The sequence below is a fragment of the Schistocerca cancellata genome, chromosome 2 (assembly GCF_023864275.1).
Source record: "Schistocerca cancellata isolate TAMUIC-IGC-003103 chromosome 2, iqSchCanc2.1, whole genome shotgun sequence".
Lineage (NCBI taxonomy): Eukaryota > Metazoa > Arthropoda > Insecta > Orthoptera > Acrididae > Schistocerca > Schistocerca cancellata.
The window spans coordinates 287,784,978-287,929,156 of record NC_064627.1 but is presented as its reverse complement, the minus strand read 5'-3'; the positions used below and the strand labels follow the sequence as shown (position 1 = coordinate 287,929,156).

At 43.6% G+C, this 144,179-nt stretch overlaps 1 protein-coding gene across 1 annotated transcript; it reads left to right on the top strand.

The window, feature by feature from the left end:
• The first annotated feature begins 23,202 nt into the window (after nucleotides 1–23,202).
• On the top strand, nucleotides 23,203–114,898 carry LOC126153376 (uncharacterized). Its single transcript, XM_049916067.1, has 8 exons — nucleotides 23,203–23,378; nucleotides 41,620–41,786; nucleotides 44,793–44,947; nucleotides 67,024–67,151; nucleotides 73,190–73,354; nucleotides 79,820–80,078; nucleotides 93,173–93,383; nucleotides 114,121–114,898. Exons 1-8 carry the CDS (start codon nucleotides 23,203–23,205, stop codon nucleotides 114,603–114,605), a joined length of 1,746 nt encoding a protein of 581 aa, XP_049772024.1. The 3' UTR covers nucleotides 114,606–114,898.
• Nucleotides 114,899–144,179: the final 29,281 nt, after the last annotated feature.

Sequence of the window (144,179 nt, the reverse complement as noted above, 5' to 3'; positions counted from 1 at the left end):
TCACATAAAAAAGTTTAATTTTAAAATATTTCACAAAACTGATCTTTATAATCATAGTAAGCAACGAATACAAGAAAAATTACCAAATAATAAACAGTCAATTGTCTTAACGAGGTGATTTCACTGTGGAACAACTGGGACACACCATTTTCATCCACCCAACATTTCATAAGAGTACTTGAAAGCTATTTCGCATATTTCCTAGGCACACACTCAAAATTCGAAACTTCCATTAACTCGTATTGCCTAAAACAAATTGTGGTCCTAAAAGCAAGCAAAATGGGCCTAAATGTAATAAATTTATATCAAAACAACATACTGCTGTAGAGGTTTCCTGTCGAAACCACTCATAGAAGCAATAGTACAAATTCAGAGTTACCACTAGATGTTTCTGTCTTCCAACAGCATCCGTAGTTTCGGGCGAAACACATACTGGTACTCAAAAAAATTGATAAAATCGTGTTTCCAGGCAAAACCACTGTTGCTCAAAGGATTACATCCATCCACCCATTGGTGACTTACCACCACCCCGTTGCTAAATGTTGCACGAAACTGAAGGAAAAGTCTATATCTGACGATGAGACCACACGGCAATAGGTCTTTATAATTTTTTTTTTATATTTATAGTACTTGAAATTCGGAACTCGTCGGAATGACATCCCTCTTCATTCTCCCGAACTCCTCCTCTAGCCATCCGCCCGCACAGACATCGCCTTAAGCACTACCCCAACTGCTGCATCCCCATCATACGCGTTTATATTTTAAATTATGGAACTGAAATTATGCATTTTTATTATGTCAAACATTCATTTAGTCAACTGCTATGCCCAATTTTACAAAACGTTTTAAACTTTTTGCTCTCATAGTGCGGTGACATATCCGCTGACAGCTCTCCTTCCTTCCGTATGGGGCGAGGGGAATGAAATGACATAAAGAAAAAAAATCCGAACACAAATATCTGTCAGCCGAAGCAGTTGGAGCAACTCTCAAACATTCTCGAGAAAATTGACTTCGTGGTTTTCCGAACATCTTTAATCATGTTAAAGCTAGGCAAAATACTCGACGGGCCTCTTTGCTCTACGATAGAACGCTTACCGCTCTTCTGCTACATGAGTGACTGGGATTCGACAACGGTCTGATGCAAATTTTTAACGAGGATCCATGTTCCACGAGCGTTTTTCGTGAAGCGTAAAAAGCATAACATGAAAAAAATATATATATTTTTTAAGTCAAACCATCTTTTATACATGATCGGTAATTAAGTATGTAATCTCCCCCTCCTTCCATCTTCCATCTATTGTCCACATTAAACAATGCCCAGTCCAAGTAATTAATAACCAGAGTCTTTCATGAAGCTTTGAGAGGAGCGAAGATTACAGTAAACTTTCATGTTCACTTAGCTTTCATGCTGAGACGGCTCCAGTTTTTCTTGTCTAGGTGTCAGATTCTTGAAGCTGAGAATCTAACATCTGGTCCTCCCGGTTGGTTTGAACTAAATAAATTGGAAGATTGCTGTTGCAGATTTGTTTTACGTGCGTATATTTTCCACTGATTTTCTCACATTTTATTACATCATTTAGTATTTTATTTTTCACATTAACAGGGCGGAAATTACATTTTTCGCACCTATTATACAAAAATACGTCCGATCACTTCAGAGACAACCTTAAGACTCTCACAGTCTGCGGAGATAACAATATTCCAAAGGGCTTACAATTTTTCTTAACAAATGAGTTCCTACTAGTTTTCATTACATTATTAATTTCGATTATTATTTCATAAATGAACCCAGAAATAAACATAGTAAACAGTACGGGATTGCATAATTAATAATATAAATTTTAAGTGTGCAAACAATCCGTAATTTCAGATGGTTTTTTTAATGATTATATCATCGAAACTAAAATATTTTATAAAGTAATTCCTTTTCATAAATTTTAGCTTCAAATATAACATACTATGAATAAAATTATATGAAAGTTTTCAGAAAAGTAACTGAGATAATATTAACCCGTCCAAAAGTCGAAAAATAATACTGTATCGGCAACTACTGTTGAGGAAAAGTGATGCTAGAGGATGATGTCCCGGTACAAGTACATACATATTTCCAATGAAAACTGGAACGTTTTGTGTGATTTTAAGACGCGCACTTTTTATAAAAAAAATTACATTTACGTGTTTTGTGTTATTTACGTTACATTTAAATTACGTTAGCTTTTCGAAGTGAATGGGAAAAACACGAAAAAATAATGACCAAAAGAATACTCAAATCAGCCACTACCAGTCTCGAGCGCTACCGGTTTTTTTCGTATTTACGTATTTTACACTTCACACAAATGCTTATAGAACACGTGTCTGTGTTTAAACATTTACATCGGATAGGAATCGATTCCCGGTCGCCCACATTGCAGGCGAACATTCTACAACAGCTAGAAGGCCAGTCGAAAAGATGTTCTAGCTTTAGCGAATTAAATACGTTCGGAAATCTTCAGAATCGATTTTCTAGAGTATTTTTGAGAGTTACATGTTGATATGAGTTCCGAACTTCACATATCATAAAAATAAAACAAATACTGAAATCCTCTTTCCATGTGGTTTCTTCTGAGCGTTAAAGCGCGTACCATGTTACACGAATGGTACCGATGGAAACCGAAGTTTTTGCTTGAACATTAGCCTTCAAGCGGTGGAGATGTCTGCAGTTGCACACCTCACAGCTCACGTGGCACGTTGGTAAAGCGGTTTGATGAGCAAAGAAGATACAATACTACAGCATTTTGCAAAGAAGCCTTCAGTGTTTTAATTGACAATATGAAATGATGTCGCGTCTTTTTGACATCAGAAATAAATATTATCACAAAGGAACAAACGTGCTACAGCATTATCACGTTGAAATAGTGTAGGACACAGATGACAGCGGATGGAAGCAGAGAGAAACTAAAAGCCTCCGTTTAGAGTACTGCCGCGAGAGACACGTCTTCGTGACCTCGAAAAGAAGTGGTGCTGTCGCTGAGAATGTTTACGTACCCAAAGTATAGTTTTATGGCAGACTCGATTAGCCAGTGGTATGGAATCTTAGAGTACCCGATAACCTCCCGGAGAAGTAATTGCTTTTGCCATCACAGTGTTCTTCTTCGTTATTTTCCGTTGCACAAGTTATTTTCCGTTGCACAAGTAACGAGTATTCGTCCTCTAAAAGAAGTTAGTTTCTCCTCTGTCGGCCTACTTGTCCATTTTTTTCACTCATAATGAACGCTTTCTTTTTTGTCTGTTAATCACCGCCGTGGCATTTCAGGCAGCGACCGCAGGCAAGGTAAGAATTACTGGTTTCCTTTTAGCACCAGGTCTACATCTACCGATATATCTACATCTACATACATATTTGGCAAGCGGCTGTATGGTACGTGGCGGAGGGTACTCTGTTACTACTAGTCATTTCCTTTCCTGGTCCACTCGCGAATGGAGAGAGGGAAAAACGAATGTCTGTATACCTCAATACGAGCCCTAATCTCTCTGTCTCCGATCTTACCTTCGTAGACCTTACGCGAAATGTACATTGGTGGAAGTGGAATCATTCTGCGGTCAGCCTCAAATGACGGTACTTTAAATTTTCTCAGTGTTGCTCCTCGAAAGGAACGTTACCCCCCTCCAGTGATTCCCAGTTGAGTTTCCGAAGTATATCCGTAGCACTTGCGTGTCGATCGAACCTATCGGTAACACATGTATCAGGCTGCTTCTGTACTGCTTCGATGTCCTTCTTCAGTCAACAGTGGGTCACTGTAGTGTCCTATATGCGTTGTTCTTTATAGATGAACCGCACTTTCCTAAAATTCTCTCAACAAACCGAAATCGACCATTCGCCTTCCTACTACACAATCCTTACATGCCCATTCCACTTCATATTGCACTGCTGCGTTACGCCTAGATGTTTAATCGACTTGGTTGTGTCAGACAGCACACTACTAATGCTATATTTCTACTCATCTGCAACAGCTTACATTTTTCTACATTTAGAGCTAGCTGTAATTCATCACTCCAACTAGAAATTTTGTCTAAGTCATGAGTAGTGAAGCAATTAAATCACTTAATAAAAGCAAGTCTTTTGGTCCAGACCGTATACCAATTAGGTTCCTTTCGGAGTATGCTGATGCATTAGCTTCATACTTAACTATCATATACAACCGTTCGCTCGGCGAAAGATCTGTATCCAAAGACTGGAAAGTTGCACAGGTCACACCAATATTCAAGAAAGGTAGTAGGAGTAATCCACTAAATTACAGGCTCATATCGTTAACGTCGATATGCAGCAGGATTTTGGAACATATATTGTGTTCGAACATTATGAATTGCCTCGAAGAAAACTGTCTATTGACACACAGTCAACATCGATTTAGAAAACTTTGTTCCTGGAAACACAACTAGCTCTTTATTCACATGAAGTGCTGAGTGCTATTGACAATGGATTTCAGATCGATTCCGTATTTCTGGATTTCCGGAAGACTTTTGACACTGTACAACACAAGCGGCTTGTAGTGACTTCGCATGCTTATGGACTATCGTCTCAGTTATGTGACTGGATTTGTGATTTCCTGTCAGAGAGGTCACAGTTCGTAGTAAATGACGGAAATTCATAGAGTAAAATAGAAGTGATTTCTGGCGTTCCCCAAGGTAGTGTTATAACCTCTTTCCTGTCCCTTATCTATATAAAGGATTTAGGAGACAATCTGAGCAGCCGTCTTAGGTTATTTGCAGATGATGCTGTCGTTTGTCGACTAATAAAGTCATCAGAAGATCAAAACAAACTGAAAAACGATTTAGAAAAGATATCTGAATGGTGCGAAAATTGGCAGCTGACCCTAAATAACGAAAAGTATGAGGTCATCCGCTTGAGTGCTAAAAGGAATTCGTTAAACTTCGGTTACACGATAAATCAGTCTAATCTAAAAGCCGTAAATTCAACTAAATACCTAGGTATTACAATTGGATCAAACGGGTCTGAGCACTATGGGACTTAACATCTGAGGTCATCAGTCCCCTAGAACTTAGACCTACTTAAACCTAACTAACCTAAGGACAACACACACATCCATACCTGAGACAGGATTCGAACCTGCGACCGTAGCGGTCGCGCGGTTCCAGACTGAAGCGCCTAGAACCGCTCGGCCACCACTATTACAATTACGAACAACTTAAATTAGAAGGACCACATAGAAAATGTTGTGGGGAAAGCTAACCAAAGACTGCGTTTTATTGGCAGGACACTTGGAAAATGTAACAGATCTACTAAGTAAACTGCCTACACTACGCTTGTCTGTCCTCTTTTAGAACACTGCTGCGAGGTGTGGGATCCTTACCAGATAGGACTGACGGAGTACATCGACAAAGTCCACAGAAAGGCAGCACGTTTTGTATTATCGCGAAATATGGGAGAGAGTGTCAAAGAAATGATACAGGATTTGGGCTGGAAATCATTAAAAAGAAAAGGGTTTTTCGTTGCGACGGAGTCTACTCACGAAATTCCAATCACCAACTTTCTCCTCCGAATGCGAAAATATTTTGTTGACACCTACGTAGATAGGGACGAACTATCACCACGATAAAATAAGGGAAATCAGAGTTCGTACGGAAAGATGTAGGTGTTCGTTCTTTCCGCGCGCTGTACAAGATTGGAATTATAATAGAGAACAGTGAAGGTGGTTCGATGAACCCTCTGCCAGGCACTTAAATGTGATTTGCAGAGTATCCATGTAGATGTAGATGTAGAACGACGACTCGTCCCCGTACTCCACAGCATCATCAGCAAACAGCCGTAGGCTGTTGCTTATTCTGTATTCTGTCCGCGAGATCATTTACTTGTATACGAAATAACAGCGGTCCTATCACACTTCCCTGTGGTACTCCTGATGATACCCTTGCCTCCGGTGAACACTCGACGTCGAGGACAACAAACTGGGTTCTTGCTTAAGAATAACCAAGCACCACTTCTCGCGTTCGCTTTAGCTCCCGCTTCGTTGCGTGTTTTTATGAACATGTGCGAGTAAATGGGCGCAAAGGTACCACGGAGCCTCTCGGCGCTGGTAAACTGCACGGCTCCTATTCACCAACATGTTACATTTTTTTAAAAAAATCTATACGGGATGTTTCTGAAAGATTCATCCAGTTTTGCAAGACTGTATTCTCTACACAAACAAAGACAAACTTGTGCTAAATTTGAATATCAATATAGAGCTACACAGTTTTATTTTCAAAACGGTCATCCATTGTTACAAGAGTATACTTATGCATGATTGCTGAAACAAGCTTCCTGTGCATGTTACGACAATGTTTGTGATAAAGGTAAAGAATGAAGGAACCTATCAAAAGAGGCTCCTGGAAATAGGCGATCATCGGGAAGATAAGTGGCTTTCACTCTGGTCACTAGCACTGACATCTAATTCTTCATCTACAGTGACTGTCATTAATAGTCAGTCACTTTACTACACGCAGTAGAAAGTGTTTTATTTTCCTCTATATTTTTAATGTGTTTTCAGTAAATTAAAAACGCTTTCTTTTAATAAATATAAACTGTAACACATAATTTCATAAGCAATATAGAAGACAATATATTATTAAATAATATATTTGAGTTTAACCCTATAGTGTCTAAATATTCGGTCACAACTTAAATTTCCTCGAAAATAGAAATGATATTCGAACTCATAACTTCGGGATGGTGCAGTGATTACCACAATGGACTCGCATTAAGAACGACAACGGTTCAAATCCCCGTCCAACCATTCGCATTTCAGACTTCCATGATTTTCCCTAAATCCCCTAAGGCAAATGCTCAGATAGTCCCTTTGAAAGGGCACAGCCGATTTCCTTCCTCATCCTTGTCTAATCTGAGCTTGCTCCTCGTCTCTAATGGTCTGGTTGTCGACACTACGTTAAACACTAATCTTCCTTCTTTCTGCTTTATAACCGCTTTCAAAGATTCCTGAATGTAACTATTTTTACTGTGTACCCAGGCTACGTAGAGCGACGACACCTACCGGAACATCATCAAATTATAGAGGCTGAAACGGGATACATTCCACGATGTCTCACAACAAATTCCGCATTTTTTTCAGCCGGAATTGGTAAAGAAATAAACCTGTTGTCTTACGTATTGAACGCTCTTCGTTGTAAATTTTAGGTACAAAGCAAACTCTTGAAGGAAAGACGAAACCTTAACGCGATAAGTATAGGAAATGTCTTATTTTTCAGTTACTTTTCAACACCTTGAAATTCTGTTATTTTTTTTTTTTACTTGCTCAAAAAATGGTTCAAATGGCTCTGAGCACTATGGGACTCAACTGCTGTGGTCATAAGTCCCCTAGAACTTAGAACTACTTAAACCTAACTAATCTAAGGACAGCACACAACACCCAGCCATCACGAGGCAGAGAAAATCCCTGACCCCGCCGGGAATCGAACCCGGGAAACCGGGCGTGGGAAGCGAGAACGCTACCGCACGGCCACGAGATGCGGGCTGTTACTTGCTCGCTCGAAGACTGTATGGAATATCTCTAGGGCTGTATAGCAGTGTAAAAACTTTACCTAAACCCTATGCGTAGTATGTTTTGCAGACCTGCCTAAGTAACTGATCCATAAATATTCCTGCAAATTTGATCTAATTGTTACAAACAAATACTTTATTAATTCTGTCACATTTTCATTCAGTGGATTTTTTAAGATGTATGACAGTAGTTAACTTTTTAGTACATTAAAGGCCAAAATTATTGGTAATAGTAAGATGAGGTATTGGTATAATGCTGGTAAGTCTGCGTAAAAGTACACCAAATTGTGATGCAAATGTAAACTATCCCCCGTTCATACGGAGGGATTGCGAAATTACACGGCAAAATACATGTTAACCAAAATTTAATTCGCAATGTTAGATTGCACAAAATAAGACACTCATATCAGAGTATTTTTTTGTGAAATAGAAGAAAATTTGCTAAATGGCATCGCAAAACATTATGAACGAACTTAGAACTCGAATTTCTCAAATGTGCGAAACGGATGCGACGTACACGTTCTCTTGATGCTCCTAGAAATTTCAATCAGGCTATAATTGAAGAGTAATCAAATGCTGTGTTTTTTGGGGGGGAGGGGGCAGGGGGCAGGGGGGGAGTAGGCGTTGATTAATTTTTGCAATCACTGTTAGCTGGATCGCAGAATTAATTTCGTGTACGTATGGACTTGTGCATCGAAAATAGGGCAGTAGTGTCCAAACAGGGAAATGTAATGATCTGTATAAGAACTTGATCATTCTGCCACACATAGCGGCGGATATCTTTGGGATCCACACTTAAGGGCACAATGTCATCGATTGCGAAGTTCGAATATTGATGAAAAATAGTTATATTTGTTTCTATTCCTGGCGAGTTGATGTGTTTCTGCGGTAGAGGTACGTGTCTGTTGTCGAATGTGTCTTCATTTCTTTTCTGTTTATACAACTTGCAACCCCGGCAGAACAGTGTTTTAATCTACGCCACACTTTGTCGTCTACGACACACTTTGTCGCGCATTTGCTAATGTCTCCCATTGTTCTGCGCCTCTGGAGAATACTGCACGAGGCCTCATACAGGGTTTTCTTTCACGAAGCTCTGTGCACATTAGTCACAGACGTGCAGCGCGTTTATGAACTTTCTGTAACGGTAGTCGGTACTGTACGCCGCTTTCTTAGTACCGTTCGTGTTCTGTAAAATAAAATCTAAGCAATATGTACCCCTTTTGAAGGTTGCAGTTTTATTATGCATAATGAGCATTATATGTTCATCTTCGTGAAAGAAAATGTTAATGCGAAAATTTATTGTTTTAGTGGTTATGATATTTTTACTAAATACGTTTACAAGGCAATGTTTTACAGCTCTTAAATGATTCAGAAGACACCTTAAATGACAAAAGCTTGCTGTACTGTATTCGTTTAATAATTTTTATTAATTGGAACTATTTTCGATTTTAAATCATTACCACGTTAACAGATGTCAGCATAACACGGGAGGAGATGGTTGCGTGAAAACTGAAGTGTTTGATTTTGATCAGAGTTGGCGACCTTTATATTTTTGAGCGTTTGTAATAAGATTTCGTCTTTTCAAGATTGCAGAGGAGGTTTGTAAGGAATCAGTTTGCTGTTAAACGGGAACATACCGTAGTCCAGTGGCCGAAAACAGAGTTCGTCGGAGTACAGTACAGCCGTATTGTTACAGGGCGATGGTTAGACGTCAGAGATGTGACTCATCTGCTTCGTGGGTCGTCAACCTGTATGAAAAACTGTTTCATTAATACTCCACTGCAGAGAGTTGATGCAGTCCGCAAATTAACAGTTCCTTTACAGAGAGTGGTGCAACTGCATTGCGTAACGCCGTCACTGGGGTCACAAGGGACTGAAGGGTGTAGCGGGGCTGTCGCAGCTCCGCGGAACTAACAGTGAGTAACGATTGTGTTTGATATTTGTAGCAATTTGCAGGGATATGTCATGGGACGATCACAAAGTCTCAGTCGTAGGTAAACGCCGCGGCAGGCGTCGTTTCATTTAGTAGGGTACTGAGAAACTGGGATCAGTGTGCAAAGAAGACTGATTACAAAACACTCGTGCAACACACTCTGCAATATGACTCGAGAGGGTGGACCTCATACCAAACGGTATTACAAGAGAATGTTGAATTAATGTACAGGAATTGAGCAAAGCCGCGCGGGATTAGCCGAGCGGTCTAGGGCGCAGCAGTCATGGACTGTGCGGCTGGTCCCGGTGGAGGTTCGAGTCCTCCCTCGGGCATGGGTGTGTGTGTTTGCCCTTAGGATAATTTAGGTTCAGTAGTGTGGAAGCTTAGGGACTGATGACCTTAGCAGTTAAGTCCAATAAGATTTCACACACATTTGAATTGAGCAAAAATATGAAACACCGCGAGAAATGCAGGTTTGAAAATAAATACAGGTGTCACCCAAGCCTTCACGTTGCGCTGTGATGTTTGACAACAAACGGCACGTGTGCAGTTTTCTCAATATGTTGCAATTGTAAGTTGTGATCAGAACGATAATCTGTGTGGTTGTGAGTTCATTATTTCGGAGCCCAGTGCATTCGGATGTGAGCAAACTGTTGGTGCTTTCATGGTGGGTGCTTCCGAAATGTAGGTAACCGTAGTGTTTGATGTTTCAAGAGGCATCGTATCGAAGATTTACACCGCATACGGGTGAAGCGGAAGAACGTTCGTTAAGTCACAATGCGGACGGAAGTGCGTGTCGAGTGATCGTTGCGGTCTGTCATAGAAGAGAATTATGACGAAAAATAAGAGGACGATAGCTGCAAAAGCCACTCTGTCAGCACTAAAACAACACGAAGGAAGCTCCGTCAGCAGGCAATTGCAGGGTGAGCTGAAATTCCAAAACCACTCACCAGTGATGCAAACGCCCATAACAAGAAAACGTGGAGCAGAAGCCATAAAACAAGTACTATGGAGCAATGAAAGGACGTGATTTGGTCGTATGAGTTTTGTTTCTAGCTGTTTCCAACTTCTGGTCGGGTTTCCGTCTCAAGAGTACGGCGGGGGCTCGGTGATTTGCGCAACCTTATTGTGGTATTCCATGAGCGCCATGGTTACTTCGCAAGGCCACATTACTGTCAATGATTCTGTGACGATTTTGATTGACCAGGTCCATTCCATTATACAATGATGATGCTGTGTTCCAGGACGACAGGGCCCCTGTTCACATATTTCGCATCGTCCAGGAATGGTTTTGTGAGCACGAGACTGATTTGTCGCATCTCCCCTGGGCACCACAGTCATCAGGTCACAGCATTATTGAGCCTTTGTGATCTACTTTGCAGAGAATGCCGTGTAATCGCTATCCACCTCCGTCATCATTACCTGTACTTGCCGCTATTTTGCAGGAAAAATGGTACAACTTTCCACTGAAAACCATACAGGCGCTGTATTTGTTAATTTCGATAAGACTGGAAGCTGTTTTCAATGCCAAAAGTTTTCCATCACCGTATTACGCATGGTAACGTGTTATTTTTTTTTTGTTGTTTCCATATTTTCGTCCACCCTCTGTATGTACACAAAGGAGAGCAGTTTGTCTGACCCACCGGAGAGCTTCGCTGAGAGACTGCAAAACTGAACTGGATGACGCGCGAAGATGGACGCCAACAGTTTCGCGAAGTTACATTTACTCAGTTTCAAGAATCAGTATTAACGGAAGAAATTAGAGATACTCTGTTGCTTCAAAAAGCACCTCCCCCGCACGGACCGCGAAGGCAAGATTGCACCGAGCACAGCGGGGCCAATGCTATTTAAGTAACCATTCTCCGGCGGCCATGCCCAATGGAACGGGAAAAAACGTGTATTGTGGTATGACTCCGCAGTGGTTTGCAATGTATGGATGTACACGGAAGAACCAAAGGAACTGGTTCACCTGCATAATATCGTATAGGGCCCACGCGAGCATGCAGAAGTGCCGTAACACGACGTGGCATGGAATCGACTAATGTCTGAAGTAGTGCTGGAGGGAACGGAGATATCTTCTGAACAGGACGTTGCAAGGCTTCCCAAATATGCTCAATAATGTTCAAATCTGGGGAGTTTAGTGGCCAGCGGAAGTGTTTAAACTCAGAAGAGTGTGCCTGGAGCCACTCTGTAGCAATTCTGGGTGTGTGGGGTGTCGCATTGTCCTGCTGGAATTTCCCAAATCCGTCCGAGTGCACAGTGGATGTGAATTTATGCAGGTGACCAGACAGGATGCTTACGCACGTGTCACCTGTCCGAATCGTATCCGAATCGTTCACTCCAATATCACTCCAACTGCACACGCCCCACACCATTACAGAGCCTCCACCAGCTTGAACAGCCCCCTGCTGACATGCAGGGTCCATGGATTCGTGAGGTTGTCTCCATACCGGTATACATCCATCCGTTTGATACAATTTTAAACCAAAATCTTCCGACCTGGTAACATGTTTCCAGTCATCAACTGTCCAGTGTCGGTGTTGACAGGCCCAGGCGAGGCGTAAAGCTTTGTATCGTGCAGTCTTCAAGGGTACTCGAGTGGGCCTTCGGCTCCGAAAGCCCATATCAATGATGTTTGGTTGAATGGTTCGCACGCTGACATTTGTTGATGGTCCAGCATTGAAATCTGGACTTCTGTCGCGGTGAACAATTCTCTCCAGTCGTCGTTGGTCCCGTTCTTGCAGGATCTTATTCCCGGCGCAGCGATGTCGTAGATTTGATGTATTACCGGATTCCTGCTGGTCACGGTAGACTCGTGAAATGGTCGTAAGGGAAGATCCCCAGTTCATCACTGCCTCGGAGATGCTGTGTCCCATCGCTCGTGCGCCGTCTATAACACAACGTTCAAACTCAAATATTGATAACGTGCCGTTGTAGCAGCAGTAACCGATCTAACAACTGCGACGGACACTTGTTATTTTATATAGGCGTTGTTGACCCCATTGCCGTATTCTGCCTGTTTACATATCTGTGTATTTGAATACGTATGCCTATACCAGTTTCTTTGGGGCTTCAGTGTATGTGTAGACGTAGAAGTAGAGACAACGAGATCACCGAAACGGAGAACAAGCTGACACTGCGGAAGAATAACTAAAATCATAGGCCATGCCCTTGAAGTAATTGTCAGACCATCTCCTTATTGTAAAAGAAACGTACAATATGACGGAACAACTGAAATTGTAAGACCATTCACATGTTAGAAATGTGTGAACGATATCGAACTGAAGGCCAGCCAACCTTTGCACAGTTCCAGCTCACTAAGAGCCTTGCGAAAGAATTCATTCTCGTAGCAGAAAAAGAAGAAACCATATTCCAAGCCAAGTTGTGTCATACAACAGCGTGGACGCCAGCTGAAGTCCTAAAGTGAAGCCCGTGCGAAGTTCAGAGCAAAGGCCAAACGATGTACACATCGTGACTGGCATTCAGAGAACAGATTAATCAAGAAGATAAGGGCAGCTATCGTACTTTTTCCTATATTTTACATTTGTCATTCACTATGTATTATATTCTGGCGCGAATACGCAATAAGGTTTCAGAGGTACTGGAACGACTTCGTATAGGCTTCTGCAATTCATGTCGCGTGGTTGTGGTACCTAGGCTTAGAGCTACGACTGAAGTGTGAACCTAAATTCCACATTCTTTATCTTAAGTAGTTTCACATACTTCAGTTTTATGATAGTTGGTTAATAATTTCTTATACATTTTCTCTTTTACATGTGGCACATTTTTCTGTTGTTTTGCCGCTCTATAAATAACTGTTAAAAACAGAAGCAGAGCAAAAGGGGGAGGGGGAGTTGTTGTTGTTAGACACTGTTCTTTTCAGCGAAATATCTCACCGAGCCTTAAATGGGGCAGAGGAATTACCAATTGGGAGTTTATTGCATCCGGAGGCAGCGGCAACCCACTTTCAAGTGGCGCTGAGAGAGCGAGGTGCGGAGATAACGGGAATTTGGAGCCACTCAAGCGCCAGTAAACAGAGAGGGAGGAATGTCGTCTGTGCATGGTTCATCAGTAGACTCCAAGAATCCTCGACAAGTGTACAATGCCCGGATTTACCTCACGCGATTTAGGAATACCAGAGAAAACCAAAACATGGATGCCAAAGATCTGAAAGCAGGTGCTTCTGAACTTGAGTCCGATGTCTTTTTACCACTGCGCCATGTCGCTCTGCCAATTAAGAGTAAAAGAACTGGACTACTGAAAACCATTCCGTATCTCACTTCTTTGGGGTACGGTGCAAAGCATCGACCAGCCTAGCCATATAAACTGTCTTCTCTGTCTTCGAAGGAAGTTGCGGAGTGCTTAAGATATTGGACTCCCATACGAGAATATAACCGTTCAAATGTTCCTCCGCCAACCTAAACAACATATTCCATCGTTTCCCTAAATGTTGTTTCTTGCAGTCTTCTGTCCGAAGACTGATTTGATACAGCTCCCCATACTAGTCTATCGCGTACAAGCCTCTTCATCTCTGCATAATTACCGCACCTGATGTCCATTTGAACTTGCTTATTGCATCTTATTGCATTCAAGCCTTCGTTCCCTGTCACTTTTTACCACCAAACAACCTTCTAGCTGACATTCTGATACCTTGCAATGTGTCTGTCAGCGATCCCTTCTTTCAATCAGGTTGAGCCACAAATTTCTTTCCCCCAATTCGATTCAACACTTTCTCATTTGTTATTCGTCTACTCATATAACATTCAGCATTATTCCACATTATTACACTTGAAAATTTCTTTTTCTTGTCTGAATTGCTTATCGTTCACTCTCACTTTCATAAAAAGCTATACCCTTGAGAAATATCTTCAAAAATTCTTCATAACATTCAAATTTATATTAGATACTAGCTGACATTGCCTAGACATTCTCTTTGCCAATTTCCTATTAGAAACGGAAACGAAAAATGAACTGTGTTTTTAGTGAAGTATCGGAAAAAATTTCATTTCCATGTTTTCGTTAAAACACCTGTCAAATTATGAAACATTAGCACGAAGAAATATGTATAGTATACAAATGTATGAGTACAGTTTCTTAATTAAGGAACATTATCCCGGGCAGTTTCTGTACGCTGAGCGCACCTGTTTTGCGTGTCTACAGTGTGATTGTGTGATGTCAACGCCTCTTCATAGCCCTATAGACGGGTATCGTTTTCGCATACAGCCGTTTCTGCTTCACGGTTGAAAGTTGCCAAAAGCGCTGCAAAGTGTCAGCGAATTCCTTAAGTTAACTCGACTGTAAGAGTGTCTTAGCAATAAAGAATTAATTTGTTAAAACTTCGTGCATGATGCGGCAGTTTTTCTACGTCTACATATACGTGGTTACTCTTCAATTCACACTTAAGTGCCTGGCAGAGGGTTCATCGAACCATTTTCGTACTACTTCTCTACCATTCCAATCTCGAATGGCGCATGGGAAAAAGGAACACCTAAATCTTTCCGTTCCAGCTCTGATTTCTCTTATTTCATTATTATGATCATTTCTCCCTATGTGTGTGGGTGTCAACAAAATGTTTTAGCATTCGGAAGAGAAAGTTAGTGATTGAAATTTCGTAAATAGATCTCACCGCAAAGAAAACCGCCTTTGTTTCAGTGACTGCCACCCCAACTCGCATATCATATCAGTGACACTCTCACCCCTATTGCGCGTTAACACGACACGAGCTGCCATTCTTTGCACTTTTTCGATGTCCTCCGTCAATCCTACCTTGTAATGATCCCACACCGCACAGCAATATTCCAGCAGAGGACGGACAAGTGTAATGTAGGCTGTCTCTTTATTGGGTTTGTCGCATCTTCTAAGTGTTCTGCCAACAAAGCGCAGTCTTTGTTTCGCCTTCCCCACATTATTATCTATGTGGTCTTTTCAATTTAAGTTGCTCGTAACTGTAATTCCTAGGTTTTTAGTCGACTTTGACAGCCCTTAGATATGAGCGATTTATCGTATACCAAAAATTTATCAGATTTCTTTTAGTGCCCATGTGGATAACCACACACTTTTCTTTGTTTAGTGCCAAGTGCCACTTTTCGCACCATCCAGAAATTCTCTCTAGATCATTTTGTAATTGGAATTGATCGTCTGATGATTTTACTAGCTGGCAAATTACAGCGTCATCTGTAAACAATTTAAGGGGGCTGCTCAGATAATCACCTAGATCATTTATGTAAATCAGGAACAGCCGAGGGCCTATGACACTACCTTGCGGAACGCCTGGTATCACTTCTGTTCTACTCGATTATTTACCATCTGTCACTACGAACTGTGACCTCACTGAGAGTAAATCACGAATCCAGACACACAATTCGTACGATACTCTATATGCACGCAATTTGATTAATAGTCGCTTGTAAGGAACGGTATCAAAAGTCTTTTGGAAATCTAGGAATATGAAATCGAGCTGAGATCCCTTGTCGACAGCACTCATCACTTCATGGGAATAAAGAGCTAGCTATGTTGCACGAGAATAATATTTTCTGAATCCGTGTTGGTTATGTGTCAATAAGTCATTTTCTTCAAGGTGATTCATAATGTTTGAGAACAGTATATGCTCCAGATTCCTACTGTAAATTGAGGTCAGTGATATGGGTCTGTAATTCAATGGGTTACTCCTATTTCCTTTCTTGTATATTGGTGTGACCTGTGCTACTTTCCAGTCTTTAGGAACAGACCTTTCGTCAAGTGAGCAGTTGTATATGATTTCCAAGAAAGGCGCTATTGTGTCTGCATACTCTGAAAGAAACCTGATTCGTATACCATCTGGACCGGAAGACTAGCCTTTCTTAAATTATTTTAATTGTTTCGCAACAGCTAAGATATATACTTTTATGTCACTCATGCTAACAGCTGTTCTGGTTTCGAATTCTGGAATATTTACTTCGTATTCTTTCGTGAAGGAATTACGGAAAACTGTATTTAGTAACTACGCTTTAGTGGCACCATCATCGGTAACATTTCCATCGCTATCGCGCAGTGACGGTATTAACTGTTTTTTGCTGCGGGTGTACTTTACGTACGACCAGAATCTCTTTGGTTTTCTACAATATTTTGAGACAATGTTTCAAGCATATCATTGCTTCTGACGTCATATCCCATCGACATAACGGTAGTATGCAGATGGTTCTTACCCCCTCAGCGACTGTTGCTTCACAGTGACGCATATATGTACCAATTTGCTTGAAATCGGTTCAGTGGTTTAGGATGAGATGTGGAACATACATACTCACACGCATACATACATACATACCTTTTGTAATATGTGTGATTAACAAATTCCTCCTTTTCAGAAACGTTTTTCTTGCCTTTGCCAGTCTGTATTTTATATCTTCCTTATTTTAGCCATCATCAGTCACTTTGTTGCCCAAACAATAAGACCCATCTACGACAAATAGGGTCTCTTTTCCTAATCTAATTGCCTCAGCATGGCCTGATTCCATGCGACTACATTCCATTACCCTTCTTTTGCTTTTGTGCATGTTCATTTTATGATCTCTTTTCAATACACTATCCATTCCGTTCAATTGCTCTTTCGAGTCCTTAGCCGATCTGACAGAATTACAATGTCATCGGCAAACCGCAAAGTTTTTATTACTTCTCCCTGATCTTTAATCCCCTATGCAAATTTCTCCATGGTTTCTTCACCCCTTGTTCAATATATAGACTGAATAACATCGAAGATATGCTTCAACTTTGTCTCACTCTCATCTCAACTATGGTTTCTGATTCATGCCTTTCGACCTTTACAACCGCATTCTTGTTCTGTACAAGTTGTAAATAACCTTTCGATCCCTCTGTATTGTTCCTGCTTTCTTCACGCAGTGTGGTCCAGCCCATATTGTCAAAAGCTTTGTCTAAATTTAGAAATGCTATAACTGTAGGTTTGCTTTTCTTTAACCAACAGGTATCTTCTAGGATGAGTCGCAGGAATAATTTTGCCTCGCGTTTTCCAACATTTTTCCGGAACCCAAACTGACCTTCCCCAAGATCGGGCCCTACTAGTTGTTTCATTCTTCTGTAAATGATTTGTGTCAATATTTTGCAACCATGGCTTGTTAAACGGATGGTTCGGCAGTATTCATACCTGTCAGCACCTGCTCTGTTTGGAACTGCGATTATTACACTCTTCCTGAAGTGATATACCGCCTGTGTCACATAACAAACACATCAGGTAGCTATTTTGTCATGACTGCCTCTCTTAGGGATCTCAATAATTCTGATGGAATGTCTTTTATTCCAGTGGTTTCTTGCCATTTAGACCTTTCAATGCTCCGTCAAATTTCTCATCTCACATTCACCTGGTTCTTCTTTTGTTTTTATGACAGTGTCGTAAAGCTTTTTCACTTGTATGTATCCTCCATAAATTCCTCACACGTTTCGCTTTCTTTTGTTTGCTTAGTACTGACTTGCCATCTGTGCCCTTGATATTCTTAAAGTTGCTTCTGTTTTCTGGGAAGGTCTCCTTAATTTTGCTATCGGTAGCCTCTATCATTCCGCTAGTTATGCATGTACGTACAGCCTTTCTTTTTCCTCTGGCGATTTCTGCTTAGCCATTATGTACATTCTGTCAATCTCATTTTTTAGACTTCTGTGTACATTTTCGCCTCCTTCATTTGCTGCACTTGTATTTGTCCTTTTCTCAGTTAAATTCAGTATCTTTTGAGTTAGCCAAAGATTTCTACTAGGCCTTTTATGCATGTGTTTCTGACCTGTCTTTCCTATTTCATCCCTCAAAGCTACTCGTTCTTTTTATATTGTACTGATTTCCGCCGTTTCCGACGTTGTCTAATGATCCCTCTGAAACATTCGGCATCCTCTGGTTCCTTCATGTCCTATATCTTTAGTTTCCTACTTACAGGGATGGTACAAAAATATGGGAAGTGGCGAGAAAGGCGTGCTTGAACATAAACGTAGATGCTAGCCAAGCCTGCAGGGCGTGCTGCTGTATCTGACCACAAACGGCAGCTGCGCAGTGACCTCTACTCTTTGCAGGTGTCAGTCGTGGCCAGAACAGTGTCTGTGTAGTTGGGGAGTACATTACGTCGGAGCTAAGTGATTAAATCGTAGGCAGATGGTTCAAATGGCTCTGTGCACTATGGGACTTAACTTCTGAGGTCATCAGTCCCCTAGAACTTAGAACTACTTAAACCTAACTAACCTAAGGACATCAAACACAATTGTGCCCGAGGCAGGAATTGAACCCGTGACCGTAGCAGTCGCGCAGTTCCGGACTGAAGCGCCTAGAACCGCTCTGCCACCGCGGCCGGCGAAGGCACAATGTTGGTGCTCATCTGGTGGGTGCTTCCGTGACCAAGGGAACCAAAGAGTTTGCTGTTTCGTGTAGCACCATATCGAAGATTTATAATGCGGACCAATGTTTGTGTGTTGAGTAATAGTGACGCATGGCCATTGAAGAGGATTGTGACGAAAAATAGGAGAACGATAGTTGTAAAAGTCACTACGAAACTGCATGTCGCATTCGCGAACCCTGTCTGCTTGAAAACAACACGGAATGAACTCCAGAAGTCGGGAAATACAAGGCGAGCTGGAATTTCAAAACTAGTTATCAGTGATGCAAATGCCCGTAACAGTTAAGTGTTGCCAAAGCTGTCAAACCTGGACTGGAGTAATGGAATGTCGTTTGGTCGGATGAGTCTTATTTCACACTGTTTCCAATTTCTGGCCGAGTTTACGACCTAAGAGTGAAACATGGCTGGGGTTCGATGGCGTTTTGGGCGGCTATGTCGTGATATTGCACGGGCCGCATGGTTGTTCTTCAAGGCCTCATTTTTGCCAAGGATTATGTGACCATTTTAGCTGATCAGGTACCTCCCAAGATGCAATGCTTGTTTCCCAGTGGCGACTCTGCGTTCCGAGATGACAGAGCCCGTGTTCACACAGCTCGCATTGACCAGAAGTGAGTTTGTGAGCGTGAGGATGAAGTGTCGCATCTTCCGTAGCCATCACAGTCGTCACGCCTCAATACTCTTGAGCCTTTGCGGTCTTTGGAGAGAAGAGGGCGTGATCAATGTGCACATCCAATGTCGTTACCTGAACTTGACACTATTTTGCAGGAAGCATGGTAAAAGATTCTCTTGAGAACGATACAGGGACAGTATTTATGTACTCGGAGGAGGCTATTTTGAATGCCCAAGATGCTGTGTGTTTGGTGTTTCCATATTTTTTCTCGGTCACCGGAAATAACCTGAGACGAGTGCTGCGATGGTTTCTTTGAAACGGTCGCGGCCGCCTGCCTTCCGTAGTGCGTCTCATCTACATCTACATACATACTGCGCAATCCATCATACGGTGCGTGGCGGAGGGTACCTCGTACCACAACTAGCATCTTCTCTCCCTTTTCCACTCCCAAACAGAACGAGGGAAAAATGACTGCCTATATGCCTCTGTACGAGCCCTAATCTCTCGTATCTGATCTTTGTGGTCTTTCCGCGAAATATAAGAGGCGGCAGTAAACTTGTACTGCAGTCAGCCTCAAATGCTAGTTCTCTAAATTTCCTCAGTAGCGATTCACAAAAAGAACGCCTCCTTTTCTCCAGAGACTCCCACCCGAGTTCATGAAGCATTTCCGTAACACTCGCGTAGTGATCAAACCTACCAGTAACAAATCTATCAGCCCGCCTCTGAATTGCTTCTATGTCCTCCCTCAATCCGACCTGATAGGGATCCCAAACCCTCGAGCAGTACTTAAGAATAGTTCGTTTTTTTTTAAGCGGTCTCCTTTACAGATGAACCACATCTTCCCAAGATTTACCAGTGAACCGAAGACGACTATCCGCCTTCCCCACAACTGCCATTACATGCATGTCCCACTTCATATCGCTCTGCAATTGTTACGCCCAAATATTTAATAGACGTGACTGTGTCAAGCGCTACACTACTAATGGAGTATTCAAACATTACGGGATTCTTTTTCTTATTCATCTGCATTAATTTACATTTATCTATATTTAGAATTAGCTGCCATTCTTTACACCAATCACAAATCCTGTCCAAGTCATCTTGTATCCTCCTACAGTCACTAAACGACGACACCTTCCCGTACACCACAGCATCATCAGCAAACAGCCGCACATTGCTATGCACCCTATCCAAAAGATCATTTTTGTAAATAGAAAACAACAGTGCACCTACCACACTTCCCTGGGGCACTCCAGATGATACCCTTACCTCCGATGAACACTCACCATCGAGGACAACGTACTGCGTTCTATTACTTAAGAAGTACCGTGGTACAACAACCGAGTTAGAAAACTGCTGCGGAAGCAAATGGAACTTCACAGAAAACATAAACATAGCCAACGCCTTGCAGACAAACAAAAATTACGCGAAGCGAAATGTAATGTGAGGAGGGCCAAGCGAGAGGCGTTCAATGAATTCGAAAGTAAAGGTCTATGTACTGACTTGGCAGAAAATCCTAAGAAATTTTGGTCTTATGTCAAATCGGTAGGTGGATCAAAACAAAATGACCAGACGCTCTGTGACCAAAATGGTACTGAAACAGAGGATGACAGACTAAAGGCCGAAATACTAAATGTCTTTTTCCAAAGCTGTTTCACAGAGGAAGACTGCACTGTAGTTCCTTCTCTAGATTGTCGCACAGATGACAAAATGGTAGATATCGAAATAGACTACAGAGGGATAGAGAAACAATTAAAATCGCTCAAAAGAGGAAAGGCCGCTAAACCTGATGGGATACCAGTTCGATTTTACACAGAGTACGCGAAGGAACTTGCCCCCCTTCTTGCAACGGTGTACCGTAGGTCTCTAGAAGAGTGTAGCGTTCCAAAGGATTCGAAAAGGGTGCAGGTCATCCCGGTTTTCAACAAGGGACGTCGAACAGATGTGCAGAACTATAGACCTATATCTCTAACGTCGATCAGTTGTAGAATTTTGGAACACGTATTATGTTCAAATATAATGACTTTTCTGGAAACTAGAAATCTATTCTGTAGGAATCAACATGGGTTTCGGAAAAGACGATCGTGTGAAACCCAGCTCGCGCTATCCGTCCACGAGACTCAGAGGGCCATAGACACTGGTTCCCAGGTAGATGCCGTGTTTCTTGACTTCCGCGAGGCGTTCGATACAGTTCCCCACAGACGTTTAATGAACAAAGTAAGAGGATATGGACGATCAGACCAATTATGTGATTGGATTGAAGAGTTCCTAGATAACAGAACGCAACATCTCATTTTCAATAGAGAGAAGTCTTCCGAAGTAAGAGTGATTTCAGGTGTGCTGCAGGGGAGTGTCGTAGGACCGTTGCTATTCACAATATAAATAAATGACCTTAAGGATAACATCGGAAGTTCACTGAGGCTTTTTGCGGATGATGCTGTCGTATATCGAGAGGTTGTAACAATGGAAAATTGTACTGAAATGCAGGAGGATCTGCGACGAATTGACGCATGGTGCAGGGAATGGCAATTGAATCTCAATGTAGAGAAGTGTAATGTGCTGCGAATAGGTTAGGTTAGTGTTTTTTAACGTCCCGTCGACAACGAGGTCATTAGAGACGGAGCACAAGCTCGGGATAGGGAAGGATGAGGAAGGAAATCGGCCGTGCCCTTTCAAAAGGAACCATCCCGGTATTTGCCTGAAACGATTTAGGGAAATCACGGAAAACCTAAATCAGGACGGCTGGAGACGGGATTGAACCGTCGTCCTCCCGAATGCGAGTCCAGTGTGCTAACCATTGCGCCACCTCGCTCGGTCTGCGAATACATAGAAAGAAAGATCCGATGTCATTTAGCTACAAAATAGCAGGTCAGCAACTGGAAGCAGTTAATTCCATAAATTATCTGGGAGTACGCATTAGGAGTGATTTAAAATGGAATGATCATATAAAGTTGATCGTCGGTAAAGCAGATGTCAGACTGAGATTCATTGGAAGAATCCTAAGGAAATGCAATCCGAAAACAAAGGAAGTAGGTTACAGTACGCTTGTTCGCCCACTGCTTGAATACTGCTCACCAGTGTGGGATCCGTACCAGACAGGGTTGATAGAAGAGATAGAGAAGATCCAACGGAGAGCAGCGCGCTTCGTTACAGGATCATGTAGTAATCGCGAAAGCGTTACGGAGATGATAGATAAACTCCAGTGGAAGACTCTGCAGGAGAGACGCTCAGTAGCTCTGTACAGGCTTTTGTCAAAGTTTCGAGAACATACCTTCACCGAAGAGTCAAACAGTATATTGCTCCCTCCTACGTATATCTCGCGAAGAGACCATGAGTATAAAATCAGAGAGATTGGAGCCCACACAGAGGCATACCGACAAGCCTTCTTTCCACGAACAATACGAGACTGGAATAGAAGGGAGAACCGATAGAGGTACTGAAGGTACCCTCCGCCACACACCGTCAGGTGGCTTGCGGAGTATGGATGTAGATGTAGATGTAGAAGTCGTTGAGCCACTCACATATTTGGGAACCAATCCCATATACTCGTACCTTAGTTAGGAGTCTGCAGTGGGGCACCGAGTCAAACGCTTTCCGGAAGTCAGGGAATATGGCATCCGTCTGATACCCTCCATCCATGGTTCGCAACATATCATGTGTGACCTCTTCCTCGCCCGCCACCCCCTGACCGCGGCTCCCGCCCGCAGAGTCCGGCTGGCGGCGCCGCCTGCTGGTGTCCACCCCCGGCTGCGAGCTGCCCGCCATGGAGCTGCGCTCCGCCGCGGTGGCGCCCTACCTGCAGCGGGAGCCGGCGCCGCCCTGCCTGGCCGCCAGCCCCGCCGTGCTGTCCAACGCGACGCACCTCTGGACGCGGGACCGCCGACCAGACTGCTGCCTGCAGCTGCTGCTGCCGCGGCCGCGCTCCGACTCTGCCTACTCGTGAGTCTTGTAATATTACTGCATTTCAGATACTTTCAAAATGAGATACGCTACTGGCTTTAAAATTGCTACACAAAGAGGAAATGCAGATGATAAACCGGTATTCGTTGGACAAATATATTGTACTAGAACTGACATGTGATTACAGTTTCACGCAATCTGGGTGCATAGATCCTGAGAAATCAGTACCCAGAACAACCACCTCTGGCCATTGTAACGGCCTTGATACGCCGGGGCATTGAGTCAAACAGAGCTTGGATGGCGTGTACAGGTACAGCTGCCCATGCAGCTTAAACACCATACCACAGTTCATCAAGAGTAGTCACTGGTGTATTGTGACGAGCTAGTTGCTCGGCCACCATTGAACAGACGTTTTCAGTTGGTGAGAGATCTGGAGAATGTGCTGGCCAGGGCAGCAGTCAAACATTTTCTGTATTCAGAAAGGCCCGTACAGGACCTGCAACATGCGGTCGTGAATTATCCTGCTGAAATGTAGGGTTTCGCTGGGAACGAATGAAGGGTAGAGCCACGGGTCGTAATACATCTGAAATGTAACGGCCACTGTTCAAAGTGCCGTCAATGCGAACAAGAGGTGACTGAGACGTGTAACCAATGGCACCCCGTACCATCACGCCGGGTGATACGCCAGTATGGCGGTGACGAATACACGCTTCCAATGTGCGTTCACTGCGATGTCGCCAAACACGGATGCGACCATCATGATGCTGTAAACAGAATCTGGACTCATCCAAAAAAATGACGTTTTGCCATTCGTGCACCGAGGTTTGTCGTTGAGTACACCATCGCAGGCGCTCCTGTCTGTGATGCAGCGTCAAGGGTAACCGCAGCCATGGTCTCCGAGATGATAGGCTATGCTCCTGCAGACGCCGTCGAACTGTTCGTGCTGATGGTTGTTGTCTTGCAAACGTCCCCATCTGTTGACTCAGGGATCGAGACGTGGCTGCACGATCCGTTACTGCCATGCGGATGAGATGCCTGACATCTCGACTGCTAGTGATACGAGGCCGTTGGGATCCAGCACGGCGTTCCGTATTACCCTCGTGAACCCACCGATTCCATATTCTGCGAACAGTTATTGGATCTCGACCAACGCGAGCATCAACGTCGCGATACGATAAACCTCAATCGCGATAGGCTACAATCCGACCTTTATGAAAGTCGGAAACGTGATAGTACGCATTTCTCCTCCTTACACGAGGCATCACAACAACGTTTCACCAGGTAACGCTGGTGAACTGCTGTTTGTATATGAGAAATCATTAGGAAACTTTCGTCATGTCAGCACGTTGTAGGTGTCGCCACCGGCGCCAACCTTGTGTGAATGCTCTGAAAAGCTAATCATTAGCGTATCATAGCATCTTCTTCCTGTCGGTTAAATTTCGCATCTGTAGCTCGTTATCTTCATGGTGTAGCAATTTTAATGGCCAGTAGTGTATTTGTCATAAAACAGAGGAACAGCCATCGGGCTGTTGTTTGTAAAGATATTAAACATCATCAGCGCATGTGTAATCCGACAAAACACTTTATAATGTGCGCCTAAACCAAGACGCGCGTCCTGCGTTAAAATATTTCAAATAAACACTATGACCCGCTGGGCGCAGATATTTAAATCATTGCCACAGCGCTCGATAGCAATAAGCTGCGAAACATCTGAAAGAACAATTCATCATTTATTAAGAAATGTTCTAAAGACTTCATTACCTTTTTACATTTGGTCACCGACGTGTTAAGACGTGTTGTGTAGCACCGCTTCAAGTTATATTTTATTTAGTGTCAAAAACGATGTAAATCACCAAGCAAAAAGCTGTGGTAAACCGCGTGACGCTAAAAAATACTTATGCGCACGCCAGAAGATTTAATTTTTAAGAAATCTCGGACTGACAAAAGCAGCGATTGTTGAACTGCTCCATGTACGAGAGGAACATAAAAATGTAAGTTTTGTATTCACTGTATATTTGTTAATGTCTATTAGTTTAACGCCTTTGTTCTATGAGAATATATTGATGTTTCACGTCTTTTTTTAAAAAAATTATTTCAATAATAATAATAATAATGATAATTATACAACGTAACCCACTTCGTTATAAGATTAGTGGTTCCTAATTTGTTCAAACATCAATTACAGCTAATTATAGGTTTAATTAATTTGTGAGCTACAGATGCTTCACTTTACAGAAAATCTCTGCTTATTCTTTTCTTTAAACTCACCATGATTTTTCAATGTATGTAAGCTTTGTTACAGGTTTGCTCTTCATCGCCGTATCTCGATTGTATTCGGGAGGACATTAATGTGTTCAATTTCCAGTTTGATAACTTTTTATAAAATTTCACTTTTTTGCATTCATTTCCATTTCTTTATTATTCCTATAGGTCCCTTAGGTATTTTCATCGAAGATTCTGATTGCGTGAAGGCATTTTAGGTGAAAGGTTAGTCACGAAACCACCTTCGCGTAATCAAACCTTACGTGTCCTGAACACAATCGAGAACCTACGCATCGGCGATCATACATTAATTTTTCTCTCTTTCCAAGTCGTACCAAAAATGGCAAAGCAGAACTGCTGTGAGTACGCAATCTAGTGTTACAGGTTGCGTTCTTTATCTTGTAGGCAAACATTGCCAAGCATTATCATCATCACGGTTATATTTGATTAAATGTGTGTGAATAGCTAAATCTGTAACACTAGTCTGCTCTGCTCGCCATTCACTGCCTGCTATCAGCCGCGAAGCTACGATATTTCCGAATCGGGGCAAAAACTTGACTGTGGCGCCCCCTCTCCAGAGCTTGAGAAATGACGTAAAAAATTTAAAAAAAAATCGATTTCTCAAAAATATGTTCGTTTCCTTGCGCACATCTTTCTGAAGAGTTTGATGTACAAAACCTACATGTTCGAGGAAATGTAAGACATGTTACTCGGTCTCAAGAGTGCCGAAGTGCAGTGCCACGACTCTTCACACAGCATTCTTCTGTCGCACGTCACTGCGTTTCGCTCTGTGGAATTCAAACACGTATATTTGTAACGGAAGCCATCAAACCTATTTTCAGGACAGTGGAAATTAAAATTTACTGTGGTCCTCTCCTGCTCCCCCTTGGCCCGTTTGACATCCTACCCCCCTTAAAGAAAAACTCACAATTAATACTGGGAGGCATCATTTGTCACCGGGAGAATAAGGGCTCTTCAGAAAGTTTGCACTCTTTACTGCCTGTTAGCTAATAATTTTCTCTTTTATGTGACACAAAATTAGGTATAGGAAACACAAAACCAGTAAAGGCAAGAGACAAGCAAGACAGTACACTTATCTGGAATCCTTAGGTCCCGGCATTTTTTCTCTCTAATCTTGCTATGGCTTTACATGGCGTACTTTCCTTTCTTTGCGAAAGAATTTATTACCTCGTCAAAGTTCATCAAACGTTTTGCTACATGAAAAATCGAAACGTTGTTGTCTAATACTGAAAAAGATGTTTATATAAATAGTACCCAAGACTGGTGTGTTTTCTCTATTTGATTACGTCTACTTTGTCACTGTCTGCTAGATAAAACGTAACAGTCCTTTCTAATATTGCAGCGATTGTAGCACACGATAAATAAGCGAGACTATTTTGGCACAAATGGTCATTTTTATTTACTTCATTTATATAAATAACACGGCAGAACATAATTCACAAAATACTGATATCAAATGCCTGTTACGCCTACTACATACGAAAAGTTTTATGTTAAGATATATTTTCACATTTCACTCACACGTTCCAGTTTCTCAAGTGTAATGGTACTTGAGTTGCGCGGCCTTTGCGGCGCCTCGCGTGGGCCACTCGATGCCGGTAGTGTTCTGCTGTGTTTCTGTTAACTACTTAGCATATTTCTGAGGCAACATTCGGATATGATTTCATTTTTGATACATCGATGCGTTTGTGTTGCGGTGATGTTATTCCTGTGTGTATTCTTTCTTTTGTCACTATGATCTTTGACGTGCTTGTGGCTCTGATTTTTGGGCGCGTGAGCGATTGTTAGTTAGTTGTTGAGTTGTTAGAGAGTCGGACCTTGAGAAAGCCAAGTGTTGGACGTCATGTTGGAAAGACGCATAACGTAGTCCGCTTATAAAATGTGAACTTTAACAGTGACTGTGAGAGAGATGTTTTCAAGTATGTTTTGTATTGTGAAGTGATGTTTTGCGTTTACGTGATATTGCAATAAAAGCAATTAAAAGAAAGTGTAACTTAAATTCGGAGTGCTGATTATTTTTTTACATCACCATTGTGCTAACTTTGAAAGGTTTAATCTTGAAGAATGTTTTGTGAAGCGCATCTACAAAACTTTTGAATATAGCAGGATAACACCTTGGCCTCTTTGCATCCGAGCTTGGAATCATAACCACCTAGATTTTCAACGATTGAGCCATGATTTTACGACGAGACCAGCGTGGGAAACACAAAAAGATGAGTGCCTAGTTTTTTCATTATTACATGAAATGACTATTAACTGTGCTCTAATGACGCCTGCCACATAATATGACTGTTGTTGCCCGAAAATGCAGTATTTAGCAGCGTGAGCAACACCACAATTGTTATTAAAGTCTGACCTTTGCTGTGGTAGGGTTGTTAGACAAGCATGAGATCGAAAAGTAGTAGTACGAAATTTTTATATAAATATGGAATCCTCATATTCTTCCATATAATTTCTCGATGTCTCCTTTTTTCTCCTTTAGCGTTCTGAAAAACCATCTTGTCATCACTAATTCCGTAACTATTCCTGCCATCATCAAACCTCATTCTCTGGTTAACTTGGCTAACCCTGCGAGAATCACAAGCTCAGTTACCCCGCATCTATTCTCCGGTTAGGCGTTATCACGTTTTCGTACAATGCGTTTTGCGCGCTATTTCGAGAATAGAATTTAAAGCGGCCACTAACTGGGGAGCGTGCAACTGGCAGTGTAGCAATATGGCGAAAATTTTCTTTCAAAATTTCATTTTCTTGGATGTACCAAGAAGATAAGGTGTAATCTTTCTCAACTGCTATTTCCACTCTGGTAGCCTGAATGTATGGGATTCGCTAATAATTATAACAACGCTGATCCTTTGCACACCAATCAACGACATAAACAGCGATTGACATTCACCCGTTGGGTTTTGTTCAGCTGAGTTCTTATAGCCCCGTCCCCTTTTGTCTGCGGGAAAGTTTTTTATTTGTAGATCCGACCGGGATTCCCGTGGCAGAGACATGACGTATGCTACGCACACATTCAAAAATCAACTTATGATTCTTCCAAAAATCAATTTATGATTCGTTCAAAAATCAGAATGTGTTCGAAATGTTCAAAAACCAACTGGGATGCGTTTCAAAATCAATGAGTAATCGATAGACCAACGCGCACTGGACGGACGGTGAGGCACTTTGTGAAACGAGACTTTTTCTTCCTGAATATGAATTTGGGGGCCCAGAAATTGCCATCTGGGGCAGATACCTATGTCTCCCCCGCCCCCCCTCCTCATAGATTCGGGCCTGCCTGCTGCCTCAACTTCCTACACCTTCCCTACACCTCCAGTGTGCGCAGATGGCTGGTTAGACAACGTTCTTCCACACAACCGACATACGCTATCTGATCAGAAGTATCCAGACACAGATTACTGGGCATTAATATGGCAGTGTGACTATTGTTCGCCTGTATGATGGCTTGACTCAGCTGGAGACTCAGTTAGGGGTCTAAATGCCGGCCATTCCTCCTCAAGAGCCGAAACCCGAGAAGATAGTGCAGTGGGCGCTGGGATCTGGAGCGAAGTCGACGTTCTGTCTCATCCCAGAGTTGTTCCACTGGGCTCATGCCGCAGCTCTGGGTAGGCCTGTCCATATCAGGATAAGTCGTGTCCACAAACCATTGCTTCACACACAGAGCGCACTGTCATGCTGATGCAATCATCGTCTCAGAATTGTTCCTCTACTGTACACAGTACATAATGCTGTAAAATGTGGTCATACCCTTCTGACTTGGAGTTTGTTTAAAAGCAGTAAGGGACGACACCCCAACCATGAGAAAAACACCACCTCCTCTGTAATTCACTGCAACACTACACATGACGTGATGCAACGTTCCTCAGATGTGCGCCAATCCAAAACCCTTCCATTGGATTGCCACAGCGCTACCCATAACTCGAAATCACTCCAGTCATCCGCTATCCAGTGGCATCGCCCTTCACATCACTTCAATTGTCGCTCAATTCTGAGTACAGAAATGTATTGCTCATTAGCAGCTCCTCCACCATTGTACCCCATTCTTTTTAACTCTCTATGCACAGTCATTGTATAAGGCGTACTGATCTACTTGTTCTTGGTTTAGTTGTGGTTCTCCCTCCGCATTTCCACTTCACCAGGAGTCAGGCAACATCAGAACGACTGAAATGTCCCTGATGGATTTGTTACTCAGGCGACATCCAATGAGTAGTCCACGTTCGAGGTCACTGAGCTCTCCAGTCTTACCTATTCTGCTGTTACTGCTTCTCTACTGACAACACAATACCTCCCCCCCCCCCCCCCCCGGGCCCCCGCCTCATTTTACACTGACATGGCCGTCTCTCATAACACCTGGTGGCTGTGCCTCACTTAGGTCTGTCCGGATACTTTTGATCAGATAGTTTTATCATTCGGCGCCCTCACCCTTCACCCCATATGCCCCACTACCTCAGACATTACTTTCTTTTCCTTGGACTTTTGCTAACATCTATAAAAATGTTTCAATCGTGATTTCGGGAACATTATATTCCCACTTCAGATGTAGAAACTTACCGAAACAAGGGAGGAAATATGGTGTAAGTGCAGTATGCACGGAACAATGACGGTTCTTCTTTCCGGGCACTCAGACCGGTCGCTAGTTTACGCTTTACACCACGCTTCCCGCTCGCACCACTGCGTCACGTCCGCCTGTTCCACAGTGCAGTCTGGCGTTCAGGGCATGCAACCACCTCGCAGCTGACTGCGTGAGTTTCTCTTTCTATTGATCGATTTCAGTGCTTTCAATTTTTGCTCGGTTTTTCACTCACGTAGTTTATTATCCCCACACGTTTCGATTCCGTCTCCTGGTTCCCTCTTTTCTAAACTGACTAACCCGACCGCACTTGCTCGGTTATGTTCGTAAGCTAACTACCATCGGTAGTTACTTTTTTACAATTCCATGCATACACTATATTTCGTCCCATGTTTAAGAAAATGTATACACCTTAAGATGGAAATATGATTTTCCCGAAGCCGGTCGTGTTTATAATAAAACATCACAACTGAAGCGGATACTTTCAGTCTCAGCAAGCAGCTAAGTTGCGGATGTGCTGTAAACAAAATCCTATGCTAGTGATCGTCGAAGTGATTCGTATTTTGTTTTTCTTTTACGAGTAAAATAAGTTCCTCTGTAATAGAAATGAATTCTTGACTCTTATATTCGACAGCTAAACATAAAAGAAATCATTACCATTTCAGGTAATTCCTAAGCTCTTTTAACTGTTTTTAGTGAAATAGAAAAGAACTAGTCTCTTTGTATTTTTCTAGCATCAGTAAAAATGTGTATATTGAATTGGATGGACAGAACTACTATATAAAATATCTGTTACTTTTTTAGTATCGTAATGGAACTTTTAATCCAACAACTTACAAACTGTTTCACTCGGCATCGGTAAATGTGCAACAGAAATACAAAAAAAGCTGATGTTGTTTTACTGTGTCTGTTATATGTATATGCATATGTAATTTAATTTTATGATATGTCTGTATTAGCCATACGCTAAATAAAATAAATAAACTGTGTCTGTTAAGTTTCACATATTCAGGTCTGCTCGAAATTCGTGATTTCTCTTTTTATCTCCGTATATTCAGCCATGTATCTAAGGAAGTTCACGCCCTATGCTCCTATTCTCTTTTAATCTCTCTTCTTAAGGGAACAGGTTTCGCATCCACTGAAGTGCTGGTATAGCCGTAATAATATAGAGCTTCACTAGAGTATCAACGTTCTGCGCATAGTTCCTCAGAAATACTGAACAGCTAACTTATTTTGTATTTCACTATTTGTCCGATATCTAAAACTGGACCTCCAATATTTAAGGATATTCACATGCTCTACGACCTACTTGTCAATTTCGATATCAACTCGCATGGGCTGGTGTCCTAAAAACGCCCTTGGTCATCAACAAAAAAATTATGTGCTAACATTGATATAGTTAGTTTTAAAACGTTCTGCTGGCAGTAACCAAGTTTTGGTTACATCGTCGATATCCATATTAAAAAGAGTGGGTGAAAGGGGACTCTCCTGTTTAGCTCTTTGGCCTCTTTCACCCGTATTATGTCTGTTACCCGCTATTTTTATTTGTATTTTGTTATTGATATATGAACTTTGTACAGCTCTTTTAAGACGAGATGCCGTCCCTCTGTTTCTTAAAGTTCCCCAAAGTTCATTCCGGTTTATTTCGTCAAGCCCCTTGTTCTAGTCAATGAAGGTGAGAAAAGTCGGGAAATGGAATTCACGGTAAAATTTTCAGGCACATTAAAACTATGTGTCGGACCGAGACTCGAACTCGGGATCCATGCATTTTCGAGGGCAAGTGCCCTACCGACTGACACTGGTTCAGGGCAAGTCGAAACGAATACTCTTATGTAAAACACTTTTTAATTTTTAATTTGACGGTTTTAAAATTCACAAAACTATGGAGTAAAATGTCCACAAACGTCAATTTTACATTTCGTAGGTGGAACAATGAAAGGTTTTTGATATCCAAGGGCCATTTTAGCCCATATTTCGTGCGGCACGCATGCACTGTAACTTAGGCTGCTTTCGTATTACAAGTTGAGGTTGTTTTTCCGGGTTCATAGTCTTATATGTAATTGTTCGTGTCAACTTCTTCTATACCTCTGCGGTACGTTGCAGACAGGTGCCGCTTACATGCTACATATGCACGCTACCTGCAGTCGGTCACTCGATCCATTACACTTATTTTTTTAAGGCTTCAGTTTGATTTGTGCTCGAGTCTGTGAGCAAGTGCCGCTGAAGTGATAAATATCGCAGCCGTGGACCCGGACATTTTTCCTTGGCCACTCCTAATTCCTCACTTATTATTTGCAAAAAGTATTGCGCCAGCGAGGAACGAGCTGGAGTTATTCAGAAGTCAAGAGCCACTCGGCTCGGTAACCCCAGAGCACCCTGTACGTAAATATATATGAGTAGGCGCTGAGAGACTAGGAAGGAGCAAAAAATAACACACACGCGCGCTCGTAAGTGTTTATCTTAAAAATATTACCTCTCCCTAAACCACAGTTCACATTTGACTGCCACTTTATTGCAGTCATTTCAACCCATTGCAGTTGATATGGGCCATGATTAAAGGTTAAGTTGCCAGCAATAAAAAAATAAAAATTACTCAGCAGTCGGATTGCTCACCAGTAAATCTGTTAGAAAAACCACCTCTGCAGACTGGAAGAAAGCCATTAGTCATTTACAGATTTTTTAGCATTTATTTCAGCAGAGGAACTGATCATGTCATTCAACAAAGACAGTAACAGTGTCGCTACGAACGTCTGTGTTAGCGACGAGCGAAATGCCAGTTCAGGTTTTTTCCCCCATTGTCAGTACAAAGTAGATGTTCAAGCTGATTCAGAAAAGTGACTATGTGGTTCAAGTATGTGCGTAGCAAAGTTTCGACTATTAATAAGAAAATACCGTTACCAGCATCTGAGTCCGAATGAAGTTCATCTGAGGAACTTTAGTCTTTAACACATACAAGAAATCTGTCACTGTTTGCAACTTTTTTTCTTCCAACCCTGTAAGACGAATTATCTCGAGTAACACGCACCAGTTTTTAATTTTGTTACAAATAAGTAGAAAATGTGATCCGAACACGAAAAACAGGATAATTATAAATCTAGCGATTAGTTTCTCCTTATGAAACCAAACGGGCTACCACTTGGCTTCTGACGCGAACGTAGCAATACACTTCCCACTTACATTATCTCTTGTGAGAGATGTCTCATAGAGTTTCGGTTTTGGGCGGATAAAAATATAGTGCGCTCTTAAGATATCGCCGGCCTGAGTGGCCGAGCGGTTGTAGGCGCTACAGTCTGGAACCGCGGGACCGCTACGGTCGCAGGTTCGAATCCTGCCTCGGGCATTTATGTGTGTGATGTCCTTAGGTTAGTTAGGTTTAAGTAGTTCTAAGTTCTAGGGGACTGATGACCTCAGAAGTTAAGTCCCATAGTGCTCAGAGCCATTTGAACCATTTCTTAAGATCTCGTTCATAAAATTACTTGCCTAAATTTCAAACAAAGAATGTTTCTTGAATGTCGACAATTCGGTAACTTTATCAGAAAATGCATTTTCCTAAACTCGCTGTATATCATCTCAAAAATTGTTGCTGTATATAAAACTAAAATGAAAACGTAGTGAACCTCTTTCAAAAGACTCTGATGTCAATACTTTTGTACACTGAGTAGTTCGTCAATTTGTGTGAGTTCAATGAGATGTAAAGCCTGCTTACGCTCGAGCGACCGGAAGCGAACACAAACGAACGAGGATATGCAGATACTTTCCCAGTGATCGCTACCATTCGCTTGTATCTGTGAACAAGCGTTTACACTGAAGGGAACAGGACACGAGGTAACGAGAATAGTGTGCCATTCTTATGATTTCTAAGTTTTGCTATTGTGGCACTAATAACCGTCACACATGTTTCACGCGATATTGCTCCGATTCAAAACTTTGGTTTACAGAGAAAATTATTTTGCACGTGAAACGCGCGGTTTTGACGAAGCAAGCAAAATGGTAGCGAAATGGAAACCACAGTGAAAACCAAAAACGTTTTATTTGTTAGGTACACCTTGCACCTACTTCTCTACATAGTCGCCACTCCAACTTCGAGTTTTCTCGTAGTGTTGTATCAACTTTCCAATATCCTCGTCATAGAAAGGAGCCGCCTGTGCTTTCAGCCAGTTATCTGCAATGGTCTGCACTTCGTTGTCTGTGGAAAAATTTTGTCTTCATAGCCAGCTGTCCTTGTGAGCAGAATGAGGCTCAGGGGGAGCCAGTTACGTATTATATTGTGGGTGGTGAAGCACTTCTCATCAGAAACGCTGCGGGAGCGTCTTCATTGCCCCTGCAGTGTGCGGCCGAGAATTGGCATGAACAAAGAACTGCTCGACAGTTGTGTTCTGTGGGCTGCATGACACAGGCGAAATCTCTAACCAGGCCCTCATACTTGGCGGGAGACACTTTTCCCTACGCGTCTCTACGTATTCACTGTTCACTCTAAACCGAAAAGAGCGACGCGACACGATCGACGGGCGTACTAGAGACACTGCCCAACACATCTGTGCAAAGCTTTACCAGATTTTCTCAGTGGTTTCCATTTCACGATCGATCTGAACTTACTTTCTGGACAACCCTCGTAGCTCAGGCAAAGAAGAATTTAGCTCTCTCAGTTTGTATGTGAGCGTGAAACTTGTGGAGGTAGTGAACTTAACACTGAACTGAAGCTCCAACCTTCCTTAGCGTTACTCCAAAACTTTGTACGCATTTTAGGAGTCCCTGGATGAGGCGTCCTACGTGGGTGTAGAATATTCTAGTGGGGGTGCGGAGGTGTGGTCCTACAGCGCGCCAAGGCGCTAGTAAGACATCATACAGTTAACGGTTCGAGTTTTACGGTCACTCTGTCTTCTGCACAGTGTAGGTTGTCAGCGCCCGGCAGGCAATCTGCTGCCTGAGTTCAGTGCCTCGGGCCTCTCGTAGAGGGTCTGGCGACGGGCGCGCCTCTGCAGCCTGTCGTAGCTGTGGACATTTGTCGTAGCCTCGGAGCTCTCGTTAAGTGTAGCTGCGCTGATATTCGGCCCCGGAAATCTGCTTGCTCCTGTTGTCGGTTGTCGTGTAAGCAGGAGACCCACGGAGGACAGCCCGAGAAGTTGACCGAGCGTACAGCTGGTAAGGCAGGACTTGCACTGCCCAGGAGCGGTTGCATAGGCGCCCTGATCCCAAGTTAAAGAACTTGCAGATGGGCACATGGGTTCTTGATTCACAGAAGATCAACCTGACCCTCATCTTCGGGTAGTCATGGGTATCGCGGAGTTGAAGTTCCTCCACAGCTGGACAAATGCGTACTTGTAGCGGTAGACTCCAAACTGGCGGTGACTGGTAACACATAGTCGTATTCTCTGGGTCATCCTGCAAGTAATAGAGCTGACCTTCCATCGGCATCAGTGATGCAGATGGAGTCGCCAGACTCTGAGAGTGAGTAAAGCGGTGGCGATGGTTTTACAGCAATCGATGATGTGGTGTACCCCAGTTGTGGTGACCGAATGTGCTCCCATTTTCCGAGCGTATCAACGTTCTTACCTACCCTAATGTTCAGTTTCAGAGATTCAGGGCGCTTCTTACACAAAGTTTGCCGCTTGAAATGCGTTCTTGCGTCGTCCCTAGATGTAGCTACTACACGTAGATCGTGTTGACAGAAAGCGTTATGTCTGCTCTGCATTGTTGTCAAGGTGCTGAGTCAGGTGTTCCGGGCTATCTTTATCCCATAGCCAGCAATGAGCTCCCTGTCTGTTTGTAGTTCAGCTCTTTCGAATTTTGACACTGATTACGCCCTCGTTGCGTACTCGACGGGCGTGCACCGCTTAGCGTCGTCCCAGGCGGTTTCAACAAAATTTTATTCCTCCATTACTATTCTGCTGTGCAAAAATATGTTACTTATATTTTTCGCTGGCTTCTCATTACATCTGAGGTGGAAATTTAAAAGCAGAACACAATTACCGATTGGAATCATAACTTGAAGAAAGGCTAGTAGTTACACTGTGTTTAGTAGTAACTTCAGAAATTTACTTAATTAACTGTTTCGTTTTTCAGTAGCTGCTATATCTAAAATAGTTACTGATGGCTGCAGTGACATGTGAGAAAGAAACTGTTAATAGAGTATGATTAATGAAATGAGAAATATACATACAATCCTTCACACAGATTACTTGACAAAATGTTCAGTTTAGCTTATTATATGGCAGATGGCGTGAAAGCCGAGAAATGTTTTTTATTTATTCGTTTATTATATGACAAACTGTAAAAGAAGGCTGATGTATCAGCCATGTAATTACAATTGCTATGAAATGTAAGGAACGACAGTGCTCAGAGCATTTGTATATTCATAAATTTAATCAGCGTAATAGATACAGATTCACACTTACTGTGCTTCGCAACTGCTTCATTAGTGGCTTAAAAAATGGCTCTGAGCACTATGAGAATTAACAGCTGAGGTCATCAGTCCCCTAGAACTTAGAACTACTTAAACCTAACTAACCTAAGGACATCACACACATCCATGCCCGAGGCAGGATTCGAACCTGCGACCGTAGCGATCGCGCGGTTCCAGGCTGAAGCGCCTAGAACCGCTCGGCCACAACGGCCGGCGCTTCATTAGTGTAATCGAGCTGCAGTCGCTCTGTAGAACTGTATTTACTCCACTACCGTTTCAGCTTTTCTGTTAAGCCAGTTTCAAGTGTTTGAAACGGCTTACTAGGAAGGCCTCAACCGTTGGTGGAGTAAATAAAGTTCTACATAACGACTGGAGCTCTTTTACCTTAATTAAATATTCACACCTGTTTAGTTTGGAAGAAATTTACACTGTTCCTTTTTAATAAAAATAAATGCAGAATTGTATTCATTCACTCTTATCCCTCAAGATGGAAGTAGCTAATGAAATCATCATCTTTCTCGAGTCCACAATTCGACCTTTGAGTGCTTTGGCAGTTTTGCAGTCAGATTTTTTTCCTTCGGCGTTTGTGCTGCTGATCTCTCGTATACCTCAAGCATCTATGGTATTTATATCATCACCTTTACATTCATTTCAGACTACTGTATCGGTCATGCATCTGTTGTCAACAACAACAGTTGTTCGTGCTGAAAACAGAAGACGAATGATGTGTGATGCTGGGGCTGAAGTGGTGAGGATGCGAACTTGCTTTAGTGGTTCGCTGAAAGACCCTTAACCAGCGTAAGGCTCGATGGGTATGAGCAGTTTATCATCAAGAACCCGCGCGTTTCACAGTGCATGTGGAGCAGTGGAGCCGCGCACACTGCTGCGATGACGTTGCGAACTCGCTTCGTAGAACTGTGCTCGCCAACCACTGCTGCATCGCAGTGGTATCGCCGATCGCCGTGGAGCGGCAGTCGTTGTCGCTGAGTGGGACAGCGCACACGCATTCGCATCCCCAGCAACAGCTGCTTCCTGCCTGTCTTGGGTGCAGCCTGTTTGAACCTGAGAGCTCACAGCCTCTCTACACTTAAGGTGAAATGCCCCGCTTAACCCGAAGTGCAGGATAGATTGTATAAATTGTGGAAATGGGCTGTCAGTTACACTCGAACATACAACTTTATTGTTTCATCAAACATTACAAGAGCCCAAAAAACATTTTTTTAACGCACAGCTTTAACCTTTGGGACTTAATTACCGGCTGAAAGGCTCTTCAATTTAAAAACGGCTGAAGGCCAATAACTTAAAACGCAAGCATAATCAGAAATTTAAAAGGCAAGCCTTACCTTAAAATAGTTCTTTAGTTAGGCTGAAGTAAACAAGTTAAATTCAAATTGGCTGAAGGCCTGACACTTAAAACTCCATAACATTAATTTGTTTTAAATACCAAAGGCCTTACGTGAAACAGTTCTTTAATTTAGGCTGAAGGCCTTAAGAGCAAACAACTCAAACTCAAAATCGGCTGAAGGCCCAAGACTTAAAATTCAACAACATTAAAATTTTTAAAATGCCAAAGGCCTTACGTGACACAGTTCTTTAAACTAGGCTTAAGAGCAAACAACTCTAATTTTAAAAAATCGGCTAGAAGCCATACAAGTACAAACAACAAGAACAAATTTAAAAAAAAAATAGGGAAGTACACCCAAGGGGGCTCAGATGTTCGAGAGTCGGCCTGGACTTAAAACACTAACGCTCCCTTAGCTGAGACAGGCAGTGGGCCCAACCATTCTCAATCCGACGGCAACCCAACCGGCAGACAGTCAACGGACCAATGATCAAGATCAGTTCCGCTCCACACATGCACCAAAACTCAAACGATGCTAACAGCAGGGACTGTGGAACAACAGCAAGAAAGTGTCACAGACAACCTATAAGCGGTGGATGACCCAAATACACGTAGACTAATCAGACGTCCGACCAAACGGCCAAGCAAGGTCGTTGACACTCAAACGTGGATGTCGGCAGTCGTCGGGCGAGTGATGGCTATCCTGTCCTTCCTCGCTACTCCACGCCATCCGACCAATTCAGAGCCAGTACGCCGACAACATTTAAATTAACTTGTCAGTCACAATCACATAAACTACACACGGCAGTGACTGAGCATTAACGAGGACGAATCACGAGTCGCCACACACACCCATAAGCGATCTCCGGCCAAATACACGTCGTCCGACAAGACGACCGACCGACAACCAAACAAGGTCGTCCCCACTCAAAACAAGTATGTCGGCAATCATCGGCGAGTGAAGGCTATCCGCGACTCCCTGGCGTTGCATTCCCCACTGGTGCTACGACGCGACTGCGCCAACCGACCAACTGCTGCATATCAGCACGGAGACAGCACTAAAATAACTGGGCAGTCGACATCACAGGCTACACACAATTTCACAAACACTTGGACGAAGAACGCGACCAATGTTGAAAGCAGTGACTGTGCAATCATAAGGACGAACCACGCGGTGAGACACACACCGCCAACCCACAAGCGACCGGTGAGCAAATACACATCGTCCGGTAAGAGGACCTACCGACGATCAACCAAGACCGTCCCCACTCAATCCATGTGTGCCGGCAGCTATTCGAATCTCACTGCCGCTCCAGTCCGACTGAACTTCTGCCGCGTCCCAACAGTCCGAATGCCAGGTCCGAACCCCAGTGCTGGCGCGTTTCAACTGACTTCATTGCCCGGTCCGAACTCCAGTGCTGGCGCGTTCCAACTCGTTGGACGACACACGACGACCGGGAAGTAATAGCAGTCCAGCAAAGATAATACGGCAGGGCCTATATCGATAAGCGCTGCTGCTACCGCTCACCGGCAGGCAAGGCAGCAACTCAGTGATACCAGTAATTGAAAATTAACATAACGAGGCGGCAGTAAGGTAAAAACAGGGTGTTAAATAAGAGATGGCACGAACACGAGCCACGCACGGCTCATAAGAGTCTTAAAATTTAAAACTATCTCTGGAACGACACAGCACCATTTAACAGCGATAACAGTAAAGTTCAGCTTAACATCGACAGGTACTTTGAAATAGTCTCCATTTGTTCCTTAGATTTCCAGAAGCGCGCTCCACGTATCTCCGGGCACGACTTATACGATAGTTAATGATCCAGTTCTTGTAGGAGAGGATAGTTCAGAAGTACAGTTTCACGACAAAAATAGCGTAGATTAGGTGGTATTCAAAGCCTCATCGCATAGTCTTTGCTTTTGATGGGTGAACGCAGTTTCGATGTTAACTTATCAATCTGCTGTACACTCATTCAAAAATAACTAACGTATTACTTCTGTCTCCTCTTACATCGTCCGCAGCTCGTAGTCTTGCGGTAGCGTTCTCGCTTCCCGCGCACTGGGTCCCTGGTTCGATTCCCGGCGGTGTCAGGGATTTTTCTTGCCTTGAGATGACCGGGTGTTGTTGTTGTCGTCTTCATCATCATCATTCATCGCCATTACGGTCGGAGGAAGGCAATGGTAAACCATCTCCGCTAGGACCTTGCTTAGTACGTCGGTGCGGGTCTCCTGCATCGTCCCTTACGCTCCTCGGAGTATGGGACCTCATCATTATGTCTTAAATTTCTAAAAAGTGAGGCAAATGCTCTTTTTAGTAGCCGCGAACTAACCAGTGCCTGAGTCCAAAACCTGCTGTTGCGTTTCTTTATGCATTCATAAAGTAAATAAGCAACCTCTGCCTGATTCCTTGTGCCTACGTCCATACTGGCTGGCTTATTATACAGCCACGCCTTTATCGCTGCGATGTCGCCGTATCTACACTGAAAAGATTTCTGACGGCTCGACTTCACAGCGAGCACGTGCGACTGTTACTCGCTCGTGTGTATAGAGTTCAACACGAGCGAGCACCAAGCGAATGCTGTTCATAATTTTGATTTGCAGCTCCTTGTATTGGCCGTGTTTGCAGTTAAAATTGTTGGATGTGAGGTCCGCCAGTTATGCAAAACACCGTTTTTTCTCAGTACCGGCGCGTGGGATTAGCCGAGCGGTCTCAGGCACTGAAGGCGGCTGCTCCCGGCGGAGGTTCGAGTCCTCCCTCTGGCATGCATGTGTATGTTTGTGCTTAGTATAATTTAGATTAAGTAGTGTGTATGCTTAGGGACTGATGACCTTAGCAGTTAGGTCCCATAACATTTCACAAACATTTGAGCATTTTTCTCAATACCCAAACATGTTTCGGCACAACTGTGCCATCATCAGTAAGTTTTCGTTTTTATTTATTCTTTACAGGTGTGCATGAATTTTCTGGGTCACTTGTGTGTTAATTACTTCAGGTAGCTTGTCATGTTTTCGTGTCGCAAGCACTTCCTTTCTCCGCATCATGCTGACGAGTTGCGATGCACACGTAACTATAACAAGTATTTTCCACAAATAATGTAGTAAAACACTTTTCATCTCACCAGAACACAGTGTCACTTTTCACCTCACCAAAACACAGTGTCACTGTGTTTTGGTGAGGTGAAATGTGTTTTACTATGTTGTTTGTGGAAGATACTTGTTATAGTTGCGTGTGCATCACAACACGTCAGCATGATGCGGAGAATGGAAGTGCTTGCCACACGAAAACATGACAAGCTACCTGTAGTTAATAACACACAAGTGACCCAGAAAATTAATGCACACCAAATGTAAAGAATAAAAAAAAAACGAAAACCCACTGATGATGGCACAGTGGTGCCGAAACATGTTTGGGTACTGAAAAAAAAGGTGTTTTGCATAACTGTCAGACTTCACATCCAACGAATGCTGTTAGCTCGCGCTCCTCTACCGTTTGCGCCTGACAGATTTCTCATTTGCTGATGTTCGTTCGCCCAAGTGTAGAGCATACTTGAGATAACGCGTGCGTTCTGTGCGGATTGAGGCAGATCCGCTTCTCCACATGCTCCTGTCGAAATGTCGGTCCTGCAGGGTGCAGACGTCGGCTGCTTCCATGGCAAATTGCGTCGTGTGTCCGCAGGGTGACGAACGGGTGCATGCCGCTGCCGGCGTCCGGGCTGCGAGTGTTGGACAGCGAGGGCGGCGGTCCCGAGTTCGTGCGCGTCTCTTGCCCCGGCGAGCGCTGGCAGGACCTGCACGCCTTCGTGCCCCTCACCAGGCCCGCCTACAACTGCTCCGCTGCTGACGGTCAGTACTGCACTGTCGCACTTAAAGCTTCCACTACCAGACCTCTTTTTTTCCTAGTGGGAGAGATTAATGTATGCTTATTTTAATTAATGTCGTAGTCCGCGTGAGAATGTAGAAAAAAATTCCCCGCCATTTCGTTTTCAAACGTGGGAGGGATGGGAGGTACGGGATGACTCGTAAGTACCGGGTGATAAAAAAGTCAATATAAATTTGAAAACTGAATAAATCACGGAAAAATGTAGACAGACAGGTACAAATTGACACACGTGCTTGGAATGACACGGGGTTTTATTAGAACAAAAAAAAAAAAAATACAAAAATTCAAAAAATGTCCGACAGATGGCGCTTCATCTGATCAGAATAGCAATAATTAGCATAACAAAGTAAGAGAAAGCAAAGATGATGTTCTTTACAGGAAATGCTCAATATGTCCACCATCATTCCTGAACAATAGCTGTAGTCGAGGAATAATGTTGTGAACAGCACTGTAGCATGTCCGGAGTTACGGTGAGGCATTGGCGTCGGATGTTGTCTTTCAGCATCCCTAGAGATGTCGGTCGATCACGATACACTTGCGACTTCAGGTAACCCCAAAGCCAATAATCGCACGGACTGAGGTCTGGGGACCTGGGAGACCAAGCATGACGAAAGTGGCGGCTGAGCACACGATCACCACCAAACGACGCGCGCAAGAGATCTTTCACGCGTCTAGCAATATAGGGTGGTTCTAATAAAACCCCACGTCATTCCAAGCATGTGTGTTAATTTTTACCTCTCTATCTACATTATTCGGTGGTTTATTAATTTTTCAAATCTATACTGACTTTTTGATCACCCGGTATCTCCGGGTTTTCAGAGGGCGACTGCCAAAAATTAAAAGATATACAGAAAACAGATATTCATCAGTGGATAAATTACCTCTCCAAAGTTTTTATCTGTCTTTACAGGTGCCCAGTATCGACACGTACGTGCAGCTCATTGACATCAGGGAAACCGCGACAGCAGCCTGCTTTGCTAATCTGTTCGTTGGGTTGCCTACTATGCAGGAGCAAATTAATTCGATGCGAGAGTAAGGAGCGGATGATTTGTGTACACGTTGTGACACGCATGCACCTCAGTGATAACTCGTGGGCAGCAATCTGCCGTTGTTTGCTGAGGATGCTGTGGTGTGGGGGAATGTGTCGAAGTTTAGAGACTGTAGGACGATACAAGTTAACTTAGAGATTATTTCTACTTGGTGTGATGAATAGCAGCAAGCTCTTAATGTAGAAAAACGTAAGTTAATGTGGATCAGTAGGAAAAACAAACCCTTAATGTTCGATACAGCATTAGTAGTGTCCTGTTCGACATATCTCGTCAGTTAAATATGTGTGCGCAACGTTCCAAAGCGATATGAAGTGGAACGAGCAGGTGAGGATTGTGGTACGGAAGGTGAAAGGTCGATTTCGGTTTATTGGGAGAATTTTGGGAAAGTGTGGTTCATCTGCAGAGGTGTAAGCATACAGGACGCTAGTCCGAGCTGCTCTTGAGTACCGCTCGAGTAGTCGGGATCCGTGGCAACTCAGAGGCGGGCTGCTATTGAGAAAATTACAGCACCGGTATTTGGAGCTGACTGCAGACCTATTCTACTGCCGCCAACGTACATTTCGCGTAGGGGCCAGAAATAAAAGATACCAGACGTTAGGGTTCATACGGGGGTATACAGACAATTGTTTTTCTCTTGCTCCACTTGCTTATGGAAAAGGAAAGGAAAGGGAAGGATTAGTATTGATACATGGAACCCTCCACCACTAGCTGCAGATGTAGGTATATTGTGAACTGAAATTTGGAGACATGGCCTGTGGACATGTATGTTGATCTGCAGGTCTTCTAATTTTCGCGCAGTCGTCTTCTGAAACTCCAGAGGTGTTTACGAATAACTTTGTGTGTCTCCCACTGGTATTTTGACTTGGAACTTATATGTCCCAGCGGTAATGACATGAATGATCATCCTGTATTTTTGTATATGATACATATTTCCAGAAAAGAACTTGGATCAGATTTATTATTACAAACCTTGAGAAGCTCTTTATCATTACGTTCAAATTCAAGTGTCGCGTGTGATAGTCCCTCCTACTTTTGATACTGTGTGTCACATGCGACAGTCACTTAGGTGCTCCTACTTTTGATACCACGTGAAACACTTTTGCAGAAGGCAATTTGACACATAGTACTTAAGGTCCTTGTTTTAGTTGCCTTCTTTCTCTTGCCGCCTCCTGCGCATCTTTTTCTTGTTTCAACATCAGTAGCTAGATGTTTCCCAACGTTCACCAAAAATTTGTACACAGCACTTCAGCTACAGCAACTCTTTTTCTTTTGACAATTACGTCTTTCTTTCTAAATGCAATCATTTAATCTTCAAGTAGGATAAAAAAATCAATCACTGGTGAACAGCGGATTAATATTGAAAATGGAAGACAGCACAACGTAAATGTACAATCCAGGTGCAATTTGTAGTTCTAAGAGTTCTGCAAACAATTAGCAGCCATCCTTTCGCCAGGGAGACGTTGATACGTAGCAATAAGCAGCAGCAAATTTCCACTGGACCCCCCTTAGCTGGTTCGGAATTCCAAGTAATGTACAGCCTGCGATCTTCAAGTAGGATAAAAAAATCAATCACTGGTGAACAGCGGATTAATATTGAAAATGGAAGACAGCACAACGTAACTGTACAATCCAGGTGCAATTTGTAGTTCTAAGAGTTCTGCAAACAATTAGCAGCCATCCTTTCGCCAGGGAGACGTTGATACGTAGCAATAAGCAGTAGCAAATTTCCACTGGACCCCCCTTAGCTGGTTCGGAATTCCAAGTAATGTACAGCCTGCGATCTTCTCCAGTACTACCGAAACTGCTGATGATCAACTCCTACCCCAGGCGGAGCAGGCGGTGACAAGCCGGACAGCATTTCATGAAACAGAATCGCTGCGAGGCCGCGCGTTCTTATGTCTATCCCAGCTCTGTCTGTAGGCTCCTGCGGCGGGGATACGGCGGCGAACGACTCTGTGAACGTGCTGATGCTGGGCCTGGACGCCGTCTCGAGACTCAACTTCCACCGCCAGATGCCTCTGACTGCCGACATGCTGCGGGAACTCGACGCCATCGAGATGCTGGGCTATAACAAGGTAAACCAAGCCAACTAACCTGCCCCGCAACCTAACTACACGATGTTCCAACGGTATTGCGATACCGCAGCGACAAAACACCACACTGCTAGCTTTGACTCTTCTCGCGTCTCTGTGTTTCGTCGCAGTCTTGTAAGCCTGTTCTCCTCAGAACACGACGCCATCTTTCTGCATCAGCTTACCTTTCTCCACGAGGATCCTTTACCACCAAATCAAATTCTCACCTCTTCTCACTCATATGAACACCTGCGAATGACCTACACTATCTGTAAACACAACTATGAAAATCCTGTTATCTCTCTTTTCCTTTCCAATCCAAGTGTGCTGCCGCGCCTTTACCTACACATCCCACCAACCCTTCATCTGCACATCTTCCACATCCTCTCTCGATGAAATTTCAGTTGGCTTCCTCTCCCGGGGCATGAACTCGGTCTATCAACTGTAAACCTATCCTCCCCTATCCATCTCCCCTCTCCCCCAGGATTTCCTCCTCTTCCTCTACCACACCTCATCCATTTTCCCTTCTTCGCCGCTCCTACCCTCTTTTACTTTCCAATCTGTGGAGCCTTATACCAGTTGCTCCTCTATACGTGTCCCCCACAGCCACTCCTGTCTTTGACGCCACATATTCCCAGTTCACCATCCTCACCACCACCACTCCCTCATCTCCTTTCATACCCATCCGTCTTTTCCTCTACAGGCAACCGTCCCAGGGCAGGTCCTTTTTCCAGCTACAGTGAAAGTGCACGGTGCTCCATTTTTAATGGCCAATGTCTCTTCTGTGGTGTTCAATGTCTTTTCCAGTGATTTTTCAATTGTTTTCGTGTTCAAGTGTTTCTCAAGTGTTTTTAATTGTGCTGTCTGTCCACATTTTTATCATTGTTCTTAAAATGATTGTTCAAGACAGCATTTTATTATTTACACTCATGCTCATAAATTAAGGATAATGCTGATACATGGTGAAACAACGCTCTGGTGGGCAGTTTGAGGGTTTAAATCACCTCAGGGTATGACTATGCGGTGTATTTGAACTGCAGATGTCGCAAGGACGCGCTTGCAGCAGTCCACATACGCAGAGGTGTGCTGGTGCACGTCAGAGGACGGTGCAGCGAGTAAGTGTGTAGACGTTTTCAGACGTGCAAATGGTGACTGTGTGTTGAGAATGGCTCAAAGAACACATATTGATGACGTTATGAGAGGTAGAATACTAGGGCGACTGGAGGCTGGTCAAACTCAGCAGGTTGTAGCATGGGCTCTCCGTGTGCCACAAAGTGTGATCTCAAGATTATGGCAACGATTCCATCAGACAGGAAACGTGTTCAGGCGCTACAGTGCGGGACGTCCACAGTGTACAACACCACAAAAAGTCCGATATCTCACCATCATTGTCCACTGACGGCCACGGAGTACTGCAGGCAGCCTTGCTCGGGGCCTTACCGCAGTCACTGGAACAATTGTCTCAAGACACACACAATCTACAGACGACTGAACAGACATGGTTTATTCGCCCGGAGACCTGCAAGGTGCATTCCACTGACCCCTGGTCACAGGACAGCCCGTAAAGCCTGGTGTCAACAACACAGTACATGGTCATTGGAACAGTGGTCTCAAGTTATGTTCACAGACGAGTCCAGGTGTAGTCTGAACAGTGATTCTCGCCGGGTTTTCGTCTGGCGTGAACCGGGAACCAGATACCAACCCCTTAATGTCCGTGAAAGGGACCTGCATGGAGGTCGTGGTTTCATGGTGTGGGGTGGGATTATGATTTGTGCACGTACACCCCTGCATGTCTTTGACAGAGGAACTGTAATAGGACAAGTGTATCGGGACGTCATTGTGCACCAGTATGTCCGCCTTTTTAGGTGTGCAGTGGATCCCACCTTCCTCCTGATGGATGATAACGCACGGCCCCACCGACCTGCCATCGTGGAGGAGTACCTTGAAACAGAAGATATCAGCCGAATGGAGTGGCCTGCCTGTTCTACAGACCTAAACCCCATCGAACACGTCTGGGATGCTCTTGGTCGACGTAATACTGCACGTCTTCACACCCCTAGGACACTTCAGGAGCTCCGACAGGCACTGGTGCAAGAATGGGAGGCTATACCCCAGCAGCTGCTAGACCACCTGATCCAGAGTATGTCAATCCGTTGTGGGGCCTGTATACGTGTGCATGGTGATCATATCCAATATTGATGTCGGGGTACATGCGCAGGAAACAGTGGCGTTTTGTAGCACATGTGTTTCGGGACGGTTTTCTCAACTCATCGCCAATACCGTGGACTTACAGATCTGTGTCGTGTGTGTTCCATATATGCCAATGCTATAAGCGTCAGCTTTCTGTAGTGCCACGTCATGTGGCACCACATTCTGCAATTATCCGTAATTTATGAGCATGAGTGTATAGTAACATTTCAGTCTCTACCCACTTGAGTGCAATGCACAGAACGTTGATACAACGATGCGAAACTGCCATAAATGTCCTTTTTTGTATGTTAACACTCGCGCGCCACACTTACACCTTCGCCCTTGGCAAATCATCAGCGACCTTGTAAGTAGACTGTTTAGGTTTTTATGTTGGTAACGCCATGTAGCGCTCTATATGAAAATCACTGACTGTGCTGTGTGAAGACTGTGATTGGTTTGCATTGTTGGAGTAATATTCGCCATTGTAGTGTCGGGCAGTTGGCTGTTAACAGCGCGTAGCGTTGCGCAGTTGGAGGTGAGCCGCCAGCAGTGGTGGATGTGGGGAGAGAGATGGCGGAATTTTGAGAGTGGATGATCTGGACGTGTGTCCATCAGAGACAGTAAATTTGTAAGACTGGATGTCATGAACTGATGTATAAATATATTATGACCTTTGAACACTATTAAGGTAAATACATTGTTTGTTCTCTATCAACATCTTTCATTTGCTAACTGTGTCTGTCAGTAGTTAGTGCCTTCAGTAGTTTGAATCCTTTATTTAGCTGGAAGTAGTGGCGCTCGCTGTATTGCAGTAGTTCGAGTAACGAAGATTTTTGTGATGCAAGTGATACATGAAAGGTATAGGTTGATGTTAGTCAGGGCCATTCTTTTGTAGGGATTATTGAAAGTCAGATTGCGTTGCGCTAAAAAAATATTGTGTGTCAGTTTAGTGTTGATCAGAATAGGTAAAGAGCGAAATGTCTGAGTACGTTCAGTTCTGCTCAGCTGTTTCAAAATCAAATAATGTAAGAGGTTTATCAGCACAGTAATTCACTAATTTTTCTAAGGGGACGTTTCAACCTATTCAGCAGTTTGTCGTTCTGTCGTACGTTCGTATTCAGCACCAAGGCTCGTCACCCGTGATGATCTTTTCCAGAAAATAATTTTCCGCGTTTTCTATTTCAGTCAAGTCGCGGTAGACGTCCACGCGTCATCAGTTTTTGTTCGGGAGTCAAGGTGTACGGGACGAACTTTGCAGTCACTTTAGCTTTCTTAAAAACATGCTGCAGAAAGTCTTAAAACACTTGATTTAGAGATGTTTGATGCTTCATTGTGATTTGTGACAACAACGTTGACACATTACTGTCGCACGTTCACAACTTCAAGCTGCCTGGTCACAACTGACGGCTCTAAAGCACAGCTGTTGTCTACAGTTGTTAGTTCAAGCTGGTGCTGTAGTTACTGCGTTGCTGTCGCTTGTACGCGAAGAGTAAAATCAGTCTCGGAACTTTTCGTACAGACGATATGTGTCGCCAGTATTGTAATCGAAGAGTGGTGGGTCTTCCCGGCAATTTACGTTACGTTTATTTACATCAACTGCAAGCCCCTGCATCAAACATTAATCCTCTTCAGGACATTTTGCACTTTGCATCCTCCCGGTATTCATCATCATCATCCGCAAACAGCTTCACTGATCTTCCGACGTTATCCACCGGATCTCGTATATACTGATCACAACTGGACCTACAGTGCTCTCTAGGGATGCTCATAATATTTACTCGACTTATAACGAGATGCTGAGTGCCATTTTGTTAGGAAGTCTTCAATCCGTTCACGCAGATGGTCCGATATTTTATTAACTCATATTTAGTTCACTAAGCGACGTTGCGGAACTGTGCTGAATGTTTTCTGGAAGTCAAGGAACATGGTATCAATCAATGCTATTAGCATTAAAGACGTTCCTCAAGTCTACAAGAGACTGACGCCGGCGATGAAGTCCTAGAATTGCGAACACCTGTCTGACAAACTCTTCTTGAAAACAGCAATTACCGGCGCCTATTGCCGAGGAGAAAACGTCGCTCAAAAGAGAGCGAGATCTTTCTTATAACATGAATAGAATCAGGCACTTATACCATCGCGTCCAGTGGCCTTTGTTGTAGTGAGTTATTTAAACTGATTTTCAAACCCACGATCACATATCTCAATATCTATAATATGTTGGCGATCGTGTGCTTATTGAAAGTAGGACCCACATTACGATCGTCTGCAGTGAAACAATTTCGGAAGACCGAATTCAGTTTTACCAGCATGGATTCTCAAAACGTCGATCATGTGAAATACAGCTTACACTTTTCTCATATGAGAAAAGCTGAAATCCGCGAATCAGGTCACGTATCTGCAGTAGCGGAAAAGTGGAACTGTCAGTCGTTCTAAGTGCCATTTTTTCACAAAACGCGTTTTCAGTGCTGTGTTCTCGGTACTCCGTTCCTTATCCCTTTCCTTGTTCCAACTGCAACCCGTGGAGAATACGTTTGAGACATTTATTAGATGGCGCACGGTCTCTGAGCAAAGCAGCGTCTTCTCTATTAGTTGACCCACAGTTTGAGTGGTAAGCAGAGGCATGTAACCTTTTGTTGGCACCAACAAAACATCCTTGTAATAAAACGAGGTAATTTGGATTTTGAAAATAGAACAAGAAGTCGGAAAATATTTTGAATGCTAAATCTATGAACGCAGTCCATGTAATTCCAACGTAAACAACTAACTTAATCGATTTTAAAGATGTCCTGGAACATTGTTGTTAATGTAGGCTTGTGAGGTATACAAATGCAGCATGATCAAAATGTCTCACACTCAGCCATCTCAGATAGCTATTAACAGTCTTAATCTGAAACAGAAGAAAGGAAAACTTCCAGTGACTTCACAAGAGGAAAGACCATGGTTGATGAGTGCCATGCCATACTTCCTCTGAAAATCAGTCATATTCAGTGCTTTTTTTTCTTAAGAAAAATTGAGGGTACTTCGACATTGGATATAATGCAGCGAAAATTACTTATAACTGAAGCATGGTATACCACCCATCTGCTTTTAGCCATGACGTCAACATCATCATGTATCGGGACCGTAGGAACATCTATGGGTAGCACTGCGTTTGAGCGTACGCATATCCGTTTAGCACTACCATCGCCCACTATTAGCGGACAAGGGCACTACATGCTTGTCGAACTGGCTGCCATCGATTCGGTTGTTGAGAACGGTTGCCGCAGCTTAGAAATGCTTGAAACAGTCGATGACATCGCTTTTCCCACCAAAAACTGCACTGGTATCGTTCGTATTGCAATTACCAACACGAAAAAATTAAATAAAAAATTTACGTCCGTGAAATAAATCTTTGGCACTCTTTCAAGTTCTCACCATCGTAAAAAAGTTATTTTGTCGACGAAAAAGTTTAGGGGTACGCATCCCCCAGCTTACCCCAGAAAAACAGCACTGGTCATATTCATCAGTTGCAAACCATAAAGATCTACTTACGATGTTGCCATTTCTTCCTCAACAACACAGGAAGCTCTCCAGTAGACGTCGCAACATATGATCACAACAATAATATTGTAATAAGAAACCGAAAATACTGAGAGATTTTATCTTGGAATTAATTTCGTTCTCTTATAAACCCTTTAAAAAATATAAGAAATGGCTTTATTGACTACAGTTCTACTAAACCAGACGTTATTGCTGCATTATTGTACTTTTATTATCACAAATAAAACTTAGTGCCTCACTATTAAACATACTTGCTGGCTTTTAGAACGAGTCAGTTTCCTGGTATGGCATCTCGACCGTTCTTTCATAAATCATGTATTTTCTGATTTGTCTTATTATTTTTTGCAGTGATGAAGCGAACAGCATAATTCAGTGGAATTAGAACACCTTCTGAATTTTTGGATACAAATAAGTTACGTAGAAAAAGCGATACATTGTTTTTTGATTATCTTGCAAAAGTCAGATTTGGGACAAAAATTTCCGCACTGCATTTCTTGACTTTCCAAACTCGTTTGAGTCAGTACCACACTTAACACTTATTGCTCAAAGTACAATCGTGTGGATTATCAAGCGAAATTTGTGACTTTATTTAGAATTTCTTGGACGCAGTGTGTTACCGTGGGTGGATGTAACTTCTAGTGAGTTCGATTCCCGGTCGAGTCGGAGATTTTCTTCGCTCGGGGACTGTGTGTTGTGTTGACCTTATGTTCGTATCGTCAAAGCTGACATTTCACTATTGAGATGGCTGTATGGGCACATCCCGAAAGCCAGTAACTTAAAAAGCTTCAGGTGTGCCCCAGTGTAGCGTGTTGAGAGCATTGCTGTTCATGCTCTATATATTAATGACGTTGCAGACAATATTACCAGTAACCTCAGAGTCTTCCCAGACCCAGTAGATATCTATAATGAAGTATTATATGGAAAAAGCTGCACAAACACTCATTCGGAGATTGTAAGATATCAGAATGGTGCAACGTTTACGAAATTTATTTAAATATTGAGAAATATACAATTGCGTACTTCATAAAGCGAACAACTTATTGTCCTATGACTACAATATCAACAATCGGAATCCGTGCGTAGCACCGAGGGCACATTAGAAATAGAGAACTTGGGAAATCAGCAGTCGCTTAGCACGGTCTTACAAATAAGCAGACCAATATTTGGTTAAACCAAAATCTCTTTCCACTCTTCTACAAAGTGAAATTCTGTTACTATACAATTAGTAGATACTAGAATTTGGGATAACAACTTCAACCGGGACAGTGGTTATAAACTTAGTGCTGCGTGGAAACAAGCTCTCGGTGTTGAGAAAACACACTTTTGCTGAGCTGTTTACGTTCCTACTAAGGAGTTGGTGCCACAAGCGCAGGCATGGATTAAACCTCTAACAACACGAAGAAATCATGACGTATACAGGCCGATCGCAAGCCGTCTGTGAGCTACAAATGATCACTACAACAACATAGACATCAGTCAGTAGCTCATCATGAAACCTATGGAGAATTTCGTCGAAAGCTTGAGATTTTGTCCAGATGCCTCGCGGCAAGTAAACAGGTGTTGTTTCATACACCGTTAAGATTGTTGGCAAACTTTCCGATTTTGATAATTTAGTAAATACATATCATTTACGTACCTCTTCATACAATTTACTTCTCATTAGTTAAATAAAAGGAATGTATAACTTAGTAGTCAGCCTAGTTTTACTTTTTTGTCTTTACAACACAAAAAATCACTTCGTCTACATTAACCAACATTTTAAGGAGGCACGTAGCATCCCGATAATCCAGTCACAACTCAAATGCGGCAGAGAGGTTACATGGAACCGACAGTAAAAGCTGAAATCCGGCAACCAGAACCGCATTCACCAGAATCGATATTGCAGACGAACGATAAGGGGACTTGAGGAGTCAGTTAACAAAAAAATAATAATAAAATGGAACGTTCGTGAGGTTTAATTTAAATTCGTCTCCATAGAACTTTTTTCTCGAACGATATACTGCCATAAATTTTAGTGAACATCCGTTTTATATACAGGGTGAGTCACCTAACGTTACCGCTGGGTATATTTCGTAAACCACATCAAATACTGACGAATCGATTCCACAGACCGAACGTGAGGGGAGGGGCTAGTGTAATTGTTTAATACAAACCATACAAAAATGCACGGAAGTATGTTTTTTAACACAAACCTACGTTTTTTTTTAATGGAACCACGTTAGTTTTGTTGGCACATCTGAACATATAAACAAATACGTAATCAGTGCCGTTTGTTGCATTGTAAAATGTTAATTACATCCGGTGATATTGTAACCTAAAGTTGACGCTTGAGTACCACTCCTCCGCTGTTAGATCGTGTATATCGGAGAGCACCGAATTACGTAGGGATCCAAAGGGAACGGTGATGGACCTTAGGTACAGAAGAGACTGGAACAGCACATTACGTCCACATTCTAACACCTTATTATTGTTCTTTTTCACTGACGCACATGTACATTACCATGAGGGGTGAGGTACACGTACACACGTGGTTTCCGTTTTCAATTACGGAGTGGAATAGAGTGTGTCCCGACATGTCAGGCCAATAGATGTTCAATGTGGTGGCCATCATTTGCTGCACACAATTACAATCTCTGGTGTAATGAATGTCGTACACGCCGCAGTACATCTGGTGTAATGTCGCCGCAGGCTGCCACAATACGTTGTTTCATTTCCTCTGGGGTTGTAGGCACGTCACGGTACACATTCTCCTTTAACGTACCCCACAGAAAGAAGTCCAGAGGTGTAAGATAAGGAGAACGGGCTGGCCAATTTATGGGTCCTCCACGTCATGGTAATGTACATGTGCGTCAGTGGAAAAGACCAATAAAAAGGTGTTAGCATGTGGACGTAATGTGCTGTTCCAGTCTCTTCTGTACCTAAGGTCCATCACCGTTCTCTTTGGATCCCTACGTAATTCGGTGCTGTCCGAGACACACGATCGAACAGTGGAGGTGTGGTACTCAAGCGTCAACTTTACGTTACAACATCTCCGGATGTAATTAACATTTTACAATGCAACAAACGGCACTGATTACGTATTTGTTTATATATTCAGATGTGCCAACAAAACTAACGTGGTTCCATTTAAAAAAACGTAGGTTTGTGTTAAAAAACATACTTCCGTGCATTTTTGTATGGTTTGTATAAAACAATTACACTAGCCCCTCTCTTCACGTTCCGTCTGTGGAATCGGTTCGTCAGTATTTGATGTGGTTTACGAAATATATCCAGCGGTAACGTTAGGTGACTCACCCTGTATATACTTAGCAAAGTAACATGAGTAATAGAGAATGCAAGCAAGATGATGGTTTGAATAGCAGCAATGACGGCTTAAACCTGGCATAAGAAGTTACCCTGTTTCTGCCAACGACCTGGTCAAAGAGGGCGGAGCAGTGGACAAAGGTTCGGGGCTCTCTCTTGCGCTTGGGGTGGGAAACTGCTCCCCAAACGGCGGAAAAAAAACAGCAACGATAAACGACATGAGGATGTCGAAGGCAGCTAAAATCACTGAACTAAAGGCACGTAAGGTGTATCCAGAGCACATGTGGCCTGAAACTGAAAAAGTATCATGATGATCTCTCCGTTGGCAAAAGATTCCGAATTCGTTCCCCATTCGGATCTCCGGGAGGGAGCTTCCAAGGGGCAGATGATCATGAGAAAAAGATGGAATAACCAACGGAGGGATAACATTCTAGAAATCGGAGCTTGGTATTTCAGAAGTTGAGCATTGTAGGAATGATAGATAATCTGGAAAGAGAAATGCAGGCGCTCGATCTAGATATAGTGGGTATCGTTGAAATGAAATGGAAAGAAGACAAGAATTTCTGGTCAGATGAATTTACAGATTGACTTCTGCAGTAAATCTCGGACTGTGATAACGAATACTCTGTTTCATGATCAGAAGTTTTCTGACGTAACCACAAGATGAACGGAAGACCAGAGAAGGCGGCGAGGAAACGTTAACCAATAGCCTGCTCACAAGGACCGCGCCGCTCCAGGAGCGCCCTCTGCAAGAAATGAATATAAGTGTCGCTCCTGCCATACTCCGCCGATCAGATCGGCTCAGTACATGGACATTAATGCTTAGTAGTGATCCGTAGCAAGTGCTTACTTGGACTTCGACTATAGCGAAGAATTTTACTGTTTGCATGTCACATGGGACACCGACGTAACTTCAAAGTGTTGTTAATCTGCTTTATAGAAATAAAATTACTAACGTTATTTGCTTGAATTGTTGTATAGCATTCCGAGAACGCAGCATCCATTTGGCACCCTATAAGCGACGAGTGCGCAAGATCCAACAAGTGTAGGAGATAAACTTGGAAAATACTCGAAGGCATGGGAAGCCTCCAGCTGGTTTACGTCATGGTCAGGCAGAGATTCCGAAATCAGATATTCGACTGTAAGACGTACCTAGGACCAGATACAGACTCGGATCATAATTGGGTAGTAATGAAGAGTAGGCTGCAGTTCAAGAGAATCGTACTGAAGAATCAGTGTGGAAGAAAGTGGAATGATGAAATACTGGGGAATGATGAAATACTGGGGAATGATGAGATCCATTTGAAGTTCGCTAAGGATGTGGATACTGTGATTCGGAATAGTCGTATAACAGTAGGCAGTTGAAAAGGAGTAAACAAGAAGAAGAAAGGTAGTCATAGATGTTGCACAGTCAGACATAGGTAGAAGGAACGTGACTCCGAAGAAACCTTACACAACAAAAGGATCACTTCAATTGATCTGATCGACGATAGGGAGAAGTACAAAAATGTTTATGGAAAAATGGTTCAAATGGCTGTAGGCACTATGGGACTTGGCATCTGAGGTCATCAGTCCCCTAGACTTAGAACTACTTACACCCAACTAATCTAAGGACATCACACACACCCATGCCCGAGGCAGGATTCTAAACTGCTACCGTAGCAGCAGCGCGGTTCCGGACTGAAGCGCCTGGAACCGCTCGGCCACAACGGCCGGTTGTTCATGGAAAGATATAAATCAATGACGAATGAAGGAAAGCGGAGCCCAAAACGAAATGGCGGCAAGAAAAAATACGTAGAGAAAAAAGGAATAATCCTCGGAAGGACTGACTCATCATAAACAAGTGAAGACAACCTTCGGTGAAATTAAAAGCAGGGATGGTAACATTAAGAGTGCAATGGAAATTCCCGTGTTAAACGCTGAGGAAAGGGCGGATACTTGGAAAGACTACATTGAAGATCTCTAAGAAGAGGATAACTTGTGTGACGATAAAAAAAGAAAGTGGAGCAGACAAGGAAGACAGAGTGGATCCAGTATTAACTTCAACATTTAAAAGAGCTCTGGAAGACATGAGATCAAATAAGGCAAATGGGATGCATAACATTCCATCAGAATATCTAAAGTCATTGGGGTAAATGGCAACCGCCGGCCGATGTGGCCGAGCGGTTCTAGGCGCTTCAGTCTGGAACCGCGCGACCACTATGGTCGCAGGTTCGAATCCTGACTCGGGCATGGATGTGTGTGATGTCCTTAGGTTAGTTAGTTTTAAGTAGTTCTAAGTTCTAGGGGACTGATGACCTCAGATGTTAAGTCCCATAGTGCTCAGAGCCATTTGAACCATTTTTTTTAAATGGCAACCAAACAACTATCGAGTTGGTGTTCAGACTCTGAGGCTGTCGACATACCTTCAGACTTTCAAAAAATATAATCCACACAATTCCGAGGACAGCAAGGGCAGATAGGTGCGAAAACTATCGCGCAGATTACTATTTCATGCATCCAAGCTGCTGACAAGAATAATATGCAAAAGGATGAGAAAGAAAATTGAGGATCTGTTACATGACAACCAGTTTGGCCTTACGAAAGGTAAAGGCGCCAGAGAGGCAGTTAAGACCCTGAAATTGATAAAAGAAGCAAGACTGAATAAAAATAAAGACACGTTAATAGGATTTGACAACCTAGAAAACGCGTTTGACAATTAAAGTGGAGCAAGATGTTCGAAATTCTGACAAAAATAGGGGTAAGCTGTAAGGTAAGACGAGTAATAAACAATATATACAAGAACCAAGAGAGTACCATAAGACTGGAAAACTAAGAACGAAGTGCTCTGATTAAAAAGAGTGTAAGACAGTAATGCATTCTTTCGCCTTATTGTTCAACGTAAACATCGAAGAAGAAGTGAAAGATATAAAAGAAAGGTTCAAAACGAGAATTACAGTTCAGAGTGGAAGGATATTAATGATCAGATTTGCTGATGATATTTCTATCTTTAGTGAAAGTGAAGAACAATTACAGAATCTGTTGACTGAAATAAACTGTCTAATGAGTACAGAATAAGGATTGAGAATAAATCGGAAAAGACTAGAGTAACTGGAAACAGAAGAAAGGCGAAAAGTGAGGAACTTAATACGAAAATTGGTGGTGTCAAAGTAGAAGAGGTTAAGGAATTCTGCTACTTTGGAAGCAAAATAACCAGCGACGGATAAACCAAAGAGGACATAAAAAGCATAGTAGCACAGGCAAAGAGGCCATTCCTGGCCGAGAGAAGTCTACTAGTATTAACCGTAGGCCTTAATTTGAGGAAGAATTTCTGAGAACGTACGTCTCGAGTACAGCATTGTATGCTAGTGACTCATCCACAGTGGTAAAACTGGAACAGAAGAGACCCGAAGCGTTTGAGATAGGGTGCTACAGAATAATGTTGAAAATTAGATGGACGGTTAAGCAACAAGGAGGTTCTCCGGAGAATCGGCGAAAAAAAGAGCATATGGAAACCACTCACGAGAAGAAGGCACAGGGCGTACTGCATGTGTTAAGACATGAGGGAGTAACTTCTATAGTACTAGAAGGAACCGTAGAGGATAAAAACTGTAGGAGAAGACACAGACTTGAATGCATCTAGCAAATAACTGAAGACGTAGGGTGAAAATGCTACTCTGAAATGAAAGGAAATCATAGCGGGCCGCATCAAACTAGTAAGAAGACTGAAGGGTCTGGTTCCTTTATACAGGAATAAAGATGTAGAAGAAGTTTTACTCTAGTGACCAATCGCAATATGTTGTAACTCTGACCGTTACCTCATTGGTAATGTATGAACAATGCAAAGTGCTAAGGTACATACTATACGTCCAATACTCATGCGTCATACTTCACGCTCACAATGTAAGTACCCGAGCTCAAAGTACAAATACCGAATAAAACTAATTTTGAAATAAGGGGACATGTTTCTTCTGTCACCCATAAAAGTCATTTATCTATAAAAAAAAATTCATTTTTGTACATTCGATGGTTGAAGAGCAAGGAATCTACAGACTACAGCAGCAAAAGATGCTGAAGAACTAACAGAGTATTGGATAGTAATACTTTACATACAGTACATGTTAAATTCCGTACGCATTGTTGATTTCGTACGTTTGCAAACTGACGAACAGCAGGTCACGCATGATACATGACTGATATTCTGTCGCGAAGTTTACTCTTACACTGAGGTGACAAAAGTCGTGGGATACCTCCTGATACAGAGTCTGACCTCCTTTCGCCCAGCGTAGTGATACAGCTCGACGTGGCATGGATTCAGCAAGTCACTGGAAGTCTCTTGCAAAACCTCACATGAGACACCTGAGTACAAATGACAGCTGCCTTTTTTGTACGTTTTATATACGATACTATCGCTATTTCTATGTGCATATCGCGATCCCGTGACTTTCATCATCTCAGTATACTGTCACCTAAGTCTACATATTTACCAACATAAAGAGCTACGTCGGCAGATATCTGATTATGATATCTGTTGCATCATTTGGTAATGTCGTCACTCTTGCTTTTGGTATTTCACTAATGCAGTGCGGATTAGTGATGGGGAGCTCGTGAATGAGTTGTTCAAATGAACGCTTCACTCTAGTGAAGTGTGAACTAACCACTCAATTTCAGTGAACTGGTACTTCAAACTCTTCACAGATAGCACACTCCACACTTTTTTCTAGTTCGTTCACTCACTCTCTTCCCCTCTCCCTCTCCCGCTACATCGGCTCTACGTCACTCAACCTCCCTTCGCTTCAGTCCTCCTTCTACTGCCTGTCGACGAATGCAGCGTCAGTTGCTTCCTGCAGTACTGACATCATTACCCGTGACTATTGGTGCAATTAAACTTCACGTCTACGGATAGTCTACCGTTGGCAGCGCTTGCAGACAAATGAATATTAAAGATACAAACGAAGAAGTTGGCTGTGTGAGCACGCACAGCCAACATGAAAATAAAAGGTTTGTTAATGACACTGAAAGAGGGATTTTACTCGAAATCTTACCAATGACTACAGGTGACAGTTTACGTTTTGAATCTGGATGGTTATTATTCTCAACAAAAATAAAATCTACAGGAAAACGTTCCGAATAATTACTTAACGTAGGTATATAGACTTTGTAACAGTGGTAAACATACTCATTCTATTTTGCATTAAATTTTAAAAGGAACATAAAATTGGACTGCACTTCGTTGGTAGCCCTAGTTTTCAGTCCATGAATACAACAAATAATGTTTCATTTGGCAGATAAAGACTTTTTCGGGCGCTTCATGAGAAAATGTCGAGCAAGATTAAATGTAATACCTTCTTTATATGTGACAGGCTTCTCTGTTTATCTTTTCTTTGTCCCCTTCGACCATGTTCTATTTAACTCAGACGCTGTAAGAGCGTAAAACGTTGCGTGCACGTTACTGCATAGTTCGGCCACCTGTTGGTAAAATTATGAAGTATTACGAAGCTTTATTGTACGAGCGGGGCGAAGCGAGCGCAGCCGAGGCTGAGCGGCGAACTGGGCAACTTCGCCAGGCTTCCGTACTTCATGAATGAACTACTTCATTTGAACGCTTCACGGCAAAGAGTGAAATGAATGAAGTAGTTCACGGGAATGAACGAGTTCGACCCATCTCTAGTGCGGATACATTGGAAGTGACGTAGCGTTCAATTGTTGACATTGGCAGGAGTGCCCATTGTTCTACGCTGCTGCGTTCACTACGTCCTTCTTTACTTTTATTTCTTCAGTGACTCGCGCTGCTATAGTTTTTAGTTTTGTTAACCTTCAAACATTTATTACACAAAATGCAAAGTTTTTCAGTTAAATGTCTTTGAAGGGTCATAGAAAGCACACATCTCCCTATTTTAAAAATCACTATTATTCGCTTGTAGCAGTGCGAACTACAGTACTTGTCACAACAGCATAGCAACCTCTACGAGAAGCAGATCATCTCTCTCAAGCACACTCCGATCGCAATGTTCCACGAAAGGAGTATTCCACGTCCAGTTCTCTGGAATTAAAACCCTATCATTTCAGCTATTTAATATCGCTATTTCCAGACCGTTTCCTGAGACACGTAAAATGTTTGTAGCTGTTTTTGTAGTTCATCGTTATCGTCAGTCACAATTAGTAGCTTGGCAGATAAATTTTTCCTTGTCTCTCGTGGAACTCCTGCTGAAGTCCAAGGTCGCCACCGCCGGCGTGTTGTATCTGCAACTGCTGGTCCTCGTGCTTGCGGGGCAAACGATAAGAATGCCGCGTGGCTATCACTTTCTCTCTGCCAGATTCAGGCAACTCGCAGAAGCCAACAAGAAGTGAGCGAAAGTCGATTCCGACATGCATGAAATATATACATGGGCATCGGGCGAGAAGGACTAACAGCGATCATATTGATCTCGATTAACACGATGACAGAGAAGGCCGAAATATCTGCTGCTACATCCACAACAACGCTCTGCAAACCATTGTGAAATGCATGGCGGAGGGTGCTTTCCATTGCACTAGTTATAAGGGGGTCTTTCCGTTCCATTCAAACGTGGAGCGCTAGAAGAATGATTACTGAAACGCCTCTGCTCGTATGTGCGCTGTAATCAGACTTAATATGCCCTCGCGACCCCTACCGGGCAATATGTAGGAGCTTTTACTATATACCTACATTCGTTATTTAAAACTTGTTCATGAAATTTTGTAAGTAGGCTTTCTCAGGTCACGTTGTGTCTCCTTCAGGCGTCTGCAGTTTAGCTTCATTAGCATCTCCGTAACACTTCGGACAAACCTGTGTCTATTTCTACTAATCTACTTGGGATGTGTTCAATATTCCTGGTGAGTCCTCTTTGGTACGGGTCCCACACCCTTGCGCAATGTGCTATGTTGTGTCGCACGAGTGTCATGTACGCACTCTCCTTTGTAGACTGCTTGCATTTTCCTGGTATTCCACCAATGCACCTACAAGTGACTTTATGTGATTGGTCTATTTCGCATCCCTTGAAAGTTACGGATAAACTGACCAATGTAGTTGTTTCCCCACACAAAATCTATCTCAAATTGCATGGACGCTGAGATCAAGACCGTCCTTAATCGAACGCAGCATCTCATCATCTTGGGAGGTCTAAAAATAAGTCGTATGCCTCTTCTTCCTAGTACCCTACCAATGTCGGTAAAAGTAACACCCCCAAAGAAGCAATACTGTAGGTATCCATTGTTCAATGTTCACGCGTTTTCGTTTCTGGGAGAACGGGAAGTTAATAGAGAATGTTTTACACAAGGATGTTCTCGCACGAAATGTCGATCTCATATCTCATTACCCTCTATCTTGCGTAGCTGGTCATTTATGAACTGCTGCAGCCGCTCTCGATTTTAGTGGAAAGACCGTCGTACACAATCAATAGCTTGCGATAAAACATGCGCTAATTCTGTACACAGAACTAGGAATGTGTATTTTCCTCATTGACAAATTTTAATGTCATTCAAAGTCTCCAAACGTTTGGAGTGCAACAATATTCCACTAGTGATCACTCCGCACGCTTTCCTTAACGCTCGTGATCGAACAGGTCTAATAAAACAGTTTCGCACGCATTAATCGGCGTGGATAATGTTTTTAAACTTCTTTTTCTTGAATACTATTCTCCTCCTCCTCCTCCTCCTCCTCTTCCTCTTGAAGAAGAGACTTACAGTAATGAGAAAACTGTATTTCTCTTCGTTATAACTAAAAATATTATGAACCTACTATTAGCCCAACTTCATCGTAATGTCGAAATCGGAACAGCTTCTTGACAGATCACTGACGCTAGGAAAATCCGACACTGGCTCTAGCCAGCAGAATCGTTTCTGACATAGCAGCAAATAAAAAATTCAACAAAAAATCATTTTCTGAAAATCGGTTTTTGTTTCCCACGAACTGTGGCCCATGTAAAAGCAGTGCATGTACTGCGCCATACAACGAAATGAAGACATAGATTTATCGTGCTTGTTCTTGTCTGATCACAAACAGGTGCTTTCGTCTGAGTTGGTAGGGGAGACCTGGCCCGATTGTCACAATTTTCGACTTTTTTCGATTTTGGAGAAGTATTGCTTATAGTTCTGTCATTAGTGTGTTTCGTTGTATGTGCCCTTGTCTATATTTTCCCATAAATGTGAGGGCTTAGCAGCATTTTGTTTTTAAGAAAAAATAAGTTCTGTCGCACTAACTTTTTTGACGTTCTCCCACGACTCCAGTTTTGTTACCAGGTTGGTTGTCTCAGACACTGGAAGTGTTGTCACAGTTAATTTTTGTCGAAGAAAGGAAATTGTTTATTAAAAAAGGTGTCCTAGGAACAGAAAAAACAAGCAATGATAGTGATAAAGCACTAATTCACATTTAAGACCAATTTAGACACAAATGTAGAAATATAAGTAAATATTTAAGAAAATGTCCTACATTACCCTAGTCACTTTCGAGCACACTATCACAATTTTTACATGTTTAACAGTTATTTATCCCAGGTGTGCATAAATCATGAGCTGACTTCCTACATTCTGCACACTGGATCCATTTTTCCTTAGCTTTACTGTTAGAAAATGTTTCAAAAGATACTAAATACAAGCAGTCATCATCCTCTTATTCACTGACTCAGATTTTTCGTTCTTTCTTCTGTTCATTTTGTTTCTCTCTCCCTTTTTTGCATTATTGTTTTTAGTTGCATTTTAATTAGAAATTCATTTATTTTTACTTACATTTTCTGCTAGTACATCAGTTCTTTTTAAAAAACAGTGAGTCAGCTAAAACGGCTGTATCTCTTTTTCGGGGATTGTTTCTGTTCGTATTTTTCCCATCACCAACCTTTGGTAAAGGTTCTACTACAAAATCATAACTGCGTACTTCGCTGGACCTTACGGCAGTTAACAGAATTTGCCAGGCAAACTTCATATGAGAAGGTGTTGATATCTTTTGGTGTGAAACCGTAGTAAACATCGGCAGCTTGAAGAAGATATTTCTTTAGTTCCCTTTCGTCTTCAAAAGAGACGCTTCCCTGTTTGGAAAATAGCTAACGGTGGTGAAAATCTAAACTATATTTCCATCTTCAGTTTAGTCTTGGGGACTTTTCTCACTATGTCTTGCTAAAGTTTGATACCTGATTTGATAATCAACTGCAACTTTATGAATTGATAGTCACTGGTTTTTTACCTTCCTAACTGCAGCAAGCATGGTGCATGAAGAAACTGCTCCTCGGTTTGTCTTTTTCATGATTTGTCACCATCTTTACCTGAAACAAGCAAAACAAAACAATTAAAACAACGTGCCGTGGTAGGTTGCCACGTGTGACAACCATTCTCGAAGTTTTTGTGACACCCAACCCCGAACAGACATTTCAGATAAACTTCTTGGCCGAATAACGCTGTGAAACGTTTTATAAAATAACAGAAAATACACCGATGGAAAAGAAATTCCAGCACCAAGAAATAATTAATGTAAAGTAAAGTGAAATTTCAGGAATAAAATTCTCTACGTAATATATTCAAGTGATTAACGGTGCAAGATCACAGGTTAATGTAAGCACAAGAAAAGCAATTGCAAATGTGAAATACTAGTACATTAATAGCTTATGTAACCAAGACAGTGTTGAATGCAATTATGCAAACGCGCATACATTGTGCTGTACAGGTGCTGTATATCAGTTTATGGAATAGAGTTCCATGCTTATTGCACATGATCGGTCAGTACAAGGACGGTACTATTTGTTGGTGACGCTGGAGTTGTCGTCCGAAAATGCCCCATAAATGCTCGAGTTGAGACGGATTTGGTGATCGAGTGGGCCAAGGCAACATTTCGACGCTCTGTAGAGCTTGTTGGGTTACAACAGCGGTATGTAGGCGAGCATTATCCTGTTGGAAAACACCCCCTGGAGCGCAATTCATGATGATAGCACAACAGGGAAGAAATAAAAACTTTGAGGTTCGCCGATGACTTTGTAATTCTGTCAGAGACAGAAAAGGACCTGGAAGAGCAGCTGAACGGAATGGACAGTGTGTTGAAAGGAGTATGTAAGATGAACATCAACAAAAGCAAAAAGGGGATAATGGAATGTAGTCGAATTAAATCGGGTGGTGATGCGGGAATTAGATTAGGAAATGAGGCACTTGAAGTAGTAAATGAGTTTTGCTATTTGGGGAGCAAAGTAACTGATGATGGTCGAAGTAGAGAGGATATAAAGCAATAGCAAGGAAAGCGTTTCTGAAGAAGATAAATTTGTTAACGTCGAGTATAAGTTGGGTTGTTTCGGGGAAGAGACCAAACTGTGAGGTCAACGGTCTCATCGGATTAGGGAAGGACGGGGAAGGAAATCGGCCGTGCCCTTTCAAAGGAACCATCCCGGCATTTGCCTGGAGCGATTTAGGGAAATCACGGAATACCTAAATCAGGATGGCAGGACGCGAGATTGACCTGCCGTCGTCCCGAATGCGAGTACAGTGTGCTAACCACTGCGCCACCTCGCTCGGTCGAGTATGTGTCAGGAAGTCGTTTCTGAGTATTTGTGTGGAGTGCAGCCGTGTATGGAAGTGAAACGTGCACAATAAATAGTTTAGACAAGAAGAGAATAGAAGCTTTCGAAATGCGGAGCTACAGAAGAATGCTGAAGATTAGGTGGGTACATCAATAACTAATGAGGAGGTATTGAATAGGATTGGGGAGAAGAGAAGTTTGTGGCACAACTTGGCTAGAAGAAGGGATCAGTTGGTAGGACATGTTTTGAGGCATGAAGGGATCACCAATTTGGTACTGGAGGGCAGCGTGGAGGGTGAAAATCGTAGAGGGCGACCAAGATATGTATACACTAAACAGACTGAGAAAGATGTAGGTTGCAGTAGGTACTGGGAGATGAAGAAACTTGCACAGGATAGAGTAGCGTGGAGAGCTGCATCAAACCAGTCTCAGCACTGAAGACCACAACAACAACAGCACAACAGGTCGAATCACCAGACTGAAATACAGATTTGCAGCCAAGATGCTTGGGATAACCACCGAAATCCTCCTACTGTCATACGAAATTACGCTCCACGCCGTAAGGCCAGGTGCAGGTCCAGTGTGTCTAGCGCGCGGACAGGCTGGTTGCAGCCCTTCAGCTGGTTTCCCAACCAACACACGGCCATCGCTGGCATCGAGATGGAAGCGACGTTCGTCAGAGTAACACAACAAACCTCTCTAAATCCTCGCACAAACGAAAAAATGGCTGACATCGAAATAAGTGTCCAAGGAATAGAAAAGCAACTGGAATCACTCAACAGAGGAAAGTCCACTGGACCTGACGGGATACCAATTCGATTCTACACAGAATACGCGAAAGAACTTGCCCCCCTTCTAACAGCCGTGTACCGCAAGTCTCTAGAGAAATTATTGGAAAAGAGCACAGGTAGTCCCAGTCTTCAAGAAGGGTGGCCGAGCAGATGCACAAAACTATAGACCATCGTGTGAGACCCAGAAAATATTAGATTCAGGCTCCCAGGTAGATGCCATTTTCCTTGACTTCCGGAAGGCGTTCGCTACAGTTCCGCACTGTCGCCTTATAAACAAAGTAAGAGCCTACGGAATATCAGACCAGCTGTGTGGCTGGATTGAAGAGTTTTTAGCAAACAGAACACAGCATGTTGTTGTCAGTGGAGAGACGTCTACAGACGTTAAAGTAACCTCTGGCGTGCTACAGGGGAATGCTATGGGACCATTGCTTTTCACAATATACATATATATGACCTAGTAGATAGTTCGGAAGTTCCAAGCGGCTTTTCGCGGATGATGCTGTAGTATACAGATAAGTTGCAGCATTAGAAACGAAATGCAGGAAGATCTGCAGCGGATAGGCACTTGGTGCAGGGAGTGGCAACTGACCCTTAACATAGACAAATGTAATGTATTGCGAATACATAGAAAGAAGGATCCTTTATTGTATGATTATATGATAGGGGGGCAAACACTGGTAGCAGTTACTTCTGTAAAATATCTGGGAGTATGCGTGCGGAACGATTTGAAGTGGAATGATTATATAAAATTAATTGTTGGTAAGGCGGGTACCAGGTTGAGATTCATTGGGAGAGTCCTTAGAAAATGTAGTCCATCAACAAAGGAGGTGGCTTACAAAACACTCGTTCGACCTATACTTGAGTATTGCTCATCAGTTTGGGATCCGTACCAGATCGGGTTTACGGAGGAGATAGAGAAGATCCAAAGAAGAGCGGCGCGTTTCGTCACAGGGTCATTTGGTAAGCGTGATAGCGTTACGGAGATGTTTAGCAAACTCTAGTGGCAGACTCTGCAAGAGAGAAGCTCTGCATCGCGGTGTAGCTTGCTGTCCAGGTTTCGAGAGGGTGAGTTTCTGGATGAGGTATCGAATATATTGCTTCCCCTGCTTATATCTCCCGAGGAGATCACAAATGTAAAATTAGAGAGATTCGAGCGCGCGTGGAGGCTTTCCGGCAGTCGTTCTTCGCGCGAACCATACGCGACTGGAACAGGAAAGGGAGATAATGACAGTGGCACGTAAAGTGCCCTCCGCCACACACCGTTGGGTGGCTTGCGGAGTATAAATGTAGATGTAGATGAACAAACCTCCACTTTGCCGTCTAACGAGCTCTCGCTCCAGTCGCAAATGGCGGTGGTTTGGTGTCAGTGAAATGCACGCTACAGGGCGTCTGGCTCGGAGCTGTTCTTGAAGTAACCGATTTGTAACCATGCTTTGTGTTACTGTGGTGCCAATTGCTGCTAGAATTGCTGGCGCAGACGCAGTGCGATACGGCAGAGCCATACGCCGCCCCTTTCGTACGGCCATTTGGCCGTCCGGAGCCCGGTTTTCCTGCGACCGTACCTTCCCGTGAAGACCGCTACAAGCCAAAATGTGCAGTGACTGCACCCTGCCAAGACCCTGCTCAGAATACTGTGGTCGTACTGTAGTTTGTGTTCAGATGGCAAGGAATCAGCAGCGACTGAGAACTGAGACTCATGACAATCAGCTGCGCGTCACACTGGCCGTGGCTGGCAGTGACTGAGCGCGTCGCCTCTGTTGCAGGTGGGCGACAACACGTTCCCCAACATGCTGGCGGTGCTCAGCGGCCACACGGAGCGTGAGCTGCGAGACTCCTGCTGGGACGGCAAGGCGGCCTTCAACCCCTGCCCCTGGGTCTGGTACAACTACAGGTAAGTAGGGGACGTTGATGAAATTGAACAAAAATGTCAATGTTCGTTTTATTTTTTATTTGTTAGTTCAACTCATGGACAGTAAGTTCCCAAAGTTTCGATGTTGAAATCGCATCCGAAGTGCCTGAAAATTAATTAAAAGTGTGTCGCGGCCTCCCTGCCACGCCCAAGTTTTGAAGCAGCTCTTCAATTCCAGCTCAGTGAACAACGGTTCTGTGTATTACTTTCAACCAAACGTGTGCGGGATACATCTTTTTGGTTTTATAGATCATCTTTTACTCAGTTTCTTATTTTATAAACGATTCTCTAAATTCACTCATATGGAAACGATGCCCTAAAAACACGTTTGCATCTGCTACAGTTATCAGAATTGCAACTTTTGATGCAGCTATTGTATTTAATGGTGTGAACGTCGGGAGGATGAAACTATTAGAAGAATGGGATTCAAGATAGGAAATTTTACTCAAGACATCCTGAGAAAAATAGATTTACAGCGCGTCTCTGCAGCTGAAAAGTCAATTGAAGTCCTGGTAAAGCAAAGAAGACAGATAAGAAGAAACCAAAGGGGAAGCCTTGAAGGGAAAGGCGACCCAGAGTACAAATATGGTGCCTTCTGAAGAAGTGACATAAGGGAAAAAGTTAGGTTGAACTTTAAATTGCGATTCCTGAAAACTTTGTTTTTAATAGTTTATATACCTTTTCCTCAATTTCTATGAATGCTAGAATTATGAAATTTTGTACACATATTTCTGTAAACCTAAAAACCGATATCTCAAGAGCAATTTTGAAATTCTGATTGCAAGCTTGGAATTAAAAAATTATGAAAATTCTCCTATTAGACTTATTCCAAAAACCTCATGAGAGAAGCTTACAACATATAAAGAGATGTAACAGACAAATTTTTGTAGAAATCTCTTGAATACTTTCTGAGAAAAGGGAACATCCATTATTTTTTGAAAATAAAACTTCAAATTTCTTTTTAAAAAAGTTGACTATATATAATCAAAGGATTTTATATGTAAATGTGTTACTTTCATGTAAAGCGTGGTACAAAATTTCATTGACATATGTCCAAAACTGTGGATTTGGTGCATTTTTCAAATAATGAGTGTTTTTCATCAACGTCCCACCTTAACGAACGTTCAACAAGCACAACTGGTACATTCTGCTGATGATACTACTGTTGTGATAAATCATATTAGAAATAAAACAGTGGAAGAGGCCGTTAGTGAAGATTTTCAATAAAGTTTTAAGTGTTTCCCTGCAAATGAATTCTCCATTAGTTTTGAGAAACACTGTATTCAATTCTGCGCATCAGGCTGCCACACCATCGGTTGACGTAGCGCATGAACAGGAATCAGTAAGTGTGGTAAAATGCTACAAATGTTTGGGTGTAAATGTTGATAGAAACTCCAAGTGGAAGAAGTATGTGACTGAGCTGCTCAAATGGTTCAAATGGCTCTAAGCACTATGGGACTTAACATCTGAGGTCATCAGTCCCCTACACTTAGAACTACTTAAACCTAACTAACCTAAGGACATCACACACATCCATGCACGAGGCAGGATTCGAACCTGCGACCCCGGCCAACAGCGCGGTTCCGGACTGTAGCGCGTAGAACCGCTCGGTCACAGCGGCCGGCACTGAGCTGCTCAGACTGTTAACTTCAGCTACTTTTGCTCCTCCTATTTCTGCTAGTCTTGGAAACAAATGAATCAGCCTCCTGACATGTTATGCATATTTCCACTCTATAATGTCTTGGGGCATAATTTTCTGCGGTAACGCAATTTTTAGAAAGAAAGTATTAATTTTACAAAAGCGAACAATAAAAATAATATGTGGTGTTCACCTGCGATCATCATAGAGGCGCAACTTGAAGAAGTTAACAGCACCTTTACAATATGTGTATAAGCTAATGAAATTCGTCATAAATAATCCATCACAATTTGAGGAAAATAGTAATGTCCATACACAACACTAGAGGGTAAAACGTCTGACGGGTAACAGAACAAGTTTAAAATCTAACCTAAACTCATTTCCCCTTTATAACACCTATTCCATGCATGAATATTTATACATTATCTTCTTCTTTCCCGCTGTTTTGGTTACGTTGTTTTAAAACGAAGCAATGACTGCGTAATTTCTTTATAAGGGAGGCGTTCAATTAAGGCCAGTTAAGATTTGGACATTTAGGGAAATCTATCTACAGAACTAGAAATTCAATTTACTCCTCCGTTAGGGTAAAAAAGGAGAGTTTAATAACTTCACTAATTTAAATGTAAGTAATGAAGCGTTAGTCGCTTAGTGGGCTTTGTTTACACTATGTATCCTAAATAAGGCCGAATGTGTGTTCTTAACAAGGCCCATGCTCTTAAATTATTATAGAAGTAGAAAATAAGACACTATCAGATTAAATGTTATTACATTATTGTAACAAAGAAATATAATTACAAGTAGACATTTACAGAGAGAAAAAATTAAGTAACCAAAAAAAAAAAGAAAAAAGGAAATACGAAAATTCCAGTTAAACTGTTCAACATCTTAAAAACATATACTCACACTTTCTTCATTAACATATTGCTTGCTGCACGTTATACATAACCGCATACCTAAACCATGGTCCTTTCGAGAAAGCTTCTTTTCTCTTTTACGAACTTAAATTAAAATTGTCAACTCTAGTTTTCGTAATAACCCCCCCCCCCCCCTCAAATAAGTGTTCACAGGTTCCAACTCTCACATGAGTCAATTAATTAGCGGAGAGGACAGTAATATCTGATTCACAGTAAAGAAAACTAATGACTCTTTTCTTACAAGAAATGTATTAAACAAGGCCCACCCGGGACTTATCAGACCCCCCCCCCCTGCTTTCCCCCGTTCGGTTATCAGTACCTTCATACCACTAATAGTTTAATTACACATTTTTAAAGACGAATAAACGAGCTTTCCAGGGCATATATAATACATAATGATTACCTACAAATTACTCCAGATGTATCAGAAAGCCACACACTCCGAAGCTAGTCCAGCTTAGCACTCAAAAGGAACAACACAAAATGGAACGAAACGAATTACAGCTGAAATGCGCCACTAGCGCCGTCGAGTGTTCACTAAGTGCTGACACCTTCCAGGTCTCCCTCATACTTTCAGAATTACGAGTAGTGGGCCTTATTTGATAGGCCCATGTTACTACTACCGACCCAGGAACGAAGGAGAAATATGCACACCTGGTTGACAATCATTAAACAGACGTTAAGCCCACAGCAGGGCTTCGTGGGAGGTGGAAAGACACCAGAAATTTGATGACTGCCTGGATATTTTGGCTCCAGAGAGATATGGTACGGTCAGTTATGCTGCTTCCACGACGGTGGATTGTAGGGACTTCAGTTACAAGACTTAGTAAATTTAAGTTACGATAAAGAATCAAGATATACGAGGGCAATTCAATAAGTAATGCAACACATTTTTTTTTCTCGGCATATTTTGGTTGAAAAAACCGGAAATTTCTTGTCGAATATTTTAAAACATTCCCGCTTCGTCTCGTATAGTTTCATTGACTTCCGACAGGTGGCAGCGCTGTAAGGAGCTGTTAAAATGGCGTCTGTAACGGATGGGCGTTGCAAACAACGGGCAGTGATCGAGTTTCTTTTGGCGGAAAACCAAGGCATCTCAGATATTCATAGGCGCTTGCAGAATGTCTACGGTGATCTGGCAGTGGACAAAAGCACGGTGAGTCGTTGGGCAAAGCGTGTGTCATCATCGCCGCAAGGTCAAGCAAGACTGTCTGATCTCCCGCGTGCGGGCCGGCCGTGCACAGCTGTGACTCCTGCAATGCCGGAGCGTGCGAACACACTCGTTCGAGATGATCGACGGATCACCATCAAACAACTCAGTGCTCAACTTGACATCTCTGTTGGTAGTGCTGTCACAATCGTTCACCAGTTGAGATATTCAAAGATTTGTTCCCGCTGGGTCCCTCGTTGTCTAACCGAACACCATAAAGAGCAAAGGAGAACCATCTGTGCGGAATTGCTTGCTATTCATGTGGCTGAGGGTGACAATTTCTTGTCAAAGATTGTTACAGGCGATGAAACATGGGTTCATCACTTCGAACCTGAAACAAAACGGCAATCAATGGAATGGCGCCACACCCACTCCCCTACCAAGAAAAAGTTAAAGCCATACCCTCAGCCGGTAAAGTCATGGTTACAGTCTTCTGGGACGCTGAAGGGGTTATTCTGTTCGATGTCCTTCCCCATGGTCAAACGATCAACTCTGAAGTGTATTGTGCTACTCTTCAGAAATTGAAGAAACGACTTCAGCATGTTCGTAGTCACAAAAATCTGAACGAACTTCTCCTTCTTCATGACAACGCAAGACCTCACACAAGTCTTCGCACCCGAGAGGAGCTCACAAAACTTCAGTGGACTGTTCTTCCTCATGCACCCTACAGCCCCGATCTCGCACCGTCGGATTTCCATATGTTTGGCCCAATGAAGGACGCAATCCGTGGGAGGCACTACGCGGATGATGAAGAAGTTATTGATGCAGTACGACGTTGGCTCCGACATCCACCAGTGGAATGGTACCGTGCAGGCATACAGGCCCTCATTTCAAGGTGGCGTAAGGCCGTAGCATTGAATGGAGATTACGTTGAAAAATAGTGTTGTGTAGCTAAAAGATTGGGGAATAACCTGGTGTATTTCAATACTGAATAAAACAACCCCTGTTTCAGAAAAAAAAATGTGTTGCATTACTTATTGAACTGCCCTCGTACTTGCGTTTGTTTTTCATTTCGATAACTGTGCCTAAGCGACTCACGATGAAGCCATGAAAACGCTTCGAAATCGATTACTTAGTGGAAAATTACTATTAAAATATCCAGTGTGCTGCAGAGCAAAGAAAGCCTCGGTAATTAACTTACGACACGTTTCCAGAATGAAATTTACACGCTGCAGCAGAGTGTATGATGATATGAAACTTCCTGGTGGATTAAAACCATGTATTGGACCTTTGCCTTTCACGGGCAAGTGCTCTAGCGGCTGAGCCATCCATGCACAACTCACGCCGCGGCCTCATAGCCTTACTTCTGCCAGTACCTCGTCTCCTGCCTTCCAAACATCACAGAAACTCTTCTGCGAAACTTGCAAGCACTCCTGGAAGAAAGTATTGCGGCGACATGGCTTAGCCACAGACTGAAGGATGTATCCCGAATGAAATTCTCACTCTGCGGGGAAGCGTATGCTGATATGAAACTTCCTAGCGTAAGTGCAAGTGCCGCAACTTTCGCAGGAGAGCTTCTGTGAAGTTTGGAAGATAGCAGACGAGGTACTGGCGGAAGTAAAGCTGTGAAAACGGGTCATAAGTCGTGCTTAGGTGGCTCAGCCGATAGAGCACATGCGCATGAATGGCAAAGGTACCGAGTTCGAGTCTCAGTCTGGCACACAGTTTTAATCTGCCAAGAAGTTTCAAGACTCAAAATGGTTCGAATGGCTATAAGGACTATGGGACATAACATCTGAGGTCATCAGTCCCCTAGAACTTAGAACTACTTAAACCTAACTAACATAAGGACATCACACACATCCACACCCGAGGCAGGATTCGAACCTGCGACCGTAGAAGCCGCGCTGGTTTCAAGACTAGTTGTTGCTATATCGATAGATAGCAATCCTGAAACGACAGAGACGACAATGTTGGCAGCGCTGCCGAGCAGACGACGTGACATGTTAAACATACCCCTCCCCGCAAACCCCCTCCTCTCAAACCGGACTTAGAGCTGACGTGCAGAGCTGCAAACGTGCCTGCCTCATCTGCTGTTACTGTTACGGTCACCGCTTGCGTTACCGACTGTGCTTGGACTTAGGTTCAGTCCTACAGCTACTTTATTGTGTTCTGTGTGATGTAATTGTACAATGAATAGCAATTTTGATAATACCGATGAATTATAAGCTAGGCCATGTACCACGTGTCCCATAGGTCACTCTCTTGATGCTTTGTTCCCAGTTCACGAATACCTGTGTCTCTTTTTTCCGTGCAGCGCAGCAGGACACCGGACGATGTTCATCGAGGACTCTCCGTACCTGGGCATGTTCCACTTCGAGAAGCCGGGCTTCTCTGAGCCTCCCACGGACTACTACCCTCGACCCTACATGCGCGCCGTCGACAAGGAATTGGGCCACGCCGGCACCGAGACTACGAGCAGGTCAGACACTCTACCTGTGGACCATTTCCATTCCCAGTAGGACTCCCAGTGTGTTGGGGTCGCGGCTGTGTAACTAAAAATCTTTGGTGTCTTCTAGGGTTATAAACGTGTAATTTGGTCCCTCCCCCCTCCCTCCCCCCTCTCTCTCCCTCCCACTCTCTCTCCCTCCCACTCTCTCTCCCTCCCACTCTCTCTCCTTCCTCCTCTCCCCCTCCCCTCTCTCTCTCACTCTCTCCCCCTCCCCCTCTCCCTCCCTCCTATCTTCCCCTCCTCGTCTCCATTCCCCCTCTCTCCCCTCGTTCTCCCCCTTCCCCCCCCATTTCTGTGTGTGTGCGTGTGTGCCTCTCTCCCCCTCCTCCTCTCACTCCCCCCTCTCGCCCCCTCCCTCTCCCCCTTCCCCTCTCCATCTGTGTGTGTGTGTGTGCTTGCGTGCGTGCGAGCGTGTGCGTGTGTGTGTGTGTGTGTGTCTGTGTGTGTGTGTGTGTGTGTGTGTGTGTATGTGTGTGTGTGTGTGTGTGTGTGTGTCTGTAAAATATTAATTGAAGAGAAAAAATGAAGACGATGATGCTCTTTGATTCACGATCCACCATTGCTAAGAATTTTTCGAGTGACTCCATTCCATCTGCAACTGCCAATTTTCTATTTACTTTCTCTACTGTAATACAATTTTGGTCTTAGGCTATTTGCAAGTTTATAAGAACATTCGATGACTGTATCAACATGGAGACCAGCAATGGTAAATGTCATACTGGCCTCTTACACATGTACGTAAATTATGTCAACAGCATTGACTGAATATGTTATATTTTTAATTAAAATTGCTCTGTCATAGCTTGTACGCTGAATGCGATTGCGAGATTTAGTAATATATGTGACTTTAGCCTCTTGATATGCTGCCATATTAATGGTACTGCTGTACATTTGTAAGAAATACCTATGTGTACAAGGCTGTAGATATGTTTCTTATGCAGTGCAGCTAAGAGGCTAATATGGCAAAATATTTTCATCGCAGGAATTGATGATGACACTTTCAACAAATGTACACTGATGTCCAAAATTAACACAACAAACCGCTATTTCCCCGTCCCGTGTCTAAGTCACCATACAATCATACCAAATGTCAACAGATGTCCGTACTATCGTGTTCTGCACGGAACATAGCGTTCTGGTCAACAGACTACCGCACGCACCAGCGATGACATCAGGGCACCCATGAAACGTCGAAGTATTTGTAGGACAGTCCCACATCCACAATCGTGTGTACAGTCACAGAAGGTGCAGTATGGCACAGACAAGACGCCTACGAGACACTCTGCGCTGGGGCGCCGTAGTAAGAACGGAAGCAGGACAGTCGTAAACTCGTGTGGCCGATGGCTTACCGTCAATCGTTCTGTTGTTTCTCGGATGTGGCGACAGTCTATACAGACAGAAACTGCATCCCAAAAACCAGGGCAGGGCCGACCACGTGTGACATCGGAAAGAAAAGACTGTTACTTGGCTGTAAGGGCACAACGGTACTGCCTAAGTACTGCACGGCAACTGGCATCTGGCCTCGCAGCATCCACTTGACGTACTGTATCGTGGCAAAGGCTGTGTTTACTGTCGGAGTCTTGCTGCATGTGTACCTCTGACGCGTCTTCGCAGAAGGGAATGTCTGGAGTGGAGTCGTCAGCGTGCCTCCTGGACGGTCGAACAGTGGGCCGATATTCTTTTCAGAAATGAGTCCCGACTTGATCTGCCGAGTGAACCTCGACGGATTCGCATCTAGAGGGAATGTGGAACACGATTTAGGGACCCCAACTTTATGGAAAGAGACCAATATAGAGGAGGGTCCCTAATGGTGTGCGCAGGGATAATGTTGACCATTCGAACCGCTATTCATGAAATTGTACGGGTAAATGGACAAGGTTTAACTGTTGTCCCATACCCTGACGAGATCTTGGGACTCACATGCAGTTGTTGAGAGGTGCTGTGGGCTCGGACTTCGTATTTATGGCCAAAAATGCTCGACTTCATAGAGCACGCGCGGTTGACGTTTTCTTGGAAACGGAAGATACTGCATGCATGGCGTGGTCTGGTCCCACTTTCGATTTGAATCCGATAGAGCACGTCTTTGGTGCATTATGGTGACGGCTTGCATCACGCCAGCATCCACCAACCACTATTGCAGACTTGCGAGCAGCTCTGCGGGAAGAATTGGCGGTGTTGCTTCAACATGAGATTGACGACATCATACACAGCATGCGCCGTCGTTGTCAGGCGAGTAATGTTGCAATAGATAGTCACAAGCCATACTGAGCACAGTGTCAGTTGTCGGATTGTGCGCGCAAATCCGCTAAGTTGGAAAAAGACGAACAACATTTTTGTCTACCATTACGCATGTTGCAGTTGCTTACGTTCTGTACTCTTTATATTATTTATAATTTACTATCACCTGCTTACGCTGTTCTATTGCGAAATAAACGCAACCCTGCAAACTTTCCTATTGTTTCAGTACTTAAAAATAGCCTAAGGCCGAAATCGTTTCGTAGTACAGAAACTAAAACAAACACTGACAGTTTTGGTGGGATGGAATCATAAAAAAATGGAGACAATGTGCCTTTGCTTCTTCATGTGCCAACTCATTTCATTTTGAACGATTAGCTGAGTATTTTGTTCCTGTACGGAGTGTCTCATCCTACAAAAAACATGTCCACGTAGTCTTCATTCAAACGGCAAGTCTGAATAATTGATGTCTCAAGCCAATGACAATCCACCAACTACATCCTCTCGTCGGCTTTGCAGCACCTAATAACAGGAGGTAGTTGTCGCGGAGAGACAATAGAATGAATGTCACATACTGGGCAGACTTACACTTAGACTTACACTTTATTCACGCCACAGATTTTTAGAAACAGCACCATCACCACTACCACTGAAACAAAAGCAAAAAGCAAAATTTGTGAAGAAATGGAGGGCACTGGATCATCAATCAGTCATTCTATTAAAAGGCTGATTTCCACCCGAGCGCAACATGTCTCTTTTTTATGTAATTCTCTGAAATGACTCACTGCTGTCTTAAAGTGAGGAACAATGTGAACGTACAACAATGGCAACGACTATGTGAAGGGGAGTACATAGCTGTGGAGAATAACGCAGCCCTGGCACTGGCTAATGTGCACAAAACTGAGATATCTGCTCACAAAGGAAGTCCTACTGAAAGCAAATACCAAAGCTGGAAATTATGCTAAATATCTAATGTATGTTGTGTAAGACATACATGGAAAATAAATCTGGAGAAGCGTCTCTTTAAAAAACTCTTCTCTCATTTGAAACAAGTTGTAGTAACCTCCCCACATGAAGGGAAATGGTCTGTCATATTTATTGATCAGATATTCTTAGTGATGTCTGCAACAGATTCGCAGGCTTGCTCATGTCTTGAATAATTGTCCAAATTTCCCTAGATTTTTGATTTTACTCGAGCAAGACTTGCATTACTTTAACGTCATTATATGAAGTGATGTAATAGCAAAATTTTATGTTTATCTTGAGCTGATTAACAAAAGAGTTCATGTAAATAACTAATTTGTAGTATAATGTTTGACTCACAGTCATCGACCCAGTTTTCAAATGGTTGCAATATTAATAGCTCCAGAGAATGATATAGCATTTATTACTTTTAGAGTCAAACTTTTCATTTACATTCCACATCTTCAATGTGCCCTTTACTTGACACACAACAAACATCCAAACAGTCAAATTAGTCTCGAGTTTTGTGAGTCTGTCAGGATGATATTCACTGCAAACCGATGTTGCAATGCGAGATCCGTTCATCTCTCATGCATTGCCTTATTCTCTGCGAAAATCACGTCCAATAGCTGGAGCTAAATATCAGCAGCTGAAATAGAGAAGTTAAAACGCCGTCTCCCACTGTGTTATCGCCCAATGGACTTGACATACATTGGGTAATGAAAGAGGGGTGAGCAAGCTAATTGTACAAGGCTGACCCCTTCCAGCGACAACATGAAATGCCAACTCACGACTGGTACATATATAAAAATTTACTTACAATGTTTTCTCAAGCTTATATCTTGACATATACATAGCCCAGTCGCATTATTATGATCATCGCCTGTGTTCGATGTCAATGTGCAATAATCGCTCACAGATGGCAGATAACAGCACTAGCAGTGGAGGGCATATAAAGTGTTTTGGGTGGACCCGGAAAACTGTGTAGTCGTTGTCATAATGCAGAAACAGAGCGATTTATCCGACGCCCAAAAGGGAGTGATCATTGGGTTTCGGGAGAAGGGAGGAAGCATTTCCGAAAGACTAAGTCTGTAAACTATTCGAGCAACGCCAAGGTTAAGGTGTGCCATGCATGGCCAAATGGCGCTGTCCAAATCCAGCACCGAGTCAACTGTTGTGCAGTACGGTCCATAGATGACAGGGGTAAACAACAGCTGCAGAGATGTGTGTGAGTGAATAGACGTCCAACTCTTGAGCAACTGACCTCCCGTGTGAACCAAGAGACTACCAACAGTGTCTCCTCAACCGTTCAGTGAATGTTGCTGTGTATGAGCCTCTACAGTAAGTGCCTGGTTCATGCACCCAAGCTGACTGCTGTTCATCAACTTTGAAGGCTAGAGTTTGTACACCGACACCACAACAGGACGTCCGCTGTGTGGAGACAGCTGGCTTATTCAGATGAATCACGTTTTACGCTCCATCGGAGAGATGCCACTGACTTGTACTGCGTGAAATGTCTGAAAGCAAGCACCCTGCAACAATTGTTGGAACAATCCAGGATGGAGGCCATTCCCTGGGTGAGCTCGTCATTCTCGAAGCCAAGGTTGATCAACACAAGTATGCATCTATCCTTGGGGGCCATGTCCACCTCAAAGCGTTTTACTCGGTGCCCCACTGCAGACTTCTAACTAAGGTAGGAGCATATGGGATTGGTTCCCAAGTATGTAAGTGGCTCGAAGACTTCTTAGGTAATAGAACCCAGTACGTTGTCCTCGATGGTGAGTGTTCATCGGAGGTGAGGGTATCATCTGGAGTGCCCCAGGGAAGTGTGGTAGGTCCGCTGTTGTTTTCTATCTACATAAATGATCTGTTGGATAGGATGGATAGCAATGTGCGGCTGTTTGCTGATGATGCCGTGGTGTATGGGAAGGTGTCGTCGTTGAGTGACTGTAGGAGGATACAGGATGACTTGGACAGAATTTGTGATTGGTGTAAATAATGGCAGGTAACTCTAAATATAGATAAATGTAAATGAATGCAGATGAATAGGAAAAAGAATCCCGTAATGTTTCAATACTCCATTAGTAGTGTAGCGCTTGACACAGTCACGTCGATTAAATATTTGGGCGTAACATTGCAGAGCGATATGAAGTGGGACAAGCATGTAATGGCAGTTGTGGGGAAGGCGGATAGTCGTCTTCGGTTCATTGGCAGAACTTTGGGAAGATATGGTTCATCTGTAAAGGAGAACGCTTATAAAACACTAATGCGACCTATTCTTGAGTACTGCTCGAGCGTTTGGGGTCCCTATCAGGTCGGATTGAGGGAGGACATAGAAGCAATTCAGAGGCGCGCTGCTAGATTTGTTACTGGTAGGTTTGATCACTACGCGAGTGTTACGGAAATGCTTCAGGAACTCGGGTGGGAGTCTCTAGAGGAAAGGAGGCGTTCTTTTCGTGAATCGCTGCTTAGGAAATTTAGAGAACCAGCATTTGAGGCTGACTGCAGTACAATTTTACTGCCGCCAGCTTACATTTCGCGGAAAGACCACAAAGATAAGAGAGATTAGGGCTCGTACAGTGGCATATAGGCAGTCATTTTTCCCTCGTTCTGTTTGGGAGTGGAAAACGGAGAGAAGATGCTAGTTGTGGTACGAGGTACCCTCCGCCACGCACCGCATGGTGGATTGCGGAGTATGTATGTAGATGTAGATGTACATGCAGTCTGTTCTTCTTCAGCACGATATCGTCTACCAGCAGGACAATGCAACATTTCACACAGCTCACAGTACACGTGCATGCTTACAAGATGACCACGGTGAGTTTACTGCACCCTCCTGACAACCAAACTCCACGGATTTAAACTCAGTCAAGAATCTATGATACCACCTCGACTGGGCTGTTCGCGCTACGGATCATCAACTGAGAAACCTAGCGCAGCTGGTCATGACACTGGAGTCGGCATGGCTCCACTTCTCTTTTAGTACCTTCCAAACTTAACTGACTCTCTTCCTGCAACTCTCGTACTGGTCAGCACTGCAAAAGGTGGTTATTCAAGCTTTTGACCGGTGATCACATTGTGACTGGACAGTAATTTTTAGGTGAACCTTTTTGCATCCCCTAATTGACTGTAAAATAGAAGGTAAGCAGAGGTCAACGTTAAGAAATAGAAGTGTTCAAAGATGACTAAACAGAAAGACAAAGGCTGTGTGGACGAGACTTCCCGGCCCTGTTGCAGGTGCGCTGGCGAGCGGCTGCAGGTGTCCGTGTTGCTGACGTACGTTCGCAAGTTCGTGGAAGCGATGGGCTCTGCTGGCTGGCGCTACTGGGCACTGGGGTGGAGCACGTCCGTGACGCACGATCGGCTCAACGGTCCGCAGCTGGCGGATAGCGAGCTCAGCAGCTTTCTGCGCTGGCTGAGGGACACGGGTGCACTGCAGTCCACCGTGCTCATGCTGCTCAGCGACCACGGCATTCGCGCCGGCGCATTCCGGCAGGTAACCCTCCCCCATATACACCTAACTACACGCAGCTGTCAGATCGCTAGTCCAGCAGCCTGCTGCACTGGCGTAGCGATATGGCCGCACTGTGCTACACCATGCAAGTGCTGACAAGAAACCACAGACTGTGCAGATACATTTCCTGCTGTACATTCTGGTAATATCCAATAATCGTTACTAATGAATGACTGAGGCCGTCAGCTCGTGATGGTTTTATTGTGGTCTTAATTCTAGAGAATATTTATTCATTTTACATTTGGCTTGTTTGATGGAACCTGCCAGTACTAAATCTCCTGTACTAACCTTCCCCTTTGAGAGTAGCACTGGCAAACAACGTCCTTAATTAGTTGGTTGGCATATTCCTATCACTGCCCTTCTCTAAAGTTTTTACCAGTTCGCTCTAGAACCAATACAAATATTCTGAGATGTCTTACAATATGTCCTATCGTCCTGCACCTTCTTCTTGTTGCTGTTTCACCTATTTCTTTCCTTACCACTTCTGTGGAGAATCCTTAATTTTCTTGTGTTATCATTCCCTCATAAACAGTGGGTTTGATTTTGTTCCTAGAACAGTACTGAAAGATTTGTTCCCATGCAATAAGCCGTCTCCTATCTGAAATATGTAATGTATCACCAAGTCAAGACATTTTTCCCAAGAGACTGAAACATGCCATTGTAAAAAAAACTCTTTAAGAAAGGTGAGATGTCAATAACTACTGACCTGTATCACTGCTGACAACATTATTCAAAATGTTTGAGATGGTGATGTATTCTAGAACAGTATCTCACATGAGCAACAGTATTGTTCTCAACAAACCACAGTTTGGATTTCAGAAGAGTTGCTCTGCTGAGAATGCCGCTAACATTTTCACTCACCAAATTTTACAAGCATAAAATAACAGAATAGTGCCGGTTGGTGTTTTCTGTAACCTATCTAAGGCATTTGACTGTGTAAATCACAATATTTTTCTAGATAAACCGAAGTTTTATGGTATTTCCGATCAAGTCAACCAATGGATTATGTCATATTTAACCAAAATTATATAGAAAAGTTTACTTAGTAAATCAACACGTGTAGTCTGGAGACGTTTTTCTGACTGGGGAGAAATTATGTATTGGGTTACCCAAGCCCCACTCCTTGGCCCACCATTGTCCTCATATATGCTAATGATCTTCCTTTTTCAGATGACACAAATGTTGTAATCAGTCCAAGCATACATACAGCAAAAGAAGAAATTGTAACCAAGGTTCTTAAAAGTATCATTGACTCATCTTCTGTGAATGGACTCATCCCAAATTGTGAAAAGACAAAACATACCAATTTCTGCACATCTAGAGGTACTACACCAATTATATAATTATGTAATACATGGTAAGAAAATAATGCATAGGTTGGAAATTTTAGAACTGTTAGGTTTCCATGATGATGAAAATTTAAACTGGAATAAGCACATTTTTGAACCCCTAGAACAACTAAGTTCAGCCACATTTGCAGTTAGAATCATTGCAAATCTTGGGGACCAAAAGTCAGTAAATTCAATTATTTTGCATATTTTCATTCAGTAATGTCATACGGAATAATGTTGTGGGGTAACTCATTTTAAGAAAGAAAGTCTTCATTGCTCAAAAACGAGCTGTAAGAATGGTCTGTAGTGCTCACTCATGATCATATTTCAGACATCTGTTTAAGGAGTTGGGCATTCTGACTACTGCTTCACAGTATATTTATTCCCTCATGGAATTTTTTTGAATAGTCTACTGTAGTTCAAAAGGAACATTGATGGACATAATTACAGTACCAGAAGGAAAAATGACATTCATTAGTGCACATTAAGGTTCTCTTTATCACAGAATGGGGTGCACAATGTCGCAACTAAAATGTTTGGTAATTTGCCCAATAATATAAAATGTCTAACAGACACCAATGTAAAATTTGAAAACAAACTGAAATAGTGTCCCCTTGACAATCCTCCTATTCCATAGAAGAATATGTTATTGCAATGCACAACAGATTGTGGCTAGAAATTGCTAACTCACACTCGTATATTTAATAATAACAATAATAATAATAGTAATATAATGATAATGATAATAATAATGATAATGATAAAAAACCAGGAAGCCTTTTATATTTCTGCATGTAACAATACTTGCAAATTAATTTGCAATGCCAATGTAAAATGACCCATTCTACATCACTGATCATGATTCAAGGTACATGAAACTAACTAACAAGCAAAACTGTCTACATCTCTCCTAGCACCATATCTTGAACACTTTGATACTCTTCTATCTTGTTTTTGCAACATCTATGATTCATTTTAGTATTATGCTGTGCTCCAGACGTTCATTCTCAGAAATTTCTTTCTCAAACTGAGGCATACATTTAATACTAGTAGAATTTTTTGGCCAGGAATGCCCACTTCAGTTGTGCTTGCATGCTTTTTATATCCACCTTGCCTCATCCATCATGTGTTATTTTCCTGGCTACATAGCAGAGTTCCTTAACTTCATCTACTTCATGATCACAAATTATGATGTTAAGTTTCTCACAAATATCAATTCCACTACTCATCACTTTTGTTGTTCCTTAATTTACACTCAACCCAAATTTTGCGCTCATTGGATTGCTATTCCATTCAACAGATCCTGTAAATATTCCTAAATTTTACTGAGGATAGCAGTGGCATCAGCAAATCTTAGCTGACATCCTTTCACCCTGAATTGTAATACAATGCAAAAACTTTATTTTATTTCAAACATGTCATCTTTGGTGTAAAGACTGAACAATAAGGGAAGAAGACTTCATCCATGCCTTACACCAATTTCAATCTGAGCAGTTCATTCTTGGTCTTTCATTCGTATAGTAACTTGTGGTACTTCCACATATTACATCTTTCCCTGTAGCTTACACTTATTTTTCTGAGAGATTCGAATATTTTGTACTATTTTCAATTGTTGAATGCTTTTTCTAAATGGACAAATCCTGTAAGTGTCTTACATTTTCTTAAGCTTGCATCCATTACCAATTGCAGTGTTGGAACCGCTTCCCTGGTGCCTTTACCTTTCCAAAATCTGAACTACTTCTCATCTGATAGATCCTCAGCTTTCTTTTCCATTTATCTGTATAACGTACTCTTCTCAGTAACTTGGAATCATGAACTATGTAGCTGATGTGTGACAGTTCTTGCACATTCTGTCTTTGGGATTGTGAGGGTAGTATTTTTCTGAAAATCTGTTGGTATATTTCCAGTCTCATGGATTATACGTACCAACTTAAGCAATTGTTTGGCTGACACTACCTCTAGTGCTGAACCTGTGCAGTTCTCTCCACATCTGCACAGCTTCTGCTCCAATAAGCCTGTCAGCTCGCTTGCTGACTTCAAGCTTTTAACCCCTCTAAAATTCCTCCTCCCACTTTTTTCATTCATCTATTGAACAATTCCTTAATGCCTCACAAGTCCTGTGAACCTATCCCTTCATTCAGTCCAGCTCTCTCTACCCTCACTGATTCAGTACCTCTTCATTAATTATTCCCTCTGCCTTCCTGTGTGCATTCTTCTGTAGCACCACATTTCAAAAACTTTTACTCTCTCCTTGCCCTTATTGTTCTTTGTCCACATTCTAGTTCCAAATAAGTTATGTTCCTAACAAATACTATCTACCATTTTTTTAAAGAAAGCTTGCCTTGCTGTTGCAATATGCATCTTTACTTTTGGCATCATCAATGATTTTGCTGCCAAAATAGCAAAACTCCTCTCCTCTGCTACTTAAAGCGTCTCATGTCCTGATCCAATCTCCTGATTTAATTCGAAAACACTGCATTGCCTTGTTTTACTTTTGTTGCTTTTCATTGTATAACAATTTGTCAAGGCACTGTCAATTCCATTCGTTTTCGCTACCAAGTCCTTTACCCATCTCCAGCAAAACTTTAATGTCATTGACACACCTTAATGTTTTTTTTTTCTTCTCAGTGATCTTATTTCCTTTTCCAAATTGCCCTTTTATTTCCTTTGCTGCTTGCCTATGTACAGAGGAATAAGATGAGGGATAGGCTACAATGCTGCCTCACTCACTTCTGGATTACAGCCTGCCTTTTTCATCTTTTGAATCTTATAACTGCAGTCTGGTGTTTGTAAAAGTTTTAGAGAAACTTACACTCCTTGCATTTTATCATGGATAACTTCAGAATTTTGAAGAATATTGTGAAAAGCTTTCCTAAATCTACAACTGCAATAAATGCAGAGTTTTCTTTTCTCCTTCTGTCTTCTAAGATAAGTTGTATGGTCAGTATTGTCTCTCATGTTGCTGTAGTTCTCTGGGACTCAACCTGATCTCCTGTAGGTGGGATACCCCAGCCATTCCATTCCTATATAAAGAATTTGTGTAACAGTTTTTTAAGCATAATTTATTAAACTGACAACTTGGTAATGCTCTCACTTTCAGACACTCTTCTTTTATATTTTAAATCTTCAGTCATCTTCAAGTCTGAGGATGTTTGACCTGACTCACATATTGTATATACTTTGTGAAACAGTTCTGGTATTGTTGGCACTAGCAAGGCTCTTAACAGCTTAATGGAATGGCATCTTTTTCCAGTGCATTGATTCGGTTCGAGTCTTTCAATATTGCATAAAATTTTTCTCCAATTATCACATCATCTACTTAGTCCTCCATTTTCTGAGATAGCATAAAAAAATTTCATTTAAGAGCAGGTATGTGATAGTGGAAACCTCTGTAATAGGTCTCCTACCTCATATATCTATCGTTGCTCCCAACAGTATGTTTTGAAAAGCTATCCCAACCTTTATACCTCACTAGTGTTTACAATGTATCATAATTAAAGTGCAAACTAGCACACTGATTGTTAGTTATGTGTGTGGGGTTTAGTCATGAAGTTATTATGTGAGTTTGCCTGTATAAATTTCATTGTTCAGATTGTGCTCCCTGATGCTCTAAGGCTGATGTGGCTAAACTCCTTATTATATATATATATATATATATCCCACCTACTTAAAAGCAATCTAAGAAGCAACAGACTGCAGTATTTTTATTGGCTCAGAGAATCCAGATACACACTGATCACCTGAGTCAAAACTTTTAAGGTTATCGTGCCATGTTAACTTCAGCTCTTCTTACCAATGTCCACAGACTATTGTAGGAGCGTACTTCTTGGGGTATTTTCATTTCATTTTAATTTTCAAAATGTCTGACCGAGGAAAAACTGAGATGATACGTTGAAGACGGCACAATAAGAAGCCTAACAAGATTTTAGAAACATGACGAAACTTGTGAAAGTCTTCACAGTTATATCTAGAACACATTGTTTCATGAAAGAAAAGTGAAGCGCGCGCTACTGCATAACTTACTAGTGGAGAAATCTGCTGGGTTTTATATTACTTATATTATATAAAACTTAAACTGTTATAATGGAGTACCTTTTTTTCTGGGAGTGTATTTCGATGTCTCTGTGCGCCACATGAAACGATCACCGACTTGTTGAGAAAATATCTTTAAGTCGCAAGTATTGCCTGAAATCCCACCAGTTCCAGTACTTTGGTCCGGGGTGCGTGACTTCATGCTAGCAAAAATGAGAGAAAAAGGTGCGTTCGAGAGTTTGGCCGTGTCTCCGAAGAATGGCTTAGTTGGAGTCGGGTCAGTAGCTGCAGTGGGAAAAGTTCGGCTGGAACGACCGCCGCCCGCAGAATTTTCAATCTTGTGGTGAAGGGGGACGGCGGAGAGGGGCAGCTAACAACCGACGCCGCGGGGGAAAACCTGTTGAGGCGCCTGAGAGGGGAAGCTCTCAAAGGCGCACGCAGCGGCAGGAGGCGGCCGTGACGTCACAAGCGGCAGCTGGCGCTCTGTGCGAAATCTGCGCTGTTCCCAGGGGAGGGCGACGGCGACACAGTGAGCGCGATCTGGTCTGTTTCCTCGATTGAGAAATTCGTGCATTTATCTGCGTTTACGTCAGTAAATAAGCTTTCGCCTGTATCTCGATAGTAACTTCAAAGAAATTTCCTTAATGGGTGGACTCGAATGGGATTGATAATCCAAATAACCGAAAATGATACAGTGCTGATAAAGCGGTGTTACCAAACACAGTCTTCTGAAATTCCTTCATCAGAGCAAACGAATCAAATATTTGAGAATTTGACTCAAGAACAGCTGCCAACATGAATAACTTAAAAGTAGGTATCCTCGGAATAGTGAGCCAGTTTAAATCGCTTAATAAAAGCGTCTTCCGTCCAGATTGTATACGAGGTTCCTGGCAGAGTACGCTAATGCAATAACTCTGTACTTAGCATTAATATACAACCGCTCGTTCGACGAAAGATCCGTACCCAAAGACTGGAAAGTTGCACAGGTCACACTAGTATTCAAGAAAGGCAATAGGAGTAATCCAATAAATTACTGGCCCATATCATTCATTAACTTCGATATACAGCAGGATTTTGGATCATATTTGTGTTAGAACATTATGATTTACCTCGAAGAGAACAATCTGTTGACACATAGGCAACACGAAATTCTGAGTGCCTTCACAGGTGATTTCAATCTGATTTCGTATTTCTAGATTTCTAGAATGCTATGGACACCGTACCTCACAAGCGACTTGTAATCAAAAGGTGTTCGTATGGAATTAGTCTCACTAATGGGACTGGATTCGAGATTTCCTGTCAGAGAGTTCACAGTTCGTAATAACTGACGAAAAGTCATCGAGTGAAACAGAAGTGGTTCCTGACGTTCCCCAAGGTAGTGTTATAGACCCTCTGCTGTTCTTATCCACATAAAAGATTCATGAGACAATGTGGGCAGCCGCCTTAGATTGTTTGCAGATGATGCTGTCGTTTATCATCTAGTAAAGTCATCAGAAGATCGAAACTAACTGCAAAACGATTTAAATAAGATATCTGTATGGTGCAAAAATTGGCAATTGACTCTAAATAACGAAAAATGTGAGGTCATCCACATGAGTGCTAAAAGGAAGTGCATCGAGAAAGTTCAAAGAAGAGTAGGACGTTTTACATTATCGAGAAATAGGGTAGAGAGTGTCACGGGCATGAAACAGGGTTTGGGGTGGACATCATTAGAAGAAAGGCGTCTTACGTTGCAGCGGGATCTACTCACGTAATTTCAGTCACCAACTTTATCCTCCGACTGATAAAATATTTTGCTGACGCCGACGTACATAGGGGGAAACAATCATCATAATAAGACATGGGAAATCAGACCTCGCACGGAAAAACATAGGTGTTAATTTTTTTCCGCGTGGTGTTCGACTGTGAAATGATAGAGAATTAGTGGGAAGGTGGTTCGATGAGCCATGTGCCAGGCACTTCAGTGTGATTTGCAGAGTAGACATGTATGAAGCTGTAGAAATAATAAATTCCTTGAAGAGCCCATAATATACTGGGCTGTCATAAGAAGGCAGATGATTGGGCAATGTGCAGAGCACTACGTACGCAACACTAACGTATTTCTATCACGTCCGTCTGTAGCGTATTCTTCAAAGTGCGCGTAGCACACTTCGCATTGATTTCCAGCTAATCAACTTTCAATGTCCACGTCCTACACACCGTCTTAAAATGGCTGCGGATTGTGGCATACATTTTCTGTCGGTATCCCATAGTGCTCCCATGGGTTATTGGTTACAACAACCATGGCGACCAAAGCATATTGACGTTATTGGCCGGCCGTGGTGGCCGAGCGGTTCTAGGCACTACAGTCTGGAACCGTGCGACCGCTACGGTCGCAGGTTCGAATCCTGTCTCGGGCATGGATGTGTGTGATGTCCTTAGGTTAGTTAGGTTTAAGTAGTTCTAAGTTCTAGGGAACTGATGACCTTAGAAGTTAAGTCCCATAGTGCTCAGAGCCATTTTGAACCAGTGACTTTGTTGTAATCACCGCGCACACTTCGTTTACGACTTTTGTGAGTCTGCCTGTTGCACGGTATTCTTACATAAGCGTCTTCTACTTCTATACTCGCTGTATTTGTTTATCTTCAATCAGCGGTTGTATGCGAATGATTTTGGTAGGTGTTAGAACAGAAGCATCACTGTATTTTAAATACATTTTTATTTAGTTTTGGCCGTTGGAGCTGGTTTCCTCGCCTTACTAGTTCTAAATAAAAACAAAATAATTGTGACTGAACCTACAATTAGAGCAAACTGCCGGCCGCTGTGGCCGAGCGTTTCTAGGTGCTTCAGTCCGGAACCGCGTGACTGCTACGGTCGGAGGTTCGAATCCTGCCTCGGGCATGGATGTGTGTGATATCCTTAGCTTAGTTAGGTTTAAGTAGTTCTAAGTCTAGGGGACTGATGACCTCAGATGTTAAGTCCCATAGTGCTTAGAGCCATTTGAACCATTTTTGAGCAAACGTATAATACGATGAATTACATATTGAATGGAAAGCTATAATGAGTGACTTTCATCTGTTACTTTGGCTCATGATCTACAGATATTATTATAGTTGTTTTTATGGTTTGTATACAAGAAAAGGAGGAATAGTAAATACTTTAGTAATAGTATAGACAAGTTAAGATGAAACATTCCTTGTAACATGCGTATAATTGGTTTTTGGTTACAAAGCTACAGGTGATTACAGAGATAAGTTTCCGCTTCACATGTTGCTGCTGTGTGTTAATTTACCTTTTCTCATTCTCGTAGTCTTTTGTATACGTTGTTCTACAGCTGCCGTGAATTTCTTGAGGGAAGTTATTATCCTGCGTAGGCTCTTTTTTTTATTCTTGAGATTATCACTTTATTTCATGGTTTAGCTGTTAGATAATTTCGCCCCCTTCGGCATTTTCAAGCTACCTCTGTTACTCGCAGCACAGTAAAAAGCTGTAATCATATAACATAATGTACACATATGTGTGAAGGAAGCAACATCGGATGGCGTCCGACGGACTTGGGCAATTCCAGAAGGACAATGCGACACCCCACAATTCGAGAAAAGCTACAGAGTTGCTCCAGGAACACTATTCTGAGTAAACATTTCCGTTGACCACCAAACTCCTCAGATATGAACATAACTGAGCATATCTGGGATGCCTTGTAACGTGCTGTTCAGAAGAGATCTCCACCCCCTCGTAAGCTTACGAATTTATGGACAGCCCTGCAGGATTCGTGATGTCGTTTCTCTCCAGCACTATTTCAGACATTAGACGAGTCCATGTCGCGTCGTGTTGCGGCAGTTCTGCCTGCCCGCGGGGGCCCTACACGATACTAGGCAGGTGTGCCAGTTTCTTTGGCTCTAAGTGTATAGTAGTTTGATGTGATTGTAATGTGGAGAGGCATACTCTTCGAACTGGGCTTCATTTATAACGTTCATGATTCCGTACACTTTTCAGCTCGTAATGTGGACAGACCTTAGGAGAGGTGTCCCAGATTGCTGGTCTGCTCTGAATCTCGCAGATAAAAGACCTGATTAAAGATTTGGTTCAAATGGTTCAAATGGCTCTGAGCACTATGGGACTTAATATCTGAGGTCATCAGTCCCCTAGAACTTAGAACTACTTACACCTACCTAACCTAAGGACATCACACACATCCATGCCCGAGGAAGAATTGGAACCTGCGACCGTAGTGGTCGCGCGGTTCCAGACTGAAGCGCCTAGAACCGCTCGGCCACACAGGTCGGCAAAGATTTGGTGCCAAAACTATCCAAAGCGGACACATGTAATTCGAAGAATACTAGGTACGAGAGACGGCAGAAAGCAGGAGCTCTGCTCTTAGTGCTGCCACACTCGGGTAGACGGCAGGTACAGGAAGCACCATAGCGTCTCGTACATTGTGTCTGGGGTCCCTTACAGCAGAGCTGCCACGGCATCCCAGTGCGGTAGAGACTAACAGACGTAATTTGAAAATCCAGAGGGGGACGAAATTAGCGAATTACACTACTGGCCATTAAAATTGCTATACCGAGAAGAAATGCAAATGATAAACGGGTATTCATTGGACAAATATATTATACTAGAACTGACATGTGATTACATTTTCACACAATTTGGGTGCACAGATCCTGAGAAATCAGTACCCAGAACAACCACCTCTGGTCGTAATAACGGCCTTGTTACGCCTGGGCATTGAGTCAAACAGAGCTTGGATGGCGTGTACAGGTACAGCTGCCCATGCAGCTTCAACACCATACCACAGTTCATCAAGAGTAGTGACTGGCGTATTGTGACGAGCCAATTGCTCGGCCACCATTGACCGGACGTTTTCAGTTGGTGAGAGATCTGAAGAATGTGCTGGCCAGGGCAGCAGTCGAACATAAAATCCTGAAAGGCCCGTGCAGGACCTGCAACATATGGTAGTGCATTATCCTGCTGAAATGTAGGGTTTCGCAGGGATCGAATGAAGGGTAGAGCCACGGGTCGTAACACATCTGAAATGTAACGTCCACTGTTCAAAGTGCCGTCAATGCGAACAAGAGGTGACCGAGACGTGTAACCAATTAGACCCTATACCTTCACGCCAGGTGATACGCAAGTATGGCGATGACGAATACACGCTTCCAATGAGCGTTCACCGCGATGTCGCCAAACACGGATGCGACCATCATGATACTGTAAACAGAACCTGGATTCATCCGAAAAAATGACGTTTTGCCATTCGTGCACCCAGGTTCGTCGTTGAGTACACCATCGCAGGCGTTCCTGTCTGTGATGCAGCGTCAAAGGTAGCCGCAGCCATGGTCTCCGAGCTGATAGTCCATGCTGCTGCAAACGTCGTCGAACTGTTCGTGCAGATGGTTCTTGTCTTGCAAACGTCCCCATCTGTGAACTCAGGGATTGAGACGTGGCTGCACGATCCATTACAGCCATGTGGATAAGATGCCGGGCATCTCGACTGCTAGTGATACGAGGCCGTTGGGATCCAGCACGGCGTTCCGTATTACCCTCCTGAACGCACCGATTCCATGTTCTGCTAGCAGTCATTGGATCTCGACCAACGCGAGCAGTGCATGATACTTGCTTTCCGCACCCTCGGCAGGCATCCTCAATTTTATAACTGGCACCTGTACCATAGAAGACGCCGGCGGCCATTTGCAGCAACAAGCATCAATACTCAAACTAAAGTTTTATTCGGTGGTTTTGATCAAGTTAGAATTAGAATATTATTATAATGAAGTTTTAATACCACCTTACAGAGTTTATTAAATGAAATATGCCCATGAGTGGGACATAGACAGGTGATTAACTGAAATACGCATACCAAATATTCTGTGAAATGATAAGGGAATATGGTGTGGCTGGGAGAAGTCACTGTAATATATTTATATAATAACACAATCACATTTATTCAATAAACATTACCATCTCAAATATTCCCTCTCACTTATCACGGAATGCTGGCGTGATACAAATAGTATAATATCTAAGTAAACTTATTTAAACATCCGGCTAACATGTGCCATGAATTGACAATGACTACCGCCTGCACATTTCTATCATCATTAAGCCACACACACACACACACACACACACACACACACACACACACACACACACACTAACATTCACTCTATTCATTTTATCTAACAGATAAAAGAAGAAGGTTCCCATACACCAAGTGGGACAACATTGGGAGAGAGCACATGTTTCCAACTGTAACTTTAATTCGGGCAAGTCCCGTCTTCACGTTTAACTAACTCCACGAGCTTTACTGGATATTATGAAGGAACAATTAAATCACACGCGTGAATTTACGTAGAAGATCCAGCTCGATCACGAAATGTGATTACGTCGAGCTGAAGCTTCTCACCAAGAAATGCACGGGGTCTGCGGACCACGTGTTACCAATCTCTCCACAATCAGTAGTCAATAAACACATTTAAATAAAATATACTTTGCATATATACTTCACACTCACACTGAAATGCAAATTGATCAATTCTGAGTATTACTCGGCAATGAGCGCTTGTTCACTCCCAAGTGCAGTGAACACAAATTCCCATGAAATTACTTGGCAAAAGAAATCATCTCCCTATCTCTCCTAACCGAGATGATTCTAGGAAATACCATAGTGGCTTTCCTCAGCAGGGAAGCTGCTTCCAAGTTCAAAGTGAACATGGAGTTCTAAATCTTCGCTAACTATCGGAGCGATAGAGCAGAGCGTGCTTACTCACCCAGGTCTTCCCAGCAACAACCCCGATACGGTCTCCCTCGTCCGGGTCCACACATCGTGGCCGCAAGGACTCAGAGATACCGCTCACGGTTATTTGCCAACCTAACGAGCGCTAATGACGCGCGTGGAACTTATGCCTCTCTGGTCCAGTGCAGTCGCGCTCTACTAGATTCGAGGTTGGCTACACTTCCACTATGCCTATAGCACACCCACAGCCGACATCTCACGCATACCTCATCATACGTTCGCATTCACACTTTGCAGACAATTACCATATCTAATATTAAAATGATCGTCTATATTTAAATAACCCTATCTTACTAATTATCATCAGGCTCTTCCCTGAGTGTCGGAAGGGCACTCAGGCGTCTTTAGTTGTGGGGTCGAGCCATGTAGCGGCTTACATGGAACCGTTACAGCAGCAATGTCGCGATACGATAAACCGCAATCGCGATAGGCTACAATCCGACCTTTATCAAAGTCGGAAACGTGATGGTACACATTTCTCCTCCTTACACGAGGCATCACACAACGTTTCACCAGGCAACGCCGGTCAACTGCTGTTTGTGTATGAGAAATCGGTTGGAAACTTTCCTCATGTCAGCACGTTGCTGGTGTCGCCACCGGCGCCAACCTTGTGTGAATGCTCTGAAAAGCTAATCATTTGCATATCACATCATCTTCTTCCTATCGGTTAAATTTCGCGTCTGTAGCACGCATCTTCGTGGTGTAGCAATTTTAATGGCCAGTAGTGTAACTGAATCACGAAATAAAGTGAATATTTCAAAAAGAAAAGCAGCTTACGCAGGGAAATGGCTTGTGTGAAGAAAGTAACTAACTGGCGTCCCGCTATTTCTAAGACTGGAGCACCGTCTGTGTTGATGTTAGAAAACAAGTGACGCAATATCTCTTCGCTGATGTGAGCGCCGGTCAGCGCCTCCCCTACTGTGGTGTTGCAGACGCGGCAGGGCCAGCTGGAGGAGCGGCTGCCGCTGCTGGCCGTGGCGCTGCCGCCCTGGTTCTCCCAGCGCTACCGGGCCGCCGCGCGCAACCTGCGCCGCAACGCGCGCCGCCTCAGCTCGCCGTTCGACCTGCACCGCACGCTGCTCGACCTCGTGCGGCCCGACCGCGCGCTCCTCGACCACCAGCTGCTGCGCCGCAGAGAGCGAGGTACCCAGCCACACGGCGCCACCTCCGCTGCTGCACCCTTATACAGGGTGTTAGAAAAAGGTACGGCCAAACTTTCAGGAAACATTCCTCACACACAAATAAAGAAAAGATGTTATGTGGACATGTGTCCGGAAACGCTTAATTTCCATGTTAGAGCTCATTTTAGTTTCGTCAGTATTTACTGTACTTCCTCGATTCACCGCCAGTTGGCCCAATTGAAGGAAGGTAATGTTGACTTCGGTGCTTGTGTTGACATGCGACTCATTGCTCTACAGTACTAGCATCAAGCACATCATCAGTACGTAGCATCAACGGGTTAGTGTTCATCACGAACGTGGTTTTGCAGTCAGTGCAATGTTTACAAATGCGGAGTTGTCAGATGCCGATTTGATGTATGGATTAGCATGCGGCAATAGCCGTGGCGCGGTACGTTTGTATCGAGAGAGATTTCCAGAACGAAGGTGTCCCGACAGGAAGACGTTCGAAGCAATTGATCGGCGTCTTAGGAAGCACGGAACATTCCACCCTATGACTCGCGACTGGGGAAGACCTAGAACGACGAGACACCTGCAATGGACGAGGCAGTTCTTCGTGCAGTTGACGATAACCCTAATGTCAGCTTCAGAGAGGTTGCTGCTGTACAAGGTAACGTTGACCACGTCACTGTATGGAGAGTGCTACGGGAGAACCAGTTGTTTCCGTACCATGTAGAGCGTGTGCAGGCACTATCGGCAGCTGATTGGCCTCCACGGGTACACTTCTGCGAATGGTTCATCCAACAATGTGTCAATCCTCATTTCAGTGCAAATGTTCTCTTTACGGATGAGGCTTCATTCCAGCGTGATCAAATTGTAAATTTTCGCAGTCAACATGTGTGAGCTGACGAGAATCCGCAGGCAATTGTGCAATCACGTCATCAACACAGATTTTTCTGTGAACGTTTGGGCAGGCATTGTTGGCGATGTCTTGAGTGGGCCCCATGTTCTTCCACCTACGCTCAATGGAGCACGTTATTATGATTTCATACGGGATACTCTACCTGTGCTGCTGGAACATGTGCCTTTACAAGTATGACACAACACGTGGTTCATGCACGATGGAGCTCCTGCACATTTCAGTCGAAGTGTTCGTACGCTTCTCAACAACAGATTCGGTGACCGATGGATTGGTAGAGGCGGACCAATTCCATGACCTCCACGCTCTCCTGACCTCAATCCTCTTGACTCTCATTTACGAGGGCATTTGAAAGCTCTTGTCTACGCAACCTCGGTACCAAATGTAGAGACTCTTCGTGCTCGCATTGTGGACGGCTGTGATACAATACGCTATTCTCCAGGGCTGCATTAGCGCATCAGGGAACCCATGCGACGGAGGGTGGATGCATGTATCCTCGCTAACGGAGGACATTTTGAACATTTCCTGTAACAAAGTGTTTGAAGTCACGCTGGTTCTTTCTGTAGCTGTGTGTTTCCATTCCATGATTAATGTGATTTGAAGAGAAGTAATAAAACGAGCTCTAACATGGAAAGTAAGCGTTTCCGGACACATGTCCACATAACATATTTTCTTTCTTTGTGTGTCAGGAATGTTTCCTGAAAGTTTGGCCGTACCTTTTTGTAACACCCTGTATACAGGCTGTTTCACGTACGACGCTCAAAAAGTGCTGTGTCCGGCGTGACGCGAAAAACGACACTGGCAGCGTAGTACGCAATCCCCGATCAGCTCATAGTCCCCCGCCCTCCAGTGACCAAGAGGAAAAAGGGAAGTCAGTGTGGAATTTAACAGTTAGGTTGGGTTGTTTTGGGAAGGAGACCAGACAGCGAGGTCATCCGTCTCATCGGACTAGGGAAGGAAGTCGGCCGTGCCCTTTCAAAGGAACCATCCCGGCATACGCGAAGGAACTTGCCCCCTTTCTTGCAGCGGTGTACCGTAGGTCTCTAGAAGAGCGTAGCGTTCCAAAGGATTCGAAAAGGGTGCAGGTCATCCCGGTTGTCAACAAGGGACGTCGAACAGATGTGCAGAACTATAGACCTATGTCTCTAACGTCGATCAGTTGTAGAATTTTGGAACACGTATTATGTTCTAGTATAATGACTTTTCTCGAGAATAGAAATCTACTCTTTAGGTATCAGCATGGGTTCCGAAAAAGACGATCTTGTGAAACCCAACTCTCACTATTCGCCCACGACACTCAGAGGGCCATAGACAGGGGTTCCCAGGTAGATTCCGTGTTTCTTGACTTCCGCAAGGCGTTCGATACAGTTCCCCACAGACGTTTAATGAACAAAGTAAGAGCATATGGACGATCAGACGAATTGTGTGATTGAATTGAAGAGTTCCTAGATAACAGAACGCAGCATGTCATTCTCAATGGACAGAAGTCTTCCGAAGTAAGAGTCATTTCAGGTGTGCCTCAGGCGAATGTCGTAGGACCGTTGCTATTCACAATATACGTAAGTGACCTCGTGGATAACATCGGAAGTTCACTGAGGCTTTTTGCGGATGATGCTGTGGTATATCGAGAGGTTGTAACAATGGAAAATTATACTGAAGTGCAGAAGGATCAGCAACAAATTGACGCATGGTGCAGGAAATGGCAATTGAATCTCAATATAGACAAGTGTAATATGCTGCGAATACATAGAAAGAAAGATCCTTTATCATTTAGCTACAAAATAGCAGGTCAGCAACTGGAAGCAGTTAATACCATAAATTATCTGGGAGTACGCATTAGGAGTGATTTAAAATGGAATGGTCATATAATGTTGATTGTCGGTAAAGCAGATGCCAGACTGAGACTCATTGGAAGAATCCTAAGGAAATGCAATCCGAAAACAAAGGAAGTAGGTTACAGTACGCTTGTTCGCCCACTGCTTGAATACTGCTCAGCAGTGTGGGATCCGTACCAGATAGGGTTGATAGAAGATATAGAGAAGATCCAACGGAGAGCAGCGCGCTTCGTTACAGGATCATTTAGTAATCGCGAAAGCGTTACGGAGATGATAGATGAACTCCAGTGGAAGAGTCTGCAGGAGAGACGCTCAGTAGCTCGGTACGGGCTTTTGTCAAAGTTTCGAGAACATACCTTCACCGAGGAGTCAAGCAGTATATTGCTCCCTCCTGCGTATACCTCGCGAAGAGACCATGAGGATAAAATCAGAGAGATAAGAGCCCGCACAGAGGCATACCGACAATCCCTCTTTTCACGAACAATACGAGACTGGAATAGATGGGAGAACCGATAGAGGTACTCAAGGTACCCTCCGCCACACACCGTCAGGTGGCTTGCGGAGTATGGATGTAGATGTAGATTTACCTGAAGCGATTTAGGGAAATCACGGAAAACCTAAATCAGGATGGCCGGTCGCGGGATTGAACAGTCGTCCTCCCGAATGCGAGTTTAACAGTCCCGTCGACAGTGGGGGAATTAGAAAACGCAAGCTACAATTACGAGATGATGGGAAAGGAGGTCAGCCGTGTTCTTTCCAAAGGAACTATCCCAACTTCTGCGCCGAGCGATTTACGTATACCTCAGAAAACTTAAACCTACCGGGTGGTTATAATTATAGCGTTCCCTATGTAACATGTTATAAGACAGAAACTGATTACCGTAGGAATACCAAACTTGGTAGAATTAATGTCCAGTTTATGGGTCCACAGGTCGTTGTCTCGCGGTCGCGTTCTCGCTTCTCCAGCACGGGGGCGCGCGTTCGATTCTCGGCGGGGTCATTGATTTTCACCTGCCTCGAGATGACTGGGTGTTTGTGTTGTCCTCATCGTTTCATCATCATTCACTAAGAGGCGAGTTTGGACTGAGCAAAGGTTGCGAGTTTGTACGAGCGCTGATAACCGCGCAGTTGAGCGCCCACAAACCAAACATCATCATCATTATCATCATCCAGATTATGGGGTGCATGATTTCCATGCATCACAGCGCCACCGTCCAGTTCCAGCTGTGGCCACCAGGTGCCGTGATAGGTCATCGCGATTCACACTCCTGACCAGTCGCAGTGCACTTTCTGAGCTGTCAACACGAGCTCGGACCAAAGGAGCAGGGCGTTATTGCTGAAGCTCTATTACCAAAACGACAGTAATGCTGCAGCTGCACTTCGAGAACATTGCCGACCGAAAGGATTACGGAAGGGTCCTCCTCCTCTACCTGCTGTGCGTAGCTTGATGAAGTTTGAATCAACTGCGGAACTGCGCGTCGCTCCGGGAAGAGGCCCACGACCGGTTGCACCACACGTCGTTGATGAAATCGCCTTTGTTATGGCAGACAACGCTGCGCGCAATTCCCGATCGTGAGGCAGTCCGCGTGCTGTGTCGCCACAGTCGAACATACCGTGATCCACTGTACGGAAGGTGCTTCGAACCATTCTCAAATGGTATCCGCACAAGATCCATAACTTACAGCAGCTTGCACAACAGGACGCACAACGACGTGTTGACTTTGATCTCCACTTTCTCGCAACCATAGAAATTGACAAAGTCTGGCCCTGGACCATCCTATGGACAGACGAAGCTCATTTGTCTCTGACAGGTGAGGTGAACACACAGAACTGCCAGGTCTGGGGATCTTCACCTCCAGTCACTGTACGTGAAGTTCCTCTGTGTGGTGAACACGTCATCGTATGGTGTGCCTTCACAGCTACGTTCATCATTGGCCCATTCTTTTTTGAACAAGTTGGCGCCCAAGTACCAAAGACGTGCAGTGTGACTGGCCAGGGATATGCTTCGCCAGCATGTCATACCCGACCCACAGAGGAGAGACGCATTGAACTCAACAGTATCCATGCAAGATGGGGCCTCACCGCACATCGCTCGTGGAGTTCACCTACTTCTCCAAAACAAACTTGGAAACGATCGAATTATGAGCCGATTGTTTCCAAATGCTTGGTCGGCACGATCACCTGATCTCACTCCCTGTCATTTCTGGTTGTGGGGCTAACAGAAGGATAGTGTTTACCAGGGGAACATTCACTTATGTGCTTATCTGAAACGCAGCGTATGAAGAGAGGTAGCCAGCATACCTACGGACATGCTTCGTTCTGTGCAGAATGCAATCCTGCGCTATCAAACATTTTTGGACACTGATGGGCGCCATATTGAGACCCTTTTGTAGCAGTAATTGTACCGGTATTAAAAGTGTTTCAATTGACTTGATTTTGCATTATTTCTCTTCCCTATGTCCTTGAGATTAATGCTACCAAGTTTGGTACTCGTAAGGAAATTGGTTTCCGTGTTATAACTTGTTAAATAGAAAAAGTTTAATTATAACCACCCCGTATACGGAGGGACACGGGGTTGAAACCATTTTCCTCTGAATGCAAATCCAATGTGCTGATCACTGCGCCACGTCGTTCGGTTCGAAGACCAACATAGCAGTCCTCGGATTAAAAATCATGCAAGATGGAGATGCAGTACTCTTCCCCTGCTGTTACGTCTATAAATCGAAGAAACAGCGGCAGAAAAAAGAACGATTCAAAATGGGATTATAATGCAGGATGAAAGGACATCAATAATATGAATCGCTGATGACATAGCTGTCCACAGAGAAAGGACGTGTTGAATTGAATGAGTAGTCTAGCAGTACAAAATATGAACTATGATCAAACTAGAGAAAGAAGAAACCAACGAGACGTGGTAGCAATGAGATTAACAATAAACTTGTCAAAATAGGACACCGTGAAATAGACGAAGGAATTCTATCTTGGAAGCAAAATAACACATGACGGACAAACCAAGGAAGATATAAAAAGCAGACTAGCACAGCCAGAGAGGACATTCCTGGCCAAAACAAGTCTGCTAGTATCAAACATCGGTCTTACTGTGAGGAAAATATTTCTGGGAATGTACGCTTAGGCATGGCATTGTACAGTAGTGTCCGTAGCTGAGTGGTCAGCATGGATGTCTGCTCATGCGGACAAAACGGGATCGTTTCCCGGTACTACCAAGGATTTTTCCTTGATCGGAGGACTGGTATGATGTGCACTCAGAGTCGTGATGCCAAATTCAAATGGTTCAAAAGGCTCTGAGCACTATGCGACTTAACTTCTGAGGTCATCAGTCGCCTAGAACTTAGAACTACTTAAACCTAACTAACCTAAGGACATCACACATATACAGGCCCGAGGCAGGTTTCGAACCTGCGAACGTAGCGGTCGCTCGGCTCCAGACTGTAGCGCCTAGAACCGCACGTCCACTCCGGCCGGCTCGTGATGCCAGTTGAGGGACTACTTGACAGAGTAGTAGCGGCTTCACGGTCTGGAAAATTTGCAAAACGGGCAGGTAAGGAGTATGCTGACCACTCGCCCCTGCACACCACATCCGCATGACGCCACATTGTAGAGGATGACAAGGCGGTTGGAAGACACCCCTTCAGCCTTCACGGCCTAGCGAGGAGGTCGTTTTATCGTATGGTAGTGAATCGTAGACTGCAGGCACATGGAAGAACAGAAGAATCAAAGCATCTGACGCCATATAAGGATGATGAAGATTAGGTGCACTCGCAAGTTAAAGAATGAAGAGATTCTCTGAAGAGTCGGCGAGGACAAGGAAGTACGGAAAAAAATTGGCTAAAAGAAGGGTCAGGAAGATAGTAAATGCGTTAAGACATCAGTGAAGAGCTTCCGTGGTACTAGAGGGAGTCGTAGAAGATAAAAACTGCAGGACAAGACAAATATTGCAACATATCCAACAAATAATTGAGGATATTTGGTGTAGGTGATACTCTGAAATGTGAAATGAAGATGTAGGCGCAGGAGAGGAACTGGTGAAGGGCCGCATCACAGTTATCAAAAGACTGATTACAAAATAAATAAGTACAGATGAGTTGGGGGCTTTCATGGAAAGAAACCCAGCTTTTTTTTTGCTCCATTTGGACATTCACACAGGTGTGGATCAGTATCATATGCTCAGAGGGCGGTGCACAATCTCAGACCGAAACTTTACATACATAGTTCTGATAATGTTCCAAGACGTGTCGATGTTAGTACCCCAGCTGACTATTGCTTTCTTTGCATGACGGGTTGATTGATCCTGAAATGTTCTTTCTTTTGTGATGTAACATGGCTACCTACATTCATCGGGTACTTGCCCTACTAGATAGTCTTTGGATTTCTGAAAAACCTCGCCAGTTTCAGTAAGCCATTCACGACTTGATTACAGGAGTGTGGAGTGCAATTACCTCAACACGACTTAGTGGACCAGTTTTTTTTCCTATCAAACGATAACTTTGATAGATAAGCGGCATGATCAGAAATTGAGAGTACTCAGTCGTTTAAAAATCGAAAAGGCAATATATTAAGAAATATTCCCAAGTACACATTTGTACATCAAACACTCTTTTTCATGCCTCGTGATCACTGGGCGTTGTGTGATGTCCTTAGGTTAGTTAGGTTTAAGTAGTTCTAAGTTCTAGGGGACTGATGACCATAGATGTTAAGTCCCATAGTGCTCAGAGCCATTTTTGAACCCTTTTTCAACGTATTTGTCTTCGTTCTCAATGCATTTTGTGAGCCAAATACTGAGCTTTCTGATAATTTCGTCAAAGTCTCCCGTCGCCTCTGTGGCCCGTTGTTTAACGGCATTTTCGACCTCATCGTCGATGCAAAACCTCTTCTGCAAGTTAACGTAACTCAATAAACCTAGTCATGTTCCATCAGAAGAGCATTTCAGGATCAAAGTCTCCATCATGCACAGAAATTACTGTGTAATGTTTTAGCTTGAGTTTGTAGGCAGCTCTGTGAGCAGATGCCACTCTCACATCGATCTGAAGTGCCAAATGGCCCAGCGATATTCTTTGACTTGACTTGATCGGTAAGACACTTGTCCAGTTCGCCTAAAGCCGATGTGCCACCGGCCAGTGTTTGAGGAGCGTACCGAAGGACATGCGGCGATCAGAGAGTTTTCCTCCAGCGTTAGTTTCTACTCAGCGTCAGGCACATCTCTTCCTATGTAACGTGGCGACCGGTAATTACTGGACGGTTGCGTAAGACAATGTCCTCATCATCACATATATCTGGTATCGCCGTCACATTACAGAGAGAAATGTTAATCATCAACAAAATGTTTTCGGTTATGTGATCACGTCGCTTTTTGGGTACTGTTGCAAATATTGGTCTCTTCAGGCTGATGTACAGTATTTACTACTGGGTGAGTGCCACATTCATTTCTAATACGACATGATTTTTATCCTACTCCTGAAGTCAGTTTGTCAAGAAAATCATTGAACTCTATTTTGAGTGCAAGGCTGGAGTGACGAGGCAGAGAGTAATATCCTTTAATTCCTAACTGGAAGAAGTTTTTCATAACGATCCATGTAAGGACCAGATATTATAGCAGAAGTAGTGAGATCAGCAGTAAGGGCAATGAAAGATGGGAAAATGAAAAGACAACGTGGGATACATTCTGAATTCCTCAAGCTCTTTGATGATGAATAAGTAGAATGACTGACAAAATTGTCAAAATTGTTTATAATTCAGGTTTCAAACCTCAAAAATGACTAAAATTAGAATACGTAATCTTCCAAACAAAAGCTACGAGCTAAAAAAAAGTAGTGATTTCAGGACAGAGAGTTTCATGAGCCATCTCCTGAAAATATTTCTAAGATTTATTGACAAAAGACTCTACAAAGTTTGTCAGGAACAAACGGCATCTACACAGTTTCGCTTCAGAAATGTTGTCAGTACTCGAAAAGCTCTGTTCTGCGTTCAGATCTTATTGCAGAGATGTAGGGATATGAACTGTGACGTCTATGCCTGTTTAGTTGATTATCAAAAGGCTTTTCACAGGGTAAAACTTTACAAGATAGCCGAGGTGCTAAAATGGATGGTGAACAAAGATTTTTGGAATCAATATGCTGCTCCGAGAGTAGAAAATAAGAAATCTGCCACATTACAGATACGCCAAGGAGTGAGGCAGGGTTCTTTCTTGTCACCACTGATAGCTAATTTTTATTTAGAATATATCTTCAAAGAAGCTCTTGAAAATGTCGGAGGATGAATCGTCGTGAATAGAGACAAGCTGAACAATATCTGCTACCCTGATGATACTGTAATATTTGTTGTCCGCTTGGTGTACAACATCTAGAATCCTGAATCAACGGAGTTTTCGAGCGTTATGGCCTAGAAATCAACATAAGTAAAACAAAATTTATAGTCATGAGCAAGGAAGATATACCACACACTCGTCTAAACAATAATGGTACTCTTATTGAACAACTAAATAAACATACATATATGCAAAGTAATTAAAAATCAACGGAATAGCTCGTAAGAAATTAAAGTTCTTACTGAGAAAGCCAGAGCTACGTTTTGCAAAATGGCTAATGTGTTAAAGAGCCATCATCTCTCAATCTAAACAAAATTAAGATTTACACGTTGCCATCCTTTTCTGTGCAGCTGAGACATGGACTATGCCCGAGACGAAGCACAAACAGCTGGAGGCATTTGCGATGTGGCTGCACAGGAGTGCAGAGTGCTACGGACAGATAAAATTACTAGCAACGACATTCTCTGCAAAATTAAAAAAAAAAAAAAAAAGCAGTCCTAAACTTAGTAAAATGCAGAAAATTACAACATCTCAGCAATGTAGTGAGGAACGGAAACAGGTACAGACTGCTGCAGGACGTTCTTGAAGGAAAGATATCTGGTAAAAGAGAACTGAACGAGGTGGACGTCACACATGAGCGAGAAACTTTAACGAACAAGCAAAATATAACTATGCTGGTCACCAACCTCCGAAACGCATAGGTACTACAAGAAGAATGATTCCTATTGGGGTGCAAGTGCTACTCTGATATTAAGAAGTTGACGCAAGAGTAGAATTCGTGGCTGGCCTCATCAAACCAACCACAAGACCGATTAATAAAAAACTTTAAAAACGGTGTTGGTTGGTACCGGCGAATGACGGATAACCCAGTACGACGACGGATATGGTCCCTCGTCGGCTCGGTTGCCGGCAATAGGAGAGAGATCCCAGTCTGCCTCAACTGGTGCAGCACTAATTGTAGTGGCAGGAGGCACATAGTATGCAACGTGGTCCCTCAGCACTCCAGCAGAAAAATACTGCTTCACCGTACTGCACTGCCCTCATTCACCGATAGCAGCCAGTAGGAATTAAAATAAGAATTACTATGTACGAAATGAACAAGGTACTGACCCACCAGTAAATAAACCACAGCGATTTGGGCGATTTAAAAGAGTGACCAAAATATTGATCTATAGAACAACATGTCGACGCAGTCACGTCCCCAGAAAAATTTTACGGAAAATGACGATGGCTGTGGAAGCTTAAGCTCACACAGAAAAAGTGAAGGCATTACGCCCCCATCGCTATGCAGAAATTTGCACACCCAACAGATTATTTGCACTGTTTACTGTACATTGAATACTGACATAAGACAATACATTGCGTCTGTATAGCTTCTCAAAGACCTGGTATACAGACTAATGTGTTCTGTTGTAGCGGATAACATTTTAGTTGGATTAAACAGTAAATTATATTAAAAGTACTAAAGTGAAATGTAAATATAAATGTAATCCACAAAAATAGAACATCTTAGACTGGATGGGAATTTTTTTGCGAATCAGTACGTCTTTGTATTACGTTTCGATTTAACGGAAAGCAAACAGTGTGAATAATGTGTTGGCTCTGAGCACTATGGGACTTAACATCTATGGTCATCAGTCCCCTAGAACTTAGAACTACTTAAACCTAACTAACCTATGGACATCACACAACACCCAGTCATCACGAGGCAGAGAAAATCCCTGACCCCCCGGGAATCGAACCCGGGCACCCGGGCGTGGGAATAATGTGTTCCGTGTGTAAATTTCTTGGGGTGTAAACTTGGCCACGAGTTAGAAACACTGTGAAACAAGACTCATCTGACCAAACGGCATTCTTCCATTGATTCATAGCCTAAGTTTCACGGCTTCGGCACCACGTTTCCCTGGTACGGGCAATTGCATCACTGATGAGTGGTTTTCTAATTCCATCTCGCCTTTAATTCCCTGCTTACAGAGCAAACCTCGTATTGCTTTGGTGCTGACAGTGTTCACCAATGCGACATTCAGTTCTGCAGTGATATTTGCAGCTCTTGTCCTCTTACTTTTCGTCGCAGTCCTCTTGAGTAACATCTGCCACTGTCGCTCAACACACACATTCTTCCGCGTCGTGACTTAGGAGATGATATACAATCTGTGGTGTATATTCTGACATGTCCGACAGAGCAGTCACAATACTGTCGGTTGATACAGCGGCCGTTAGTATCAAATTTCGAAGCAAAGACCGACGCCAGCCGAGATCGAACTTCGAAATAATTCAGTAGTTTAAGTTGAAAATTTGTGCTGAACTGATATCCGAACCCGGATCACCCGTTTAACACGAGCAGTTGCCTTAAGCGCCTCAGCCATCAAGACATGCTTCCCGGCCCGATCCAAATTCTCAACTTGTGACGCACTAGTATTGTCCACTGCCAATTTACCTACGTGCTCGCACGAGTGGAGTATTCCCACAAGAGACTGGGACCCTGTTGCGCATCCGCACTGAAATTATCACGCCGACCCATATACTACATACATTTGAAGTGTCTATTCTTTCTGACATATTTATCTTGAATGGTAGGTTATTATTCATCACAGGATTATGATTGTAGTTGAGGTGATTTATTAGGTGGTAAAGGTTTGTATAGTTTATTTATTTATATGATTAATTAGTTTTAATGATGACATGATTCAATGTTTAAGATTCATCGTTTAACTTTTATTTTTAAATATTTATTTTAGTTGCATTATATTCTTATACTACCTAAATAGCTTATCATTATAGGAATACTGAAGATGTTAAGGGAATATTTTTATTTTTAAGTGTATAAGCATAAATACACTGTCAGAAAAAAATGCAGCACCCTCAAGGACTGTATTATTCAGTGGTGCCTGCGTATAATACACTCCTGGAAATTGAAATACGAAAACCGTGAATTCATTGTCCCAGGAAGGGGAAACTTTATTGACACATTCCTGGGGTCAGATACATCACATGATCACACTGACAGAACCACAGGCACATAGACACAGGCAACAGAGCATGCACAATGTCGGCACTAGTACAGTGTATATCCACCTTTCGCAGCAATGCAGGCTGCTATTCCCCCATGGAGACGATCGTAGAGATGCTGGATGGAGTCCTGTGGAACGGCTTGCCATGCCATTTCCACCTGGCGCCTCAGTTGGACCAGCGTTCGTGCTGGACGTGCAGACCGCGTGAGACGACGCTTCATCCAGTCCCAAACATGCTCAATGGGGGACAGATCCGGAGATCTTGCTGGCCAGGGTAGTTGACTTACACCTTCTAGAGCACGTTGGGTGGCACGGGATACATGCGGACGTGCATTGTCCTGTTGGAACAGCAAGTTCCCTTGCCGGTCTAGGAATGGTAGAACGATGGATTCGATGACGGTTTGGATGTACCGTGCACTATTCAGTGTCCCCTCGACGATCACCAGTGGTGTACGCCCAGTGTAGGAGATCGCTCCCCACACCATGATGCCGGGTGTTGGCCCTGTGTGCCTCGGTCGTATGCAGTCCTGATTGTGGCGCTCACCTGCACGGCGCCAAACACGCATACGACCATCATTGGCACCAAGGCAGAAGCGACTCTCATCGCTGAAGACGAAACGTCTCCATTCGTCCCTCCATTCACGCCTGTCGCGACACCACTGGAGGCGGGCTGCACGATGTTGGGGCGTGAGCGGAAGACGGCCTAACGGTGTGCGGGACCGTAGCCCAGCTTCATGGAGACGGTTGCGAATGGTCCTCGCCGATACCCCAGGAGCAACAGTGTCCTTAATTTCCTGGGAAGTGGCAGTGCGGTCCCCTACGGCACTGCGTAGGATCCTACGGTCTTGGCGTGCATCCGTGCGTCGCTGCGATCCGGTCCCAGGTCGACGGGCACGTGCACCTTCCGCCGACCACTGGCGACAACATCGATGTACTGTGGAGACCTCACGCCCCACGTGTTGAGCAATTCGGCGGTACGTCCACCCGGCCTCCCGCATGCCCACTATACGCCCTCGCTTAAAGTCCGTCAACTGCACTTACGGTTCACGTCCACGCTGTCGCGGCATGCTACCAGTGTTAAAGACTGCGATGGAGCTCCGTATGCCACGGCAAACTGGCTGACACTGACGGCGGCGGTGCACAAATGCTGCGCAGCTAGCGCCATTCGACGGCCAACACCGCGGTTCCTGGTGTGTCCGCTGTGCCGTGCGTGTGATCATTGCTTGTACAGCCCTCTCGCAGTGTCCGGAGCAAGTATGGTGGGTCTGACACACCGGTGTCAATGTGTTCTTTTTTCCATTTCCAGGAGTGTATGTCTATACTATGGGGCTGTAGTGTTAGTGGCTTGTTTGTCACGGTCTGGTCTGCCAGTCCACCCTCTGTTTTGATTCTGCGAGCAGTCACTGTGCTGAGTTTAGAGATCATTTTTGCAACATTAATTCTAGGGTACATTCATCAAAGAGTATGTACTGCTGTTGAGCAGCTTCAGCCATTTGAATGGGGTCACATTGTGGGCCTGCAGGAAGCTGGATGGACATATCGATGGATTGCTGCATATGTTGCTGCTTTCAACAGTGGTTTGTAGAACATCCCCACACTCGTAGATCAGATTCTGGACGTCCATGTACTACAGGCACACCTCAAGATAGACACATTATGGGATCAGCTTTGGCCGACCGAACATCATCCAGGGACCAAATCCGGTCACATGTTGCATTTTCTGCATCACCAGGAACTACTGATACCGTCTGCTTGCAGCAGTACTAAGATTGTGTGTGCCCTGGCTAGGTTATCAATGACCCACGACACCATCAAGCATGGCTACTTCGGTGTTGTGAAAGAGTCAACTGAGGCATCGAATGACGCTCCATTGTCGTCAGTTATAAGAGTGAGTTCTGTCTGCGTGTAGGTGATGGACGAACATGTGTATGGCATAGAGCTGGTTAACTGCGTATGCCGGAGTGCATTCGCCCATACTACACAGGTCCCACCTCATGCTTCAAGGTAATAGCGGCCACCAGCCACAACTCGGGTTCACATTTGGTGTTTCTGCAGGAAAAAGTAAACAATGCCCGCTACATTGCACTGACTGTCACCCCCTGCTACTGGCATTTCTTCGACAGGAAGGTGATGTGCTTTATCAGAACAACTATAGACACAGTGCATGTCTACATTTGGCTTCTGTGACGCAGTGTGCTCGTCGTGATGTAAAACAACTGTCCTGGCCAGCAAGATCACCAGATCTCTCGCCAACTGAATACGTATGGGGCATGAGCCCACAAGGGCCATTGCCGAACAGAAACAAAAGGCACAAGATAATTTGGGACAGTCTTATCACAGGATGGCATTCTGCATCTTTATGATAATTTGCATGTGAGAATACAAGCCTGCGTTACCTCTGGCGGGCACACTGTGTACTGATGTGCCTGTTTGAAGAACCTTCACTGTGCTGACATCGAAATAAGTGTCCAAGGAATAGAAAAGCAACTGGAATCACTCAACAGAGGAAAGTCCACTGGACCTGACGGGATACCAATTCGATTCTACACAGAGTACGCGAAAGAACTTGCCCCCCCCCCCCCTTCTAACAGCCGTGTACCGCAAGTCTCTAGAGGAACGGAAGGTTCCAAATGACTGGAAAAGAGCACAGGTAGTCCCAGTCTTCAAGAAGGGTTGTCGAGCAGGTGCGCAAAAGTATGGACCTATATCTCTGACGTCGATCTGTTGTAGAATTTTAGAACATGTATTTTGCTCGCGTATCATGTCATTTCTGGAAATCCCGACTATACTCTGTAGGAATCAACATGGATTCCGGAAACAGCGATCGTGTGAGAGCCAACTCGCTTTATTTGTTCATGAGACCCAGAAAATATTAGATACAGGCTCCCAGGTAGATTCTATTTTCCTTGACTTCCGGAAGGCGTTCGATACAGTTCCGCACTGTCGCCTGATAAACAAAGTAAGAGTCTAGGAATGTCAGACCACCTGTGTGGCTGGGTTGAAGAGTTTTTAGCAAACAGAACACAGCATGTGGTTCTCAATGGTGAGACGTCTACAGACGTTAAAGTAACCTCTGGCGTGCCACAGGGGAGTGTTATGGGACCATTGCTTTTCACAATATATATAAATGACCTAGTAGATAGTGTCGGAAGTTCCATGCAGCTTTTCGCGGATGATGCTGTAGTATACAGAGAAGTTGCAGCATTAGAAAATTGTAGCGAAATGCAGGAAGATCTGCAGCGGATAGGCACGTGGTTCAGGGAATGGCAACTGACCCTTAACATAGACAAATGTAACGTATTGCGAGTACATAGAAAGAAGGATCCTTTATTGTATGATTATATGATAGCGGGACAAACACTGGTAGCAGTTGCTTCTGTAAAATATCTGGGAGTATGCGTGCGGAACGATTTGAAGTGGAATGATCATATAAAATTAATTGTTGGTAAGGCGGGTACCAGGTTGAGATTCATTGGGAGAGTCCTTAGAAAATGTAGTCCATCAACAAAGGAGGTGGCTTACAAAACACTCGTTCGACCTATACTTGAGTATTGCTCATCAGTGTGGGAACCGTACCAGATCGGGTTGACGGAGGAGATAGAGAAGATCCAAAGAAGAGCGGCGCGTTTCTTCACAGGGTTATTTGGTAAGCGTGATAGCGTTACGGAGATGTTTAGCAAACTTAAGTGGCAGACTCTGCAAGAGAGGCGCTCTGCATCGCGGTGTGCCTTGCTGTCCAGGTTTCGAGAGGGTGCGTTTCTGGATGAGATATCGGATATATTGCTTCCCCCTACTTATACCTCCCGAGGAGATCACGAATGTAAAATTAGAAGCTTTCCGGCAGTCGTTCTTCCCGCGTACCATACGTGACTGGAACAGAAAAGAGAGGTAATGACAGTGGCACGTAAAGTACCCTCCGCCACACACCGTTGGGTGGCTTGCGGAGTATAAATGTAGATGTATATGATGCACGTGTTTCATTTGCTCTGAATTTGTTATCCTATAATCCTACAATGATGAATTACCTGACAATTCACTTCTCAATAAAATTACCGTGTCCTTGAGGGAGTTCTGTTTTTTTCTGTAGCGTTTATTGTTTTTACAAACAAAACGTAACGTCTTATTTAAGCTATACAGGGTGTCGCTCCTAAGAGTCGTCATGCTCTTTTTCTCTGGTGTTGTGGCAGGTATTTGTAATTTCGTATTTGCAACGTGTATCAGAAGTCAGCTCAGACAAACAGTGCTTGTCACGCGTTTCTTACGACTCCCAGTATCAACGGAAAGTGCCGATTTGTTTCCCGTTACGAATTATTTTTAAAGCAGGGCCTTACGTGCCCATTCGATGCAGCGGTCCCATAGCAGTCTTGCGCGACGTTCGTTTTATCGATATGAATTAAAAGACAGAGTAAAATGCGAAGAATAACGAGTACTCCAGTAGTAGCCTGGCCCACACTGACTGCTACCGCCATGCGCTAGCTCTGCTAAGTTACTGCTGGAATAATGGTTTTTCTTCCGTTTTACTGTCCCTGGCAATAGCCATCGATAAAACGAATATCGCGCCAAACTTATTTGGGACCATTCTATCGAATGGGCACGTAAAATTTCCCTTTAAAACTCATTTCGTTTGTAATGGGAAACAAACCGACGTTTCCCGTCTTCGCAGGGCGTCGCTCGAAAGACGTGATGAACAATATTTGTTTGGGCTGACCCCAGATAGACACTGCAAAAACATTCCAAACATCTTCCGAAACACTACAGAAAATGCACTTGACGACTCTTAGGAGAGGCCCGATAAAAAAGCTTGACTCAAAAAGGGCCTTACAACTTAGGAATGATATAGAAATATGGCGATAACTTACAGAATCGGCAGCTGTGTCATTTTGTACCAAACAACATCAAATTTGATTCATGTAGTGCATCAGTACCCCATTTCGCGATCAGGAGCGTACTCCACAATTGAAATGGCTTATTTACTGGTGCGGACTATGTTCGCTCTATGTTGAGTCAACATTTCATATCAGTAACATGGAAAACACCAACAAAAACTGCAGAACATGGAACAGCGAAAATCCAGACGATACCCTGTAACACGTTCGTGGCAGCCCCAAAGTTAATGTGTTTTGTGTCCTTAGCAAACTGAAAGTGTACAGCCCTTTCTTCTTCGTGGAGAAAGCTGTCACTGGTATTGTGTATCTACACTGGTGTCCAAAAGTAAAGCAACAAACGAAAATTTTGCGAGGCTACGTTTGTTTTGCCACAAAATAATAAAAAACAGGTGATAGCAAGGTAGAAACAATGAAAAGAATACAGAACGTAAACAACTGCAACATGCATAACAGAAGACGAAAATGTTCTTTGTTTCTTTCCAACTTAACAAATTTTCACTCACATTCCGAAAACTGGTTATGTGTTCACTATGAGGTGTGACCACCTCTGGCAGCAATACAGGCCTGACAACGACGGAGCATGTTGTGGATAACGTCATCAAAGTCATGTTAAGCAAATAACGCGCATTCTTCCTGCAGAGCTGCTCGGACGTCTTGGAGAGTGGCTGGTGGATGCTGGCGTGATGCAACCCTTCTACCTAGCGCATGCCAAACGTGCTCTATGGGATTCAAATCGGGAGAGCGAGCAAGCCTCGCCATGCGTGCAGTATCTTCCGTTTCCCAGAAAACATCAACCACTCGTGCTCCATATGGTCGAGCACTATCGTTCAGCAGTACGAAGTCTCGGTGCACAGCGCCTCACAACAACCGCACATGAGGTCCTACGACCTTGTCACGATACCTGACAGCAGTTGAACCTTTTCTGTTCACCCATACAATTTCGTGAAGAGATGTCCGAGTGGTTACACCATTCCTGCCCACAGCATTAGCGAATTTCCTCGATATCGGTCTCTTTCCACAATGTTCGGGTTTAGAAAGCCTGTTCCACATTCCATTCAAATGCGAATCCGTCGAGAATCGCTCTCCAGACCAAATCTAGACTCATCTGTGAAAAGACCATTGCCCCACTGTTCGACCGTCCACATGGCATGCTGACGACTCCACTCTAGACGTTCCCTCCTGTGAAGACGCGTCAGAGGCGCACACACAGCAGGTCTCCGACAATAAACGCCACTCTGTCGAAGTCTTCTCTACACCATTTGCCTCGATACACCGTGCGCAGTGGATGCTGCGAGGTCAGATGCCAGTTGCCATGCTGTACTAAAGCGGTTCCGTCGTGCCCTTCCAGCCAAATGATGGTCCCCTCTTTCTGATATCACGCCTAGTCGGGCCTGCCCTGGTGTTCGGGTTACAGTTTCGGTCTCTATAAACTCTCGACACATCCGAGAAACAACAGAACGACTCGCAGTAAGCCATCGCGCCCCATGCATTTGCGACTGTCTCGCTTCTATTCTTCCCGTGGCTCTCCACCAGCGAGAGTCTGGTAGGCGTCTTCTCTGTGCCATACTGCACCGTTTGAGACTGTGTGCGCCGCTACTGTGGACGTGGGACTCCCCAGCAAACACGACTCCGTTTTATAGGTGCCCTGATGTCATCGTTGGCGTGGTTTACCGGTGACCGAAATGGCATCTTCCGTGCAGAACACGACGGCACAGACATCTGTTGATAGTATGAGATTATATCATGAATTAGACACAGGATGGGGAAATAGCGATTTGTTGCTTTAATATTGGACACCAATGTATACGGATATGCTTGAAAACTTTTTACTTCCACAGATCGATGAAGATGACCGAGATGGGAAGCTTTACTATCAGCAAGAATGGAAAAACTGGCAGAAGCCGACCTTGGGGAAGATCAGTTTGGATTCAGGAGAAATGTAGGAACACGCGAGGAAATAGTGATGCTACGACTTATAGAGGATAGGTTAAGCAAAGGCAAACCTACAACATTTGTAGACTTTGACAAAGCTTTTGACAATGTTGGCTGGAACTCTGTTTCAAAATCTAAACGTGGTTGTGGTAAAATACAGAGAACGAAAGACTATTTACAATTTGTACAGAAACCAGATGGCAGTCATAAGAGTCGAGGGGCATGAAAGTGAAGTGGTGGTTGGGAAGGGAGAGAGACAGGGTTGTAGCCTATCCCCAATGTTATTCGATATGTATATTGAGCGAGCAGTAAAGGAAACAAAAGAAAATTTTGGAGTAGGAATTAAAATCCACGGAGAAGAAATAAAAAGTTTGGGGTTTGCCGATGACATTGTAATTCTTTCAGAGACAGCAAAGGACTTAGAAGAGTAGTTGAACGAATTGGCAGTATCTTGAAAGGAAGATACAAGATGAACATCAACAAAAGCAAAAGAGGATAATGGAATGAATCGAATTAAATTTAGTGATCAGAGAATTAGATTAGGAAATGAGACACTTAAAGTAGTAGATGTAGTTTTGCTATTTGGGCAACAAAATAACTGATGATTGTCGAAGTAGAGAGGATATAAAATGTTGACTGGCAATGGCAAGGAAAGCGTTTCTGAAGAAGAAAAATTTGTTAACATCGAGTATAGATTTAAATGTCAGGAAGTCTTTTCAGAAAGTATTTGTATGGAGTGTAGCCATGTATGGGAGTGAAACGTGGACGATAACTACTTTAGACAAGGAGAGAATAGAAGCTTTTGAAATGTGGTGCTACAGAAAAATGCTGAAGGTTAGATGGGTAGATCACATAACTAATGAGGAGATACTGAATAGAACTGGGGGAATCAGTTGGGAGGACACGTTCTGAGGCGGCCAGGGTGGCCGAGCGGTCATAGGCGCTACAGTCTGGAACCTCGCGGCCGCTACGGTCGCAGGTTCGAATCCTGCCTCGGGCATCGATGTGTGTGATGTCCTTAGGTTAGTTAGGTGTAGGTAGTCCTACGTTCTAGAGGACTGATGACCTTAGAAGTTAAGTCCCATAGTGCTGAGAGCCATTTTAACACATTCTGAGGCATCAAGGGATCACCAATTTAGTACTGGAGAGAAAAGGGGAGGGGTAAAAATCGTAGAGGGAGACCAAGAGATGAATACAGCATGGAGAGCTGCATCAAACCAGTCTTTGGATTGAAGACCACAACTACACCAACACTACCAGCAAGGCGGTGCACCAACTCATTTCCTCACGGAAGTTCGAGGTTTCCTCGAAAATGGTTTCACAGGTCGGTGGATTGGCCGTGAAGGGCCAACTGCATGACAAGTCCGCGGACTTGATGCAACTGGATTTCTTTCTCTGGAGTTTCATTGAAGACCGTGTGTATGTTCCTCCCGTGCCAAACAATTTAGCAGAGGTGCATAATCGAATCTACGCTGCCGTTGCACAATTTACGGCCGATTTACTGCAACGAGTGGGGGAGAAACTGATTACTGGTAGGATGCTTGCCGCGTCACCACTGATAGTCTCATGGAGCCAAAATGACGCTTGACACTTTTACGTGAAACTTCAGGTTGTTTGCTACAAAATGACACATCTTACGATTCTGTAATTTATCTCAATAAATTTCTGTATCATTCCAAAGTTGTAAAGGCCTTTGTGACTCACGGCGTATAATCTCTGCGACAGGCCCAGTGCGAACTCAAACCGGCTCTGGCGCAGGCAAGCTCAAGGATTACTAGAGTGCGTTTAATCGCCACTGTCGGTCACGGATCGTTAGTAGCAGCGGCGGATTACAGCTAATGACGCTTTGTTCGGCAGAGCCGGGCCGCGGCCGCAGCCTGTTCACGGCGCTGCCGGAGTCGCGCACGTGCGCCGAGGCGGGCGTGCACGTGCACTGGTGCGCGTGCAAGCGCGGCACGCGGCCGCTGGCGCCGCAGTCGGGGCTGGCGCGCGCCGCCGCGCAGCGCTTCGTGCACCAGCTGAACGCGCGCCTCGCGCCGCTGCGCGCGGCCCGCGGGGGCAGGGCCGGCGGAGAGCGGCTGTGCGCGCAGCTGCGCCTGCGCCGCGTGCTCTCCGCGCTGCGCAGCCCGCATGACGTCACCGTCACCCTGGAGACGGCGCCGGGCGGCGCGCGCTTCGAGGCGACGCTCGCGCTCGACGACGCCGGCGGCGACGATGACGACGACGACGGCGCCCTGGGGGCGGCCACGCTGGAGGCCGTCAGCCGCGTCAACATGTACGGCAACCAGAGCGCCTGCATCTCCGACTTCCACCTCAAGCTCTTCTGCTACTGCGTCTCCTAGCGACCTGCCGCCTTGCTTATTGTCTTGTTTCTTGAAAGTTCCTCCATGTTACATCTTAACTGCTAGCTTCGAGCTAAGAATGTAACGTATCCACCGCTGATTACGAAACAATTTAACTGTAGTGTGATCTCTCACTACAGAGGTCACAGTCTCGCTCAGTGCTGGGATGTGCAGTGAAGGCTGTCTGCATCAGTCACAAAGTATCTTCTATCACAGTCCATACGTGCAACTGCTTGCACATCATTTGAGAATGAAATAACTCAGCACCCAGTAATTCCCGTTACAGGAAAAAAAACTTGTTAGGTCTTTAATTCAGTGCTTGATACGAAATGGGCATGGGTATCCTTTTTATCGGTGTCTCATAATTGCCTTAAACATATTTTCTCTTGGATCACATCTGTATTCAAATTTATGAACTCTTCTGCTCTAGCAGTTTATCTCTGTTGCTGTGAACTGTAAAATTTTCTCGTCGAACTGAATGTTTAACAAACTTTGGGCTTGTAGCCGGTCGTTGTTTAATTCATCGCACGATATTTCGACTGGACACCTTTCTATCGTCTTGAGATGAGCCGTCAGTGACTGACAAAGACTTGCTCCCCTCCGTCACAAATAGCGCGCAGCGGGTATTCCGTGCATGTGTCAAAATTAAAGTTGACAGACGGAGCACACTTCCGATGGCAGCGCCCTCACTGGTGGAACCGCGGAACTCGGCTGTCCTTGTGTTACCGTTCTGCGCGGCCGTTTGCGCACTCTGTTGTCTTCGATTACAACGAATCGTAGAGGTGATGGGGTTCGACGCCTTGTCCAACTGGTAGCCGCTATCACGATTCATTACATTTTCCACCAGGCCTGTTTCCGCGGATTCTTTAATAATGGAGTCACAAAAGGATGTAACTGTGGTGAGAATCACAGGTCTGTCATACTCCATTGAATGTCCAGTGGAAATGCAATGTTTGACTGTAGCGGACTTGCTTGGTTGCAAAAGGCGAACGCGACGTTGATGCTTAGTGCAGCGTTCTTTCACAGTGCGTGTAGTCTGTCCTATGCAAACCATATCACACTGACAAAATATTTTGTAAATTCCGGACTTCCTCAATAACAAGTCGGCCCTTACCGATCCCAAAAGGTCTGCAATCTTAGTGGATGAAAAATCGCTTTCACTTGAAATTTAGAGAGGGTTCTTGCCATTTTAAACGCAAAAGGAAGGAAAGCTAAAGATTTTTTATCCGTTACCTGATTATTGTTTTATTTTTTTTAACTGCCAGTGCCCTGTTAATCTGCTGTGTGAAATGTCCATTTTTTCTGAACGGTATCTCTAGGTGGCCGCGCATAAGGACGAGTCTGTCAATGCACCCCTCTTTGTCGGAATTCTTGTGTGACCTGACAATTTGTGAATTACTGCCCTGAGAGCTAGTGTACTGTAATGTTATTTGTGATGTTACCCACGAGTGTCTGAGGAAAGGAATAGAGGCGGTGAAATCCAATAATGGTGCACAGCCTAATTCTGTGGAACGGGAGCAAGAAGTCTGTCCAGCTTAAGCTCAACAACTAGCAGTCAGATTGCCATTAAGTGCCACATGTCCTCACTCCATTAGACGGCAGAGGGCTAGACTTGTAAAGGAACTCAGGGCGTCGGTACAGTGTTGCTGATCAGACAGCTGTAGACCAAAAGTGCAGAGTCCTTCGCCCACCACTATAGCAACACGTTATCTTTGGGCTCAATATTCGATAGCAACCCCAGCTGCGGCAATTGATTCCTAAAGTTCATCGAGTTGCATCAGTTTGACGACCATTTTCCATGACGAATTTCACATGGCTGTGAAAACCCCAACCTGCTTGCTATATTGAATACAACAGGAACAGAATGTGAGCTAGTGGGGTCACGCGCGTATTGCTTACAGTTGATCTGTGCAATGCTATCTACAGCCAAAAACTGTCGTAGAGGTGCTGAATAATAGGATGATGTGGTGGCCACTGCCTCTGATTCTTTGGAATTGAGGAGATAACCCTGGTTGCTGGGTTACAACACACGCACCATGTTGGTTTTGGTGACGTTCGTGTGTAATAACTCGAGGGTCGTGGATCCAGTAGCACAGAGAAAGTTGTGCTGACACATCACAAGTTGTAAATAGCATCATCCCGTATACGCAAGCCTGAATCAGTGCATGTGTCGTTGAATTTCACATTATGCCATAACGCTGCCTTGCACCCAACTATTTTTTGCCATAGAACAGGGTGTTTCAAGAGGCTCCTCCAATTTCACTGTAGTATATATTCTGCGTGAATGAAAATAGAATCTTGGGGTGAATTTTAACTTACGCTTAGGTCTACAAAGGTTTAATTTTCGAAATAACCATCCAGCTTTACATCAATCGGGATCTACAGGTTCTTTCTCAACACTCACTATCTAAATTATTTATATTTGCCATAGGTGGCAAAAACCGCAACAAAATTTCAGTGTTTATGAAAAAAATGTCCTTTTTTCATTATGCACTACTCGAAAGGCGTAGCTATCACCGGTTTGTATTAATTCTGGTCAACTTTAGTTAACTTCAGTTTTACCAGTGTCGGTCAAAGAATGATATTTCTTTGACTGATGATGTACGAGGATGATGAAGCAAGGCAGATGATATGATACTACAAATAACCGAAATTAATATTAGCTATTGGCCTGCCGCGGTGGTCTAGCGGTTCTGGCGCTGCAGTCCGGAACCGCGGGACTGCTACGGTCGCAGGTTCGAATCCTGCCTCGGGCATGGGTGTGTGTGATGTCCTCAGGTTAGTTAGGTTGAAGTAGTTCTAAGTTCTAGGGGACTTATGACCTAAGATGTTGAGTCCCATAGTGCTCAGAGCCATTTGAACCAATATTAGCTATTGCGAGTGTAACAAAACAGTGATGATACGAACATTATGCGAAAGTTCAGATTTATATAATTAAAGGATGCAGAGAACACACTTCGGTTGTGATTTCAGAAATGGTGTGCGTTCAGAGTAGTACATGACGACAGATAGTTTGTCAAGGACAATTCGACTGTGACGTGTGTTTGCTAACGCCGTAATAGGTATGGGGGACTTAGCTACATGTCACGCGAATACCACTGTGTTTTCCACTGTCGAGCAGTTCACCAGAGATGGAATTTTACTAATAATATTGTAATCTATATTAGATGTACATAGTCGTGCCGGGCTGTATGATACGCACACATCATCTAATGAAGCACCATGCATGTAGGTCTACATTTTCTTCGTGCACGCAGGAAGGTTTCTGTTTCACAATAGTTCGTGCTGCGAAACGCGAGCAACTGGATAGCATGCAGTCCTGGTACAAGATCCTCCTGGAAATGTGAATGGGAAAGAATACAGTAATCGATTATTCGGCGTAAAAGATGCGGTCCATGACACAAAGCTAAGACAACGTTGCGCGTATACGTGGGATTTGCGTTGCGCATAGCTGCGTTGCAAAATGACAGAAAAAATGGTTATCTTGAACGAACATACCTGGAGAACGCCTCGAAACGGCCTCTCCTCACATCGCCCAGATGATGCAGCTGCAGCGACCTTTCGCGGAACTCTGATTGAGAGACAGTTACAGAGAGACTCATCTCATCTCTTATCGCGGCTCGAATTAATGACCCATTGTGTTGTAAATGGTCCAGTTACTGTAGCAATTTTATGGCATCCCTCAAATTGGTTTTCTCTGTAGGTAGCTTAGATGCATTTGTGGCGAGGTACTGTTCTTCTCACTCTGTGGAGGTTGCGCTAGTCTTACAAGAGCGCTCTATGGCGTAAATTCCGGCGTTCTTTGTCACGCGCAGGAGCAAACGCACCTCGTATTATGAACCATGCTGTTTTTCCTCTCCGTACGGAGTCGGCGGTACGCTTCTGGTGAAATCCCGCATGCGATCTAGTGGCACTAACGCTAAGGGGAGTCACGTTAGTACACGGCGCACTTAAATAGCTGATTCGGCTCTTGCTGTCCACCTCTTGTTCCACTTATATCACAGTCAGTCTCTAAATGGGCCCCTGCTACAGAATAACAGTACCTTGGTAGCTTCTAATCAGGACTGTCAATACGCAACAATACCGCCTGCTACAGTAACACCAGATTCTTAACGCTGTACCAGATTTTTCTTTTCTTAGTGACTTCAACGCCGTCTATAGTCAGGTATAAAATACACGGTTGTCACTGGACTGAATTTCTAATCCAACGAGGTTCTAACGCATGGATCTGTGAAGTCTTGTTTTTCGTTGTAATGTTCATAAACGATTATTACAGAATTGTAGAGGTCAATATGATAATTGCCAGCCCGCTATTCGTGCAGACAGCCAATCGTTAGTGACATCTGATAGAGAGAGCAAACAAACAAACGTACACATATCGATCTCTCCCAAATATCAACATTTGGTACACATGACAGTAAAAACAAAATTGGTGGTATATTATGCATGTCCATATCAAGTAACGTGCAGTGTCAATTACAAAATGTGTGTAATGTCAAAACTGATGTGGATCCATAAATCGTAGAACCCTGTCGATATTTAAAATCTAATCATAACCATGTCCATGTGATAAGATAAGATTAAGCATCTGACCCATCTCTGCAGTACATAATTCATCGACGTACACGTTGCAGCTGTCAAACACTAAACAACCACAAGTCCTGGTCACAGTGGTCACTTCTGCCACGGAATGAAAGCGTAGAAATGATAAACAGGTCTCTTATTTTCTTTGATATCAAGGTACATCTCTGACCTCCACTCACTGTACGTTCTGAGCACCGCAATTCGACAGTTAGAATATAAGGGCAGAAATACACGAGTATGTACAGGGTGTCGGAAAATTCCCGTTACTAACTTCTAAGACATGTAGGGGGAGTAAGTACATAATATTTTTAATAGGAACCCATGTCCGGAGAAGTCATCCAACGACACTACGTAGCGTCTAAGTTATAGTCGTCGGCGCCTGTAAATGATGGAAAAAGGGTAAATGAATCAATTTGAGGTAGGGAGCATTGTAACGGAAATGAGAGTCGGAAGCTATACGTGAAAACTCTTCTGATGCCTCTGACAGTGGAATACATGTACTCATACTGTTGTTGTTGGGATTGCAGGGTAGGCAACTTTCAGAGGTGCTGGCATGAACAAAAGCAAAAACAAATGTTTAGTGAACCTGGGCAGCCGGCCGGAATGGACGAGCGGTTCTAGGCGCTTCAGTCTGGAACCGCGCGACCGCTACGGTCGTAGGTTCGAATCCTACCTCGGGCATGGATGTGTGTGATATCCTTAGGTTAGTTAGGTTTAAGTAGTTCTAAGTTCTAGGGGACTGAAGACCTCCGATGTTAAGTCCCACAGTGCTCAGAGCCATTTGAACCATTTTTTTGAACGTGGGCTCTAAGAGGCATACCTTAAGAGGCATGAGCAGTTGTTCAACAGAGTAGACGTGTTTCTTGAACAATTGCTCGTAGCACCTGAGGCATGTAATTTAGAGCCGATCTCTCCTGGATATTTTTTTCCTTGTTCCAGTCCATACCACCACCTCTGAAAGTTTCCTACCCTACAGTCTTACCAACAACATTACCAGTACATGCATTCCACATTTTGAGGTATCAGAACGGTTTTCGCTTGTAACTGTCAATTTCTGGTACACGGACCTTACCTCAGATTGATACATTTATCCTTTTCCATCATCCTTGCAAGTTTTTAACATCATCACGGAATCACCCTGCATATACATACACTTACATGCGTCACCTCCCATAACTTTGACGCTCTCTAGCGTCGTTCAATGAGGTTTCCGGACATGGGTTCCTATTTAAAATATTTTGTACTCACTCGCTTCCACAAGTCCTAGAACTCTGAAACGGGAATTTCGAAACGCCAGATTATATATAATGTGTATGTGTGCTTGTAGACTTGTGCAATATGTAAGAAACATCATGTTTCTACTGTTACATATACAATATATTACTAGTATTGCGTTGTAGATATACATTTGCTTGTTTGTCATCCGTATCGGATGCCGGTGTCGATGGAGTCTATACCTGAATAGTGGACTGGCAATGAATTATTTTACATGTAGCTCGTGGTGTACACCGAGCGTACTACGGTTTTAAATTTAGTAACACGTAGCGGTCCCACCGCATCTGTTAGCTCTTGCGCGCCCCCCGCACCGTCCCCCGAAACTCCTAACTGAGGACTTGGCCAGCTCCAACACGATCACAATTAGAGCCATTTTTCATAGTAAGCCAACAGTAAGATACAATCAATTCGTTATGTCTCTTCTGCTCAGTTTCTCGGCTCGAAGATCTTAAAAGAGGACTCTTTCCTGAATTAGCATCTGCATGTTTCGATGATTGCCCCCACGACAGTATACTATCACATCAGCATGCTATTACCTTAGTCTTCAGTCGATAGCACGCTTAATCGTTTCACCCGATACAGACAATAAGCTGCCCTAGCATATAGTTAAAAAATATTTGACATTCGAGGGGACTGAAACCGAAAGGGATCGGAGACGAATGAAATGAAATCTTGAAGAGATTCGGATTCGATTATATCTGGTACAGCTTCGCTCGTTTCTTGTTCTTTGTTACTCTGTGAAGCCACTCCTATTAAGCAAACGCAGGCAACGGAATGAACGTGTAAGGAGTATAATTTTGCGTTTGTTGTTTTGTTTGTTACGAGTTTGCAGTGGTCGACAATGAAAATGTCTTCGCATTATTGTTGCAAGCAAGTCGGTTTTGGGTTGTGTGTTTTTCCGCGTTTCGAATTGTATCGCACAAAAAAAAAAAGACTGAAATGCGTCGCTTTAAAAGACGAAGAAGAAGGAAGGGGTAGGGGTGGGGGAGGGGGAGAGGGAGAGATTGAAAGAGGGGGGGGAGGAGAGTTTGCCCTTGGCGGCAGTTACCATAGAGACGAGAGACGCCAATGACGGTCACTACCCTCCATTTCGTGCTGATTTTGAAATAAAAGCTCAAACAAGTCTTCGCCAGCACCATCTGAGACCACAAGCCATAGTATCTTTACAATCATTGACGGTCACTCCCAGATGCTCGGCAGTGAGCCTCGTCACGAAAAGAGAGCCAGTCAGGGTATCGTACACAGTATATATCCTCCAGAAAATACGCTAACATGCCAGACCAGGTTGTCGTGACGGCCAAGGGATGGGATGGGGGATACGTAACGTTCTAATAAGCATCTCTCTCTGCTTTCCCATACGTTACGTGGATATCCGCAAGCACAGTTACCGCGTGACCGTGCATGACGACGAAGCCGCCACCAGAGCTCTACGTATCCCTCCGCTGCTAGTCGTTATCCAGCGATCAATCAAGCGCTCGCTACTTATCACCATGTAAATGCAGCATTTGCGTGGCGCTTTACATGTAACAATTTCTTCTATCACCTCTTAAATATTTTGGGAGAATCTTGCAGATAAACGACTGATGAGTACTTAAACACACACATTTCTTACTCTGAGGAGGATTCCTAGGACTAATTAGCTTCCATCCTTTAATAACCGCTATGTTGTCCCGTACGTACTTCGCCAACTGTATTGTACAAATTCCATTGCGGTTGTCACAGCTCTAATAGAGCCGAACAAATTTCGTTTCTACAGTTCTAATGAATGACCTGTACTTAATTTTAAAATTATTTTTACTCTACTTTGAGAGATAAGTTGGATCACAGAGCGTTTATATTAAATTTCGGTTAAACTGAACCTTGGATGTTACCGTTTGACAGAACACATTTAGTACTGTTTATACTCTTACGTTTATTTATAATCTCCATTTTGTTATAATTGAAAGACTGAACATTGGTCAGAGCATTTCAAATAACCTCAAGAACGTAGTTTCCACAGACTGCTGTTATCCGAGAAGTGCTGCGACAATCAGTTTCTAGTTCCATCAGCAGAATATCAGACCACCTCTGTTCTATTATCCCAAGCGAAACATATATTTTAATGATTGTAAAGAGGTGATTCACCGAATAAACAACAAACTTTTGATCAGCAGTAGTGCATCTTTTATAAAAACTAGGTCGCCCTTAGTTTCGTAGCACACACGAGAGTTTATATGTATCCTTTCCTTTCCTTTCGATTCGTGTAGTACCTGTACCGTTAAAATGAGGTGTAACTTTTAATTTTACACAAATTTTGTGTACTGCGGCTGTGAATAGTCGGAACAAGTATAAAATCCTAATCTGCGGGTGTATAGTATATTCTAATTTAAATCGTCACACTAGGTTAGCACGTGTTTGACGCAACGCTTGAAAACTGCACGAAATCGAAAATACACATATGTGTAGGACTCTTCAGTGTCCTACTGTTGACCACATCCGCACATAGAGTGTGTCACAAAGACTGCCAGCCTTTGGTGGATCAAAAGGCTGTGCTTAATGGCGCGTGTGCACTGTAGTAACGGGCGTTACGCGTTCTGTACATGTCTACTGTCTATAAAAAGACGTTGTTAAAATGTTTCCCTGTATGTATTTTTATATATTTTCCTACTAATTATTCACGTATTGTGCCTTCAAAAACTACTCCAGTTTCAGCACTTTTGTGTTATTCTTGGAAATGTCTACTTGTAGCTATCTTACAATGTTACAAAACGCTGTAAAAGTTGGTTCCCGATAGTCAAGAGACATTAGTTACCAAGAATCCTCTACGCTTGAATGAAATGTAATCTAGAATGAGATTTTCACTCTGCAGCGGAGTGTGCGCTGATATGAAACTTCCTGGCGGATTAAAACTGTGTACCGGACCGAGACTCGAACTCGGGACCTTTGCCTTTTTGCCTGCGAAAGGCAAAGGTCCCGAGCTCGAGTCTCGGTCCGGCTCACAGTTGAAATGTAATCTGTTAACAAGAGAATATGCACTATTCAGTGTTATCTGTGATAATTTTACTAATTACCTTGTTATTCTAAAGTATAGCTGTTTTGACTTACTTTTGTAATTTTACTTATTTTTCTAATTTTATTGTGATTTGTGTTGTACTTAATACAGATGTTCATTGTGCATCTAAAGTGCCTGTTACAAATTTGTATCGTGTAACTATTCACTTATAAAGAGTGCGTGCAAAATAATAAAGAGTGATATTCTTTCTGTCCATTTTTACCACTTATTTGCAGAAGTATTGTTTTTTCTTATTCCTTGCCTGTGATGCTTTCTTTCTCGTTTTTCGCAAATAATATACCGAACACTTTTTTTCTCTATATTTTTATTTATCGGAAGAAATCAAAGATCACGTTTTGAAATTTGTGAATCGGTGAGTGATGTCATGTTTTAATATCGTTATCCATATTCATCGTGGTTCCCAGTAGCAACCAATCACACTGTCTCACTGATGCAGAATAGCCATTGCCTCGAGTGATGCATAGACCTGTAAAGACGATTTTGTGCTGTGTTGTATCAATTCATGAACTGTAGCATTACGACCGAATTCTCCAGGTTTCGAAGTTATCTCGTTATGAACACCCACCACAGTGCGCAAAAAGGCGACAACATTTCGCCAACAACCACTTCGACTGAATACCATGCATTCTGGACGCGAATCTTTCGGGGAAACAGTAAGGGGCTCGTCAACAATGACCGCCAAAAGCTGATACACTGACGGAAAGAAAGGAGCAGCACCAAAACAGTAATTAATGTGTAATTAAATGTCGGTATTTGTCTAGGTTACAAGAGTGATTGACATTGCAATACCACAGCTTAATGTAAGCGAGATAAGCCATTGCAAATATGAAATGCTGGTACATTAATAACCGGTGTAACGGCTAGAATGTTAATTGCAAGCATGCCGACATGCATGCTTTGTGCTGTACAGGTGCCGTATGTCAGTTTGTGGAATGGAGTACCATGCCTGTTACACTTGGTCGGTCAATATAGGGGCGGTTAATGCTGTTTGTGGACGACGCTAGAGTTGTCATTCGATTTTGTCCCATATGTGCTCGATTTTATGACAGGTTTGGTGATCGAGCAGGCCAAGGCTACATGTCGACAGTCTGTAGAAGATGTTGAGTTACAACAGCGATATGTGGGCGTGCGTTCTCCTGCAATGCTGTTCATGAATGGCAGCTCACAAAAGATCGAATCACCAGATTGAAATACAAAATTGCGGTCAGGGTGCGTGGGATAACTAAGAGAGTGATCCTACTGTCATACGAAATCGCACCCCAAACCATAACTCCAGGTTTAGGTGCAGTGTGTCTAGCACGCAGATAGGTTGCTTGCAGGCCTTCGACTGGTCTCCTCTTAACCAACACATGGCCATGCCTGGCATTCAGGGAGAACCAACTTTCGTCAGAAAACACAGCAGACCTCCACCCTGCCCTCCAATAAGCTCTCGCTTCATACGACTGAAGTCGTAAATGGTGCGTCTGGCTCAGAGTTGTCCTTGAAGTAACAGATTTGTAACAGTTCGTTCTGTCACTATAGTGTATCACTCAGAATGCTATTGCAGATGCAGTACGATGCGCCAGAGCCATACGCCGAGCGAGATGGTCTTCCCTCTCGGTAGTGCCATGTGGCTGAACAGAGTCCGGTCTTCTTCCGACTGTACATTCTTTTGACCACCGCTCACAGCAGTCATCAATAGTTGCTACGTTCCGGCCGTAGAAGGAACATCCAGCTTCTCGTAGCCCTTTTACATGACGTCATTCAAACTCAGTGAGATGTAGATAATGGTGTTTTTGTCGACCTGAAGGCATTCTTGGCTAACATCGAGTCACCACATCCTATCTCAAAGGTAACTAACGCTCAAGACTCTTATAGCGTGTATTTATAACAAATCTGATTTCCATCCTCATAGTGGCGTTACGAGCGCCACTATTACACGACTGGAGCGAAATTTGAACAGACATAATCTTTCAGTAGCAGAAACACACCTACCATCTTTCGTTAAGTCGCACAAGTCCTTCATGATGTTGCAACTTTTTCCATCAGTATATTTTGCAGTTGAATAGTGTGTAGGTCTGAGATGCAATTAAAGAGAAACGAGGACCTTGTGATCTTTCCATCAAACACTAGTTCTTTTCCTATAATTTTTGTTATAAGTTATTGCACTGAGTCAAGTCGCCTTCAGTACGAGCAAGCGTGTCGTTTAAAAGTCTCACAGAGCATGACTCCCGCTGCCAGTGTAGACGCAGACCGCAGTCATAACTGGAGGAATAGATGGATTGCGTGGGAAAGTACTCTGGGAGACGCAAGATCATAGAGTATGCAGTGGCTTCAGTCTCCGAACAACTAACGACATGAATATCATCACATTTGAAAACGCTCACAATTCAGAAACCCAAAAACTCGGGGAATGTCTCTCTCATCACAAAAATACTCCATCGTGATACAGAAATTCATAAGATGAGGGGCTGCGCTTATGTATTTAGGCTTTACTTTGTCACATCATTCATGGTGCGCCATCTGACGCATCATTACAGTTGTAAGAATGTAGTACTCTGGTTTAACCGCAGGTGGCAGCACAATCACCAGGCGAGTAATTCCTTAGCAGTAGAGCCCATTTTTCCAACAGCTGTCATTACGTGAGCGAACAACATAATGTGCGATCGTTAAGGACAGCACTGGACGACGTGGTTTCTGTGGAAGAAGGATGAGAACACTGCGGATGTTCAAAGGCGAGTGGTGACAGCGTGTGGACAGCGCGCACCATCACGTAGAGTCGTGGGCAGCTTGGTGGATGACTGAAAGGTAGCCGCACGTCAGCCAGTTCTGGCAGAGTGACTGTGGTACGACCAATCAACATTTCAGGAGTGGGAAAGCATATTCGGGAGAATAGGTGCCTCACATTTACGGAACTGAATGCGGCGACAGGATGCCAGAAGCACTCTGCACTGCCTAGTGCGCGAACACCTTAATCTAGGAAAGGCGCCCGCGAGGTGGCTTCCCAAATCCCTGAATGCAGCACAAACACAACAGCGCAAGGACGTGTGCACTGATCTCCAACGTCACAGCCAGGATCAAGAAGGTTTTATGTCCGAACTCGGGACTGGTGACGAGACTTTGCTCGACTACTATTAGCCAGAGACCAAAGCCCAATCAATGAAATGGAAACATACAGCCATAAGCTCCGTTTCCTCCGTCCCCCCTCCCCTTGTCCCACACCCGTCTTTCCCCACTGCTGAATACGTTCCGTGCAGCGCTTTGAGTGGGAAAAAAACATGGCCGCAGGCTTTTGGCACAGAACGGAGTCCGCCTCGTTGATTTGCTGGAACCAGAAACCACCATTACAGCACTACATACACTCCTGGAAATTGAAATAAGAACACCGTGAATTCATTGTCCCAGGAAGGGGAAACTTTATTGACACATTCCTGGGGTCAGATACATCACATGATCACACTGACAGAACCACAGGCACATAGACACAGGCAACAGAGCATGCACAATGTCGACACTAGTACAGTGTATATCCACCTTTCGCAGCAATGCAGGCTGCTATTCTCCCATGGAGACGATCGTAGAGATGCTGGATGTAGTCCTGTTGAACGACTTGCCATGCCATTTCCACCTAGCGCCTCAGTTGGACCAGCGTTCGTGCTGGACGTGCAGACCGCGTGAGACGACGCTTCATCCAGTCCCAAACATGCTCAATGGGGGACAGATCCGGAGATCTTGCTGGCCAGGGTAGTTGACTTACACCTTCTAGAGCACGGTGGGTGGCACGGGACACATGCGGACGTGCATTGTCCTGTTGGAACAGCAAGTTCCCTTGCCGGTCTAGGAATGGTAGAACGATGGGTTCGATGACGGTTTGGATGTACCGTGCACTATTCAGTGTCCCCTCGACGATCACCAGTGGTGTACGGCCAGTGTAGGAGATCGCTCCCCACACCATGATGCCGGGTGTTGGCCCTGTGTGCCTCGGTCGTATGCAGTCCTGATTGTGGCGCTCACCTGCACGGCGCCAAACACGCATACGACCATCATTGGCACCAAGGCAGAAGCGACTCTCATCGCTGAAGACGACACGTCCCCATTCGTCGCTCCATTCACGCCTGTCGCGACACCACTGGAGGCGGGCTGCACGATGTTGGGGCGTGAGCGGAAGACGGCCTAACGGTGTGCGGGACCGTAGCCCAGCTTCATGGAGACGGTTGCGAATGGTCCTCGCCGATACCCCAGGAGCAACAGTGTCCCTAATTTGCTGGGAAGTGGCGGTGCGGTCCCCTACGGCACTGCGTAGGATCCTACGGTCTTGGCGTGCATCCGTGCGTCGCTGCGGTCCGGTCCCATGTCGACGGGCACGTGCACCTTCCGCCGACCACTGGCGACAACATCGATGTACTGTGGAGACCTCACGCCCCACGTGTTGAGCAATTCGGCGGTACGTCCACCCGGCCTCCCGCATGCCCACTATACGCCCTCGCTCAAAGTCCGTCAACTGCACATACGGTTCACGTCCACGCTGTCGCGGCATGCTACCAGTGTTAAAGACTGCGATGGAGCTCCGTATGCCACGGCAAACTGGCTGACACTTGACGGCGGCGGTGCACAAATGCTGCGCAGCTAGCGCCATTCGACGGCCAACACCGCGGTTCCTGGTGTGTCCGCTGTGCCGTGCGTGTGATCATTGCTTGTACAGCCCTCTCGCAGTGTCAGGAGCAAGTATGGTGGGTCTGACACACCGGTGTCAATGTGTTCTTTTTTCCATTTCCAGGAGTGTATGTGAAGACTCTACAGAGGTTGCGCAGTGCATTTCAAAAGGAACAGCGAAAACAATAGCCAAAAGGAATGCTGTTGCAAGCCTTTTATCAGTTGAAGTTATAGTGTGTAAACGAGTCCGCGATAATGTGATGGTACTTCATTTGTAAAGATCCTTCTTGATCACATAAACTGTACAGTTCAAATTTCGTCCATTGTCATCTTCAGATTTGTTTCAAATAGAACAGTGGTGTAACTATGTTCAATTACCTGAAGCAAAATCTACAAACCTGGTGAAACGTAAGAAAAATAAAAAATATTAACATGATTAACAGCCATGTATATCAGCGATACATACCATAATAATAACCTGATGTAGGTATCAACATCAGAATCTGTATAACTAGGTACGTAGTACGTGCTGATAATGGCCACGATGCGTTCAGTATTTATACAAACAACTGAGGCCAGTTGAGGGTACTATAGAGCTGGGGCACGTGTGTTCAAAATGGTTCAAATGGCTCTGAGCACTATGGGACTTAACAGCTATGCTCATCAGTCCCCTAGAACTTAGAACTACTTAAACCTAACTAACCTAAGGACATCACACAACACCCAGTGGCACGTGTGTAACCAGTAACGTAAAATCAATATTTAAAATGTAGTATGCGTAATGAATAATTAAAATTACTTCTTATAGCAAAATGAGCGTGTGACAATAGAACATGAACTGACATGTAACATGTGGAATTAAATCCATACTTAAAATCCACATAAACGTTTAAAGAGTAATAACAGAAAGCTCCCACCCTTGCATAGTAAATAACACAAAATTGTGTAAAAATCAAAATAAAAAGTTTGAAACTCACATTACATCTATAAATCGAAATCTTTTAGCACGACAAAACAATTAAAATTAACCGTAAGTGTAAGATGATAAACAAGATAGTCCTGTTAATTAAAATCCCGATAGTCGATGATACATTCGGGTCTGAACCTCAGTGGCGCTGCCTCGTGGCGTCTCTGTAAGAAGTTTTTGTTTTCCTGTGGCGGAGCTTGTGGAAGAAGGCCAGAAGTCTCCTCGCCAGTGGTGGCCGGTGCACACCAGCAAGCGCCAAGCTGCTGCGGCGCGATACGCTGTTCAGACTAGAAGGATTCTGAATGCCTCAAAATAAGCGTTCAGGTTCTTTATGATGACGACGAACGAGTCGTCGCCTATGTTGACTGGTGGCCAATGCTAAATAGAAACATATAAATCACAGCAGGTTTGTCAGTAACGTCAATAAGGTGCTGGCTGCATGGTCTGGATCTGCGTGCAACGACTAAAATAATTAGAAGTCGTTGGTAAAAAATAATATTTATTGTACTTAACTGGTTGTACAGGATTCATCTTCGCTGCGTACATATAATTATACACAGATAGCTATTGAGGCTTCACTTAGGCCATACTTTACTAAGCACCTTGTTAGAGGATGCTTCCTATCAGCTTTAGGCTATGCTACTTTACTACTGGACTTCCCGAGCAAGACTGGACGGGAGCTCAGTAGAAACTTGATACAAGCCGCGGGGCGGCGCTAGCGGCGCTGGTCGCGACTCGCGGGTCCAGCGATACTACTGTAGTACGGACCGCGGTCGATAACAGCAACCCCTAACAAGTGTGGTATCGAACATCGATACCACATAGTTAAACTCATCCTGTTCATTCACATGACATGATATAAAGGCGAAATTCTGCCACTCCTCTCCCCCTACGAAGCATAAAAGGACATACTTCAGAGCTAGAACAACCACTCACTCGTAACGACGAAGTGGGAGAATTAAATGTCACTAAACAAGTAGCGAGGGCAAACGTGTATAAGGACCGTGATTTAATGAGACTTTATAACAGACTAAAGTCAGCCCCCGGTAGCTGAGTGGTGCCGGCATGGTAGCTCAGCGTGCTCGGTCAGAGGGTTAGCTACCCTCTGTAATAAAAAAACTGAGTGAACGGATCAACAAAGAACCTGAACGGCTGTCATTGGACGTCCGCCACGAACAAACTCATCGACCAATATAGATCAAAATGAGATTTTTAAAAAAAGTGGTCAGCGCGACAGAATATCAATCCTATGGGCCCGGGTTCGATTACCGGCTGGGTCGGAGATTTTCTCCTCTCAGGACTGGGTGTTGTGTTGTCATAATCATCATCATTTCATCCCCATCGACGCGCAAGTCGCCGAAGTGGTGTCAAATGGAAAGACTTGCAGCCGACGAACGGTCTATCCAACGGGAGGCCCTAGTCACACGACATTTTTTTTAAAACAAACTAAAGTCAAAAATACATGGAAAGAAGGAGAAAATAGATCCAGATGGCAAGAAGTTTGTTGCTATGTCGTACAATGGTGCATTTTCCGACAGAACTGCACAAATAACAGCAACAAATATTTAGAAGATCAACTGCGAAGACTCTGAAAAAGTTTTACATCGGTCGGACGAGAGGGAATTTAAAGAGTCATTTTAGGGATCACACATATAGCCAAGATAAGAGCGCATTCGGTACATATTTGGACAAAGAAAAACATGTGTCAGGAAATATAGAGGATAATATGAAACTGTTGCATAAGGCACCAAGAAGACAATTATTGAATCTACTGGCGAAATAGAAATTTACGTACACAGAAAACGGCAACCGGGATTACTGCTGAATGAACAGAATGAGTTTAAGCTGAATGCTTATTCTGATGTACTCAGAAACCTACTGGTTTGAACAGCGTCGAGTGCCGCAGCAACCAGACCTGCGGTGGTGTGCCCCGGCCACCTGCATGGGCCTTCTTCCACAAGCTCCACCACAGGAAAACAAAACCGTCTTAAAGAGAAGCCATGAAGCGGCGCCACTGAGATTCCACACCAAACGTATCGACTATCGAGATTTTAACTAACAGTCACTGTCTTGTTAATTATCTTACACTTACGGTTATGTTTAATTGTTTTTTGATGCTGAAATGCTTCGTCCTACAGATGTCATGTCAAAAAAAATGGTTCAAATGGCTCTGAGCACTATGGGACTTAACATATTAGGTCATCAGTCCCCTAGAACTTAGAACTACTTAAACCTAACTAACCTAAGGACATCACACAACACCCAGCCATCACGAGGCAGAGAAAATCCCTGACCCCGCCGGGAATCGAACCCGGGAACCCGGGCGTGGGAAGCGAGAACGCTACCGCACGACCACGAGATGCGGGCGATGTCATGTCACTTTTAAACATTTTATTCTGGTGTTTATACAACTACGTGTTTTTTACTTTTCCACGCTAGGTGCTTTCTGTTGTTACTCTTTAAACGTTTTATATGGATTTTAAGTATGGATTTAATTCCACATATTGTATGTCAGTTCATGTTTTATTGTCAGAAGATCGTTTTATCTTTCGAAGTAATATTAATTAATGAATACGCTTACTGCATTTTAACTACTGAATTTACGATACTTCTTACTCGCGTACCCTTCCTATAGTGTCACTACTAGTCTGCCTCGGGCATGGCTGTGTGTGATGTCCTTAGGTTAGTTAGGTTTAAGTAGTTCTAAGTCTAGGCGACTGATGACCTCAGACTAAGTCCCACAGTGCTCAGAGCCATTTGAACCATTTGAACTACTAGTCTCAGTTATTTGTATAAATACTGGACGCTTCCAGGCCATCAGCAGCACTTACTACAGATACATACCTAAATACATAAAGGGTAAATCACCAAAAAGTTGCACCGAAAATATTGCGGAAATGGAAAGTGCTATTGACGTGCGGTTTTCGCATAATGGATCGGTAGTAAGGGGCTCGTATTGTTAGTCAATCAAAAGATTGTAATAACACTTAGAAAGTGTATTATTGTGCAAAAATACATTTTTTTTTTAAAATGGACAATGACTGTTGAAATTAACAAGCTAAAAATAGCGTAAATTGGAATGTCAGTGGTGTTTGTTGCAGGATTCTAGTGCATGTCGTTTGCGAGACACTGTATTTTGAGAAGGCCCACACCGACTTTTGTATATACCTGTGGTCGCACACGCTAAAGAACAACATAGGTGCATACACTAGTTATGTGGATTCTGACCAGTAACGAGACAATTGAACATCACAGGTTGTGTTCAAAGTTACCATCGGCAGCAAAATTACCAACGCTTCCGGTCTGGTATGAAGCGATTGCTGCACACGTGCTAGCATTTCAGCGGAGATGTCCGAGCAGGCTGCAGTAATACGTCGTATATCATTATCGGACGTAGTTGGTATGTCTTCGAACAGCGTCTTCCAGCTCTCCCCACATAAAAAAGTCTACAGGAGTCAAATCTGGGGAATGAGACAGCTAAGGTACAGGTCCTCTGGGTCCAGTTCAATGATTTGGAAATAGTTCATGAAGACATGTTGTAGCACTTTATGCACTATGGGCTGCACAGCCATCTTGCTGGTACGACAGGTTGCTCCTAGTCTGCAGAGGGACATCTTCTAGCATCCGTGGAAGATGGCTGCTGTACTTCTGCACATTCAGTGTTCGTCTATCAAAACTAACCCTACGAGCTGATGGTTCACTATCCCACATCACACATTCCACCTGACGAAGCCAACGGGGATTATTAACAGACCAATAGTGCACATTCCGGCGGTTTACCTAGCCATGATTGGTAAATGTGCCTTCATCGCTAAACAAGATACATGATACATCTGGGGTATTTGTCTTAAAGCCCCCATACACAAGTTAACACGGTTCTCATAATCATTTCCAGAGGGAGAGAGGGGGAGAGAGAGAGAGAGAGAGAGAGAGAGAGAGAGAGAGAGAGGTAATAGGGATGGAACGTATGTCTATGGAGAATGCCTAGGACTGTTGCATGACTCTTGACACTTCCTCGTGCGATTGCACAGGAGCTACCGTGCTGATTAACTGCAACAGCAGCAAGAATATTAATTTCTCCCTCTTCTGTCGCCACTTGTTTCCTCCTGTTACTTTGTCTAGGTACTGCACTACCACTTTCACGTAACTGGTTGAAGAAGTTGACAAATTATTGCCGAGATCGTTGACATGTATTGGAATATCTTGCCGTATACACCACACACGAACAAACTGCATTCTTCCTACACTCTCCATACACCACGCGGTGTCGGCTTTTTCTGCACTGCCTAAATCTCATCGTACATCTACGACCTCTTGCTTGGACTGTCACACACTGACCAGCAAGTCAGAGTGTTCTCAAGGAACACACAAGCACGCTGTAAGCACACATAACAGTATAACGTAGTAACTACGCAGGTTAAATAGCACAGATGAGTGTGTGTGTGGAAACTTTTCAAAACACGATATCTCGTAAACGACTTGCAATAGAATACTGCGACAAAGACCACTGACATTCTAATTTACCATACCTTTATTGGGTTAATGTCAATAGGCATTGTTCCTTTTGAAAAGGTGTATGTTTGCGCAAAAAATACACGTCCTATGTATTATTACAGTCTGTTTATTGGCTAACAATATGAGCTCCTAATTACCAATCCATTACCAAGCCCGGACACTTATGGGACTCGGTAAGATTGTCTGCCGCCAGTAATGAGTGTAATGGGCAGGGGCACTACGTATGTAGTGTGTGGACATTAAGCTGGAAATGTGGGTCTCACGGTGAGTGTGCAAGGGATAAATCCCTGCAGTCGCTCTATCCTCTGTGCCCTCGGTGGCTCCGATGGATAGAGCGTCTGCCATGTAGGCAGGAGATCTCGGGTTCGAGTCCCGGTCGGGGCACACATTTTCAACTGCCCCCGTTGATGTCTGTCATCGCCTGTAGACAGCTTTTGGTCTTGATTTAATTATCACTTACACAGTTTGTTCAATACTAGTACCCGAGACGTCGACGAGATGCTGCATCCGTAAAACCAAGTGAGAGGCAGTTCCGGCGGGATCTGAGCAAAGCGTTCCTCTATACAGGCCTACAGATCATGTAGAGATCAAACGTGTAAACGTGTAAATGCATTCTTTTAGATATCCCCAGAGCCATAAGTTATGTGGATTCAGATTTGGTATCTCGCAGGCCATTCGTCTGGAAAACCTCTGGAGATAATACGTACGAGGAAGGTTGCATTAAGCACATCTTTTACTGGGCGAGCGACCTGGGGGTGTTGTCACATTTTTCATGAAAACAGTGGTTTCCACACTGTCGCGGTCTTCCGGAGCAAGAATTACATGTTTTACAAGGGGGCTCGATAACGTGCAGACGTCTCCTAAGTTCAAGAAAATCTTGTAGAAACCTGTTCAAGGAACTTTGTATTCCAACCACTCCTCAGTGTATTTATTTCTTAATGAAATTTGTTCTGTTTCCAACGAATAACTCATTCCATAGTATCAATACTAGGAATAAGAACAATCTACATAAAGACGTAAAACACTTAACATGGTCCAAAAAGGGGTCCAATATTCAGGAACACACATTATCAATAAATTTACAGCAACCGTTAATAACTTGGTTTCAGATAAAGCACGGTTTATACAGAGTTTGTAAGACTTTTTGATAGGCAGCTCCTTCTATTGTACGGATGAATATCTTAACAGGGACTGTTAGCCCAGCTTAAGTAAAAATGTCTGTTAGATTTCAGTTTTGACAGCACTTGTTCACAATAGTCAAGATTAGGTATTTTGTGTATGATAGATTTATTAAAGGTGCATAACGAAGTTTCATTCTGACAGAGTATTAATTCTGTAAATACTAGCAGCTCCAGTTTACTGTAAAGTATTCACCTATTGTGACTATCTCCTGACAAATGACCAAGGTAGTAAGTATTCTATTCAAATATTTTATGTTTTTTATGTTGTGCGTTCTGACATGTTCCACAACCACGAGAATAATCTAATTTTTGGGGGGGTCTGTGGAACGAAAAATGAATCTCAGCTAATCTAAAACAGGCCCTCTGGGTGTATCCTCCTCAACGAAGAACGGACCGGGAATAAAGATGCTCCTGAATCCACACCACACAGTCTCATACGCAGACTGTAGTGGCTCTTCTTGCACAACGCGCGGTTTAACAGTAGACCAAATTAGGTAGTTCTGTGAATTCACCGTGCCCTTCAGCTGCTGCACCATCTGGATCTTGTACGGATACCAGTGTAAAATAGACAGCAAAACTTTCCGTGCTGTTGACTACGGCATGCACAATTCCCGTGACACTGCGCGAGCACTGACAATGCCCGGGGCGCGTACTGCGCGGTCAGCATGCTTTAGAATTTCATTATCATCTTCTTTGAACCATGTAATGACATCTGGTCTCTCCTCAGATCTTTCAGTCGTCGATACTCTCTCAGTGCAGCACTGTAATCGCTGCCGTTCACATAAAACAGTTTCACTAATAGAGCAACGCCTCTCTTCTTGAAAGCCATACTGTTCACTCACGTTACGGCTTGTCAAATGACAGCATGGATGTCACACCGTCATAAAAAAGGTGTGTGGCGCTAGATTTGAACATGACGGACAAAGGTGGAACTAATTTGTTTTCCAGATTAAATCAGTCCCGCACTAAAGCAGTTGCATATCTACCGAATTTCGTCGTCATTCGATAATTACAGCCGACGCTGGTCTTCCGTGATTATCTGCACGTTAATTATAGCCACCTGTTTCAGGTTAGCAGCGAACTGGTTTTACATTCAGTTCTCAATAAACGAAATGAAAATTAAATAATCCTATAACTGCGTGAGCCTTAGAGACTTTCGTCAACATGGTGCCTAGCAGGAGGTTGTGTGTGAGTGGACACTAATACGCGGACGCTACGTGCTGACTGCTCCGGAACAGCAACAAAAGTGACGCTAAATTACCTTGTTGGATCCTACTTAAGGAGACTTTTACCTGAACAACTGTCAAAAAATCGATTTTTTAATTTTAGTCTTAATTCTCTGCAGTTTCCTGAACCACGAAAAGTTTACTTCCAGGAAAATGGACCACAGAAAGTACCAAAAGTAGAGGAATTTAAAAGTGACTGCACACACCACGACGTCCCCATGACACACAGTCAGCTCTGTTAAAAATAAAGTTTTGCTCTCATTTGTTTCGTTTTTATGACTTTTTGGTTCCTTAAGTTGGCTAACCTGTGAAAGCTTTACAGCTGCTTATCCTTTGTTTATACAGCGAGTTTAGTCATGGTTTGCTGTTGTTTCGGCGGGAATATTTTGTTTACAGCGAAATAATGGTGTGCGTGAGTTTCTTATTTCACTTCAAAGTAACGGGAAGAACTAAGAAGTTCGGTATTAAACAAAGGAAATTTTATGGAAATACGTTCACCAAACGGATTAACTCTGCCAATACTGAAATACATCGTGATACAACGCTTAATCAGCTTCAACTACTCCAAATGCTTCGAAGCTAAAACTGAAATATTTGGACAGTGGTCTTGACAGTATTAATGCTGGTAATATTGAGACGCCAACTATTGATTCAGACTGTGTTACTGTTGAACTCTCTACTCTGTCTGAACTAATGAATAAAGCTTTGCAGTGTAAGGAACGTGGCGACAATGGTGTGAAGGTAATTTAGGAGAAACGTGCTAGAAGAGGTTGTGCATCAAAATTAAGAATTGTTTGTAATTGTGGCGTAATTAAACAGAGAGTATATAACACAAATATTAAACTTGCTTATGCTATGAGGTGTACAGCCAAAGGTTACAGAAGTGCACAAATTTGCTGTGCTGATATGGACTTACCTCCCCCTACAAGGTTTCACAGGGACAATAAAATGATTCTACAGACTTTAAAAGAAGTAGCAAACAGTAGCAGGAAAAATGCTGTTCAGGAAAGTGTAGACATGAATGACAGTAATAAGTGTACGTCTGCAGCCCTGGATGCATCGTGGCAACAAAGAGGCCATAGTTTCCTAAATGGTGTAGTGACAGCTACCTCCTTGGACAATGGTAAAGTCACTGACGTGGAATTTACATGTATTACCAAGCACTGTCATGGCTGTACTGGTGGAACTGAAAATCATGAACGTTTGATCAATTTTGGTGCGTATAGTGGACAGATGGAACCTGAAGGTGTTGTGAACATATTTCACAGATCAGTGGAGAAATATTGTGTGATGTATGCATCTTACCTAGGAGATGGAGACTCAAAAGGGTACCAAGAAGTCTGTGAATCCAAACCTTATGCTGCCACAAAAATTGAAAAAATGGAATGTGATGGACGTGTCCAGAAAATGTTAGGTACAAGTTCGAGGAACTTGAAGAGGAATTTGAAGGGAAAGAAATTAGTTGATGGTAAGCACATTAGGGACGTGATCAGCTTACAGACGAAGAAATAGACAGGTTGCAGTATTATTATGGACAAAATAAAATTGACTTTGAGGGAATGAAAAACGCAGTATGGGCTACCTTCTTTCATAAACCCTCCACAGATGACAACCCATGTCATGCATTCTGACCACCTGTCAGTGATTCATGGTGTGGCTACGAGAGAGCTGTTACTCAAGGTGAGACCTACAACCATAAACATTCTTTGCCATTTGCTATAATGAAAGTTATAAAATCTAAGTGACACAAGATTATTAGAGAAATATTTGCATGGTAGGACTCAAAATCCAAATGAAACTTTCAATAATTGCATATGGGAACAAATACTAAAAACTGTTCTAGTAGGACTAAATACTTGAAACTAGGTGTGCTAGATGCTGTTCTATGTTTCGGTGACGGTGCAGTGTGAAAGCTTAATGTTATGGGACTGATGGGAGTGGCTGGTGTACTAAATATGCACAGAGCTCTAATAGCCATTGACCAAAGGAGACACTTCGAAGCAGAAAAATCAGTGTTGGAAGCAAGAATGAGAAGAAGAAGTATGAAAAAGAGAAGGGAGGAAAAACAACACAGGGAACAAGATAAATATGGACGTGGGATGCATTAGTGCTACGCAAGTTTAATAGAAAAAGCAAGCTTTAACTTGAATTTCCCGAAAGTTAAATTATTTCTTGATCTGGTACACTTTGGCTAAAAATTATTTAAGATAGAGAGCTGAAATTTTATGTACTGTCTTAAAACATGATTAACTAAAAAGGAGACTACTCTTGTGATTTTGAAAATAAAATGCTTTTTTGAAGAAAAACCCTGAATTCCTTTCCATAAGTTTTGATAATCATACTTAAAACCTTTTTGTATCACAATTTATGACAGCACCATCTTCTCGGTATCCTGCCTGAAAGATAATAGTGTAAAGAACTTACAGGAAAAAAATAAACCTTCTACTTTGCTTGTATTTGGAGTAATGTGTACCTACAATGTACATAAATAATTAGCATGGTTTATTTCACTTACAACAACAAAAAATAATAAAAAAAGTGTAAGAGCTCAAGTTGTGGTTCATACATAAAGATGTTCTCAAACGATGTCTTAAAAGATGGTAAGCATTATATGAGCTTACAAATATTATTCTTTGAGTTACACTGTTTAGAAAACTGAAAATTTTGTCGAGGTTTCCCCTGGTATTCGCGGACCAACCCGCTTAAGGACTTGGTCCCAGGAAGAAAGCAGCTGACTGTCATGGTAGGTATTAGTTTCGGTTAACACCCTAAACAGCTGTTCATACTAAAAGCTCTGTCCCACTTACAGACGAGCTCTGAGGGAGCTCTCCGGATTTGTTAGCTTGCCATTACCTGGCTGCTCCTTACCGCAAACTATCCCTGTGCTCCTGCATCCTTCAAACGAAGGAGCCTGTCTAACGATCATCACCATCGTGGTTACCGCCAATAACTACAATTTGAAAATTAGTTAGGCTCAAATTTACTCCTGTATAAACGGAAGTAAAGGCGAAATTGGAGCAGGAAAATGTGAAGAAATCGCAAAAGAATTGACCGTCGGGAGGACTGATTCAGCACATAGAAAAGCCACAATTCAATGCTAAAAGCAAAGGTGTCAGGATTAATAAAAATGAATTCCACTGTCAATGCCAGAGGAGAGGGCAGATGCCTGGAAAGTATACGCTGGGAGCTACTACAAAGAGACGTAAGTGTGTGGTAACGTGAAGAAAGAAGGAATGGGAGTCTTTACGAAAGTTACAAGGGATCCGGTATTACAGGCAGAGTGTAAGAGAGGTCTGGAAGACTTGAAATCGAATATGGCGCACAGGACAGATAACATTCCTTCGCAGTATCTAAAACCGTTGTCGAGGAGGACTGGCAACCGTAAGACTACTGACGTTGGTTTGGAACTCTATGAGACTGGTGAGATACCATCAGGCTTTCGAAAATATATCATCCACACAATCCCGAGAGTGTAGCGAGGTCAGAGACGTGTGAGAACTATCGCATAATCAGCTTAACAGTTCATGCATTCAACCTGCTGACACGAATAATACAGAGATGAACGGAAATGAAAACCGAGGACGTTTTAGGTGACAATGAGTTTTGTTTTCGGAAATGGATGGGAAGCAGAGAGGCAGTTCTGATGGCCGGCCGCTGTGGCCGTGCGGTTCTAGGCGCTTCAGTCTGGAACCGCGTGACCGCTACGGTCGCAGGTTCGAATCCTGCCTGGGGCATGGATGTGTGTGATGTACTTAGGTTAGTTAGGTTTAAGTAGTTCTAAGTTCTAGGGGACTGATGACCTCAGATGTTAAGTCCCTTAGTGCTCAGGGTCATTTGAACCAGTTCTGATGCTGCGCTTGATAATAGAAACAAGACTTATGAAACATCAAGACGCATTCATCGGATCTGTTGATCTAGAAAAAGTATTCGACAGTGTAAATCGGTGCACGGTTTTCAAAAGTCTCAAAAGATAGATATAAGCTATAGGAAAATGTAGGTAAATCTATAATATATACACGAACCAGGAGGGAAAAATAAGAATGGAAGACCAAGAACGAAGTGCTCAGATCAAAAAGAGTGTAAGGCAAGAATGCAGTCTCTCGCTGCTGCTGGTAAAACGGTGCGTCGAAGAGCAATGATGGAGATAAAATAAATGTTTCGGAAGTGGGATTAAAATTCAGGTTGAAAGGATATCAATGATATGAATTGCTGTTGACATTGCTATTCTCAGTGAAAGAGAAGAAGAAATATAGGACCTTCTGTCTGAAATGAACAGTCCAATGAGTGGAAAATATAGTTTCAGGGTAATTGAGGAGGTAATGAAGAGCAGAGGAAATGAGATTAGCAATAAACTTAACAACAAAAGTGGTGACCACAATGTAGAGCAAGTGAAGAAGTTCTGCTATCTTGGGAGCAAAATAGCATATGAAAGCCGGAGTAAGGAGGACGTAAGAAGCAGACTAGCTCAAACAAAGACAACATTCCTAATCTTAAGAAATCTAGTAATATCAAACAGTAACTTTAATTTGAGGAATAAGCATCTGAGATTGTACGTCTGGAGTGCAACATCGTGTGGAAGTGAATCATAGACTGTGGGGAAAACGGAGAAGAAGAGACTCGAAGCATTTGAGATAAGTGGACTGATAAGATAAGGAATGAGTGGTTCTCCGCAGAACCCGATAGGAAAGGAACATATGGAAAACATTGGCAAGAAGAGAAAGGATGGTAAGAAATGGGCTAAGATATTAGGGAGTAAAAGTCCACGGTACGTGACATAGCCGAGATATGGTACAAAAGGATATTGGAAACAAACAAGAAGGTTCTCCGCACAATCTGTGACGAAAGCATTGACAAAAAGGAGAGACAGTATAATAGGAACTGTGAGAGCTGCAGGGGAAGACAGATATTGCAATATTCTGAAGAAATAATTGATGTCGTTGAGTAAAAGTGCTACTCCGGTATGAAAACGTTTGCAGAGGAGAGGAATTTGTGGCGGCCCGCACCAAACCAGTCAGAAGAGTAATGACTGACAATAAAATTGTAGGCCGCGCGGGATTAGCCGAGCGGTCTGAGGCGGTGCAGTCATGGACCGTGCGGCTGGTCCCGGCGGAGGTTCGAGTCCTCCCTCGGGCATGGGTGTGTGTATTTGTCCTTAGGATAATTTAGGTTAAGTTGTGTGTAAGCTTATGGACTGATGATCTTAGCAGTTAAGTCCCATAAGATTTTACACACATCTGAGCACAATAAAATTGTAGCTTAGTTCTTTAGTAAAATAAATGTGTTACGAACTTGGTATGCAAGCGTTATGCGCAGGCAGCAGCTGTCGCTAACCTGTCAGGTGCGGGGCGAGGCAACGGCGGTGCGACTGGGAACACGGAGCCCGGCGCGTGCCGGCGCCGGATTACGTCCCGCCAGCGCCAGCGTTACAACAGCGGCAGCCAGCAGCAGCAGATGCGCTGATCCCGTTGCGCACGATCAGCTGCTGCGACAGCGACAATCCTCTCACTATCGGCTCGTGCTGCGCTAAAAGCGAGCCAGCTGGTCTCCCCCGAGCCACTCGCACGTGTCGTTTCGATCAACAATCGTTCAGCGCGGAATAGCTCCTAGCAACAGCGAACATTACACTTTTCGAATATCTTTGCGGCGCCGAAAGCGGAACGCTGACAGTGACAAGCTCTTCCGTCAATTCCGTGACAGAAATACCGGGTGATCAAAAGTCCGTATAAATCTGAAAACTGAATAAATCACGGAATAATGTAGATAGAGAGGTACAAATTGACACACATGCTTGGAATGACATGGGGTTTTATTAGAACCAAAAAAATACAAAAGTTAAAAAAATGTCCATCAGATGCCGCTTCATCTGATCAGAACAGCAATAATCACCATAACAAAGTAAGAGAAAGCAAAGATGATGTTCTTTACAGGAAATGCTCAATATGTCCACCATCATTCCTCAACAATAGCTGTAGTCGAGGAATAATGTTGTGAACAGCACTGTAGCATGTCCGGAGTTATAGTGAGGCATTGGCGTCGGATGTTGTCTTTCAGCATCCCTAGAGATGTCGGTCGATCACGATACACTTGCGACTTCAGGTAACCCCAAAGCCAATAATCGCACGGACTGAGGTCTGGGGACCTGGGAGGCCAAGCATGACGAAAGTGGCGGCTGAGCACACGATCATCACCAAACGACGCGCGCAAGAGATCTTTCACGCGTCTAGCCATATGGGGTGGAGCGCCATCCTGCATAAACATCGTACGTTCCAGCAGGTGTTTATCAGCCAGGCTGGGGATTATGCGATTCTGTAACATTTTGGCGTAGCTCTCACCCGTCACGGTAGCAGTTACAAAACCAGAATCATGCATTTCCTCGAAGAAAAAAGGCCCGATGACGGTAGATGTGGTAAATCTAACCGATACTGTGACTTTCTCGTCGTGCAATTGAGTTTCCACGACAGCTCTAGGATTTTAGGTTGCCCAAATTCTGCAGTTGTGGGCGTTGCCAGACCCTCGGAGCGTGAAATGAGCTTCGTCGGTCCACAACACGTTGCTCAACCAATCGTCATCTACTGCCATCTCTTGAAACGCCCACACCGCAAGTGCCCTCCGCTTCACTAAATCGCCAGGTAACAGTTCATGATGCCGATAGATTCTGTACGGATAGCATCGGAAGGTACGCCTCAGTGCCAACCAAACAGTAGTGTATGGAATGCCGGTGCGACGTGCGACTGCACGAGTGCTGACTTCCCCGTGCATAGACGAACCCGCAACAGTCTCCATTTCTTCCAGAACTGTCTCGGCAGCATTACGCCTTGTGATCGGTCGGCCACTACGGGGTCTATCGTCTGAACAACCCGTGGCTTCGAACTTCGAAGTCATTCTCGCCACAGCTGCATTTGTCAACCGACCTTTACCCGTTCGAATCCCCTTCCTATGGCGATAGGATCGTAACGCTGAACTCGCACATTCCCGATTCTCATAATACAGCTTCACTAAAAGCGCCTTTTCAGGTAACGTCAACGTGCTGCGACTGCTGGCGCATCTGATTCTCTCTCTCATTACAGCTCCTTTTATACACGATTGTCATGCGCAGTCACTGACGTTTTGCTGTCCAGCGCCATCTGTCGGACATTTTGTGAACTTTGTTATTTTTTTCTTCTAATAAAACCCCATGTCATTCCAAGCATGTGTGTCAATTTTTACCTCTCTATCTACATTATTCCGTGGTTTATTAAGTTTTCAAATTTATACTGACTTTTTGATCACCACCGGCCGGGGTGGTCGAGCTAGGCGCTACAGTCTGGAACCGTGCGACCGCTACGGTCGCAGGTTCGAATGCTGCCTCGGGCATGGATGTGTGTGATGTCCTTAGGTTAGTTAGGTTTAACTAGTTCTAATTCTAGGGGACTGATGACCTCAGTAGTTAAGTCCCATAGTGCTCAGAGCCATTGAGCCATTTTTTGATCACCCGGCACAAAATGGTAAGAAGACTTTGGTTTATTAAGTTATTGATTATACCAAATTCGTCGAAATTAATTCAGAAGATACATATATGAGTAAGTTTACAATGGAAGCGAAAATATGCTGGTAGACACGAGTCGAGCTAATAGCGAGATTGTGGTTTCGAGTCGCCACTGACTATAGCCCAATTTAATGTCCTACTTTCAACGAAAGACAAAAAAGAAAAAGCGATGCATCATGAAAGAATTATCCGCAAGGAACAGAAATCGGTAATTAATTAAATTGACGGAAAGTCATCGAGTAAAACAGAAGTGATTTCTGGCGTTCCTCAAGGTAGTGTTACAGGCCCTGTGCTGTTCCTTATCTATAAAAACGATTTGGGAGACAATCTGAGCAGCCGTCTTCGGTTGTTTGCAGATGACGCTGTCATTTATCGACTAATAAAGTCATTAGAAGATCAAAACAAACTGCAAAACGATTTAGAAAAAATATCTGAATGGTGCGAAAAGTGGCAGTTGATCCTAAATAACGAAAAGTGTGAGGTCACCCACAAGAGTGCTAAAAGGAACTCGTTAAACTTCTGTTACACGATAAATCAGGCAAATCTAAATGCCGTAAATTCAACTAAATACCTAGGTATTACAATTACGAACAACTTAAATTGGAAGGGACACATAG

What these genes read in the sequence shown, in the direction of transcription:
- LOC126153376 (XM_049916067.1), top strand. Translation starts at nt 23,203, where the DNA reads ATGGAGCTGCGCTCCGCCGCGGTGGCGCCCTACCTGCAGCGGGAGCCG. An exon ending in CGCTCCGACTCTGCCTACTC is followed by an intron (nt 23,379 to 41,619) that starts GTGAGTCTTGTA and finishes GTGTGTCCGCAG; the next exon opens with GGTGACGAACGGGTGCATGC. An exon ending in AGATGCTGGGCTATAACAAG is followed by an intron (nt 44,948 to 67,023) that starts GTAAACCAAGCC and finishes CCTCTGTTGCAG; the next exon opens with GTGGGCGACAACACGTTCCC.